Source organism: Globicephala melas, chromosome 7, assembly GCF_963455315.2.
Source record: "Globicephala melas chromosome 7, mGloMel1.2, whole genome shotgun sequence".
NCBI classification, from domain to species: Eukaryota; Metazoa; Chordata; class Mammalia; order Artiodactyla; family Delphinidae; genus Globicephala; species Globicephala melas.
Genome location: NC_083320.1, coordinates 58,569,609 through 58,713,787, shown reverse-complemented (window position 1 = coordinate 58,713,787; position 144,179 = coordinate 58,569,609). Strand labels below are relative to the sequence as shown.

Sequence of the window (144,179 nt, the reverse complement as noted above, 5' to 3'; positions counted from 1 at the left end):
CTTTAAGGTGTTTTCCAGTTCTAAAATATTATAATTCTAACAGAAAATAGTATAATTGGGACATCAAAGAGCCATTTGTTTTATCATTTAGAGGAAAGCCAGTTTTCAGCCTCTCACTTATTAAGTGTTTACACAGCCCCTTGCCGCCCTCTGGGCTGGGCGTCAGGGGCACAGAATGAGTACATTGCAGTCCTTGTCCTCAAGGAGCACACAGGCTGGGGGTACAGAGGGGAGACAGGTGTGTAAACAGATCATTAACATGCAATGGCACAAGGGACCTGGCAGAGGAGCAGACAAGGAACAGACGGGAGGAAGTGACTAACTCACCCTGGGAGATGCCCAACAGAGGAGGCGCTGTTCACGATGAGCCTGGAAAGGTGAGTTCAATAGATCATCTGTGCAGAAGGCCAAGTTAGAGGGAAGAAAATCTGGGCAGAGGAGAAATCATGTGCCAAAGGAGCCCAGGATGTTCCAAGAAAGGAAGTCTGGTAAGAATGGGAGAGGCATGGGGACTTTCTCCTGTTGACAGGAAGAACCACTGAAGGGCTTCACATAGGAGTGAGGCAGGCTCAGACCTGCCTTACTGCAAGCTTCCTGGTACTGGTGTGGAGGGTGGACCAAGGGAGAAGGGCCTGACGGCGGGGACACTGAGCCTTTGGGAAGCTCCTACATTAAGAGTTGAATGAGCTGGTGAGGGTCTGGGTTAAGGCAGGGGCAAGGGAGAGAGAAGACAGGTGCTGCTGAAGGAAAAGAAGTTTTTCCCAGGGCCCATGAACTGAATTACATTTATCATGTTGAGGAGGAAAAACTTTTCTTATACCCTCTTAGGTTCAGTACCTAGGGGCCTGTGAATTAAACTAACACAAAACAGATTAACAGGAGAAAAAGCACAGAACTTTTGTTAATATTGAAACGCATAGGAGTTCACAGAAAAGAAGTGAAACTCAAAAAGCAATCAGACTCAGAGGTGTATATACCATTTTAACAAAGCAAAGAGGGTTTGGGCTTCAAGGGAGGATAAATCATGGAAAAGTGACTAGGAAATATATAGGGGAACCAGTGGAAGATAAGTTATCTTAGTAAGTTTTATGTCTGCAAGTTTATCTGGCTATCGACTCCCCATCTTGGTCTTCCCCTCCTGGTGGTGGGGGCAGGTTAGGGTTCTTAAAGGAAAATTTATGCCCTCCTGTTAGGCAGATAAAAGAAGGGTAGGGGGCTTCCCTGGTGGCGCAGTGGTTGAGAGTCCGCCTGCCGATGCAGGGGACACGGGTTCGTGCCCCGGTCCGGGAATATCCCACATGCCGCGGAGCGGCTGCGCCCGTGAGCCATGGCTGCTGAGCCTGCACGTCCAGAGCCTGTGCCCCGCAACGGGAGAGGCCACAGCAGTGAGAGGCCCGCGTACCGCAAAAAAAAAAAAAAAAAAAAAGAAGGGTAGGAACTCTTCCTGCATCTGTTGATTCTCAATTGCCTTCAGCTCAAGAGGATCCTTATGGCAAATTGGCATATTTCAGGGTGGCGTATTCTGAGGCTCTACGTGAGTGGTTTTGAATTTAACTTCACTGAGCCTCACTTCCCTCACCTCCCAAATGAAGATAAAACTTTGCAGATTTACAGTTCAAATAAAATGACACAATCCATTTAAACCACTCAAGACAATAGTAAGTTTCAGCAAATATAAGTCAACATCTTCTTAATTATCATGGACTACGGTCCAGTCCTCCCTGAGGAAGCAGGGCCGAAAGGAGCTGGCCAGTCCACTCGATCTTGGCATGAGGTCAGTGCAGACTAGGGAGGTTCCCTCAGTGGGCGAGGGAACCCAGAGTGACCAGGAGTCAAAGAGCCAGAAAACCAGGGAATAAGTATCCTTTGGGTGTCAAGGGTCAAGGCTAGAAAAGCCAAATTCTGTCATTAAGGTTAAGGGACTAGCATGGAGGCCAAAGCAGGAAACAAAGGCAAGAAGGTCAGGAAGATGCAGGGACTGAGTAAGAAGCCTAGCGCAAGGCTTGGGGAGAGGAAAGAAGGTTCAGAACAATTGTCTCGTGGACAGGGCTGAAGAGCCCAGGGTGTGGATGGCCCCGAGGAGTCAACTCGGTGTAAAAGACAGGATGGACTGGAGCAGACACCATTGACCATCACCCACTAGTGACCTTGAGGACACCTCCCAACAAAAGACCCGAGAACCTTGTAGAGAAACTCTTCAGGGAACTCCCTGGTGGTCCAGTGGTTAGGACTCCGTGCTTTCACTGCCGAGGGCGCCGTGAAGTGCGGCCAAAAATGATTATAAAAGAAAAAAAAAAAAGAATCTTTCCAGTTTCAAGGTAACAGTGGCAACATTCAGTCCCTGTCATTGTTCTTCCCCTCCAAGACTGAAGACACGCGGGAAGAGATCATTGCACAAAATAAGAACTTTTATCTGACTCGCCAAACCTTGTTCTAAACGTTTTCCTGTATTAATCCTTTCATCCCCGCAACCCCATGAAGTAGACAACATTCTCATCCCCATTTTACAGATGAGTCAGGTGAGGCTTAGAGATAGTGAGTAACCTGGGTGAGGTCATCCAGCCGATAAGATCCCTGCTGCCTGACGCCAGAGACCCCCAACCACTCGGCTCTACTGCCTCGTGCTGGGGCGAGACCATGGAGGGGCGTGAGGCAGGAGATGAAATCTCAGCCTGGACGACTGATGCCTCTTCCTGAAACAGAAGGCAAAGCGGGGAAGGTCAAATAATTTGGAGTTTCCGGGAGAGGAAGGAAGTTGAGGTTGTTGAGACTTGATAGCTTATATTTTCACTGAAAAGCCAAGCTTGGTCTGTGTGAAAGAGTTGGCAGGGTGATGGTGGGGAAACATGAGGCTTAGGATTTCCTGGAAGGGGCCCAGGACCCTGAAATACAGGGAGAGGGCTAGCGACGGGCACTGCCCTAAGCAAGACCGGGCTTTCCTGGACCAGGTGCTGCTTCTAAAGTCAGGAAGCCCCGGGGGGGCCTTTAACAAGACCCAGCCCCGGAGCGCTGGCCTTTTTAAATGCTGATTTGGGGAGTGCAGTACAGACAATACACGTGGGGGCCCCTCTAACGTGTGCCCGTGGAGAAAGGGACTAGAACCTGGCTGTTTCTGACGCAGCCCCAATTCAGCAGCAGCACAGGGAATTCGTTGCAGACTCTGGCCCGCAGTCACATTTACTGAAACAGAATCTGCATTTTAACAAGTTGCCCAGGTGATTCGTGTGTGCATTCGAGGGTGAGAAACACTGCTCTAGAAGGCAAAATGCCCAACTCCAAAGCGGCTGTTCAAGCCTCAAAGTCACTGGGGGTTGAGAGTCTGATTACCATATTTCTCATCAAGATGAAAACCTCTGGAGAATCAGCAGTGCTCGAGCCTGTCCCAATGATGCTAGAAAAAGTCTCGATTTCAACGTTCAGATGAAAGATGACATGGGATGACTCCGTATGTTCTCTGCAAGGAGAAGGAAGCTGGTCTGAATGTGTGGCCTCAGGCAGGAGAGCATTTCTGTCTCGTATCCGGTGGCCTTGGGCAGTGTTCCCAGCACCATCCAGTCCTAACTGAGCACCTACTAAGTGCCAGGCACTCTCCTAGCAGCTGGGGAAACCACAGCGAACAAATCAGGCAAAAATCCCTGCCTCCAAGAAGCTTACATTCTCCCGGGGAAAGAAAATAAATAAGTAAAAATACCTAGTTTGCTAGATAGTGTCAGTACGATGGAGGAATGTAAAGCGGGAAGGAGTGCAGACAACATCAGTGGTCTTTGCAGTTTTAGATAGTGGAGACCAGGTAGGCCTCCCTGAGAAGGTGACATTAAGTCAAGGCCCAGAGGAGATGAGGGAGCAAGCTTGACAGTGGTCTGGGGAAACAGCATTGCGGACAGAATCAACAGTCAATGCAAGGGCCCTGGGGCAGGAGTATGGCTCGCTTGCTTAAGGAACAAGGAGACTGGTATGGCTGGAGAGGATGAATAAGAGGAGTAGGAGGGGCTCCCCTGGTGGCACAGTGGTTGAGGGTCCGCCTGCCGATGCAGGGGACACGGGTTCGTGCCCCGGTCTGGGAGGATCCCACGTGCCGCGGAGCGGCTGGGCCCGTGAGCCATGGCCGCTGAGCCTGCGTGTCCGGAGCCTGTGCTCCGCAACAGGAGAGGCCACAACAATGAGAGGCCTGTGTACCGCAAAAAAAAGAGGAGCAGGAGGGTTGGTCAGAGAGTCAGCACAGGGCCAGATCCTGTTAGGCCCTGTAGAGTGCAGCTGGAATTTTCACTTTTACCAGGAGTGAGATGGCAGGCAAAAAGGGTCTTGAGCAGAGGTGTGATGTAGGCTGACCTGGGTTGTAACAGGATCACTGTGTCAAGGATAAGCAGAAGCAGGGGAAAGAGTTGCGAGGCTCCTGAAAGTGGCCAGCCAAGACGTGCTAGGGACTTGGAGCTGGGTGGTAGCGGTGGCAGTGGTGAGAAGAGGCTGGATTCTAGATATGGAGCGAAGGTAGAGCCAAGAGGATTTCCTGGCTGGTTTAATGTGGGACGACTCCAGAACTCTTGGCCTGCGTAACTGGAAGATGAAGTTGCCGTAATCTGAAATGGGGAAGACTGCAGGCAGAGCAAGCCAAACAAAAGAATGTGGAGCCACAGAGCCTGGTGCGAGCGCTCGAGGAGAAACACGTCATGTTTTCATTTCATATGTCTGGGAGCAAGTGGTTTGTCGTTTTTGTTGGAAAATTAGTTAGGTGTGTCCCGCTCCCCCACCTAAAAGGATAAACTAAACTATGGGATTACCAAGTCCTCGCAAATGTCAACAGTTGGCAGGCACCAAATGCATCCGAGCTCGTACATCACCCTGAGCACAAACAGTGAAGGTCCAGCTCATTGCGATGGAAATGGAGGGCCGGATGGGACCGGGAAATCAGGTTCGCGCCAGAACTCGCACTGCCTGGGACCGCCCTGGCCCCATCCTCGTTCTCTCAGAACGAACCTGTAGTGAAAGCCACTTGGTGCTTGGCTTCTTCAGGCACAGATGAGAAGAGCCTTCCTCTGCCTACAGGGCCACCAGTGAGGCCAGGAGAAGACCTGTCCAGGGCACAACGTGGCCAGGCTTGACAGCAGCTGGAGACCTCTTTTTTCCCCCCGGCTTTACTGAGATATAATTGACGTGTCACGTTGTGTAAGTTTAAGGTGTACATTGTGATGATTTGATACACGTATATATTGTGAAATTATTGTCATAATAAGGATAATTAACACATCCTTCGCCTCGCATAATTACCATTTTGTTGCTGTTGCTATGGAGAGAACCTTAAACCTCTACTCTCACAGCAACTTTCAAGTATACAGTACCGTACTGTTAACTAGAGTCACAGGCTGTGCGTTAGATCCCAGAACTTATTCATCTTATGACTGAAAGTTTGTACCTTTTGACCAACATCTCCCCATTTCCCCCCCCCCTCAGCCCCTGGAAGCCCCCATTTTACTCTCTGCTTCTATGCGTTTGCTGTTTTTAGATTCTACGTATAAGTGCAGTCATATGGTATTTGTCTTTTTCTGTCTGACTTATTTCACTTAGCATAGGCTAAGTGAGGCTCCTGAAAGGGACCCTCAAGGTCCATCCATGTTGTTTCAAATGGCAGGATTTCCTTCTTTTCTTTGGCCGAGTAGTGTCCCACGGTGTATATACACACCACATTTGGTCATCCATTCACCTGTCACGGAAACTTAGGTTGTCTCCATGTCTCGGCTATTGTAAAAAATACTGCAATGAACACGGAAGTGCAGATATCTCTTCAAAATAGTGATTTCATCTCCTTCGGATATATACCCAGAAGTGAAATTGCTGGATCATGGGGTAGTTCTATTTTTAATTTTTTGAGGAACCTCCATATTGGCTGCACCAATTTACATTCCCACCAGCAGTGTACGAGGGTTCCCTTTTCTCCATATCCTTGCCAATATTTGTTATTTGTAGACTTTTTGATGATGGCCATTCTGACAGCTCTGAGATGATCTCTTACTGTGTTTTTGATTTGCATTTCCCTGATGAGTACTGATATTGAGCACATTTTCATGTACTTGTTAGTCATTTGGGAAAATGTCTATTCAAGTCCTCTGCCCATGGAATTGTTTGGAGTTTTTGCTATTGAGTTGTGTGAGTTTCTTATAGATTTTGGATATTGACCCATTTTCAGACATATGGTTTACAAACATTTTCTCCCATTCCATAGGTTGCCTTTTCATCTTTTTGATTGTTTCTTTCACTGTGGAGAAGCCTTTTAGTTTGATGTAGTCCCATTTGTTGATTTTTGCTTTTGTTGCTTATGTTTTTGCTGTCATATCCAAAAAGTCATTGCCAAGATTGATGTCAAGGAGCTTCTCCCCTATGTTTTCCTTTAGGAGTTTTACAGTTTTCGTTCTTACACTTAAGTCGTTAATCCATTTCGAGTTAACTTCTGTGAGTGGTGTAATTTGGGGTCCAGTTTCATTCTTTTGCACGTGACTATCCAGTTTTCCCAACACCATTAGGAAAATGGAAGAGACTATCCCTTTGCTGTTGAGTATTCTCGGCAGTTGGGGACCTCCTGATGGAACCTTTATGAAAATCAACAAGGAACATGCCAAGGTCACCTGACATATGTTGTCCTTTTAAAAAACTCACTGAATTTGTACACAGCCCTATGAAGAACATTTGGCTTATATTGTGCAGTTTCAGCACTAGAAGCCTTAAAAATCATCAATTTGATGATTTTACAGATGATGAAAAAGAGTATATAGGTTAGCGAGAGTTACACAGCTAGTCAGGGGCAGAGTTGAAACAGAGATCCCACCATCCTGACACCCCCGGGGCCATGAGTGTGCTTGGGGAAGCCAAGAGATGGCAATGCCCACCAGTTCTTGTAGAGAGAAAACTTTGAACCTGTGTCTTATGTATACAGTTGAAATTATATTCGACCAGGATTTGTAAAGCCCTCCCTGGAAGCATCCTAAATTCCCAATTATCATTTTGACCTGTGAGACTTCAGGGTAGCATCTGCCTCCACACTGCTACATCTAATGTGGCCACATTTCACAGCACCACCCCCTGTTGTGTTGCTCTGACACTGCGGGTTTTGTCAGTGCCATGATGTGAGAAGGGTCGAGAACTTTTCCTTTTTATATATATTTTTTATCTTTTGATAATTTTAAAATATATCACTGTTGGTGGAATCTACCTTCCAGGTCATCAACCCCTTGACAATCATATTTCTTAAGAAGCTTGGCTGAGTACTTCCCTGGTGGCACAGTGGTTAAGAATCCGCCTGCCAATGCAGGGGACACGGGTTCGAGCCCTGGTCCGGGAAGATCCCACGTGCCGCGGAGCAACGAAGCCCGTGTGCCACAACTACTGAGGCTGCGCTCTAGAGCCCATGAGCCACAACTGCTGAAGCCCGCGCGCCTAGAGCTTATGCTCCGCAACAAGGGAAGCCATCGCAATGAGAAGCCTGCACACCGCAACGAAGAGTAGCCCCTGCTCACCACAACTAGAGAAAGCCCGCGCACAGCAACGAAGACCCAACACGGCCAAAAAAAAAAAAAAAAAGCTCGGCTGAGAGTCATCTTAGACCAGCCTTTCCAAGGGCAACGGAAAGATGCTCAGCGTGGCCCACGATGGGAGGAAGGAGGCTGGACCTCTCAGGCTTCAGCCACAGTGACAGGAACCCGTCAGGAACACTCAGCCTCCATAAGGAAGGCGGCACCTGGACCTCCTTTAGACTGTGATCGATTTCCTTGTGATATATGTTCTGAAGCTCTGAAATGCTTGCATTGTTTCTCGAAGTCTTTCTTCATTCTAAGTCCATTTTTTAAAGTCTTCTAGATCCCATTTTTTTTAAGTCTTAGGAATAAGGTGTGTGTAAGGCTGGCATAAAGAATCTGTTCAATAAAATGAATAGTTTTTGACGTGTGTGAACGGGAAAGGAGGTATTTTTTGGATTTCTCCTAAGGGCTTGATGCTAACACTAAGTAGAGTCTGATTTTAACTCTTAAAGATTCAGTTCTCCCTCAGTTCATAAGCAAACACCTGTATTTCTCTCTCCTCTACCAAGGAAGGAATCAGCTGCTTTCCACTGGGAGCAAGAAGCGGAAATCTGAAACGCAGTCCCGAGGTCACAGGGATGATCTCACACATCTTATCATCCATTCCAACGCAGGAAATTCCTGGGTACATGCTTCCAGCTAAAGCCCTTCTGTGCTCCACTTCTGAGTTGCCAGGGTTTCCTTGCCTGCCGGTTTCAGCCTGCTCCCTCCTGTTATTTTTAGATTTGGTTTTACTCCTTATAAAGGGCCAGGGGTGGAGATGGGGAGGACATTTTTCCTTTTTCATTGGAAGTAGATGACAAAAGACAAGTCACTCATGGGGATAACAGGAGTCGCACTGTCTCTGTCCATTCCCTCCACCAGCTGCCACTGAGCAGAAAAGCAGCCACGCTAATCCAGTCTCCTCTGACTTTTCTAGAAGATACGCATTACCTAAGCGGGTGCCTACTGAGATTCCATCGGAAAACGGCATATGGTGTTCCCTTTCCATTCCTGCTCGCAGAATGATTGCATCTTAGAGCTGGTAGGGAGCGTCTGTGATTGTCTTCACGTTACCAGGGAGGAGCCCGGGGCAAAGGGAGGCCAAGGGAGGTGACCGAGAAGGTCTAACCGCTTGAGGTCTCTCCAGTTCCACCTTGCAAACACTGAGCCTGTCTGCTGAATCCACGTTTCTCCGCTATCAAAATAAAGCAAGAGCTCCTTCCAGGGAGGAACCCCTGCCTTGTATTTTCTGTTGCTCAGGCCTCAGGAACTAGCCCAGGCAGGTAACGGTTCAGGGCGAAGCACTCGGCCTTCGCTCATTCTCCCACGCACACTTCTTGTTGTTTACCTCCTTTCCAATGACTTTTTTCTGTCTCTCAACCAAATGTAGCCTTGCGCATACTCTGTAAGCCTAGATATTTGTTTGCTTCCCTGTTTCTTGACTCAAAGATAGTTTAATTCCAGATTTTCTTACAAGACTTCATTTAGACTCAAAGTCCCATTATTAAAGGTGGTTACAGTTGAGATGTCCCAATATTGGATGTAATAATTCAAAAGTCCTAGTCTGTGTGCTCAAGTAAGTCACGCGGAACAAGCACAGTACTTGTGGTCATAGCATGGAATGCAGTTTGCTACTGTCAGACTCTTGCCTTCCTTCCTTGTTGCCCCAAACGTAAGAAGAAGGCCATGGGGCGGGTGTGACCAGATGACATCACTTACAGGTTATCCGCGGGATTGAGCGAGGGAAGGCCTGGTGAGGACAACCTCCGTTTCCTGTCCTACAGCTGATGGAAAAGGCATACGTTCTGGAATCTCGGTGCTGCACACCAGGAAAATTAGGACACTCGACTGCAAAAGACAGAAACCCTAACTAGCTTGAGCGAAAGCGCAAACTTATTGGAAGGCTCACATCCCCATCTGGGGTCTGGGAAGGGCAGGGAGGCCACTGGACGTCAGAGGGGGCGGGGCCCAGGGCCTCACAGCCCCCATGTGCTCTCTTTCTCTCCCTCTCTCTCTGAGTCAGCATTATTTCTCCCGGGAGGGCTTTGTCCATGGAGTGCAACCACGACCTCTTCCTCATTCCCAGTTTAAGCACTGGGGAGAGGTTAGCTCCCTCTCCCCAGTTCCAGCTGCAAAACCCCCAGGGAATGATTCAGTTGGTCTGCCGAGGGTCAGGGCCCTCCCCCCGACACCTGGGTACTGCGGGTCTTTCTCAGATGAGGAGAAATCATAGCCGGCCCCGCAGCCTTGATTCACTTCCACCGCCACATGTGGCGATGGGCAAATTCCTTAGCTTCCCTGAGCCTTGCTTTCTTCACTGTAAAATGAAAAATTAGGGTTTTTTGCGGGGGGGGGGGCAAAGATAATCGCTTCTTCAAAGAGCTGTTGATCATTTTACATAGACAACCAATGTCAGTGGCTGGTGCAGAGACTGGTGTATATGAAGCATCAATAAATATTCATTTTCTTTCAAGATGAGTCTTAAAGTCAAGGAAGAAGTCAGTGCATTAAAATGGAGAGGAGAGGGCTTCCCTGGTGGCGCAGTGGTTGAGAGTCCGCCTGCCAATGCAGGGGACACGGGTTCGTGCCCCGGTCCGGGAAGATCCCACATGCCGCGGAGCGGCGGCTGGGCCCGTGAGCCATGGCCGCTGAGCCTGCGCGTCCGGAGCCTGTGCTCCGCAACGGGAGAGGCCGCAGCAGTGAGAGGCCCGCGTACCGCAAAAAAAAAAAAAAAATGGAGAGGAGAATTATTTGGAGCACAGGGAACCAAATGGGAAATGCTATACAATTCAGAGTACGAGGCACTATAGGCGTTGTTAAAAGGAGGGTAATTGAGTCTTAAACCATTCCTACCCTTAAATCACACACAAGATCTGTATTCTAGAAAAAGGGGGGCCAGCATTAGCTATCGGGAACCTGGAATGTCAAGGATATCAATCAATCTGTGGTTTGTGAGACATTCTCTGCTACCCAGGGGGAGATTATTTCAGTCAAGTAACATTTTAGGGCCAACATAAAAAGAATTGTGAAAGGTTCGGATTTTGATGAACTCCAAGGAGTGGAAGCTGCCTTCGCTCGCATTCCCTTTATAACTTTTTGGAGTCAGGCCAATGAATGGACCCAGCTGTGCAGTAGGATAATTTGAATTTACTACTAGTTCTACAAAAATATACCCTGTGTTGTCTTCCCTCATACACTTCATCCTTAAGTTTTATGAGAGGAAAAATAGACTTCATATTAAACATTTCTTAGGTATGATTGCTACACCGGTGCACCAATGGAGCACTGAAATCAATAGAGGGTAAAATTTCCAGTTTTCCCAAAGCTTAGAGAGTTTAGTGCACCTAAGATTTGGTGGTTTATGCATTTGAATCAATTTAAATCACACCAACGTCTGCTCTTGATAAAATACTATGAAATTTAACATCTTCCTGGTGGCACAAGATCAAACTCTATCCCCTCTCCCTACTCTTCATCCCTTTCTTCCATAGTCTCCATGTCATCTGCTCTGCCAGTTTGTAAATGACCATGACGTCTGACAACTCACTAGAAGTCACCCACCCAAGGACACACTTGTGGTGTGTGGCGTCCTGCACAGTTCAATCTCCACACCTGTCAGGTTCATCCCACCCCCTTGAGCTTTAACTCAGCCCAGAGCCTGGCCCTAAGACCCAGCCCCTCAATGAAAGCATCCTTTACTGTCCCAGCACAAGGCACATTCTCCTCCAAGCTCTTACGTAACAGCATCAGTACTTTGATCTTAATCAAAGGCTGCCTGGTATTGCAATTTCATGTTTACGTGCCTGTGTCTGGGACCTTGCTGTGTACTTGTTCCCTGGTACCCAGCACAATGCCGATACACGGTCGAGGCTCCATAAATACGTGCATGCGTGAATGAGTGAGTGAATGGGACGCTTTTCTACACAGCTTGGCATTTAAGTCTTCGGGAATTGAGGTCTATGTCATATTTAGGTCTAAAGACAGCAGATTTTGGCTCAACCCTGTCAATTTCTCTTATAACAAATTGTCTCATGGATCTGGAGAAGCTAAGATCAGCATATGGAGATAGAATGAAACAGGGGGCTGTGAAGGATGAGCTGTGGGCAGGCACAGGTGTGGGGATGGTGACACAGGATGGGGCAAACATCTCAAATCCTTGTCCAAGAACCACATGACCTGCATGCTGCCCCTGGTCAATCACTAAAAAGCAAGTTCTGTGATCTAGGGCAAGTCACTGAATCTTCCTGAGCCCAAGAAAATTCATAGACATCTACCAATGTGTATATAAATTCCTCCTCTTCGTTGGCAGAACAAATTCCAGCATCCATTTGAAAATCTAAGTCCTGGACCCACTGTCAACCTGGCAGGAGACTTGCTACCCCAGGAGAAAATCACATGCAGACCTGAGGGCTGCTGGGATCATCATGACAATGTGAGCAGGCCATCAAGATCACTGGCAGGTGACCCTCATCTTTAAGGACCATCTATCCCCTCTCCCTTGACACACTGGACACCTGAGCAACCCCCTACACCAGAAACCAGACTGGCTGGAAGAGGAGGAAGGGGGAGGAACTCCCAGCGTTTGAGCATTTACCAGTAAGACCCTGAATTAACTGTTCTAAAGCAGAAAATAGAGATATCAGTCTTCAGTTTTCAATCAAAAATTTTCCCCCATCCCCTAAATCATCTGTGAGATGGGGTTCAAAAATAAGTTGAGGTAAGTTACATTCTATACAGAAAAGCCCTACAATGCTGACCAATGTTCCACAGTAGACCCGCTCGCTGCTTTAGCCGAGTCATTCTCTACCATCCATTAGGAGATCCAGTACTAATGCCCGAGGCTGAGTTTGGGATGACAAGAGGGGGAAGTCCTAAAACACTTTTAGCGTTTTTTTTATAAATATATTTATTTCAACATTTTTTAAAAAAATTGTCAGCAAAACCACCAGCAACTCCAAAACTCCAAACTCAGATATTTATTTTTCTAACATAGGCTTGTGGGTCTCCTTCTGCACTTCATGTTGCTTTAAGGCTGCGTTTCCAAACCTCCCCGAAGATAAGAGCCATTAGATGCCTATTAACAAAGCTAAGCCCAAACCCCTCCCTGGACAGTCAGGTACAGCAAGTTGCGCAGGACCCAAGATCCTTTGTTCCTTAACAGGTGCCCAGGAAAGGAGGGGAAACACTGCTTTAAGGCAGTGGTTCTCAAAGTGTGGTCACTGGACCAGCAGCACCAGTGTCACTTTGGAACTTGTTACAAGTGCAAATTCTCCTCCACCCCCAACACACACACATCTATTGAGTCAGAAGGTCTGGGCGTAGGGCCCAGTGATCTGGATTTTACCAAGCTCCCCAGATGATTCTGATGGGGGAAGGGGGAGGGGGAGGGGAGGGGAGGGGAGGAAGAAGAGGAGGGGAAGGGGAGGAAGAAGAGGTGGGGGAGGGGAGGAAGAGGGCGGCAGGAGGAAGAGAACTAATGCTCTTGAGAGATTCCCATGTGCCAAGCTCCAGGCCCCAGTCATTTTCTTATCTCCCTTTTGTAGAGGGCGATGGGAAGCCAGGGCAGGGTACGAACTTGCCCCCGGTCACACCTGTGAGTAGCAGAAGCTCTCACCAGTCAAGATGCGAAGGCTGCTGAGTGATCAAGGATGCCAAGGGACAGAAAAGAGACTCGGAGAGGGCAGACGGAGGATGCTTGGGGCTCACTGGGGCCAGATCTGTGACACAGTGACACTTTACAAATTAACCTTACCAGCCGGTCTAGTCTAGGCATGACATTCTGGATCGTGGCGGAGCGAAGGGAGGCTTCCCGTGGGGTCCAGAGCAGCTGGGGTGAGGGAGAGGGCTTGGCACAGGGGCTTGTGGCAGGGGCATCTACCAATGGGCACAGATAGATCTCCACATTCAAGCAGCCTATACACACACGAGTGTGTGCCAGCAGAAGGTGATTCCCGGTTTAACCCGGTGCGGACACAGGGCATAAGGTTTTTTGTGGTTTAGGAGATTTAACTTTTTCAAAAGCCCTTTGGCATCCTCCTTAACCCATCTGTAATGAGGTCCCAGATGTCTCAATTGGGCCTCGAGCACAAGCACATCCAACTGCATCCAAGAGAACACGGCTCCCCTCCCCCCACCGTAAGGCCGTCCTGGGGGCTCTGATTGGAACCTGAGGTGAACAGTCATTGCACGTGAAGAACTAGTAGGGAGAGTGGTAGGGAGAGGCGGGGAGAGATTCATGAAACATTACCCAGAGTTATCTCAACTTTCACATTTGAGCTCGGAAAACACACCCAAAACATAACAAATAGGAGGAGCTCGTTGCTTCAATGTTGCAAGTTTCCAGTCTGCTAGGCACGGGCATCACAGTTTTGTCATCTTCAGAGGAAATGTCATCCAGCTGGGAGGGAGGGTGAGTGGGAGGAGGGAGGGGCGAGGCCCACAGGAAGGTCAGAGGATTATGACAGAGCTGGGAGTCTCGGGAGATTTCAGTGAAAACAAATCACAAGTTTGCCACTTCAGAGATGTTAACCAAATTATGGCACAGAAATTCCTCAAGAAAAATGTGGACTGAAATGTATTGTTTCTGCAATGCTCTGGCAATCGTTTTGCACAGATTTAAGAAAATCAGAGCATATGGGCTTCCCTGGTGGCGCAGTGGTTGAGAGTCCGCCTGCCGATGCAGGGGACACAGGTTCGTGCCCCGGTCCGGGAGGATCCCACATGCCGAGGAGCGGCTGGGTCCGTGAGCCATGGCCGCTGAGGCTGAGCGTCCGGAGCCTGTGATCCACAAGGGGAGAGGCCACAACAGTGAGAGGCCCGCGTACCGCAAAAAATAAATAAATAAATAAATAAAAGAACAGTAGCAAACAGCACGTGTGGAAAGTTTACCTCGTGCAAGCACGTCCTGACTATGTTCTAGATGCTGGCTCGAGTAACCAACGTGGCAACCTGTCCCCAATTACAAGGGAGGAACAAGGGAGGCCACACGAGTGGCACAAGGAAGAGCCAAGGGGTGACCTCAGGCAGCCTGATTCCAGAGCCCATCATTTCTTTATAGTTATGTGCTCTTTGCTTATGCTATAAATCAGTGACGTTTCCTAAGCAGCCCTAAGCACTGTCCTAAGCAGTTTACAGGTATTAATTCATTTAATTCTCATTGTTATGAGATACTATTCACACACTTTTCTCTTCTTTCATTCTTTCTTTTTTTTTTTTTTGACAAATGAGAAACTGAGGCACAGAAAAGAGATGTAAATTTTCCCAGGTTTCATAGTACGCAGTGGAGCCAGGGTTCAGAATTAGGTAGCCTGATTCTGGGCCTCATGTTCCTCACCAGCCAGTAACTGCCTAAGAAACACACACATCAGTATTGAGGAAAAGCTTTCAGTGAAAGCGTGAAAGCAGGAAAAAATTCTGCTGCCTGAAATCTAATCATGGTCATGGATGGGGAAAACCTCCACCTGACTGCCCGCATTAAGGCCGAGGGAATCATGGGAGCAGGTGATGAGCTCACCCCTTGGTGTTGCTGCCGTGCGAGCCTGGGTCCCAGTTTAACATGCATAGCTTAGCCTGGGTACCACCCTCTCGGCACAGGTGGGATGGGTCTCCACCCAGGTCAGGGCATCCCTGAACTCCGTTGTTTTTCTCATAAATTTGGTCCCTCTCTTTAGTTTCCCAAGCATGTGAATCTGCCCCAACTAGCACGTTGAGTAACCAACACTCCAGCCGTGTCAGGGAACCTAAGCTCAGACGCCTGCTCCAACCTGCTCCAACCCAAACCCGTGGGAGGAAGTGACGTTTATGGAAAGGTATACTTACTCTAGGTCCCAGCCTTGCATTTAGATGCACCAGCAGAAAGTTGAATCCCTGCACTATGTCACCCTCGTCCCTCATAGAGTGTCTTTCCTAGAGCTGCATTTGGATATTTTGCTGTCAACATTTACCAAAAGTCCTTTGTGAAGCGGTCAAATGAAACGCTTTACGGCATCTGCCGTGGGAAAGTTTTTGAGGATATTGTCCACTGTGTCACCCAGGCCCCAAAGGAAAAGCCCAAATAAAAAACTTCCTTTTTTTTTTAAGCTGAGAAAAGCTTTACTTATCTTGAGAAAATAATATGTTTTGTCATTTCTGAGCATGAAAATTATGTCCTAACTGTCCATCACTCTTTCTGTCTCTCTCATTTTTTTAAACTTCTAGGAAGCTCAGAATCAAACTTGAAGCTGTGGGCCTTTATAGCCTATACCAGGGGCCCCAGAACCTTTTTTTTTTAAATCTCACCATCTCCATAAGGGAAAAAATTAAAGATAAATCCCTATTAGGTATAGGGATTCATCTTTAAATAAAAGATAATATAGGGCTTCCCTGGTGGCGCAGTGGTTGAGAGTCCGCCTGCCGATGCAGGGGACACGGGTTCGTGCCCCGGTCTGGGAAGATCCCACATGCCACAGAGCGGCTGGGCCCGTGAGCCATGGCTGCTGAGCCTGCGCGTCCGGAGCCTGTGCTCCGCAACGGGAGAGGCCACAACAGAGAGAGGCCCGCGTACCGCAAAAAAAAAAAAAAAAAAAAAAAAAAAAGATAATATAAATCATAATATACACAGAGCTTGAAGTTCATTGTTAATGAATGGGGATATAAATGCATATTTCAAAGGGTCTTCTAATAATTTCAAAATTATTTTAGCCTCTTCTTTCAGCCCCAACTAGATTATATTTACTTTTAATTTTATTTATTTATTTATTTATGGCTGTGTTGGGTCTTTGTTTCTGTGCGAGGGCTTTCTCTAGTTGTGGTGAGCGGGGGCCACTCTTCATTGCAGTGCGCGGGCCTCTCACTATCGCGGCCTCTCTTGTTGTGGAGCACAGGCTCCAGACACGCAGGCTCAGTAATTGTGGCTCACGGGCCCAGCCGCTCTGTGGCATGTGGGATCTTCCCAGACCAGGGCTCGAACCTGTGTCCCCTACATTGGCAGGCAGATTCTCAACCACTGCGCCACCAGGGAAGCCCTATAATTACTTTTAATGAGTCTAACAAAGAGCTTGCTCAGGCAACACCAGTACCTTCTTTGCTTGAAGATAATACCAGTATGAAGCAAAACCGGCAGTTTCTTTGCAGAAGTATTTTTAAGCTACTATCCTCCTTTTATGAGGATATACTTAAACATGGGCAATACAAACTAGAAATCCACTTAACTGGACGCACGTGTGCTGCAAGATGCCCCAGCCTGCACAAGGAGGCTCTGGGGTTCTCTGGTTGTAGGGCGTCTGCCCAGGGTTCCTCAAACGCCTTCCAGAAGTGTCAGGGGCCAGCTGAGGGAAGCACATGACAAACACATGTTAGATGGCACTAAATCTTAACACCTGTCATTCTAGATGAAAAATGTCTCTCAACATTCTAATGTATTTTCTTCCCATACCACAAATGTTCTCATATACGTACACCTCTCTGGAACCTACCCGTACCTCTGTCCGTTTTTATCTTTTCCTGGTCCTGACTCCCTACTTATGCTTTTCCTCGCCCTCACTCTATTCTTATTTACATTACCCATTATTTTGGCCTGTGTTCTCATTAAATCCTCTATGGAATGAGAGTGTGTGTACATTCCTACATGTTGTGAACAGAACAGATACGAGAAAGTGAATGAAAACACTTTTCCTCAAAGTCCTTATTGTTATTTTAGCTGATCATATATCTGAGAATCTGTAAGTTTGGGGTTATTCCATACACCTATGTCTCCGAACATTTCAAGGCCATGTTCAAAGGAATAAATGTGAGCTGGCATTGATTATCAGCAGAAAAGCAAATATTTCGGCTTTAACGAGATGTTAAGTATCTACCTAATCAGGATTAGGTTTGATTAGGAAACCCTAAGAAAACAGTGAGAACCCCTGAGAAAACAGTGACTTTAACCCACTAGGTTTTAGCCTTTCATGTAAAAGAAGTTCAGAGAAGGTTTCTCTAGGGTTAGTCTGGCAGCTCCATGAAATTATCTGGGATGCAGCCACCTTCAGTCACTCCCAGGATGTGGTCTTCATCCCTGTGCTCTAAGACGGCAGCTGGGGCTCCAGCCACCTCGTCCGCTTTCCAGGCTAACAGCAAGAGGAAGAGGGGAAGGGCGTGTGTCCCTAAGGACACACCACAGGGGGCTCCACACCACTTCCCTCATATCTTCCCAGCCAGGACACAGTGATACGGCAGGTGGGCGGGAAACGGAGGCACTAAAATCAGGGAGAATGGATACTGGGAGAACAGCAAGCAGTCTTGGCCACAAGTGCTTTAAAATTTGAGATTTTCATTAGCCAAGTACAGGATCCAATACTAGAATTGCATTCAACAGAATTCTAATTCTAGGCCATCAACTTATAACTGATTCCAACCTTTTCTTTTTTTTTTTTCTATTCGAAGAACTATTATCCATTGCTACCCAAGGGTATTTAAAACAAGAATCATCCCAGGAATACATTGTACATTGTAGAAGCCCTGAAACATGTCTCTGTGAATGCACAACTAATACAGACATATTGAAAGACAAACGTTTTCTGCCTAATAGAAACCACAGTAAGTATCTTCCTAAGACATTGTTTTGCAACAGGTTTTGCAAACCTGATCCTCCTTCAAATGCATTAGGAAAGTCAGCTACTTCATGGAACCCGCAGTGAATGTGAGGCAGGGATTTGGGGGTGGGGGAGACTCCCATCTTATAATGTGAATAATCACGCTCTAAAACATCTGTATCAGAATCTGAAATGTTCACTTATCAGATTTTCCTAAATTAATACAATCTCACAGATGATTTTAGCAAACTAAAAGAAAGCCTCTGAAATAAACCCCAAATGTGAATCTCATCATGGGTCATCATTTCCCTTTTTAAGTCTCATCTCAGCCGTTGCCGTGTGTTCTCCAGTAAAGGCCCCACTGGGAAGACAGTCAGCGGATGTTGCTACCTTCCCATCGACCTGACTTCCACAGTGGGAGATGCAGGCAGACGCCGAGTGGCGGTCTTGCTGAGAGGATTCATTGTGCGACCATGCGCACCTCTCATCTTTCAGATGCCAAATGTTCCAAGTAGAAAAATACCTCAACTGGTCACTGAGTGGAATAAGACAGGCGGTGTTGCATTCATGAGCTCACACCTCATGGGCAACATCACACTCTAACCAGGAGGGCCTGTGCAGTTTATAACTAATCAACCCTCAAGCCTAAAATAGACAAAAGTTCTCCTTTGCTGGGCCTCATGCCCCCTCACCAAAGCTGGAGTGCTTGCTCGCTCGAGTTTACAGGAGAAGTCCAGGAATCTGGAGAGCTCCACTAAGCTGGAGAGTAAAACACGCTGGGAGACAGGGGTTGAATTTAACTGTGTCCCTTACCAGTAATGAAACGGCTATCTCAAGAGGTGTGGTTTCCAGAAAGCGGCCACCATGTGAGCGCATTCACCAACCCATCGACATTACTTCCAACCCACAGGAGGGGAGGAAATCTCTTCCTCCGTTTTGTATTTTTCCTCCTCTGAATTTTAAGGGAAAGAGGAAAATTATAAAATCAGGAGACTGCCTATCCCCTGAGACATTTAAATTTAAGCTGGAGCAAGCACTACCCCTGTAACACAGGCAACAATTTCACCCTGGCAGGGAAGTGGACTAAGTGACTTAATGGGTATTTTCCATCTCTAATTTCCATGATTAAAAGAAAGAGGTTGAGAGGGGTACATGTGGAGCCTATTGTGAGTTTGCCAATGAATCCTAATTTAGATCAAAGAGAGCCTATGTGACACTGAACCATAAACACCCTAGTGTGCGTTACTTCAAGGAAGTTGTTAGTGTGTCCCCGATGGCTATTATGGGATATAGTTGCGCTCTATAGGCTTCACCCTTCAATTACTAATATAGAAGAAAATCCCATATAAGAGGGAGGAATGTAAATGAGACCTCTGCTCTTTTGAACATTTTATGCACTTGCCAAATTAAAATTTGCTGTGGACTTTGGTTTTCCCTGAACGCTGTTGGTAGTGATCATTTGGCTCGTGGGATTAAATCTGACTTTCCAAAAACTATTTCCGATCAGCGGGCAGATTTCCAATCTCTGTGCACGCTTTGCTCAAGACATGGATCATCAGAACCAGACTGGGAACAATTTTTTTGAAGTTTTCAAAGGTAAGGAAGAAATCCTCTTTCATCCTCATCTTTCTTTGTGCCAGGCACTGTTCAGTGCAGGTTGAGAGGGCTGCCACTGAGAGAGGAGCCCAGGGGTCCAGAGGCACAATGTCACACCACACTCGTGCACTGCCCCCAACACGTGCATGTGCTCCTGCGCTTTAGGGACGTGGGTCTGGCTCAGTAAGCACGACCATGCTCAAAGATGTGGGGCTTGTTCACGCTGAGTTTTAATGCACAATTTCAGGATGAGGACAACCACAAAGGTCAACTTGAACAGCATGATTTTTATGCTACTTCCTTCCCTAGGATTCTCCTGTCCTCAGCCTTTTGTAGGGGAAAAGGATTGAGAAGAACTTTGCATTTAAATGAGGAGCTGAGTGTAGGTTCACATGGATGAATGGCCCCAGGGTGAGGGACAGCAGCCCCGCCTCTCCAGGGGACTCTTCAAGACCAGCAGCCCTGTGGCTGACAGGGTCTTGGTGCTCTGGCCTGGTGTCAGGCCTGAGCCTCTGAGGTAGGAGAGCCGAGTTCAGGACATTGGACCACCAGAGACCTCCCAGCCCCACGTAATATCAATCGACAAGAGCTCTCCCAGAGATCTCCATCTCAACGCTAAGACCCAGCTCCACCCAACGGCCAGCAAGCTCCAGTGCTGGACGCCCCACGCCAAACAACTAGCAAGACAGGAACACAACCCCACCCATTAGTAGAGAGGCTGCCTAAAATCAGACTAAGTTCACAGACACGCCAAAACACACCACAGGACATGGTCCTGCCCACCAGCAAGACAAGATCCAGCCTCATCCACCAGAACACAGGCACCAGTCCCCTCCACTATGAAGCCTACACAACCCACTGAACCAACCTTACCCACTGGGATCAGACACCAAAAACAACGGGAACTATGAACCTGCAGCCTGCGAAAAGGAGACCCCAAACACAGTAAGCTAAGCTAAGCAAAATGAGAAGACAGAAAAACACAGAGCAGATGAAGGAGCAAGGTAAAAACCCACCAGACCAAACAAATGAAGAGGAAAAAGGAAGTCTACCTGAAAAAGAATTCAGAGTAATGATAGTAAAGATGATCCAAAATCGTGGAAATAGAATGGAGAAAATACAAGAAATGTTTAACAAGGACCTAGAAGAACTAAAGAGTAAACAAACAATGATGAACAACACAATAAATGAAATTAAAAATTCTCTAGAAGGAATCAATAGCAGAATAACTGAGGCAGAAGAACGGATAAGTGACCTGGAAGATAAAATAGTGGAAATAACTACCACAGAGCAGAATAAAGAAAAAAGAATGAAAAGAATTAAGGACAGTCTAAGAGACCTCTGGACAACATTAAACACACCAACATTTGAATTATCAGGGTCCCAGAAGAAGAAGAGAAAAAGAAGGGTTCTGAGAAAATATTTGAAGAGATTATAGTTGAAAACTTCCCTAACATGGGAAAGGAAATAGTCAAGTCCAGGAAGTACAGAGAGTCCCATACAGGATAAATCCAAGGAGAATCGTGCCAAGACACATATTAATCAAACTATCAAAAATCAAATACAAAGAAAAAATATTAAAAGCAGCAAGGGAAAAGCAACAAATAACACACAAGGGAATCCCCATAAGGTTAACAGCTGATCTTTCAGCAGAAACTCTGCAAGCCAGAAGGGAGTGGCCGGACATATTTAAAGTGATGAAAGGGAAAAACCTACAACCAAGATTACTCTACCCAGCAAGGATCTCGTTCAGATTCGACGGAGAAATTAAAACGTTTACAGACAAGCAAAAGTTAACAGAATTCAGCACCACCAAACCAGCTTTACAACAAATGCTAAAGGAACTTCTCTAGGCAGGAAACATAAGAGAAGGAAAAGACCTACAAAAACAAACCCAAAACAATTAAGAAAATGGTAATAGGGACATACATATCAATAATTACCTTAAACGTAAATGAATTAAATGCTCCAACCAAAAGACATAGACTGGCTGAATGGATACAAAAACAAGACCTGTATATATGCTGTCTATAAGAGACCCACTTCAGAGCTAGGGACACATACAGACTGAAAGTGAAGGGACGGAAAAAGATATTCCATGCAAATGGAAAGCAAAGGAAAGCTGGAGTAGCAATTTTCATATCAGACAAAATAGATTTTAAAATAAAGACTATTACAAGAGACAAAGAAGAACAGCCTCTTCAATAAGTGGTGCTGGGAAAACTGGACAGCCACATGTAAAAGAATGAAATTAGAACACTCCCTAACACCATACACACAAATAAACTCAAAATGGATTAGAGACCTAAATGTAAGGCCAGACACTATAAAACTCTTAGAGGAAAACATAGGCAGAACACTCTATGACATAAATCACAGCAAGATCCTTTTTGACCCACCTCCCAGAGAAATGGAAATAAAAACAAAAATAAACAAATGGGACCTAATGAAACTTAAAAGCTTTTGCACAGCAAAGGACACCATAAACAAGATGAAAACACAACCCTCAGAATGGGGAAAATATTTGCAAATGAAGCAACTGACAAAGGATTAATCTCCAAAATATGCAAGCAGCTCATGCAGCTCAAGGTCAAAAAAAACAAACAACCCAATCCAAAAATGGGCAGAAAACCTAAATAGACATTTCTCCAAAGACGATATACAGACTGCCAACAAACACCTGAAAGGATGCTGAACATCACTAATTATTAGAGAAATGCAGGTCAAAGCTGCAGCGAGGTATCACCTCACACCAGTCAGAATGGCCATCATCAAAAAATCTACAAACAATAAATGCTGGAGAGGGTGTGGAGAAAAGGCAACCCTCCTGCACTGTTGGTAGGAATGTGGATTAATACAGCCACTATGGAGAACAGTATGGAGGTTCCTTAAAAAGCTAAAAATAGAACTACCAAATGACCCAGAAATCCCACTACTGGGCATATACCCTGAGAAAACCATAATCCAAAAAGAGTCATGTACCACAATGTTCATTGCAGCTCTATTTACAATAGCCAGGACATGGAAGCAACCTAAGTGTCCATCGACAGATGAATGGATATAGAAGATGTGGCACATATATACAATGGAATATTACTCAGCCATAAAGAGAAACGAAATTGAGTTATTTGTCGTGAGGTGGATGGACCTAGAGTCTGTCATACAGAGTGAAGTAAGCCAGAAAGAAGAAAACAAATACTGTATGCTAACATATATATGGAACCTAAAAAAAAAAAAAAAAGGTTTTGGAGAACCTAGGGGCAGGACAGGAATAAAGACGCAGATGTAGAGAATGGACTTGAGGACACGGGGAGGGGGAAGGGGAAGCTGGGACAAAGTGAGAGAGTAGCATATATGTATATATACACTACCAAACGTGAAATAGATAGTTATTGGGAAGCAGCTACATAGCACAGGGAGATCAGCTCGGTGCTTTGTGACCGCCTAGAGGGGTGGTATAGAGAGGGTGGGAGGGAGACACAAGAGGGAGGGGATATGGGGATATATGTATACATATAGCTGATTCACTTTGCTATACAGCAGAAACTAACACACCATTGTAAAGCAATTATACTACAATAAAAATGTTTTTAAAAAGAGACACTTAAACTATAATTTTAAAGAAAACTTAAATAAAAAAAAAAGATGAGTGTAGAACCAGGCCCTGTGCAAAAGCCAAGATGCTTATTAGAAAGAATGAATACTGCAGATATTAACCATTCAGGGAGATCTGCCATGTCCAACAATGCATCTTGTGCAGTAAAGCAAACTCCTTCTTTGCCATCTGTCTCATACTACAAAGGGATAATAATACTAAAATCATTGCTTAATGAGTAAACTAAGTAGAGGATAATTCCCCGGTAGATCATACTGGTGTTCTTCTCCAAAGGATGCCATATTCTCAATGAGGCAGAGAACACAGGGGAGAGTGTGTGCTCGTGCACAAACGAGGATGCCTAAAATCAAAAACCAGTGCAGCATATGTCAGTATTTAAAGCCCCATCAAAGAAACATCCAACTTTTCAGCTGTAACCCAAATATAAATTTTCCTTACCCCATCAATTAGCAGATTACAAAACTTCTGTAGCAGGAAGGCCATTCTGCCAACAAAGCCGTAGCATTTGGAATGGGTCCAGGTCTGACAGATGGTGTGGAAAAGAGGTGCAATGAGACGTTCCCTATCAGCAGAGGCAACTGTTCTTCCGTGCAGCAAACGTACCCTTCGAAGGGAGGAGCCCCAAGTTGAAGTGCATCTCCACACAGCTGGAGAAGCCTACACACATCCAGAATCACCATAGTAGTCAGTGACAAGCACGACAATGGGCTTGCTTAAGGGGAAGCATTTACAGAAGGAAAATATGCAAAATATTAAATCACCGGAAACCTTGGTTTGGGGCACCTAAAATGTGCGCCCCCAACCCTAAGCCGATGGGCATAAAAAAGCAGAATCACATCTTCTCCAGGTAAGACATGATTGCTAAGTTAGGAGAATAGTTCTTGCTCTCTTTGGAATACTGACTATACTATAAACACTTGAATGATGTAACCACAAGGGGAAGACAAAGAACATGTGTTATACTATTATTAAATGCCGCCTGTACATGTCACAGTCTGTTTGCAAAACTGGCTCACTTAGAAACAGCACCTACCCAGCTGCACAGAAAAGCTTGATTCAGGGTTGGTGATCAGTGAAGTTATTATGAATAGTAATAACAGTAATAGCTCATTGGATTTTAAAAGTGAGTTAAAAAATGTAAACACTAATTGACGACTTTTAAATTTCTTTTTAAGAATTTAAATTCGCTTTCATTAAAATCAAAGAAGCAAACCTACTTCATTAACTGAAATATTTTTAGGTCAGTAAAAGTGACTTCGTCGCTATTTCTTTAAATTAATAGTGACCAAGCCACTAGTAAGCACCAACAGTACACAACCTTTGACGCTTTACACATGTCAACCTACTTAACCCTCTAAACAGCCCTACAAAATGGAAAAATTCTCACCATTTTAGAGGTAATAAATTAAAGATCCTAGAAAGGAGCCTGGCCACAGCAGCAATAACTCAAAACACTGATATTCCAAACCCCGGGGTCTAGCTGGAAGGCTGTTTTCTCTCCATGCCACTGCAACGCCCTCAAGGAGGGAGTGGCTGCTTCCTGCAAGTTCTAAGTCAGACTTTTGCCTTCAGATGAAGAAGTGCTACCTGTTGATGTGCAGATGAATTGACCCAATGCAAAACAACCAGTTTCTTTATGTCCTAATTCCTATTTTAGCCAGCTCCAGGTCTTGGCTAGTAGAACATGATTTTGCACCATGAAGTTATTTGCACCCAAACACAGGCTGGAGTCTTACGTTGAAGCAGCTCTTCCTGAAGGTGTTCCTGCAGGACCAGGAACCTGGTTCCACCTGGATGACTGCCTTCTGCCAAGTGAGAGATATACACAACACATAAGGAGGGCCTGGCACTTTAGATCTTCTTGGTGCCCTTCCTCCTTCTACTGGTGCCCACTCACTCACAGAGGCTGTGGTGGCCAGGTGCTCTTGTTGACACGGCATAGAGAGGAAGACACCAGGGTCATCATCCTGACCACACTGGCTCAATTCTTTCCAGCTGCTTTAGCAAAAGTGGACTCTGCCTTCACACAGAGGATGCGTTTTCTTTGCCATCCTCTTGATCGAACAAAATAGCACATGTCATGCTCTGTCTGCAATAGCTCCCGATGAAAGAGACTATAGACCTGGCAAAGCATTTGATGCTGTAGAGATTTCAGAACCAAAGCAAGGTTCACCCACCAAAGCTGGAGTGAAATTTTATGACTAGCACCACTGTTTTCACTTTACAACGACCTATAAGAAAGGTCGTGATTAAAACACAGTGATTAGGACTTCCCAGGTGGTGCAGTGGTTAAGAATCCTCTTGCCAATGCAGGGGACACGGGTCCGAGCCCTGGTCCAGGAAGATCCCACATGCCGCGGAGCAACTAAGCCCATGCGCCAGAACTACTGAGCCTGCGCTCTAGAGCCCGCGAGCCACAACCACTGAGCCGCGTGCCACAATTACTGAAACCTGCTTGCCTAGAGCCCGTGCTCCGCAACAAAAGAAGCCACCACAATGAGAAGCCTGCGCACCGCAGCCAAGAGTAGCCCCCGCTCGCTGCAACTGGAGAAAGCCCGCGCGCAGCAACAAAGACCCAAGGCAGCCAAAAGTAAATAAATAAAATTAATTAATTAATTTAAAAAACACACACAGTGATTAAAACAACAATTAACTTGGTCATCAGTTTAAACTTTTCAACCCAGGCCCCTGCCCTATATCCACACCCTGAGAAGAGAAGAAAAAGAAAGCACAAAAGCCTCACAGAAGTAACAATTGCCTACTTTAATGCTGGCAACGTATAAGTGACAATTATGTTGTTAATTGATAGTTATTTCAGCGAGTTGTCATCCATGTAGATTGTGCAGATTAGCCATGTTGCTTTTGCATTGTGATTAAAACACCGAGTAGCTGCACAAAAACTGTTGTATTCTATGGTAGATACACTCTAACAACTCAGAAGAGAAAAGGGGCCAAGCTTTGTTTGTTTGTTTTTGCATTTTTATTGGAGTGTGGTTGATTTGCAGTGTTGTGTTGGTTTTGGGTGTGCAGCAGAGCGGATCAGTTATACATATACATTGGTCCACTCTTTTTTGGGTTCTTTTCCCACATGTGTCATTACAGAGTATTGAGTAGAGTTCCCTGTGCTAGGCAGTAGGTCTTATTAATCTGTTTTGTGTATGGTAGTGTGTATGTGTCAATCCCAATCTCCCAATTTATCCCTCCCCCCCTTTTGTGCCTTGGTTGGAGTCCTGGTTTTCAAACTCTCTTCTCAGTGTGTGCACAATAAATTTTTACTAATTACAAAAAAAAAAAAAAGATACAGATGACTTTTAAAAGAGTCTAGGAAATACAAAGTTTTGCTAAAATGTGATTTTTAGCAGAAGGCTGGATTAGTGAAATGCAATGTCTAATTAAAGAAGTTTTTTCCTGTGTAAATGAAGTATCAATTAGACAGAAGGCAGTGAAAGAGGGAGTGATAGCAGCATGGTTACCGAACAGGCCGAGGAAAATATTACTCCTGCCTGCATGAGGCTAACGGAGCCTGTCCCTGCAACTCTCTCTCAAGCTCATGACAGGGGCTGGTTTCTTTTTAGGGCTGAAGACCAGAGCAAGAAAAACCCCAAAGAAGTCTGGCCTGAAGGAAAGATTTAGAATAAATTCACAGCCCAAGACTAAATAGCAATGGATAATTCTACGTCTTTTAAAAGAAACTCCCAAAACTCTACATCTTACTTAAGTTTTCTGTGGCTTTCCAATCTTACAAAAACAGACTGAATCTCAAAGTTTTCCTACTGTGTAGAAGCTTAAAGCTATAGCCATTTGATTAGTAACATAAAACAGTGATCTTGAAATCTGAGGGCAGCAACTCCAGAAGGCCTACTGGTCCCTCCAATCTCATGGGGGCAGTCCTGGCCACAAGGTGGCAGCTGCCCAAATCTTGGGTAAGTGACCTTTTGGAAGTAAACAGAGTCTAGAAGCCATTTCATATAGTTTCTCCTTTTGGGTTGAGGTCTGGCAGGTCTCTACTAAAATGCAAATGCTGTGGCCCAATCTATAAATATTCATCCAAGTTTGTATCTGGAAGAGTAATATATTATTAACCATTAGCAACTTCGCATCGATTTATTAACCAGATTAGAAGTCTAAGAGGAGAGACCTGGATTGTGTGCTGACTTTGGGGGGCCAGGTAGCAGGACCCAGGTGGAGAGAAGAGAGAGATGCAGAGAGAAGAGGAATAGAGAAAGAAGAGTGGCACAGTGCCAAGAACAATCCGCCTAAGTTTCCTGTCTGCAGCTGCCGTTTGCAGGAATCATATCAGCCTTGGTTAAGGGGCGTATTGGATCAGAGCCACCACGCGCCGTTATGCAGGACAGAACCTGGACAAGAGTGCAAGTAGGGACTGAAATCTAGCCAAGTCCCCTTGCCAAGCCCTGAGTCCGAGAGGGGCTGCATCTGCCCCGAGTGCTTTCTCTGGTTGGTGCAAATACTTGGCAGTGGGAGTCCTGCATCAAAATCATTTTCAAGCCTTTTTTCACCCATGGAGGGACAAGAGCATGTTGACACTTCCTGGTGGCACAATCTTCTCCCACTTTGGGGAAAGTGACGAGGGACCTCATCGCCTTCCACGTCAATGGTACACCCAGGGCAATGTCCCCCAGTCACTCTCCTGACATTCAGGCTTGTCTGGGAGGTGACAGAAGGCAGAGGACTGTAGCCCAGGAAAGAATATCGTGGCAGTTATCAAATTACTTTCAATGACAGAGCTACTGGAGCCAAGTCTGTACTGGAAACATTGTGGGCACTGATCTATCATCAGGGTGGTCAGAGAAGGACAGCGGAGGAAGCTTCCATTTTATAAGAATCCTATTCAATGGAAATCAAAAATGAAACATTTTTATCTTCTCTCATTTCTGCTACGTTATTTACTGGAAAAAACAACAACAACTGGAATCAACGTTAGGGAGATCCCTGTGCCCTGTAAGTTATCTCTCCCGACACTTTCAGGACGTTAGTTTGCAGGGTTGCTTCTATCATATTTTGACAAGGAAGAAGTGGCCAATTAGCTCATTATTTCTTTTGAGCAGCGCCAAGAGGCTCAGAGAAAATCTTGTCTGGCCTTAGAGTATCTTACCTGATGAAGATAAACAGCAAATGTTCATTCTAGTTTTGCCCAAACTTTTTTCTACAGCTTTTTCTTTGGCCAATAGCAGAAGCTGAGGCTCACTTCGCACCTGTGGTCATCTGGGGTCCCCAGCCCTTTTTTACTCTTTCTCCTCTTTGCATTTTTCTTTTTAATCCATAATAATCTTGGCCTATGTTCTTAGGTTTCTCAGACCCACTAGCCATTCTGTATTACCATGGTGTTTATCATCATCTTGAGCTCTTGACAAAAGCAGAGGCAATTCTCCGTCATGGTGAAACATTTGCTAAGTACTGACAAATACTATTTAAACATCTCCAAGAGGAGTTACTTTTGATGTGATAAAATAAAAGATTACAGAGTAATCTTTAGTCATAATAATCTTATTATTCGTGATGACCCATTTGATTTCACAAAAATAATTCAAAGGGAGGAAGGGAAATGCACCAGTTACTGTCAAAATATATTAAGAGGTATCATGGCAAGAGTAAAGTTATTAGGTTAATCTACAGAAACTTTGATTTCTCTGGAGTCTCCCTGCCCACAATCTTCTGTTCAATATTTACTCTGTTGACAATACCTCTTAATGCCTAAGAACTGCTTTAAGATTTTTGAAACAGGAAAAAAGTCATTAACATATATTTGTTCCAAAGGTGTACAGACACTGATGCTGTAATTATATATCATAATAAAGGATATATATAATTCAATGTCCTAAAAGCCAGCTTGCCTGAAAACATGTAGGAGATGATTTGGGCATGTGTTCAGGGACGGAGCAATTTGGTAGTTAGAAAATAATTTAGGCAGCAAGCAATGTGGTCTGCTTTCCCAAACCACAGAGCAAATGTAATTAAAAGGGGGAATGGAAAATATTGTGGGTTTGACTTAAAAAAAACTGGATAGGGACTTTTCCTGACTAAAATTGTCTCTTGTTACAAATGTCAGCATAAGGAAGTATGGATGCAAAGAACATGAAACGATGGTAGATCTGTCCAGGCTCTTCCTCTTAACCACCTGGTATGCAGACAAATAGTGAGAAAGACAGAGATAACTCTAAATGGTAAAGCTGGTAAATTCAGATACTTCATCCCCTCCGATAAAAGCCCTGTACCAGCCCCCTTTCAGTCTTTTGCTGAACTAACATGTAAGGAAAAGAAGTCCAGAGAAGGAAAACAAAGAACCTGGAGGTTAACATAAAAAGAGAAAGACGTATTTCGACAAAACATGGCTATCCCTGCCCACCCCCTTCTGCTGCCCTCAGATTGCTGCAAAAATGCCAGAGGAGATATATGATATAATGCTAGGGAAATCACCACACTCTCTGTTATACATTATTCTTTTGATACTTGGAATTTCTTTCTTCATAAAGTTCCAATTTTACCTGAGACTTTCCAAAAAGCACAAGGTCTTGAAAAAAATATTTAGGGCAGCATCACATGGTTATATGTTACTATCTAACACCATCAGTGCCATCCTCAGGACTAGAGAGATTGGTCATTTTTTCTTTTGTTAAGGTCAGGTTCCCCAAGGGGAAGTAGTGAAATAGGGTGAAAGCATGAGAACCAAGAGGACCCTGGTGCCAGGAGCTGGGGACCTGGATAGGCTCCAGCTGAGGGAGCCAGAAAGTGAGCTGATGCTACAGATATGCAGAGCAGTTCTCTGCTTTGAGCTCAGACTGACCATTGCCATCAATTCACATTTCTCACTGGAATGGAAGCTGAAAATAAATCCACTCTCTACCCTACTCAGTGAGCCCCATCTGCTCTACAAGGCAGGAGGTCTTCCCAGTGGACATTTCACAAACTGGAGCTGCCCCTCTCCTGGTGCAGCAAAGATGCAATAGAAGCATCTCAGACAGAAGGAAAAGAATTCAGGGTGCAATTAATGTCAGGCACGGTAGGCACAGTAGTGCCTAGGCTCACAATATGTTTAGGGGTCCACGAAAATGTTTTCAATTTCTTTTAAAATCAGGAGAATAATGAACCCAGCAATTATGCTCCTAGGTATATACCACCCCCCAAAAGTTGAAACAGGCATTCAAATAAATACTTGCACACAAATGTTCACAGCAGCACTATTCACAATAGCAAAAAGGTTAACAACCCAAACGCCCATCAGTGGATGAAAGGATAAACAGAATGTGGTAAATCCATACAATGGAATATTATTCAGCTGTGAAAAAGAATCAAGTACTGATACATGCTACAACACAGATGAACCTCCAAGACATTATGCCAAGTGAAAGAAGCCAGATACAAGTGGCCGTGTATTGTATGATTCCACTTATATGAAATATCCAAGATAAGTAAATCCATGGAGACAGAAAGCAGAATAGTGGTTCTCAGAGACTGGGAGGAGAGTAACTGCTTAATGGGTACAGAGTTTCTCTTTGCAGTAATGTTTTGGAACTAGGCAGAGGGGGTGGTTGCACAACATTGTGACTATATTAAATGCCACTGAATTGGACATTTTTAAATGGTTATGTGATTTTAATCTCGATAGAAAAAAGAAAAAGAAAAAAAATCCAACCTGGATTATATTCATCTTGGTACCAATGTAGTCATAAAATATATGGTTTTTTATTATTACTTATGAAGGAGCCCTTAAAGGCAAGAGTGCCTAGAGCCCACAGAAGTCATAATGCATCCCTGACAGAATACACGATCCCAGAGGCAAGCCGGAAGGAACATGAGGAAGTGAGAGATGGATTGTGGCCGGAGCACAGCAAGTGAGGTACAGACTCATCTGAGGAGGACCAACCAGGCCACGGCAAAGACTCAGGATGCTATTTGAAGTGCCAATCAAGAGTTTTAATGAGACTGATATATTTTTTAAAAAAATCATTCTGGGCTGCTACTTGGAGAGTAGATTAGTAGGGGTTCAAGAAGAGTGGTTATGGGGAGCCCAAATTAGGGGACATTGTCATAATCCAGGCAAAAATGATGGCTGTTGGCCAGGATACTGGCGAAGGAGATGTAGAGCGATCCATGCCTTTCAGACACCTGGAATATCAACGGGACCCATATGGGGGATGAGAAGGGGGCTGTCCAGGTTAACTTTCACTTTTCTGGCATGAGCATCTAGATGCATATGATGATGCTAGTCATTCAGATAAATCCTGAAAGTCCAAGTTTAGGGGAAGACACGCAGAAACTGAGTTTTGAATACATAAAGTTTGAGGTACCTTCAAAACTGCCAACAGAGGAGCCTAAACAGATAGTTCAATATCTTAGCTGCAACTCAAGTGAGGAGTAGAGACAGAACTCTGGGAGTTGCCCATGTCTGAAGTAAAAGGAAATCCCCAGAATGAATGAGGTCATCCAGTAAGAGTGTAATGTGAGAAGAGAAATCAGCTCAGGAGCAAGCCTGGAGAACACCTACCATTTAAGTGTCAGGTAGAAAAAGAAGAAAAGCTAGCAAACAAGAGGAGACGTGGAAAGAAGCAGAAGGAAACCCAGGAGGACCGTGGATGTCAAGGAAAGCGACTGTATCAAGAAGGGGAGAATAGCCAACTGACCCGAACACTCTTGTCAAGCAGGATGTGAATGTTTGTGTCACAGGATTTAGTGACATGGAGGTCATTCAAGACTTGTCAAGAGCGTTGTCAGTGGAGTGATGGGGCAGAAGAAACTGAGAGGAAACTGAAAAGAGTGAAAGGAAGGTAGGTAGATAGTGTGGACCACTCTTTCAAGAAGCTGACTTCACTCACCTTCGCTGCCTGTCCATCTGGCAAGAGAGAAATGAAGGCAGAAGAAACTTGGCCAGAAATAAAGGAGCTAGCAACCTGGCGCTGCTGATTCTTAGAGATCCGTGATAAGCACGAACAAGGCCCTTCTGCAGCCGGAGGCCTGTCTGGCAACTTGATAGTAGCCACCCTGGGATCCTGCTAGTTTTATGTCTGTTTGGAAAGGGACAGTCTTCTCTGCCCTTGCAAAGCAAAGCCAGAGGAATAAAAGTTTGCAGCTTGCCCCCCAGCAGCTTTCAAGTTGAGAGGGGAGCCTCAGGAACAAAGACTCTGGGGCAGAATCCCAAGAGCCATCTTCAAATAATGTTAAAACTCTGTACCAGCGGCAAGAAGTTGGCTCCTGTGAATAAATTCAGACGTTCTTTCCGTATAGATGGTTAAGAGCATGCCCAGCACCAGGGCTGAAGGCTGAGCCCTGCCCCATGATTCTCCTGCACATTCCTCCACATCAGCGGCTCTTAGCTGCTCACTTCCTTTCTCCAAGCCTCTCCTCCCTGTGTCCCAATCTTAAATTTTGGGACACAAAAAATATCTCAAAAGCTGTCCCTTTAATCTTTTTACCAGTTGAAGAAGGAAGCAGGCCAGCAGAGAGGAGCCAGATACAAGCCCCTGGGCTTTCTGGGTGGTGTTTACACCTACTGCCCCTTCCACCTTGTCATCAGAGCAATGATTTTACAGGGCGGGATTATTATTTTTTTCCTTCTTCATCCACTGTGATGAGAAAGTTGGTTGTGCGCATATGTTGCTGCCTTGCAGTCTCCAGTTTCCACTTCAGGGCTGACTGTCTCCAGTAGTAGAATAGATTTTGAAAAGACTTTGGCCAGAAAGACAGACCCCATTAGCAACTTTTCTTACTTTGTTTTTTTCCTACCCTGAAACTCGGCCTATCAAGTAAGCCTTGAGCTCAACAGTAGAGCCTGAGCAAGTCAGCCGCTATGTTCTTTCTTTGAATGTCACAGAAGCTTTATTAGGCACCCTCATGTATATAACCCCGTGCCAAGCAGACACAGGGCCCACATCAGGCTCTTGCATGCTTGGTGTATGATGTTCCAGATGTCACAGCTGTGGACAGTTAGCAGGTTTATGCTGTAGCTCTTAGAGGATCATGTGTATTAAAAAAAAAGTTAATCTTCCCCTAACTTTGAAATAGAAGGAATATGTTGCTATAATGGAAAGAGTACATGAAACTAGAGAAACCAGGTAGAATTTTTTAATTTAAGTCAGAAAGGTAATTATAGTCAGAATGTCATCAGCCTCTCTAACTATATCCTTCAGGACAGGAACTATGGATTGATAATTCTTTTATCCCAAGTGCCGAGTATGTATCAGAAGACTCAAACAGGGTTACGTGTGGGAAAGAAAGGTAAATGGTAGTCAGAAACAGGACAGAGATGTCTGTTACCACCACTTCTAGTTAATATTAAGCTGCCAATGCAGTAAGATACTTTTTGTTTAAATAAAGGTATCAGAATTGGAAATGGAGACAAACCTTTTCTTATTTGAGGCCCATTTGACTGTCTACATAGAAAATCTTATAGAATCTATAGGCAAAATATTAGAACTAGCAAAAGATATAGAATAGACAAAATCGATTTATAAAAATCAATAGCATTTATAAAGACCAACACTGATCAATTTACAAATTAACTTAAAAAAAGCCTATTCCCCAGAAAAAAAAATTACATAGGAATAAATGTAAAAATAAGATGTGTTAAGACCTTTCAAAGAGAAAACAATAAAGGACATTAAAGTGGACTTGAATAAGTGGAGATAAAGAAGGTCCGTGGGTAGGAACAGTCAGAACTATTTTGAAGGACAGGTAAGGGGTGGGCAGAGGAGACCTGCCCTACCAGACATCAAGATGTGAAAGCCATGCTGTGGACACAGGGGGAAGGGGAGGGTGGGACGAGTTGAGAGTAGTGCTGACATATATACACTACTATGTGTAAAATAGATAGCTAGTGGGAAGCTGCTGTATAGCACAGGGAGCTCAGCTCTCTGCTCTGTGATGACCTAGAGGGCTGGCATTGGGTGGGGTGTGGGGTGGGAGGGAAGCTCAAGGTGGGGGGATATATGTATACGTATAGCTGATTCACTTTGTTCTACAGCAGAAACACAACATTGTAAAGCGATTATACTCCAACTGAAAAAAAAAAGTGAAACCCATGGTATTGATTGTATGGTCTCAGCACAGGAAAGGCAGAAAGAAATCAAGGAATAGACCCACACGCAAATGGAAACTTGATAAATGAGAGGTAGCATTACAATGAGTGGGGAAAAGTTGGGCCATTCAATAAGCTGTGCTGAGACAACTGGTAATCCACATGAAAAGTGTTAGGAACTTCACACCATGAACAAAAATCATTTCAAAGTGGATTAATAAGCCAAACTGAAAGACAAAATAAGAAAATTTTTAGAGAAAAATACTTTTATGACACCAGAGAATTTAAGACAGAAAAGCTACAAGACATAGATTCAATAAAACTTTTGTAGAACACTACCACACATACAAAACACCATAAACAAAGTTAAAAGATAAGCCAGACTGGGAAAAGATATTATCTGCCCATATATATCTAAAATAATATGTATCTGGAATATTATTATTAAGAATGCTTAAAAATCAATGTAAAATAAAAATAACCATAAAAGCAAATGGGCAAAGAATTCAAATAGATAATTCCTTTCAGAGGAAACATGGGTTATAAACATAACAAAAATATGCTCGACCTCACCAGAATACAGAGAAATCAGAATCAAAATCATGAATTATTTCATATCATTCATGTAGGAATGGAGATATATATATAAAAATATTTTAGATATATATATAAATATATATTTAAGTGGCAACACTGGGGTCTCTGCAAGAAAGGATTTCCCCAGTTTGAAGTGGGTTTCTGCAGCTGATGGGCTGATCTATGACTACTTGAGCTGGAATATGGATGGAGATGGAGGGGGAAGAATTGGGAGAAAACAGGGCAAGAGGCCACAGCACAGACTATACTCCCAGCCCCTGGGAAAAGTGAACATCATGGAAAACAGCTAGCTAGGCCTGAGCCTTCTTTCCAATATTCAATCCAAGAGGGCTGTATACTGTGTGAAGAAACCCCTACCGTGAGAGGCTGTGGGGAGTACCACACCAAGGCATGAGTTGAATGAGAGTTAAATGGTAGAACCAGTAAGAAAAACATGCATTGTTTCTGCTATAGTTAACATTGTTTGGTTATGCCTACTGGTATCAATATCTTTATATATACATGGCTTTGTTTTTCTGATTCCTTTTTAACTTTTTACACCTGCTTGTCTTTCTCCCAGATGGATTTTAAAGCACTTTGTCAGACTCCAAAATAAAATTGCATTGGTTTTTTTCACTGGAAAGAAATACCTGCCAAGTCCAAGGATTTGGGGAGAGTGTGGGAAAATGTGAACTCCTATGTACTGTCACTAGCAGTGGAATTTGGCACATACACCGTGGAGATCAATTTGGCAATATCTGGTAAATCTGAAGATAAGAGTATCTTATTGACCAGTGACTGAAGTTCTGGATACATACCTCAGAGAAACACTCACACACATGCACAAGGAAACATGTCAAGTATTTCATTGCAGCATTGTTTATAATAGACAAAGATTGGAAATAACTGAAATGTGCATCAACAAGAAAATGGATAAACTGTGATATACTCAACGAACTACAGCATTTAAAATGAATAGTTTAGAGGAACATGTGTTAACATGGATACATCTCAAAAACATGAGTGCAAAAACAAGTGCCCAAAGATTATGTACAGTATGATACCATTTATATAAAGTTTCAAAAACATGAAAACAACCCTATATATGCACACATATAGTAAGCATTTAAAACCATTCATGGTATCATTCTGATAAACATCAAATTCAGACCAGCAGTTACCCCTGCGTGTGAAAGGAAAGAAATGCAATGAGACAGGACTATGTAGATTTCAACTATAGCTATAATCGTCTCTCTTTAAAAGAAACAAGCAAATATGTGTAAAATGATTAAGACTGTAAAAGCTGGATGGTGGATACACAGGGATTTGTTATATTGTTTTCTATATTTTTTCTATATATTTGAAATGCTTCATCAAAAAGGCACAATACGAATACTAGCAATTTTGTTAATGTCTGCTGACAGAAAACCAGGGGGATCTAAGTGAATGAACACATTAATACAAGATGGGGATAATTATTTCCAAGTGTAGGAAGATTATTGATTTCTCTAAGGCTAACATTTACTAATACTTAACTATGTGCCAGGCACTGTGGGAAGTGGTTTACATGCACTAACCTATTTAATCTCCTCCATCACCCTTATGAAGATGATGCTACTATTACCCCCATTTTACATTTTTAAAAACTGAGGCCCAGGGTGGAAAGGTAGAGTCCATGGTCACACAGCTAGTAAGCAGCAGAGCCAGGACATAAACCCACGTGTGCCCAAGTCCAAAATCTATGCACTATGTTACACTGTGAAAAGTTTTCACCTTTACTAAATGATTCAAGATGAAAAAGCCACGCAAATTTACCAACAGTAAAAATGGGAAAGATGCAATTAACTAAGAATTCTTAAAGGATCTGGATGAGAGGAAGCTAAGTAATTGGGTACACACAATTAAAAGTGAACCAAACTGCACCTGAGTCAGAAGACATCATGAAAATATAAGACCATGTGGTGGAAGATACTAACCATAAAGCTAATGCTGGCAAAAAGTCAGTGCTCCGTTAAGACCAAACACAGACACAAACATAGACACAGCCCTCTGATAAGTATCCTCAGACTGTAGATGGACCTCTAGGGCTTTTAATCAGTTCTCCTGGGCACACCTTATTGGCCCTCCAAAGCTCACCCTTTCTGACTCATTCAGGCTCTATGCTGAGTTTTCCCTCACCTAAACCTAACTGATCTGGCACTAACCATGACTTTTCATTGGTATTTTCTACAGCACCAAGTCATCAACCATTTGAACCAGTGTATTTTATTCAAGAAGGAATTGTATCTCAAAGATGTTTTAGTTGGCACTATTTGGTAGCAAGTAACAGCCTCTCAAACTTAAGAAAAACCTGAAGATAGAAGTGGGGGAGTCTCTGGAAGGTTTTGAGGGTATCTCATGGAACCCAGGAACAGGAAATGCACAGGCACAAAACATTGGAACAAAACCCAAAGTTATCAGGAATCAAGGCAGCCATTCTCTCTTCATCTTTTTCTTCTGGGATTGTATGGTCTCTCATCTTTGATTTATTCTGCTTCACACGCAGGTTCCAAATGCAACTTCCCAAGACATCAGTTTTCCGACTCCTGGGAGAAATCATCTAATTGGCTCAAATTTGACCAGATGTCCACTCCTTGTCCAATCATCTAAACAGCTCGCCCCTGAAGGTGGCAGGAAGTAATATTCAGAAAATGGGACATAAGTTGGGCAGATATCCTAAAAAGTATCTACCCTAACACTTCCTGTTATTTCACTGTTGCCTATTAATCGGAGGCTTAGACATATTTTGGAGAAATAAGCTGCATTTCTTTGATGACCTCTTCCAATTTTAAGGTTGGGACCACTAAATTATAAATGTTACCTTTCAATCAAAATGAACCTCAAGATTCTTTGGCTGGTTCCTAGAAATGTTAAACTAGAATTCTCTATCAGGGTGTAATTTCTGTTTCCTTCTTTTCTTCTTATTCCATCCTTTCTGATGAGGCAGTCACTTCAGACACATTGTCCACTATCAATTTAGATTCTATAGCTCTCTTTTCAGATTTCTGCTTTGAAAACTCCCCCTCATTCTGAAGGTGAAAATCAATGCATGAACCATATTTAAACAATGGACGCCCCAAAACACTGGTCCCTTCGCTACGGAAAAGTGAAATCTCCAGTTAGTAAACGAGTAGGGGACAGGGGAAGATATCATTTATTGAGTCCCTACTGTAAGCCAGGAACTATACTAAATGCTTACATTTTAATCCTCGCAACAGTCCTATGAGGGATACTATTGTTAGTTATCCCCTTTTTATGGATGATGAAAATGAGGTTTCAAGAAGATAAGAAACCTACCCAATATCACACCATATAGTATGTAGCTTAATATGGATTTAGGAGAGAAGCAAGGCTGTTAAAAAGCTGGGGGGTGCGGAGAGGAAGGCTAAAGGCAATAGACTCCTTTCTCAGCACATCATATATCTTAAAATATGTAATTTAAAAAACCGATATAAATCATGTTACATGACAGCAAATCATGCAGCTTTTTCTAAATTTCAACTCCAACTTCGATATGCATTTTCAAAGGAAATAATAGTTATCTCTGAGTAGCTCAGAGGTTATTTAAATTCCTTCATACTCTTATTTTCTTAATATTTATCAATGTAAGTATCACTTATATAATCAGAAATTTTTCCAACAATTTTCTTAATCCTGACTGAGCCACACATCTGCCCATCTTTCTTCTCTTCACCACTTAATTTAGAATATCCTATGCTTCCTGTCTCCATAGCCTCTTTTCCTGTGTCCTCAGTTTCTGACCCATCGACTGCTAACAAAGATCAGTTGGCAACTCCTTATTGCCAAAATCTTTTCTGTTTTCATCTAACTTGACCTCTCTACTGCATTTGATGTTCATCACCATCTTGACACTCAGTTTCTATGTCAGTCTCCTTGAGGACTCCTCTTTCTCCACCAGTTCCTTTAACGTGGCTATTTTCCAAGGTTCAGGCCTTTGCTCAAATGAATCCCCATGTAGTGTTTGAACAGTTTTAACATTACACTACAATGAAGACCTATGATCCCAAAAAGATTAGGAACCACTGGTAAAGATTAAAATCTGATCCCCTTCTCAATTTGACAGCCCCTCCTCCAAAACGTCCCCACTCCATCTCTCACAATTTCCCCTATCATCCATAGCAAAATTGCACTGTTCCTTTGCTAGAGCCATCTCCTCTGCCTGAATTTCCCAACTTCTCCATGCAGAATTCTCCCTCTTTTAAGTTTCTAGAGCGCTTTTTATCTGCCACTAGCATGTATTTACCACAATATATTTGATTATACACAAATCTGCCTGAACAAGACAAGGGGCCAAGTCAGTATTATCTTTGTGTCTCCAACACTAAATAAAAAACATGATTTCACTAAAGTATCAAATCTTGTTCCCAAGATATTGACCAATTTTGTTCTGTGCTGATTATCAGACTACAAAAGACTTACTGCTCACTCATGGCAAAAAGTTTTAAAAATACTGTTTAGTAAAACAAATTGTTCTCTTACACTGAAAACAATTCTTTTCTACTTAACATAATTAAAACTGAAAACCAAATCGTCTACTAGGGGAGCATGACCAACAATATTTTAAAACCAAATGTTATTATTAATAACCCCACATTTCAAACAATATTGAATACAATAAAAATTTTAATAGAAAAACTCTGGAATCATGAGTAAGTCAGTAATAGGATCCTTACTACAATTAAGACACTAAAGGGATGCTTGCTCTATTTAGAGTGATTCTAACCCAGGAGTGTTTATCAGAGCCACTTGAGGAGCTGTTAAAAATACATACAGTTGACCCCTGAAAAACAAGGGGGTTAATCCACATATAACTTATGGCCCTCACTATGCCTGATTCATCCACATCTGTTAACTCAACCAACCAGACTGTACAGCACTGCAGTATTTACTCCTGAAAAACAGCCGCGTTTAAGCAGACACCCCACAGTTCAAACCCACCGGCACTCACGGGTCACGTGTGTATATTCTCCATCTCCAGAAATGTAGATTTAGGTCAAGAACGAAGCTAGGCCTGTGGACATTTTTAAATGGTCCCAGCGTTTTCTGATGAACAATACTGGCTAAGAACTATTTTCTATGAAATATGTTTGACATGCTTTCAAATTACATGTACATGTATTTTTACTATTTAAGCATTTTCACTATTCGGAAATAACTTAAGCATCTTCGTTATTTTGCCCAAAGTTACTTACAGGGCACCCGGCCTTTTGCAATAGGTGTATGTCTTTAAAACTTTATTAAAGTAATTTAATAATTACTTTTAATTTAATAAAGTAATTGAATTACTTTTCAAAGGCATTAAGTCTCAACAGAAAATAAAATTTTCTTAAGTGTTTATTTTCTTTAAATTGAGGTATAGAGTATAGACACCTAGTCCACTAGATGAGTATGTTCTGATAAACAGAAATTATTTGTATGTAAATATACTGAATATGCACTAACTCTAGCCTTTACAAAAATAAAGCAATTGCCAAAAACACCTTATTGAAGAATATACTTACACTAAGAAATATTATACCCATACACAATACTAATAGATTTTATAACTAGAAAAAAATTACTTCAGGGTAATTCTTCAAATATTAAGTTTCCAGAGTATATTCAACATTTTTTCAATAAAAATCAAGAAGTATTTAAAATCACCTTGGTTGAGGGTGAACAATAACTTTCATTTCTTTGTTAGGTAAAGATCCAAAATTCACAGGTATATTCCAGGTGGGCACTCAAAAAAATCTAAAAACTTATTTAAATAATATTTAAGACTACTTACTATCTTCATTGCATTCATGTTCTAAGAACTGATAAAATTTGCTTGGAAACTCATGGATCAAAAACTCTCTATAAGCTTACTATAAATTTTCAATGTTAAAAACAGCTCTACTATCGCACTCTAAAAGTTTTTTAATTTCCTGACTTAATAGGTGTTTTTGCTCAAGTGAGCAACCTCCTCACATAATCCTCTTCACACAACCTAATTTTTTAAATTCTAGAAATTATTTACAGGAGTTTGAAGACTCAAATTCTAACCATGTAACTTCAAAATAAATGTACATTCATTAATTTCTATGATTCCAAGTAATACTTCCTATTTCACGTCACAAGCTTAAGTCTCACATGAGAAAAAACTTTGTGTTTTTATGTGTATCTAGCATTGTCCTATGCGTTCAAAGATATTACTGACAGTATCAGATTGGGCCTGGAAAACAGGCAATGGAAATCTTTAACCCCACTGTATACACGTAGAAAGTAATTGGATTTTTTATTTTAAAATATCTAAAATAGTCGTATTAATATCCTGTTAATTTTTCCTTCCCTCTTACCCTGCCTTTATGATTAGACATATATAAATTCAAAAACATAACCCTTTCAAATAACTCTTGCCATGGTTACCAAAGCTTGTCTTATGCTATCATTTTCAAGAATCTTCATGTAAACTCAAGTTTTTGATAAATCAATATCCTGCATTGCTTTAACAGGGGAAACAAACAAAGGAAAAATAAGGTTTGCAAAATGGATTGATAAAATTCTAATGAATCAATGTGGGCTAAAAGATTTTTTTCAAAAGTTCTATTTAATAAGTTCATTTTTAGGCAAAAAAAATAGTAATCTGCTAGAGCCTCTACTCTTCCCTTTTTAATATACCTGTTTACAATAATCTCAGCATCTGAAATCAAGAATCTGCAAATAAAATGCTAAGAAAAATAAATCACACTGATTTTCTTATCCCATACCACTGCAATTATTTTAAATGCATAGGAATACAACAAACTCAAAAGAAAAAAAAAATAGTGTTTTATTAACTACCACACTGTTATAATACACTTTAAACGTACAATAAGGTAGCCTTTAAATTTGAGGTGGTCTTAAGAATAACAAATGAACAGAATCCCAAATTTTTGAAATAAGTGAACTGCTGCAGTTATAGGTATACATTTTGGAAAATTGTATAGCTCTTACAAGACCAGCAATGAAACTTTATTTTGTACATTTTTTAATAATTGAAAATATAAACAATAATTAAAAAATAAAAAGAAAATACAGCATAATAAAAAACATACATTTCTCAATTAAATGTACTGGATACATATAAATTTTAAGGGAAAAAGCAAAAAAGGAAAATGGTTGATATTTAAGTGCAGACTGACTACCTAGACCAAAAACAAAACAAACAAAAAAAAAAAGACTTAAAAAAATATCATAAAACCTCTAGTTCTCTATGACTAATATCCATATGGTTGGAGTATCGTCACTATGGAAGTGATTTTGTTATGTTTGCATATGTTATACTTTACTGGTAATTTACATGATGGCTTTTAAGGCCCTGGCAGACATGTGGTTTTTGGAAACAAGATTGGATTCAAAAAAAAAAAAAAAAATCACTGCTAAGACGCAATAACACCTTATTTTTTTGGTCCTCCAATACTCAAGAAAAGGGATAATTCACTATAACATTTTCTTACCACCCAAATGCCTCAACCTATACATTTTAAACTTTTTTAAACATTGGTTATATTGCCCAACTTCGTTATTGAAAGAATATTAACAAGACATTATTTTGGCAAATTAAATCTTAAACATGGCTTTTCAACAGGATTTAAAAGGTGACTATCCCTAGAGTTCCATGTTAAAATGTAGTTTTCAAAATCTTACAAGAGTAATGCTTAAAATATTGTACATAGTTAACCTAATTAAAATAATTAGCTTCAAAATGACAAATTGATAAGCTAAGTAAAGCCTACACTATGTAACATTTGCTTGGAAACTTGATTTGTCAGTTATGCATAATAAAAATTCCAGTCATCAAGAAAATTACAAAAAATTTTTTTTATCATAACATGATTTCTTTCACCCACCAACTTTTTTTTTTATCTTACAATAGATAAATACCAACATGTTCTCATTTTTACACTAAACCACACAGGATTGATGCATTTGGTTAGACTACCATTCGCATTGTTAAATTCAATTTTCTCTTTATATAACTTGGTAAAATTTCATTTCTTCTAGATTCCAAAAGTACCTACAAAACCCATGCAATTTTACCATTTTTAATATACTATGGAATATCATACAAAGTAAGGCATTTCAGTGTCATGTATAACCAAGTTACTGTCAATCCAAAAATTTTTGCACATCAATAAAAAGATATCTAAGAACTTAGGAACAATGTTCTTCTCACTACTGTATAAAAATAACCACGATGAATAAGTATTTGTGTAATATTTACTCCATTGTCTCATTTCCAGAAACTGTGACAAGCTGTAAAGGTATTTCAGTGTTGGTAAGGATATCTTGATTGCTGGTGGTGGAAGTATTAACAGTTCCTATCCCTGAAACAGAACCTTGTTGAATATTTGCAAGGATAAGTGTTGTTCCTCCTGCAGTAATCAAAGTATCATCTCGTGCAGCTTCCACAGATGCCAGCACTGTACTGCTAGAGTGAATACCTTTTTTATTCTGATGTGTTTTAATATGTTTGGCAAGGTGATCACTTCTCATAAAGCGTTTTGAACATTCTGGACAAACAAATTTCTTCTCACCTGTTGAAGAAATTACGTTACTTAGTCTTTTAAATTTAACATTAATAGACTCATCATTCCCTGAGAAAGAAAATAAGCCAACACTGACAGACAGGGACAGGGAGCAGAGTTCAATTAGAACTATATTAGCTTCATGAGCTGTCCCTGCAAGATTTCTCTCATAGAATACTTTTCCCCTAAATAAACATGTCACCTTTATTTCTGGATGAAAAGCAATCTTCAAACTTATTATACACTGATATTCAGGTAAGAATTTAATACCTCAACTATGCTAATAGTTTTGAAACATCTGTTACAAAATACCAGCTTAAAAACGACTATCTGTAGCATACTTCTCTAAAGAAAAATACACTGTTTTAAGCTATATTTAAGGTATTATTAACATGTCAGATCCCTGATACTCAACCTTCAACTCTTAAATGTGAATTTAAGTAACTACAGAGTACTTCTAGATTAAAGCCAAGACACAAGCTTGAAGTCTAATAAAGACTGAGTAGTCCCAAGAATAATGGAGATGGCCAGATGACCTGATTTCAGCTGGAATAATCAAGAGCAAGCCTAATAAATCATGATGTTAAAAGTTAATAAGACTCTATGATGCCTAAATTTGTTTCCCAGCTTAAATACTTATTTTAAATACAAAAGACAGACAGAACTTCTATTATGTTGAAGACCTACTATGTAAGACAATTAGTAGAAGATAAGGCAAAAGGCCAACCTACAAGGAATCTAAGGAGAACTCAACCAATAAACAAATCCAGTATTTTCTTAATTTATTTTCTTCAAAATGTCTTTCTTACGTATCTCTTGTTCCAGCACCTCTCCTCTCAGCAGGTCCTCATCAGACCTCATGCCTGAACTATATTACAATGGCACACTAGTCTCTCCCTTTCCAATCCAACAAATCAATGCCAGACAAATCTTCCTTAAATACCAAATTTTATTACAGTACAAAACTTCACCACTGTACTAAGTGGTATGGGAATGCAAGAGTAACCTGCAGATAACTAAACAGTTCAGACTCTCCATTACCTAACTTCCAATGACTTCTATAACGTGGTTCAATCCTACGTAACAGAAATGTGTTAAATAAAATCTCATCTTCACTCGTGACAAATGATCTCACCTCTTCTATTCATATACTATTCTATTCTTCTGGGAAGGTATTTCCCAAAGCTTCTCTTGGAACATTAGTCCTGAGACATACTCCATGGCAAAATAGCAAAATGGCACAATGAGAGGTTGCCACTACCTCCCGCGACTTGGGAGATGTACAGTGCTCATTAACATTCTATTAAAGGTCCTAAGAGGCATTCCTTGAAGGTACTTGTATAGTAACCCTCTTTAACACAGTGTTTCCTACACTTATTTGATCATAGACCTTTTTTCCCTTTTACATTATTTCTTTTTATATCCTGCTGATCAAATTCCACTGAGGAAAATTCTACTATAGGGCCATGCTCAAAAATGCCTTACTATCCCAACAATAATGATCTCTGCCTCCAAGCACACTTTATCTACTTTCTTATATTGTCCGTTGCAGTTTCAAACAGGTTAAGCTCATCTGTCTACCTACCTGATGAGACAGAAATTAAAACGAGGAGAGCATGTAACATAATACTACATACTTCATGGGTTATTTTATATATTTAGATCTAAGAGACTTCAAAATCCATATCGTCCACCGTTTCACCATAGTTCTTTCTTCTAAGCTCTCTAAACTTTGTAAATGCATTATATATTTTTCAATTCTTCAGTATTGAGCATAGACTGATGAACAACTTGATCATTAATGGCAGTAGAAGAAAAATATCTGTATATGTTATATTAAGTTAGAATTCAATTTGGGTCATTCCTAGGTCCATTTCATGTAACAACCACACAACACTATGTGTTAAAACAACTAAATGAAAGAGTCTTCACATCAACAATGCCTTGGTTATTCCTCAGTGAAATATCTTTTGCTTACCTCACACACATTAAAACAAGAAAGGGTGAAATGCCTGAATTTATCAGAGGAAAAGGAATTATTATTTATTACAGTGTTAAGGAGGAAGAAGAAGATAATGATCAAGAGTAAAAACACACAACTAATTTAAAACATTAACATAATTAACAATGATGAGATAAATGTGGCTTAAGACACTGAATAATATGAAAACAAAAGCTAACCAAAGTCTGCATAAAATGAAACATTATTTTATAAAATAAGCCATACTGACTTGTTTGGAATTAGTGTTTTTAAATTGGTGTTACTGAAGATAGAAATATGATGTAATTGGTCATATTTTTAAAGATTCAGTTCAGTAAGGTATGCTTAAAAAAAATTTCAAGGTAGTATGTAGCCTTACAGTTAATTTTTATCTGTTAAAAGTAAATATTAGTAACCTGTATGTGTTCTTCTGTGCCTCTGTAATTCATCACTTCGAGTAAATCTTTTACCACAGAACATCCAGTTACAAATAAAAGGGCGCTCCCCAGAATGCCAACGCAGATGAGCTCTCAGATGTGAGGTCTTCCCATAGACTTTACCACATCCTGGTATATGACAAATGTGTTGCTTCTTTTTCCCAAGATTGGTACCTCTAAAAAACACACACAGAATAATATATACTTATATGAAAATATTCAAATGGACATTATCACTCATATCATACTCCCCATGTTGAATTTCAAATAGAAGACATTATCACTGTGAGGTCAATCAGAAACCAAGACCATTTAAAATCAATTTAAAGAAAAATTAATAAGTTTTACATATTCATTTTACTCCACAACTAATGTGAGTGTTGTCCAAATGTAAATATGCTCAAGAAATATATAATTTAAAAGAACACTTCATACATAAAGAGTATAGTAAAGTTATTTATTATTCGGTCAGAACCATTCCCAAATTCTATGCATAGGCCCAATCCGATTAAATTAGTTGTACCAGAAACTAAATGGCCTATTCAAAGTCATGATGTCAGCTAATTTAAAAAGTAAATAAACCAACAATAAATGCATAACTAATCATAGGTACAATTAAGGTACCTTAAGAAGACTTTAAATTAAGATGATATAAGCATTATTTATTCACATATTTGTATGGCCACACCCTGAATATACACTGACTTGGAGAAAATCAGAGAAAAAAATCTAGACAAAGCTATTGTCTTAGATCCCTAGAACTACATGAAATAAATTAAAATTATCTTTACAGTTAAAATTCCCTATTAACCATGCAAAGATACCCAAAATTATAAATCAGAGAAATAATAAAATGCAGTTTCTCCACATTGCAAAATTTGACATCTGTTACATTTCAGTATTTGATACCAAGAACAGGGTTTAGAAGATATGTGCTTATTAGATGGGTGAACACAGGTATCTTAGCCTAAGCGAGAAGAAAACGATTTTGATTCCAGAACTGATATTCAAATCATATTAAACACTATAGAAAATGTTATTACTCAACCTCAAAAAAAAAAGGCTAGTTACTGAATAAAAAAAAGAGTTTATAAAAAAATGACATTTTAGACTCATCAACTGTCAAAATCATATTATATAAACTTTGCAGTTTCTCTGAGATTACAAAAAGGTACATTTAAGACCCCCCCCAACTTCCCCTCCTCCCACAATCTCACAGTCTAGGTATAGCCTGTAAACCTTCCATAAGCCTGCAAATCCTCCTGTATATAATATACCTATCGTTTTTCAAATTTTACTGGAAAAATGCATATTTCCCCACATTTATATTTTAATGTACTCACACTCAGTAGCATGTGAAATTGCCATAGGACAAACAGTGCTAAACGGTGCAGTGCTGGCTGTTAGATGCCATAGGTGTTCTGAACAGGGAGACATCAATGTGGGCTCCAGTAGTTAGAGAAGGCTTCGTGGAGGAGGTGGGTAGGATTTAGATAGAAAGGAGGGAAGGCATTCCAGGCAGAGGAATAGCATAAGTAAAGACAAGGAGGAGTCATGCTGTTGTCTCAAGGGCAAGGATGTCATAATCTAACACAATTCTAGTTTCTGCTCCAGTCCACCCCCAATTTCTACTCTCTTCAAAGAGCTGAGTTGAGTGAAACAGGTTTTGCTGGCTCACCTGCAATGCCAAAGTCTTAACCAAAGCCAATAATATTTCCATTTAATTTAGCTTTTTAAATTTGTTTTATTCTTAAATGGCCCTAAGAAAAAGAGCAATGTCTGTGGCTATTGGTGTACAAACCGATTTTACATATTGTGTTCACCATAGCAATTTCACAGAGAACCCAATTCAGTTCACTCTACACTCTTATCTTCTTGCCTCTCTTCTAATCCTACCACTCAGGTGAATCAATGTGCTTTTATAAATTCAAAAGTGCTATTTTACTAACTTAGCAAAATTTAGCTTTGAGAGCACGAACAAAGCACAAGACTATAACAAATTACAGCAACAAATATGAGTTCCCAAAGAACCAAAAATCCAGGGAAAGATGTTTTCATCAACTGAATTATAAGGTAACAAGACATACTCGTTGTCTGAAAATGGGACAGGCAACTAAGAAAAAAAAATGGAGACGGGGCACACAAAAATATACAATATAAGGGAAAAAGTCCAATACCGAGGTCCAAGTTTTTATTTTAAAAAAATTTTTTTACTCAAGATAAGATCTAGATATGCCAGATATGGATTTATGGCATGTGATGTGAAGGAAGAGAACTGAAGTGAATTTATCAACAAACTTCAAGTAGTAAAAGATTACCGTAAGTTTTCCTCTTGATTTATATAGTTACACCACTAATACCTATTACATGATCTTACAAAACTAACAATTTTAAGTTCATTTTCTTGACTGCTTAAACTTGCTCCCAAAATTTTAATAATGCAAAGACAGAGTGACACAATAAATAAAGCTAAATTCTGAGTAGAGGGATTAAGAAAAGTTAAGTAAATTGAGTCTTTTGCTTGGGACAGGAGAAACGGAACACAAACTGAAAGGCTAACAGGGAAGAAAACAGATTTTACAAATTAACTTAAATTTTTTAAAACTGGATTGAGGTTGTCTAAACCACACAAAACCTATATAACAATAACGCCTTTAGAATTTATTTTACTTTATAAAATTGTCTCTTCCACTAGAGTATAAAGTTTCTGAAGTCTGGTTCTGCTTAATAAATATTGGCTAAATGCCCAAATGAATACAGTTTTTAAATATTTAATTATATTTTACACCTTGCTCAAAAAGGTAAAAAAATAAAATTTAGTTCTCTAAAGATGCCACTTTATACGTACTATTATTTTTTTAAAAGAATACTGTTGCGGAAAGGCTAATATTCTAAAATGTATAAAGTGCCACCTACCTCACCTTTGCAGAACAGGATTTACTATATGTTGTGCTTCTATTAATTAGATGCAGCAACTGTCAATGATACAATTGTGCCTATCATGAGTATATTAGTTGAATTTTGTTCAAATGAGCTCTAAGAAACAACAGTTGTTTTTCTTAAGAACTTCAATTTTAATTGTTAGAATAAGTTATTAAAAAGTGAACTCACAAAAGTTCTGGAAAAATATGAGTATTTTTATAATCCTCAGTTTAAGGAAGACTTTTAATAGCATGATAATAATGCATCTCAACTAAAAATTTTGTGCTTAAAAAAAGGTTTGCAAGCTTTAAGTGAGAACTTTCTTTACTTGTGTAAATAAATGCATTTTGCAAACCACTGACAAAGTTGAAAGACAATGTAAAACTGGAAAAAAATATGTGCACATATGACAGACAAATTAACAGATTCACAAAAGACAAAGAAATAATTCACAAAAGAAATTTTGAAATGGTAAAATAACACAACAAAAAATGTTCAAATAAAGTAACAAAAATATACTGAATAAAACAATAGTGAGGAATTACTTCTCATCTCTCAGACTTTAAAAGGTTTTTAAAAATTATAAAATCCATTGTTGGCAAGGGTGTGGGAAAACATACTCTCATACACCACTGATGGGAGTATAAATTGATACAACCTTTCTAGCAGACAATTCCCTTTGATAAAACAATTCCACCACTGCCAACTTATAATGATGAAATAATCAGATGTGCAAAGATATATGTGTAAGAATTAGAATTTCAACAATAAACTCCCAAAAGTTGTTAAATTCTTACACATCCATACCATAGAATACCATACAGTCATAAAAAACGGATACAAACTCTATGTACACTTGGAAATATGATCACAAAAATTTTCAAAAGAAAAACAGACACATAAAACAGTGAGAGTAAAGTCTGGAAGGATATATACAAAAATGTTACAATAGTCATCTTGAAGTAGGGTGGAAGTTTGGTATTCTTTTAAAACTTCTCTATATTTCTGAATTTTTATGAACATGTATTAATTTAATAAAAATAATTTTAAAAGATTTTCAATTTAAAGAAAAGAATAAGCAAAATACAGGCAAGGCCTTGACCCTCAGTTACATTTGACTTTCATGAAAATTTATCTTGAAAGTTCCCGTAAAAATGAGAGTAAATTTCAGAAAAGTTGTCTAACCAGAATTCCACACTAACTTATTTAAATTGACCAAAACATTTCAAAGAATAAGTAAAACTTCAAACAAGTGAATAATTACCAGTAGGAAATACAAATGCCTAAGGATCAGATGGAGAAGAAGCAAATTCACCTGGGAGGCAGTACAGTGCAGTGGTTAAGGCCTTGATAAGAAACTGGGTCCAAATCCCAGCTGTGTATGCTGTAAAGAATCATTCAACTTCTCCATGCCTCACTTATAAGACCATCTAGAACACAGTAAGCTCTCAGTATTAACAGTTACTAGTCATTACTATCATTGTGAATGGGGTGGCCAATGTACAAAACAACTCAAAAGGCAGAGAGGCTCTACTAGGTCAAGTTCATTAACAGGGGTTTTTTTTTTTTTTTTTTCTGGTCTATTTAAATAGTTCATTTCTGAGAGAGTTATATTAAGGTCTTTCACTATGACTAGAGGACATGGTTATAATGTCTTTAGAGTTCTATCAGTTTTTGCTCTATGTATTTCAAAGTTGTGGGGAAAAGGTACCATGGCTATTAAATCTTCTTGGTGAAAACTTCATATTATTAAGAAATATATCACTGGGCTTCCCTGGTGGCGCAGTGGTTGAGAGTCCACCTGCCGATGCAGGGGACACGGGTTCATGCCCCAGTCCGGGAAGATCCCACATGCCGTGGAGCGGCTGGGCACGTGAGCCATGGCTGCTGAGCCTACGCGTCCGGAGCCTGTGCTCCGCAACGGGAGAGGCCACAACAGTGAGAGGCCTGCATAATGCAAAAAAAAAAAAAAGAAATATATCCCTATCTATCCATTTGATATTTTCACCTTAATCTTACCATGTCCAAGATTCCTTTTTGTTAACGTTTGCCTAATAAGTCTTTTCCATTCCTTTACTTTCAACATTCCTGCACCAATTTGAGATGTTCCTTATAATCAATATAAGGCTGGGCTTTATGTCTTTTAAATATGATCTGAGAGTCAATCTCTCAATTATTAAGCTTAATCCATCCACATTTAATGTAATTACTGATCTGTTTTGAGTTTACTCCTGTCATGTTATTATTTCTTAATATTTCTGAAAACACTGAATGGAGATATTACAGTTCCACTTTTTAAAAAATTCCATCATTAAGGCTTATTATTCATTTCTATTGAAAATGGAAAATACTTATGCTTTATTAACAATTTCTGAACTTATATTATATAACTGCTATTCTCAAGCTAAGAATCAACTTTTTATAAAAATTTATTTTTATTGGAGTATAGTTGCTTTACAATGTTGTGTTAGTTTCTACTGTAGAGAAGAATCAGCTTTTTAATCAGTATTTAGGCAAATCCATTGCTGGTTTGCAAACAGACTAATATCCAATATGGGCCTGTTAAATGGCATCTTACTATACTTTTTTTTTTTAAGTAAACTAAGTAATTTTAGTTTTTTTAAAACAGGCATTTAGAACTGAAAATTTGATTTCATATATTTTGTTCTCTAACTTTTTCTGCCACACTCATACAGACAAACACACAAGATGATCATGTAATGAATAATTTCCCTTAGTTAAGTGACATGGCATGCAGCATTTCAAAAATTAGGGTGATGATATTAACAGTCTAAAAAGAAAAGTATGTTTCGTGTGTGCATACCTCCCACCACCTTCTTTACAGTTGGGACAGGTGCAAGCTACCCTTCGAAGTCTTTTTCCTTCTTGATGTTGTTGGTCCCCTTCTTCATCTACCACCTGTACTCTTAAATGTGTTAGATCATTGGTATTCAATGTAGAATCACCACTGAGCTGCCACTCTTCAGGATCAGGTTCTTCTTCCTTGATCCTAATATCTAAAGAAGAAAACAAATACAGATGAGAAGCAGCCCACTGGCCCAAAAAGATAGCATGAGATCTGAGCCTCTCTAAGGTAAAATGAATAAATACTATGTAAAAGTAAAAAATCATCTGTTTGTGGAGCATAATCATTGCTCCTTGTTGTGGATTATTCTTTTAAAACAATCTATTTTATTCTAAATATCAGAGATTAAGCCAAAAAGAGAATAAAGCCACCATGAGAGCTTGCTTTTAAAAATTCATTAAGAAAGCCAATTTCTTTTGAGCAAGCTGAGTCATAAAACAATCTGAAACTTCAGTTGTAATTGTTCAAATAGTCAATATATCAATGGTCAACTCAGAATAGAACAAATTCTAATGCCTGTTAAACCTCTTTTTTACAGCGTGTATCAATTACGCATATTTGTAGATACTATGGGAATGCAAAATGTAGGTCCTATGGGAATGAAATTATGCCTATCAGTAGGTACAATGAAATTATTACTCATAAACTTAAGTTTTAAAGTCAATCCTTACTAAAAATCTATAATGGCCACAACCACAATATCATTGTGGAAGGAGGTGCATAAGTATGAGAGAGTTTCTATTTTCAATGAGTTTTATTATAAAGCAGACTGGGAAACAAAATGAGCATGCAATGGTGAGGAAGAGTGGATATGGCAGGAAGTTACATTGTTCTGTCAGCATAGCCAAACATCTTTCTTTGTATCGATAATGATATAACATCATTTCCTTATGTGAAACTAAGAGGTTTTTTCAACTCAGAAAACTAATTAAAAGAAAAAAAAAGAAAACAATACATGAGTGCTAGCTTTGGCAGCACATATACTAAAATTGGAAGGATAGAGAAAAAATTAGCATGGCCCCTGTGCAAGGATGACACACAAATTCATGAAGCATTCCATACTTTTACAATTTGTATGGCAACACAAAAGACCCCGAGGAGCCAAAACAATCTTGAGAAAGAAAAACGGAGCTGGAGGAATCAGGCTCCCTGACTTCAGACTATACTACAAAGGTACAGTAATCAAGACAGTATGGTACTGGCACAAAAACAGAAATATAGATCAACGGAACAAGATAGAAAGCCCAGAGATAAACCCACACACCTATGGTCAACTCATCTATGACAAAGAAGGCAAGAATATACAATGGAGAAAAGACAGTCTCTTCAATAAGTGGCACTGGGAAAACTGGACAGCTACTTGTAAAAGAATGAAATTAGAACACTCCCTAACACCATACACAAAAATAAACTCAAAATGGATTAAAGACCTAAATATAAGACCAGACACTATAAAACTCTTAGAGGAAAAGCAATCTTTAACATAAATCACAGCAAGATCTTCTTTGGCTCACCTCCTAGAGTACTGAAAATAAAAACAGAAATAAACAAATGGGACCTAATGAAACTTAAAAGCTTTTGCACAGCAAAGAAAACCATAAACGAGATGAAAAGACACCCCTCAGAATGGGAGAAAATGTTTTGCAAATGAAGCAACCGACAAGGGATTAGTCTCCATAATATACAAACAGCTCATGCACTCAGCATCAAAAAAACAAACAACTCAATCAAAAAATGGGCAGAGGGCTTCCCTGGTGGCGCAGTGGTTAAGAGTCTGCCTGCCGATGCAGGGGACGCGGCTTCGTGCCCCGGTCTGGGGGGATCCCGCATGCCGCGGGGCGGCTGGGCCCGTGAGCCATGGCCGCTGGGCCTGCGCGTCCGGAGCCTGCGCTCCGCAGCAGGAGAGGCCACAGCAGTGAGAGGCCCGCGTAACGCAAAAAAAAAAAGGGCAGAAAACCTAAATAGACATTTCTCCAAAGAAGACATACAGGTGGCCAAGAGGCACAAGAAAAGATGCTCAACATTACTAATTATTAGAGAAATGCAGATCAAAACTGGTCAGAATGGCCATCATCAAAAACTCTACAAACAATAAATACTGGACAGGGTGTGGAGAAAAGGGAACTCTCTTGCACTGTTTGGTGGGAATGTAAACTGATACAGCACTATGGAGAACAGTATGGAGGTTTCTTAAAAAACTAAAAATAGAACTACCATATGACCTAGCAATCCCACTACTGGGCATATACCCAGAGAAAACCATAATTCAAAAAGACACATGCACCCCAATGTTCACTGCAGCACTATTTACAATAGTCAGGACATGGAAGCAACCTAAATGCCCATCGACAGACAAATGGATAAAGAAGATGCAGCACATATATACAATGGAATATTACTCAGCCATAAAAAGGAACAAAATTGGATCATTTGTAGAGGTGTGGATGGACCTAAAGTCTGTCATACAGAATGAAGTAAGTCAGAAAAACAAATACTGTATATTAACACATATATGTGGAATCTAGAAAAATGGTACAGATGAACCTATTTGCAGGTCAGGAATAGAGATGCAGACATAGAGAACAAACGTGTGGACATGGTGGGTGAGTGGTAAGGGAGGGTGGGATGAACTGGGAGATCGGGACTGACATATACATACACATTATCATGTGTAAAACAGACAGCTAATGGGAACCGCTGTATAGCGCAGGGAGCTCAGCTCGGTGCTCTGTGGTGACCTAGATGGGCGTGATTGGGGGCGGGGGAGGGAGGTCCAAGAGGGAGGGGATATATATATACATATAGCTGATTCACTTCATTGTACAGCAGAAACTAACACAACATTGTAAAGCAACTATTCCCCAATAAAAAAAAATTAAAATGAAAACAAAAACCCCCACAATACATGATTTAGAACAAACACTGAATATAATCATCTTTGATAAAACATAAATTCCTACAAATTTTAATTTTGATTTATGTAAACTAAAAATCTTAATGGACATTTATTTTAGATTTACACCAGTCACTAATAATTGGAGCCAAAAATAGCCTAAAGAAATCAAATGTGCCCTAATAGCTCCTGAATTTATACTAATGAAAACTAGAATGTGCAACCAAGAAAAATGCCTCTAACAGTTTAAAATTAATTTATTTTATCAGAAAAACTACAACTAAGAATCAAGGGGGGAAATGGGAAGAGAGGGCACTCTGGCCTGGGCAACAGGGTAGATGGTGGTGCCATTCACTGCAATAGGAAACACTGGAGAAGGTTCAGGTGGAGGTAAAGAAGGACAGTTAATTCAAGGTTGCTGGTCAGAGTCTGAACAGCTTGTGAGACAAAACAGTAAAAAAGCTGGATCTACACAGATGGAGTGCATCCAAAGTAGTAGGTTAGATCATTCAAGGACTATAAGTAGAATGAGAAGAGAAAGCAGCCTATGAGGAATGCAGACATTTAAGGAACAGGCAGAAGAGGATGAACCTGTGCAGGAAAGGCGTACCCAGAAAAATGTGCTACATTAAAGAAAGGAAAAGTGGTCAACATCAAATACTGCAGAAAATTCAAGAAGGAAACTAAGAAAATGGGCAAGAAGTGAAAAAGTGTTTAATAACAAGTACAGATATGTCTGGCTTGAGAGGGAGACAGAAACATGACACTACAGGCTAAAGGGGACCAAAAAAGAGAGTCTGGGGGAAGAAGTGTTTTGTTCTATGTTTGAAGACAGGGAAGACTTGAACATGTGTAAATGTTCATGAGAAAGATCCACTATAGAGGGAGAGACTGAAAACACAAGAATAAAGTCCCTAAGAAGTCAGGAGGAGATGATGAGCCATAGCACTTACAGGCTTAACTGCTGGAGCACAGCCACCTCCTCTATTACATGAGGGAAGAAAAGATATAGGCACATTCATTCAATAAGTGATTAGCTACTATGTGCCATGAACTGTGCTAGACCCCAGAGGCAGAGAGAATTTGATGCCTAGAAATTAAGGGGAAATGGTTTCTATTTCCTCAGTGAAAGCATGAAGAATTAGATATGTATAAAATTCATCCAAACACACAACATAAATGAGTACTGACCTCTGTTCCTTTATAATCAGGTGTCCACCTGCATCATTATGACAAGACATTTAAATATATGCACAAATACCGCATAGTATTAGCTTTTTTACAAGTTAAATAAAAGACAGCATATGGATAGCACATATCCAGAGTTGGATAAATTTTAAGTCCATAAAACGAGGAATTTTGTCAGATGTTTTTAAAGCTACTCATCTTACATTATTTGTGACAAGACAACAAGGAAAAAGGACGACAGAATAATATTAAGAGCAGATAAAGGAGTCTAGAGAGAGAGAAGATTTAAAGAAATCGTAGAGAACAAATAAAGCAACTGATGAGAGAGGGCAAGAATGAAATACAACCTGACTGAGGGGATAACGATATTACAGGTCATTCCTACTCCTATTGTTAATTCTCTTAACTGGAACCTACAAAATATCTTTAAAGAGTGTGTCATGGCCATGGATACTTATAACTTAGTTCTCTTTCCTATTGAATTCCAATAAAACAAAGGCACATAGAACATAACATGTCCAAACTGAACACATCTTGTCCACTCACCAAACCTTCTCCTGCTTCCCCCTTTATTGATAATTGCAAGCCACCTAATGGCTCAAACCATCAATTTCAGGTGAGTCCTGTCAGTCCATTCCCAGCCTCTCATGTCTCGCTTCTGCCAATCCAACTTCTACAGAGCTTCCAGAATCTTCTTCCTAAATACAAAATCTAATGGCATCACTTTCCTGATTCATTACCTGCACTAATTCTCTATTTTCTACAGTATTAAGTACTAACTTGTTAATTTGGTACTCAAGAACCTTCTCAATCTGGCCGCAACTGCTCTTCCAACTTCAGTATTAAAATACTGAAATTCTCATCACTGTCAGAACCCATGTCCTTTCTCAATGTCACACCCATAAGTATATGCCTCTCTTGCCTGGACTGTTTTCTAGCTCTTTTCCTTTTTCATGTAACCAACATCTACTTATCCTTCAATATTAGTTCAAATGTCATCTCCCTTATACATGCTTATGGTAGAATTAGTTCTACTTACTGGCTCATACATCCCTTTAGATAATAAATGCTTCACTCAAAAGTGCTCAGAAAATACAATCTGACTAAATGAACAAACCCTTCCTTAAGGAGGAACTTCCAGTCTAGGTAATAATCTACCTGGAAAACTCTGCCCTCTACTTCTCTATGCTCCTTCTATCTGCAAATAATACATAGAGAGAAGATTTAAAAATTTAATTTTAACTCAAATGGATACTTAATTTTCTAGCATTACTTACTGAAAACAAAAAAGAGTCAGTTCATATGGACAGGACCACAAAGTGCTCATTAAAGACAATAAATTATTTGCCCAAGAAGTGTTATACCCAATTTTTAATCATTTTTCTTGCTCATACACATCTGGGGTATTTTAGAATCTTAATCATAAATTTCACCCATCTAGTAAATCTTAAATAATTCCTCTTTGCCAACCTGCATTATCAACTTAATACAGACACCTTTAAAAACAAGTCTTCAGGGCTTCCCTGGTGGCGCAGTAGTTGAGAGTCCGCTGCCGATGCAGGGGACACAGGTTCGTGCCCATTCCGGGAAGATCCCACATGCCGCGGAGCGGCTGGGCCCGTGAGCCATGGCCGCTGAGCCTGCGCGTCCGGAGCCTGTGCTCCGCAACGGGAGAGGCCACAGCAGGGAGAGGCCCGCGTACCGCAAAAAACCCCAAAAAAACAAAAAAATAGGTCTTCAGTACTAGGCAGTCAAGTTTGTATCTTCCTCTATATCTTAGTGTAGATAATAGCAAAATATTTTTTACCATGCTGCATTAGGGTCCTGCATGGTACCTAGTTATCCTCAGAAATCTACTGTTTATAAAGCTCAGGAGAAGGGGAAGTGATACCCATCAAAATGGCCCACAAAAGTATGAAAAGGTACTCAATATTATTAGATATCAGGAAAATTAAAATTAAAATCATAGTGAAATATCCTACACATCCACCAAGATGGCTAAAACTTTTTAACAGGTCACCTGTTAGCAAAGTAATAGAGCAACTGAAACTCTCCCACACTGCTGGTGGGTGTGTAAATCAGTACAACAACTTTGGAAATCTTTTGACCGTATATTTTAAAGATGAACCTATGTATACCCTATAACGGAAGCAATTTCACTCCAACGGAAAGGCATATACACATGACACCAAAAGTACAGAAATTCATCCTAAACTGGAAGTAACTCATATATCCACTAGTGTTGGAATAGAAAAATCATAATATATTCATTCATACAGTGTAATATGTTAAAACAATGAAAATTAACAACTTACATGCAACAGGAACACCACAGACATAATTTTAAACAAAAGAAGGCACATACACACTCTCTCTTACATATAATACCTCTATCTATAGAGAGACAGATATACCATTTAAATAAAGCTCAAAGCAACAGGAAACACTACTATACAGTGACTGCCTACCTTTACGAGGCGTAATGACTAGGTACAGGGAGATTGAGGAACTGCTGGCAATATCTTATTTCTTGATCCAGGTGGTAATTTTTCCTATGTGTTTGTTTTATAAAAAATCATCGTTACACACCTATGATTTGTACATTTTTCTGAGTGTATACTATACTTTGAAAGATCATTCTAAATAAAAAAATTTAAAGTAATCTATAGGAGATGACTTAGGGAATTTGTTAAAGACAGTCAATCAATGTTTGTTGTGGTTTCATCTCTAGTTCCTGTATAACCAACTAGCCCCTTCTCCCACCACTGGAATTAAAAACAAAAACATAAATAAACAAACAAAACCTTAAGATGACTGGGCTCCCAGCAAAGTATTGCACTGGATCTGAACCCAGGCATTTGAATTTCGGAGCCTGCACTATTAAGCACTAGTCCATATGAAATTAATAAACCCCTCGTTAAGATAACGCAGTAGCAAGACCAAGAAATTAATCACATTTTATTTCTCATTTGAATTTCCAGTGTCTTAAACGCATGATAATACACTTCCATATTCAGTAAGTAATTATTAAGAATCTACTGGATATCAGACACTGTGCTATGGGACAAAGAATTAAAGGGAAAAAAGAGAAAAAGAAAAAAAATGTCTAAGGGATTTTATTGTAAAAGAATAAAGTCATAATCAAAAGAAAAAAAAAGAAGACTGTGCTCCAAAAATTAAGTCAATTTGAAGATTAGGACATAATGTTATTCTCTACAAATATGTGAGTGATTACAATATGCCAGTCACTGTTCTAGGTTCTAAGGATAAAAGTGAACAACAGTTAAGCTCATGTCTTTATCAAGTTTCCTTTTTAGTGGGAAAAGACAGAACAAATAATCGAGTAAATATGGCTGACCCTTGAACAATGCAGAGTTAGGAGTGCCATTGTGTAACTTATAGTTCTCCTTCCGTATACATCTGCCTATTCAACCAACTGCAGATCGTGTAATACTGTTGTATTTTCTATTGAAAAAACTCTGCGTGTAAATGGATTTGAGCAGTTCAAACCCATGTTCAAGGGTCAACTGTACACAGCATTTTGTGTGGTGGTGAACTGTTATGGGAATAAAGTGAGGTAAGGATAGACAGAAAGTGAAAGGAGAGAAGTACTTGCTGTTTTAAATAAGTGGCCAGAAAAGGTTTTGCTAATACGGTGACATTTGACCCTGAAGGAGGCAAAGGAGCAAGAAGGTGGGGGAAAGTATTCCAGGTAGAAGGAAGAGCAAGGTGGATGTATGCTTGGTGTGTTCAGAGAAATGCAAGGAGGCCTGTGTGGCTAGAAAGAAATGAATGTGAAAGAAGAGTAGTAAGTAACAAGATAGCAGAGATAAAAATGTAAAGGTGGGATAAGATTATATATGATGTTATACGTTGTGTACTACCTTGTAGGCCACTAAAAGTTTCCATTTTAGGGCTTCCCTGGTGGCGCAGTGGTTGAGAGTCCACCTGCCGATGCAGGGGACGTGGGTTTGTGCCCCAGTCTGGGAGGATCCCACATGCTGCGGAGCAGCTGGGCCCGTGAGCCATGGCCACTGGGCCTGCGCGTCCGGAGCCTGTGCTCTGCAGCGGGAGAGGCCACAGCAGTGAGAGGCCCGCGTACCGCAAAAAAAAAATAGAAGTTTACATTTTATTCAGTGAGTGAAGCCACTGAGAGTAGAGGGGTGATACAGTGGCGTAAAACTAGTTGTTAATGAGTAAGTGGTAAGGAATGGTCAGAATCAGGAAATACTTTGTAGGTAGAGTCAAAGACATTTGCTAACAGGGTTTTATGTGAGGTGTGAGAACAAGGAGTTAAATATAACTCCAAGGTTTTAGTCCTGAGCAACTAAAAAGATGGAGTTGCCATTAACTGAAACAGAGTAGAGTGGGGGTAGAAAAAATTACGGGAGAGGGGTGCCGTTCAGGGGTCCATTTTTGGATATGAAAGTTTTGAAGTACCTATGAAATACCCAAATGATCATGTTGATTAGGCGGCTGACGGATCTGGAGTTCAAACAGAAGTATGGCCCACAGATATAAATTTGGGCATCATCAACATTTACAGTTGGTTACTGAGAGTCACCTGGAATGTAGTATATATATATATTTATAGGAAGAAACCCTAGGCACTTCAAAGCTGACAAGCAGTGATTAAAAAAGAAAGAAAGAAAGAAAGAAAAAAAGCCAGTGAGACAGGAGGAAGCTGGTATCCAAAAGCCAAGTGAAGAAATCATTTCAAGAAGAAAATAATCAGGGGCTTCCCTGGTAGCGCAGTGGTGGAGAGTCCGCCTGCCGATGCAGGGGACACAGGTTCGTGCCCCGGTCCAGGAGGATCCCACATGCCGCGGAGCGGCTAGGCCCGTGAGCCATGGCCGCTGAGCCTGCGCGTCCGGAGCCTGTGCTCCGCAACGGGAGAGGCCACAACAGTGAGAGGCCCAGGTACCACAAAAAAAAAAAGAAAAGAAGAAAATAATCAAAGATGTCAAATGCTTGTCAGTCAAGTAAAATGAGGATTGAGAAATGACTTTTGGATGTAACAATGTGGTAATATCTTGACAAGAGCTGTTCCAATAGAGAAGTGGGAATACAACCCTGCCCAGAGTACATTCAAGAAAATGGAAGGAAATGAACTAGAAACAAGTATATACAAGTCTTTCCAAGAGTTCTGCAGGGAAAGTAAGCATTATAAAAAGGGCACTGAAGGTCCTAAACTAGCCCACAAGGGTAGATTTAACACATAACACTACCTGAAATAGTGTAAACTCATCTTTATTTTCAGTAGCACTACCTATATAATATACACTAGTAATATAAAAATGAACATGCTTATTTAAACTTGATTTTTGGTACTTAAGGAATAACAAGTTTTAAACGCAAGAAAAAAATGTAAGCAATGGAAACAAATTCTCAAGGACATTTGAGTATACATTTAAGAACTTTATAAACTAACAGCACTGGTTTTTGATTATATCTATTCTCTACCTCAAAATGCTTAAATGTCCACTTCACCTGGCCTGGTATATGACTGACAGTATCTTTGTGCCATAGTTATAGTTGTTTTCAAGGCCTACCCCAATAAAACAAGTTTGTGAAAGGGATATATAAATGAAAAAAAATTTTTTTCCAATTTCCTGCACACCTCGGTAAGAGCTAAAGGAAAAGAGAGAGAAACAGAGACTTTAAATGATGAAAAAATACACACACACACACAACACAGTATGGTTACAAAGATAAGACTAATTTTCTTGTATAGCCAATGGACAAACACAAAATAACAGAAAGGTATTATTTTAACATGTCATTAATACACTTTAAGTAGAGGAATACCAAAAAAGTAGAGACTGGCGTACGGAAGTGTGGTGGTGAGGGTGTAGATGGATCCAACTTCCCACAGACACCACTATATAGCACTGATGACTTCAAAGAGTTTGGCTGTTTTTGTGGATTAGGAAGAGGATGAAGCCAGTGGTCTCCAAATCTTCTTGATTGTTCGACACTATTAGTAAAGTTGTGAACATGCACCCCGTAAATGTGTTTATTAAGTATATACAAGTAATACTATTCTAACTGATTATTAAACAGTATAAAACACAAATAGTTATATAAGATAAACAAATGTATTGTTAACTGCGATAGCTCAATATTAGATAATGTCACAACAATATTTAGGTAAGATTCAGTGTTATCAATAGCAGATGGAAACTCTACCATTTTCAATGATACTTGCATTTCTTTTCTATTTAATCCATGGTTTCTTTACATGAATATTAAAGCCACTTGTCCACTCTGAAGGACATTCAGTTAAAACCAAAAAATACAATTCCATTTAATCCAAGCATATCCAAGTACATATAAACAGCAATATGCAGCAGCATGCTAAAAGCAACAAAAAGTGGGTAAGTGAGCAGGCTTATCATATGTAACACAAACACAAATGACATGGAATTAGTGAAGGCACCAATGGCAATCTGTATAATCAATATTAGTTAAGCATTAATAACAAGAGTATGTTTAGATTTCTATTAAAAATATTACAAGAAAATGTTAAATGCCTCCTCCTGAGACTATTTGCTACTTATTTGTCAATAGAGCTAATTGAATATTTAAGATAAATTATTTACTGGTTTATCAAGTCTGAAACATGCATATTTAAATAATACCAGATAAATATGAATTACAGTACTATTGATAAAATGAGACATTCTCCTTTATCAATAGCGTATCATTAGGATTTTGTTGTTCTTATCAAAGGCTTTCATGTTCTCTGCCTTCAATTTTTAAAGTACTGATGAAATTACTTCATTTGATTCTGAAAGTTTATTTTCCTTACATTTTTCTTTAGTCAGTTTCACCTGCTATAAAAATCACCTAAAGAGAATTACAGGATAATCCTACAAGATCTCGTATATTGTTTAATTACATTTTCACGTTCATAACTATTTAGATTCCTATGGACATTTCAGAGCTACCAAGTCTTTTTTTCTAGTTTTTCTTTCAATGGGATAGTTCTAAACTATAGACATGGATTCCTAAAAATATAAGTTCACTAATCTGATCAAAAGAGGTTAACACTTTAGGGGAAGGTTTTAAAACCAAATTTTCTTTAACAAATATAAACTTTATATATATAAAATCTCTGCTTTAACATGAAGCAATCTCTTTCCCATAAACCCTATCTCCTTAGATTTGGATCATTACTCTTCTATGACTGCTCCCTTCCCCCTCCCCCACTTAAATTTAATCTTTTATTTCATCTCTACTAATCTTTTTCAAATCCAACCCCCTTCTATTTTTTTTTTACAGCAGTTTCCCAAATTATTTTCAAACCTTTTCTACCCAACTGGAGATTATACATTAATAGGAGTATTCTTCCTAGTAAATCTAAACAATACAAGCTTTTGTAAGATACACACACATAGATATAAACATAACTGGAAATGACTGATTTTCTAATATGCCTTACAGAAGACCTCATTTTACAGACATACCACAAATATATGAGAGCGACTATGACCTGCAATTAATACACTGTGAACAGTGAAATACTAACTTCACTTTAATCTGAAGTACTAAATAAGTTACTGTTAAAGGAAGTGTTCAATACCATATGCTAACGCATATATATGGACTTTTTAAAAGCTGTACTCGTGAACCTAGTGGCAAGGCAGGAATAAAGACGTAGAGGTAGAGAACGGACTTGAGGGCACGGTGGCGGGGGGAGGAAGCTGGGATGAAGTGAGAGAGTAGCACTGACATATATACACTACCAAATGTAAAATGGATGGCTAGTGGGAAGATGCTTCACAGCACAAGGAGATCAACTTGATGCTTTGTGACAACCTAGAGGGATGGGATAGGGAGGCTTAAGAGGGAGGGGATATGGGGATATATGTATACATATAGCTGATTCACTTTGTTGTACAGCAGCAACTAACACAGCATTGTAAAGCATTTATACTCCAATAAAGGTGTGGAAAAAAAAAAAGGAACAGTGTTCTACTCTATGATGACGATAACATATAAGATTTACTACTTGTTGGACACTATTACAAGCACTTAACATACACTGACTTACTTCGTACTCCCAACTACCCTAAGGTTTTAGTCATACTTTTCTCCCAACTTTCTAGATGAGAAAACAAAGAGGTTAAGTTATTTGCCTGAAGTCACACAGCTAAAAAGTGGTGGAGCCAGGACATAAGACAAAGAATTATGCAAAACCGTATTATAAACATTGCTAAAAATCAGTTCCCGCGCTTTTAAAAATGTCCGTACCTAGCACCGCCCCTACATCCAAATACTGGCAACCCTACGGTGGTCACTATAATAATTTGGGGAAAACTGGGATGGGAAACATTACCTGTGTGTAACTTTGCAAAGTCTGAGACCTCTGAGGTAGAGCACAATGGAGGGCAGATGTCAAGGGCCCGACAACATCTTATTCAAAGAATCCATGTCCTTAGACAACAGATTTGTGATTGCCGAGAGGGAGGGGGTACGGGGGAGGGATGGATTGGGAGTCTGGGGTTAGCAGATGCATTATATACAGAATGGATAAACAACAAGGTCCTACTGTATAGCACAGAAATGGTATTCAATATCCTGTAATACACCATAATGGAAAATAATTTTTAAAAGAATGTGTATATATATATATAACTGAATCACTTTGCTGTACAGCAGAAATTAACACAACACTGTGAATCAACTATACTTCAATAAAAAAACCAGGGGGCTTCCCTGGTGGCGCAGTGGTTGAGAGTCCACCTGCCGATGCAGGAGACACGGGTTTGTGCCCCTGTCCGGGAAGATCCCACGTGCCGCGGAGCGGCTGGGCCCGTGAGCCATGGCCACTGGGCCTGCACGTCCAGAGCCTGTGCTCCGCGGTGGGAGAGGCCGCAGCAGTAAGAGGCCTGCGTACCGCCAAAAAAATAAAAATCAGTTCCCTCCCAGGGCTAGTTCCCAGGAATAGCAGTCTAGCCTCCTTACATATGAATATGTAGTTTTAATTGTAGTTTGTTCAAACCAGTGCGACTTAAAAAATCTGGGGACGATAAAGAAAATGTATAGACATACAATGAAATATTGTGCAGCCTTAAAAAGGAAATCTTGTCATGTGCTACAACATGGATGAACCTTGAGAACATTACACTAAGTGAAATAAGCCAATCACAAAAGGACAAATGCTCTATGAGTCTACTAATATGAAGTATCAAAAGTAGACAAAATCATAGAAACAGAATGTAGAATGGTGGTTGCCAAGGGCTAGGAAGAGGAAAGAAGGGGAATGGATACAGATTTTCAGTTTTTCATTATGTAAAGTTCTACAGCCTGTTGCACAGCAGTGTGAATATATTTAACACTACCGAACTATACACTTAAAATGGTAAATTTAATGTTATGTGTTTTTTACTATAATTTTTAAAAATCTGGGAAAATCTCCCGTTACTTCCCACTCTCAGAGATGACTTATGTTAGGAATCTTACAGATGAAATCTTCAGTGTCACAGATAAGAAGTTCAAATTAACTATGAAGGATACACATCAATATAAGATATTACTGCAAACGGTACTCTTTGCTAAGATTCATCCCTTCCTCCATTAGCTGCAGAGACTAGTTTTCCTCTCTAATTTCAGATTTATAAAGACTACTTTAAAACTATTCCGAAGTTTTTTAAAAAGTAAAAGCTGTTTTCCTCCAACACTCCCCCAGGTTAAAATAATACCAAAAAGATAGTTCTCAAAAAGTCCTGATTGCCCTCTAAGAAACAATAAGAAAGTGATTTGTTACCAGCAGCTCTCACAACTCTCACTATTCAAATCCTAACAGTACCAAACATTCATACTAAGAGTAGATTCAATTTTTAGAGACAAGATGATAACCAGAAGTCACATGTTATGAATACTAGTATTTAAACTGGAAGATATAATTTTGCTCTTCATTCAAAACAAACCGTGACCACAATATAAATTGGATCTCTACAGTAGTTTACCTCCCTAGCACCTAATCATCATTGGAATAAGCAGAACACCTCCTCAGCCTAAGCAATTCAGGACCAATTTTTTTTTTTAAGTCTTCTTAGGAAGGCCAAAAGGGGAAATATACAAAAACGTAGTAAGTTATACATGATTTTGTTTTTTAACCTCACCTCTCACAATCCTATTCTCAGTTTTTATATCATCCATCTGGTAGATAAACATATCTTCTCCCATGTTCACAAAGCTATGTTTATGTTACTCACCAAGGGTGCAAAATATAGCTCTACATTAATTCTACTACTAATCCATTCTAATTTCATGTTGCAAGAAAATTCTCTTCCAAACTGGTTTGCAGTCAGGAATTCCCTGGAGGGTCAGTAGTTAGGACTCGGCGCTTTCACTGTCAGGGGCCCAAGTTCAATCCCTGGTTGGGGAACTAAGATCCTGCAAGCCTCGCAGCACAGTCAAAAAAAAAATTGGTTTGCAGTCATCTGTTAAAACACTATTTTAAAAAATAGCTATGGAAGAACAGATAGTTGTTTGAATACTATGTATTATCATAATTGGTTGAAATACAATGGCAATAGCATATAGTATACTATATGCTCATCTCAAATTTATATAACCTGGGTTTCTTTTGTAAGTTTTAATTATTAAAAACTCTTTAAAAGGACTTTCCTGGTGGCACAGTGGTTGAGAATCAACCTGCTAATGCAGGGACACGGGTTCGAGCCCTGGTCCGGGAAGATCCCACATGCCCCGGAGCAACTAAGCCCGTGCGCCACAACTACTGAGCCTGCGCTCTAGAGCCTGCGAGCCACAACTACTGAAGCCCGTGTGCCTAGAGCCCGTGCTCCACAACAAGAGAAGACCCCACTCACCGCAACTAGAGAAAGCCCATGCACAGCAAGGAAGACCCAACGCAGCCAAAAACAAACAAACAAAACTCTTTAAAAAATTAAACGTTGGAAAAGAGTATGGAGAACTGCGTCTTGTCTCTCAACTCAGGCGCCAGTTGCTGAAGGGGACCGGGCGAGCAGTGCTGCCGCCACCGCTTCCTGATGGGCTGCGGGTGGCTCCCTCTTCGTTCTGATTGGCAGCTGGTGAGCTGGATGATGCTGAACAAGGGCCTGAAGCAAAAGCGAGAGGAGGAGGAGGAGGGGAAAGAAGCCCTGGCAGTCGACACCTGGTGGCTGGATCCTGGCCACCCAGCAGTGGCACACGCACCCCCAGCCGTGGCCTCGCACCCCCAGCCGTGGCCTCCCGTTCCCTCTTTGACCTTTCGGTGCTCAAGCTCCACCACAGCCTGAGGCAGAGTGAACCGGACCTGCAGCACCTGGTGCTGGTAGTGAACACACTGCAGCGAATTCAGGCGTGCATGGCACCCACAGCTGCCCTGCCACCTATGCCCAGCCTGCCTACAGCCCCAGGCATAGCTGACAACCTGCTGGCCAGCTCTGATGCCTCCCTCTCAGCCTCCATGGCCAGCCTTCTGGAGGACCTCAGCCATATTGAGGGCCTGAGCCAGGCTCCCCAGCCCCTGGTAGATGAGGGGCCACCAGGCCACCCCACTGGGGGAGCCGCACCCAGCTTGGGTGCCTTGGACCTGCTCGGCCCAGCCACTGGATGTCTGCTGGTCGATGGGCTTGAGGGCCTGTTTGAGGACACTGACACAATGTATGACAGTGAACTTTGGGCACCAGCCTCTGAGGGCCACAAATCCAGCCCTGAGGATGGGCCAGGCAAGGAAGAAGCTCCAGAGCTGGATGAGGCCGAACTGGACTACCTCATGGACGTGCTGGTGGGCACACAGGCACTGGAGCGGCCACCAGGGCCAGGGTGCTGACTCCCCCAGAGCTGGGATGTTGATCTGGTGTCCAAACTGAGCCTGGTGGCTGGACCAACTCTCCTTTGAAAGACACAGCTGGCTTCCCTAGAGAGGGGCTTTGGAGAGAAAGAATCCAGTCCTGGGCAACTTCACCTCCGTCCTCTGGTCTCTGGCTGATGGGGGTAGACTGGAATTGGCCCGTGTGATGAAATGACAGGGCCTGGTGGCTGGAATGTGACTGGACCAGGCCCAGTGCTGAATCCCTGGAGGCACAGCTTGGTATACTCTTTCCCTGATGTGGGAAAAGACCCCAACCAGTTTTTTTGAAATTAAAGCCAGTCGTGGGAAGTCTCAAAAAAAAAAAAAGAAAAGAAAAGAGTATGATCTACTACTTCAATGTTTAATTATTTGTATATCACTTTAAAAATACATAGAAAACGTCTAAAATTTTAAACCTTCAGGGCATGAGTTGTTTAGGATGGTAGTTTACCAGATAACTACAGGTTACCATATTTTGAATGGACATCTCTCCAGAATTCATTATATATTTACCTACCTTCTTTAGTGGGAAGCTCAGTCTAATGACTCAAATTCATTAGTAAAAATAATTTATGGTAGTAAACAAGCCCTAGAACATTGTACTAAAAACATATACAGAATTCTGGCTTTTTATTTCTTGTATCTACTTGTGGGTTTTTTGGGGTTTTTTTTTTTGCCTTCTTCCCAACTCTTCCATCCTCCATCTCTCAGGCTACACATCCATTGTCCATTCTAATGTTTATCCTCCAAGCCAGTTTTAAACTTGGAAATCAGCCAGGATTGTTAAAACTGTGTATAAATATTGGATAAATTAGGTCTACAGAAAGAACCTAAAGCTTTTCCTAAGAAACCCAAACTGAAAACAATGAAGATGGGGACTTACCTGGTGGCACAGTGGTTAAGAATCTGCCTGCCAATGCAGGGGACATGGGTTTGACCCCTGGTCCGGAAAGATCCCACATGCCACAGAGCAACTAAGCCTGTGCGCCATAACTACTGAGCCGGCGCTCTAGAGCCCGCGAGCCACAACTACTGAAGCCCATGCACCTAGAGCCTGTGCTCTGCAACAAGAGAAGCCACCACAATGAGAAACCCGCACACCGCAATGAAGAGTAGCCCCCACTCACTGCAACTAGAGAAAGCCCGTGCAGCAACAAAGACCCAACGCAACCCAAACAAACAATATATATTTTTTAATGTTAAAAAAAAAAAATGAAGATGGCCACAGTGGCTATACCTGCTCCAGCAAAGGGATTTTCAAACTATAGTTTCTTAAAAGACACTACAGGTGTCAGCAGAAAAGATGACTATGTATAAAGTCTCAGATCCTCATATAAATCAGAGCAACCCCATAAGATCAGTGTTATACACTGGAGTTCTACCTAAGGCTTCATTTGAGGTTAGGTTCTGCTCTAGCACTGAACTAAAACTGATGTTGCTGCCACTGACACTAGGGTTAAAAAAAGATAATGGTTTAGGGTTTTTCCCCTACTCACCTCATTTAAAAAAATATTCCCTTTAAACAAAACAGTCCCTTGATTTCCTCAATCCTGTGTTTAAAATGCATATTACTTTTTCTAAGGATTATTCACTACACTTTCTATAGATTCAACAATCTTAATTTGAGCTTTTACCACCAGAAAGAGGAAACAATGCTTTAAATCATCCAGTAAACCATAATGATGCTACGTATAGCTTTGAACAATTATTTCTAGTTAAAATGTTACAGGTTTCATTGTTCTCTAATTTTTCCTGTGTCTTCTACAATCTCTCTGCCATATTACCTCTACATAAAAGAGAGCACTTAGTCCATGTGTGGGCTTGGCTATTATAAGGAATATAAGCCAAAAAGCTGTATTTTGGCAGTTTCAGAATTTGTACATTTTCTTCTGCCCTCAAATTTCAATGTATTCAATTCAAACATTTATTGAGCACCTACTGTGACTAAAATTATAACCTAACACATCAATCGGAACTAGTGAGGTGGTGGTACAGTAACAAACAATCCCCAAATCTCAGTGGCTTGACATAACAAAAGTTTATTTCTCATTAATTTTACATGTCCAACTCTGGTTGGCAGGAGAGATCTGCTTATCACAGTCCCTCCACTTGACACATGCTTCCAAGATTGTCTTGCCAAGGAAGGTAAAAGGTAATGTGGTAAATCACATCCTGCTCTTAAACTTTCATTCACATTTTATTGGCCACAGTAAGTCAGAGAGCCATGCCTGATTTCAATAATGGCATGAAAGGGCAATCCTATCATGTGCTTAGAAGAGAAGTGGTCTATTTATGAAGAAGCATGATTCCCAAGTCCCTGTGCTGATCAAATATTCAATTTACTTTTCCTCCCACATTTGGATACACCTGTCCCCTTTCATGCAGAAGATAACCCAAAAATCCCACCTAGTTATAGCACCAAGCTCAAAGCTCTCAGGTCCAGACGTGGCCCTTGTTCACAAAGACCTGTTTACTAAATCAAGTTACCTACCTCCCTTCACAGACACAATATACAATGATAGAAAAAGCTAAGTATAACCATAAAAAACACTCCTGTTCAAAAGAGGAGGAACAGGAGATAAAATAGTCAATAGTTCATAGCAATTCACATACCCCGCTGAACAGATAGTGTAAGTGCTCTCAGTTCTGGGGGAGAGAATTCTCTGACTGATCACTGGGAGGAATTTCTCAGTCTAGTATTCTCTGAGCCTTTTGGCTCTACCTTCCAGGAGATTTTTTTTCTTGCCTGCTATCCTCCTCCACCACAAGTGAAGTGAACACAGGGAGTGTACATCCTTAGCTAAGAGGAATTTTCAGCCTGCTGGTAGAAGGTTAGGGGGTGGTGACCAACTCATGCAATCACACTTTCTTCACACTTTCCATGCTGGTTTCTTGGGCTGTACAACTCCCTGAAAAACTTAGACACTTCTTATCTGTTCTAGCCATTGCCAAGTGCCAATGTCTAGAACCATAGCTTTTTTTCTAGATATGTCTTTTAGACTTTCTACATTTCTTTGCTTTCTTGCCCCAAGAGACTGTGTGCTATCTATTTCTCTCTATTTAATTGTGGGTGCCCTGGAACTACCTGGCTTTAGTAGGGAATCCATACCTTTAAAAAAAAGTCTCTTTTCCCTAACCCAACAGAAAGGCACCACCCCCTTAAGTAGACCTTTACTCTGAATCACCTTAATCCATTCAGACTTTTTAACAATGAGTGATGGTCATAACGCTGATTGCCAGAAAAGTTTTAATTATCTGCTCAAAAGGCTTCTTAGTTTCATCTCTTACTGACTGACAGTGAGAAACAATTGCTTCTTCCAATCCTACAATTCCCCAAATTTCTGGCCTCTCTTTATTGCTCTTCATTCCCACTTGCAAACTAGCCAATCATGTTCTAGCTCATTCTTTTTTCTTCCATCTTGTCAAATGGAGCCAACAACAGCTAAAATACAATTTGTTTTCCAGCCTCGTCCCTAAAGCTATAAATGCATTAGGTACATTACTGGCCTTCCAAGTTATTGCAGGCAAGTTTTACCAAATGCTTCTCTGCATCGCATCTTCCCAGCCTCTAATATCAGTTTCCTTGCTACCTGACCCCTGACCAATGCAACATTTGAGGGGTTCTGTTAGAGTACCCTACTGCTTGTACCAACTTTGATTTTAGTCAGGATAGGTTACATAAATGCTGCCCAATAGAAATATAATTCAAGTCACATATGCAATTGTAAAGTTTCTAGTAGCCACATTTAAAGGGTAAAAAGAAACAGTGAAATTAATATATTTCATTTAACCCAATATACCCAAAATAATTATATTTCAACCTGCAAGCAATGTAGAAATTATTGAGTTATTTTACATTTTGTTCATACCAAATCTTTAAAATCCAGTTTATATTTTTATACTTAATCACATCTCAATTCAGTCTAGCCACATTTCAAGTGCTTATTAACAGCATCATGGAGCGAGTGGCCACCATATTAGACCATGCAGGGCAAAATAAAATTGCAGTAGCTAACAGCCCCTGAAATCTCAGTGGCTTAAAACGAAGGCTTATTTTTTATTCATGTCCACCGTAGCCAAGAATGTTCTGTATGCTTTCCTCACTTACAGATCCAGCCTGGTAGAACAGTCAGTAGAGCATACATAGTTCACTGGCCAAAGCAAGCTACACAGCTGCATCCAACTTGGTTGTGCCCGGAAAGAAATCCGGAAATACAGGTAGATAGCTCTAATGATCATCACACCCAATTTTTAAACTGCAATTAAAAACTTCCAAATTATGTCTTCAAAGAACTATATCTTTTAAATTTTCCTTTTTTCCCAATAGACACCTACTTCAAAAAGCAAATAAGGCAATGACGTAGTAAGCTACTACTAGATAGTTAGAACTCTAGGACAAATGCATTTTCTTTGCTATGAAACGTAACTTTTTCAATAAAGTTTCTGAAGAGTCAGTAAAAGCAATTGAAAAAGTGTGACTAGATCTCAAATACTATTCCTTTTACTTCATTTTGGCAAACAAGTACTTCAAATCCTCTTTAACTTTTCTTATCAAGCCTTTCCAAGGGACTACTGCCACTGAAACAAGGCTGAAGAAAAATTAAATGGCAGAGGAAAAGCCACATTTATTCCTCAAAAGTGGACAAAAGAGAGGAAAATAACATTAATCAAAACTAAAGATACTTCTACTACTTTTTTCTAAAAGATTTCCTTATCTCCTTTAGAAGTTAACATTCCGCCATTTAACACTGTAACATAAAAACCAATTGCCTGGGCTTCGCTGGTGGCGCAGTGGTTGAGAGTCCACCTGCCGATGCAGGGGGACACGGGTTCATGCCCCGGTCCGGGAAGATCCCACATGCTGCGGAGCGGCTGGGCCCGTGAGCCACGGCCGCTGAGCCTGCGCGTACAGAGCATGTGCTCCGCAACGGGAGAGGCCACAACAGTGAGAGGCCCGCGTACCGCCAAAAAAAAAAAAAAAAACCAATTGCCTATTTAGTCATCCCAAATAAAGGTATTACTTCAAAGCCTAAAGTTCTACTTTCACAGGTCTAAGGCTGAAACCCCTTTCTTCTAAAAAATAAACTCTTACACTCTATTCCACCTTCACTTAAGCATCCAAAGAAAGAATTTTACCCTATTAGAGGACCCAAGATACTGGCTGGATTACATGAAGTTTTAGGTATTAAACGGTATCTCAGTGAGGTATAAGTGGTAGGCAATAAAAGAGCATCATGACTTTCCTGACGGCACAGTGGTTAAGAATCCACCTGCCAATGCAGTGGACACGGGTTCGAGCCCTGGGCCGGGAAGATCCCACATGCCATGGAGCAACTAAGCCCATGTGCCACAACTACTGAGCCTGCACTCTAGAGCCCACGGGCCACAACTACTGAAGCCCATGCCTAGAGCCCATGCTCCGCAACAAGAGTAGCCCCTGCTCGCCACAACCAGAGAAAGCCTGCTCACAGCAAGGAAGACCCAACGCAGCCAAAATTAATTAAAAAAAAGCATCACAAGGAGGGACTAATGTAAATAAAACAGCAAATTTTGCTTAGGGAATACATGTGTGCTGGTATATATGGGGATTGGTTTCATATAACCATTAATACTGCCCTATAAAATCCTTGTTTTGAAGCCGGGTATTCTACCTTAATTATGAATCAGGGTAAAATAAACTCTTAAATAAAGAATAAGTGATAATATCTCGAACTAATAAGCAATCAATGTAGACGACTTTCTGAGAGAAAATAATAAGACAAAGCCAAACCCCAAACAAACAAACAAAACCAAAACTATACTGAATCCAAACTAAACTTTCTGATGCCAGACATCGAAGAGAAATACCTGTTTTTCTGCTACCCAAAGAAATCTACTACCCACTAAAACTTTATAATCCTAAAAGAATATCTTAGAAATGGTACCAAATATACACATTTTCATGCATTTTTATTAATGCTAACAGAGTACCTAATTAATTTATAGTTCCCATCCCCAAAAATCTCCCCCATATCTTTTTTATAACTTTCTCATTCAGTTTACCTACTTATAACTTTCTCATTCAGTTTACCTACTTATGACTTCATGTTATCACCTCTCTTCTACAGAATTCCAGTCCTCTGTCTTGAGCTCAGTCCTCTATCTCTATCACCAATAGTCACTGCAACCTAGCACCACAAATTCAATCCATTAAAACTGGTATCCCTTTACTTCCCCCAGATCAGTTTCCCTTCCGAACTCTGCCCATGGTATGATCTTTTTAAAATAATGGACTCATCTTTTTTGTTTGTTTGTGGTATGCGGGCCTCTCACTGTTGTGGCCTCTCCCGTTGCGGAGCACAGGCTCCGGACGCGCAGGCTCAGTGGCCATGGCTCACGGGCCCAGCCGCTCCGCGGCATGTGGGATCCTCCCGGACCGGGGCACGAACCCGTGTCCCCTGCATCAGCAGGCGGACTCTCAACCACTGCGCCACCAGGGAAGCCCTAAAGGACTCATGTTTTATTCCAGATAGCTTATCACTAAATCCTGTAGATTTATCTTTTGAAATGTCGAGCATTTTTACTTCCTTACTTTATCCCTGTATAATTGAAATAGCCTCCTATCATCTACAGTGCCAGTTTCTTCCCATTCCAATATATTCTTAAAGTACAAAGAGTTGACTTATTCATGTTATTCATTTGTTCAAAAACCTTCAAGGACCTACGTTAAAAATATTAAAATCCTCACCAATAGTACTTAGCGCTGTCTACTCTTACCCAAACATGTCCTAACAGTCTCTGGTCCCCAGACAACATCAAAGCCTTCTATTTATGCTGTTACTGCATTTCCCAAAGCGTTTCTCACAATTAACCCAATGAAATACTTATCTCCAGAGATGTATAGTCTAAAAAAGAAAAAGGATGCTACTTCCTTTCCTTAAACAGTCAGTTTTATTTTCCACAGGATTTCTCAGACTTTAATAAGCTAATGAGAATTTTTCATAACCTATTTAATAATACCCATTAATATCTTACAAGCCATTTTTTGGGAAATGCTGGGCTATTAAACTGTCTTCTGGATAGACTGTCTCTATTCTCACTTATACGGCTTTTTGCCTTGTTAGAACATACCTTCCCCTCATCTTTCTACCTATACAAATCTATATTCCTCTACTGAAGTTCTCTCTTTTCCATAAAATCTTCCCTGACAGCTGGAACCCTCTTTGATCTAAGACTTCTCTGAACTTTAATTCTTCTAAATTTCCTCATATGCAGACAAGACTAAATCTAAATTCCTTTTGCTTCTCTTGTTTTTTTCCCCCCACAGATTTATAGATTGCTTTCTGAAACATAATTCTCAATGCCAAGAGTCTTTAAAAAGCTACACATTTAACACAATTACACAACTGGAAGCAGTATAAAATAAACAAGTACCAGGAATCTCACACAACTGAACCAAGTTAATCATTTCAGAAGCAAGCAGGTAAAATTTACATTATATGTTACCACACAAACCTATGTTTATCCTGTACCTATTACTGACATTTCATTCATTCACTCTCAAAAAATGCAGAGATCAAAAGATGAATGAGAAATAATGGCTGATTTCCAAAAGAAGACAAACATGTTAACTGTAATACAGAAACATGCTATTAAAAATAAAGGAGGCAGGAGTCAGGAAAGGCTATGGGATGAGGTAGTATCTGAGCTAAGCCTTGGAAGATGTCCACTCAAAGGTTACTCCTCTACTCCTCCCTGTTCCCAACTGTGGTTCAATGTTAGTGTACCATTTACCACATTACATCAGAATCTTCTACCTGACTGCCTAACCCAATGGTTCTCAAAGAAAAGGGGGGAAATTTGGCCCTCCAGTGGACATTTGGCAATGTCTAAAGCCCTTTTTTTATTGTCATGAATGAAGGATTAAGGGGTGCGACTGGCATCTAGTGAGGGATGCTGCTAAACATCCTACAATGGAAAGGACAGTCCCCATAACAAAGAATTATCAGGTCGAAAATATCAGTCACGTGGAGACTGAGAATACCCAGTCTAATCTTTAGATTATCAACAATTCTGGTGCAAGAAGTATCTTATTCACCTTTGTATGCCCAGCACTGGACACAGCAGGAACTCTATACACAGTGGTAAGTAAACCTCAATTTAAAGGCAATGGAATACAATTTTACATGTCAATTATACCTCAATACAAATGAAATAAAAAATAAAGCAATGGAAGAGCCAGTGAAGATTTTAAAGAAGGCAACAACATGACCTGTGTTCACTGATGTAAAGGATATACTGGAACAACTTCCAGTATCTTCCAAAATTAAAGATGTATATAATCTCTAGATATATATCTATTCTTCAGATACACATATTTTCCATAAGTGAAAAAAAATATGTGTATAAGGATATTCACTGCAGTATAATTTGAAGATAGAAAATAAATACCCACCAATAAGGATCTTACTAAATGACAAGATACTTGTTCAATAGAACACTGTTACTGTCACTGCTAAGAATGAGATAGCTCTCTACTTGTAATATTAAGAGATCCAACATAAAAATTTTTTATGCAGAAGAATGGTACAATTTCAGGGAATGGTAGAGAATACATAGGTATGGTAGTGTTTGTAAATGTATCCTTCCACCAGAGATATTCCATACAGTTAAAAAAAAAAACCAAAAAACTGGTAACAATGGCTATCTCTAGGGAGAGAAACTGGGGGGTTAAGATAAGGAGGGAAAGAGACTAACTCTTTAATGATTACCCTTTAATATATTTTCTGAATGCATGCCTTGTGCAGGTATTACTTATTATTCAAGAAAAAATTTTTCGAAAAAGAATTTTAAATGCACTATAAAGAGGAAAGATTAGAGGCATGGAAAACAAATTATTGTAACAACAGCCTAGGAGAACAGTAAAAGCCAGACTAATAAAATGAGAATGGAAAGGAAGAACAGATCACAAAAACATGGCAGAGATAAAACCAAAAGGACTTGGAACTTTCTACCAGGAAACAGAAAAGAGTTAACCCTGCACCTGCATGCAAGCAACTAAAGGTAACTGGAGAAAAAACACAATTGTACTAATTATTCAACTGAGCACCCAGTAACACCTGCAACTGTCTCACCAATAATTTCACTTTGCAATTGTCTCAGATGACCATTTCATGCCTTTTTCCTTCTTAAATTTCGAAAACCTGTCCTCCTCACCCATCTCAGCTTCTTATAACAAAAGGAAATCAGAAGCAACCTGACAAGAATGACCTTATCTTCCTACCAACACATCTGTACCCGCAAAGCCCTATCCCATGCCCTTCCCATTAAAACATGATTATTCCCACTCTTCTCTGTGGCCAACCTCTATACCTGTGTCCTGTATTTCATCTTGCTTGCCTTCGTAATAACTTTCCTCCATTATACCTTCTTCTTGCATCATCAATTTCTTCCTTTTTTTTGAGACGTTCCCAGGAAAGCCCACCCTGACCTCAAGCTTACCTCCAACTACCATGTCTTATTTCAACATTCTTCTTCTTAACAGAAAAAAACCCTTAAATTATTTGTCTGTAATTACTGTTGCTACTCCCTCTTCCCTTCATCTCCTTTTAAATCACTCTATTCAGACTTTTCTCCCCAACACTCCACTGAAACCACAACAACTGGATTCCCATTCTTTACCATCTTATGTACCCTCCACAATATCTGAAAAGTTGAGAACTCTTCCTTTAAGTGGTTCATTCACTTGGCTTCCAGGATATTCCTCTCTGCTGGAAGCGCCTTCCATTTCCTTTACTGGTTGCTCCTCTACTTCTTGCCCTCTAAATGTTGAAAATGTCCTCAGATTCAGCCAAGGATTTCCCTCAATTTTGGTCATTTTAAGTTTCAGTTCCTGAATTTGTATTTGGTCCTTTTACAATCTGCCATGTCATTTTCATAACAATCCCCAACTCTCTGTTAAAAATTTTCAACCTTGGCTTTTTCCTTCCAGACCATAGTAAAACAATTGTTTAAATCCATATGTGGTATATAAAGTCCCAGTAAGTCTTACTTCTATTGTCTGATGTTTCTGCTGGTTCTCACTCATGGCATGTCATCTCCTCATACGCCCAACTACCTCTGATTCTGTGCTAGACACTGCATTTGAAAAATCAAGGAAAATAATCTGAGGCTCAAGATACTATTTTCCAATCTTTTCTTTATCTATATTCTTTCTGTATTAAGCTACTAATTTTCAAACCAGTTGTACTTCAATATCTCTTGGGGGCTTTTAAAATACATCTTTCCTAGGCCTAATGCAGCAATTAAATTAGAATTGGGAGGATGCTCAACACAAATTGTTGGCATTTTTAAAAAGTTCCCTGTGAGAGAGAGCAGACAGCAGAAGCAAGAACTACAATTCTGCAGCCTGTGGAAGGAAAACCACATTCACAGAAACACAGACAAAATGAAAAGCCAGAGGACTATGTACCAGATGAAGGAACAACACATAAAACCCCAGAAAAGCTAAATGGAGATAAGCAACCTTCCAGAAAAAGAATTTAGAATGATAGTGAAGATGATCCAGGACCTCAGAAAAAGAATGGAGGCAAAGACTAAGAAGACATAAGAAATGTTTAACAAAGACCTAGAAGAATTAAAGAAAAAACACCTAGAAGAATTAAAGAACAAACAAACAGCAATGAACAATACGACAACTGAAATGAAAAATACACTAGAAGGAATCAATAGCAGAATAACTGAGGCAGAAGACCAGATAAGTGACCTGGAAGACAGAATGGTGGAATTCACTGCTGCAGAACAGAATAAAGGAAAAAGGATGAAAAGAAATAAAGACAGCATAAGAGACCTCTGGGACAACATTAAATCCAACAACATTTGCATTACAGGGGTCCCAGAAGGAGAAGAGAGAGATAAAGGACCAGAGAAAATATATGAAGAGATTATAGTCGAAAACTTCCCTAACATGGGAAAGGAAAAACCCACCCAAGTCCAGGAAGCACAGAGAGTCCCATGCAGGATAAACCCAAGAAGAAACAAGCCAAGACACATAGTAATCAAATCAATAAAAATTAAAGACAAAGAATAACATCGAAAGCAGCAAGGGAAAAATGACAAATAACATACAAGGGAACTCCCATAAGGTTAACAGCTGATTTCTCAACAAAAACTCTACAAGCCAGAAGGGAATGGCATGACATATTTGAAGTGATGAAAGGGAAGAACCTACAACCAAAATTACTCTACCCAGCAAGAATCTCATTCAGATTCAATGGAGAAATCAAAACTTTTACAGATAAGCAAAAGCTAAGAGAATTCAGCACCACCAAACCAGCTCTACAACAAATGCTAAAGGAACTTCTCTAAGTGGGAAACACAAGAGAAGAAAAGGACCTACAAAAACAAACCCAAAACAATTAAGAAAATGATCACAGGAACATACATATCGATAATTACCTTAAACGTGAATGGATTAAATGCTCCAACCAAAAGACACAGGCTCACTGAATGAATACAAAAACAAGACCCATATATATGCTGTCTACAAGACACCCACTTCAGACCTAGGGACACATACAGACTGAAAGTGAGGGGATGGAAAAAGATATTCCATGCAAATGGAAATCAAAAGAAAGCTGGAGTAGCAATACTCATATATTAGATAAAACAGACTTTAAAATAAAGAATGTTACACGAGACAAGGATGGACACTACATAATGATCAAGGGATCAATCCAAGAAAAAGATATAACAATTATATATGCACCCAACATAGGAGCACCTCAATACATAAGGCAACTGCTAACAGCTATAAAAGAGGAAATCGACAGTAACACAATAATAGTGGGGGACTTTAACACCTCACTTACACCAATAGACAGATCATCCAAAATGAAAATAAATAAGGAAACACAAGCTTTAAATGACACAATAGACCAGATAGATCTAATTGATATTTATAGGACATTCCATCCAAAAACAGCAGATTACACTTCTCAAGTGCGCACAGAACGTTCTCCAGGATAGATCACATCTTGGGTCACAAATCAAGCCTCAGTAAATTTAAGAAAACTGAAGTCATATCAAGCACCTTTTCTGACCACAACTCTGTGAGATTAGAAATGAATTACAGGGGGAAAAAAAAAACGTAAAAACCACAAACACATGGAGGCTAAACAATATGTTACTAAATAACCAAGAGATCAGTGAAGAAATCAAAGAGGAGATCAAAAAATACCCAGAGACAAATGACAATGAAAACACGACCATCCAAAACCTATAGGATGCAGCAAAAGCAGTTCTAAGAGGGAAGTTTATAGCTATACAAGCCTACCTCAAGAACAAGAAAAATCTCAAATATACAATCTAACCTTACACCTAAAGGAACTAGAGAAAGAAGAACAAAAAAACGCCAAAGTTAGCAAAAGGAAAGAAATCATAAAGATCAGAGCACAAATAAATGAATTCGAAACAAAGAAAATAACAAAGATCACTAAAACTAAAATCTGGTTCTTTGAGAAGGTAAACAAAATTGATAAACCATTAGCCAGATTCATCAAGAAAATGAGGGAGAGGACTCAAATCAATAAAATTAGAAGTGAAAAAGGAGGAGTTACAACAGACACAGCAGAAAGACAAAGCATCCTAAGAGACTACTACAAGCAACTCTATGCCAATAAAATGGACAACCTGGCAGAAATGGGCAGATTTGTAGAAAGGTATAACTTTCCAACAATGAACCAGGAAGAAACAGAAAATATAAACAGACCAATCACAAGTAATGAAATTGAAACAGTGATTAAAAATCTTCCAACAAACAAAAGTCCAGGCAGGACCAGATGGCTTCACAGGTGAATTCTATCAAACATTTAGAGAAGAGCTAACACCCATCCTTCTCAAACTCTTCCAAAAAATTGCAGAGGAAGGAACACTCCCAAACTCATTCTATGAGGCCACCATCAAATCACCCTGATACCAAAACCAGAGGAAGATACTACAAAGAAAGAAAATTTACAGACCAATATCACCGATGAATATAGATGCAAAAATCCTCAACAAAATACTAGCAAACAGAATCCAACAACACAGTAAAAGGATCATACACCATGATCAAGTGGGATTTATCTCAGGGATGCAAGGATTCTTCAATATACGCAAATCAATGTGATACACCATATTAACAAATTGAAGAATAAAAACCATATGATCATCTCAATAGATGCAGAAAAAGCTTTTGACAAAATTCAACACCCATTTATGATAAAAACTCTACAGAAAGTGGGCACAGAGGGAACCTACCTCGGGCTTGCCTGGTGGCGCAGTAGTTGAGAGTCCGCCTGCCGATGCAGGGGACAGGGGTTTGTGCCCCGGTCCGGGAAGATCCCACATGCCGCGGAGTGGCTGGGCCCGTGAGCCATGGCCGCTGAGCCTGCACGTCCGGAGCCTGTGCTCCGCAACGGGAGAGGCCACAACAGTGAGAGGCCCACATACCGCAAAAAAAAAAAAAAAAAAAAAGAAAAAGAAAGAGGGAACCTACCTCAACATAATAAAGGCCATATATGACAAACCCACAGCAAACATCATTCTCAATGGTGAAAAACTGAAAGCATTTCCTCTAAGATCAGGAACAAGACAAGGATGTCCACTCTCACCACTATTATTCAACACAGTTTTGGAAGTCCTAGCCACGGCAATCGAAGAAGAAAAAGAAAAGGAATACAAATTGGAAAAGAAGAAGGAAAACTGTCACCGTTTGCAGACGACATGATACCATACATAGAGAATCCTAAAGATACCACCAGAAAACTACTACAGCTAGTCAATGAATTTGGTAAAGTTGCAGGATACAAAATTAATTCACAGAAATCTCTTGCATTTATACACGAATGATGAAAAATCTGAAAGAGAAATTAAGGAAACACTCCCATCTACCATTGCAACAAAAAGAATAAAATACCTAGGAATAAACCTACCTAGGGAGACAAAAGACCTGTATGCAGAAAACTATAAGACACTGATGAAAGAAATTAAAGATTATACCAACAGAAGGAGAGATATACCATGTTCTTGGATTGGAAGAATCAATATTGTGAAAATGACTATACTACCCAAAGCAATCTACAGATTCAATGCAATCCCTATCAAATTACCAATGGCATTTTTTACGGAACTAGAACAGAAAATCTTAAAATCTGTATGGAGACACAAAAGACCCCGAACAGCCAAAGCAGTCCTGAGGGAAAAAAACGGAGCTGGAGGAATCAGACTCCCTGACTTCAGACTGTACTACAAAGCTATAGTAATCAAGACAATACGGTACTTGCACAAAAACAGAAACACAGATCAATGGAACAAGATAGAAAGCCCAGAGATAAACCCACGCACCTATGGTCAACTCATCTATGACAAAGGAGGCAAGGATATACAATGGAGAAAAGACAATCTCTTCAATAAGCGGTGCTGGGAAAACTGGACAGCTACATGTAAAAGAATGAAATTAGAACACTCCCTAACACCATACACAAAAATAAACTCAAAATGGATTCGAGACCTAAATGTAAGACTGGACACTATAAAACTCTTAGAGGAAAACATAGGAAGAACACTCTTTGACATAAATCACAGCAAGATCTTTTTTGATCCACCTCCTAGAGTAATGGAAATAAAAACAAAAATAAACAACGGGGACCTAATGAAACTTCAAAGCCTTTGCACAGCAAAGGAAACCATAAACAAGACGAAAAGACAGCCCTCAAAATGGGAGAAAATACGCATCAATGGACAAAGGATTAATCTCCAAAATATATAAACAGCTCATGCAGCTCAATATTAAAAAAAAAACAACCCAATCCAAAAATGGGCAGAACACCTAAATAGACATTTCTCCAAAGAAGACATACGGATAGCCAAGAAGCACATGAAAAGCTACTCAACATCACTAATTATTAGAGAAATGCAAATCAAAACTACAATGAGGTATCACCTCACACCAGTTAGAATGGGCATCATCAGAAAATCTACAAACAACAAATGCTGGAGACAGTGTGGAGAAAAGGGAACCCTCTTGCACTGTTGGTGGGAATGTAAATTGATACAGCCACTATGGAGAACAGTACGGAGGTTCCTTAAAAAATTAAAAATAGAATTACCATATGATCCAGCAATCCCACTACTGGGCATATACCCAGAGAAAACCGTAATTCAAAAAGAGACATGCACCCCCAATGTTCATTGCAGCACTATTTACAACAGCCAGGTCATGGAAGCAACCTAAATGCCCATCGACAGACGAATGGATAAAGAAGATGTGGGGGCTTCCCTGGTGGCACAGTGGTTGAGAGTCCACCTGCCGATGCAGGGGACACGGGTTCGTGCCCTGGTCCGGGAAGATCCCACATGCCGCAGAGCGGCTGGGCCCGTGAGCCATGGCCGCTGAGCCTGTGCGTCTGGAGCCTGTGCTCCGCAACGGGAGAGGCCACAACAGTGAGAGGCCCGCGTACCGCAGAAAAAGAAAAGAAAAAAAAAAAGAAGATCTGTACATATATACAATGGAATATTACTCAGCCATAAAAAGGAACGTTATTGGGTCATTTGTAGAGACGTGGATGGATCTAAAGACTGTCATACAGAGTGAAATAAATCAGAAAAACGAATATCATATTAATACATATATGTGGAACCTAGAAAAATGGTACAGATGAACCGGTTTGCAAGGCAAAATAGAGATACTGATGTAGAGAACAAACGTATGGACACCAAGGGGGGAAAGTGGCGGGGGGTGGTTGTGGTGGTATGAATTGGGAGACTGGGATTGACATATATATACTAGTATGTATAAAACAGATAACTAATAAGAACCTGCTATATAAAAAAATGAATAAAATTCAAAAATTAAATTGAAACAAACAAACAAACAAGTTCCCTGTGAGATTCTACTATACAGCCAAAAAAGCTATGACCCCAATTTTTTCATCTGGTCACTTCTATCTACATTAAAGCCTCCCAAAATTTTATCTCTTGCTCGACCTGAGCTCCAGATTCTGATATACAACTCTTTACTTGAACCATCCACTTGGCTATCTAATAGACATTTCAAATTTAACAAAGCCACAAGTCTTACTTCTCCCTTTACCCCTCCCTTCTCCAGGCTTTCCTTACTACTAGGCTTAGCCAGACTCACTATCTCCTTTTGCCTGTATTACTGCACTAGCCTTATCCTTACTCTTGTTATTAGAACCCCCAACCCCCATCACCACCTGCCACAGGGATCTGCCAGACTGATCTTCTTAAAACATAAAAACCTCCAATGTTTTCATATTAAAAAAAAAAAAAAACCCAAGTTCCTTATCATGGCTTTTATTATCCCTGCCTACTTCCAATCTCATATTCTGACTCCACACATTCACTAAATCCCAGCCACCTTTGCTCATTACTTTTCCTCCAGATGTCAATAAGACAGGCTCCTCAATGTTCAGATCTGAAATTCTTTTTCACCTCGTTATAAGGTTATTTCCTAACCACCCTACCTAAAATAACAACCAAGCTCCTTGGTTTTCCCCATTCCCTACTATTCCATAACCCTAACTTTATTTTCTTCAAACACTAGTCATGTAAAATTACCGTGTTTGCTTATTTGTCTTCATCCACTAAAACACAAAATTTATGAGAGTGGGGACTTTTTCTCTTTTACTGTTGCAAAGAACCTAAAAAACATTACCTGGAGAACTGTAGTATAGACTCAAATATTTGTGGACTGAATGAATGATGACTGACTTCCCTAATCTTAGTTGCCAGTAAGATGGTACCGTTCATCAGAGAATTTACGAGATTTATGAAGTGTCACATGTCAAGTACCCTCACATAAAATAAAGCTGGATACAAAATCTGTCCCCAAGAACCACTAAAATGGACAAAGTAGTTTAAAGACTAGCTTTAATAAAGTTATTCTCCTAATTAAAAATAATATGGAACTACAGAACAATGTATCGAAGAAGGCATATAATGAAAACCACACATTAATTATGTGCTTTCCATTCTGTTGTGTCCATCAAGAATTCTAATCTGCATTATTACTATTACATTATGAGGTAAATTCGTTTAATCATAAATTATACTATTTCAGAAAACAAAGAGAAATGTATTTAAAAACAGACACCAAGCAGCCATTTGTTGAAGATGCATCTGATGAGTTAAACTAGTTGACCTCTCTAAGATTCCATGGTTTAAATAACAGAGATACATAATACTGTTAATATATATTCCAATGTTACTATATATACCATATAATAATACTACTATTCAATATTATACCTAAGATATTTGAGACCTCTAGAAGTATCATTGTCAATGGATTACTCATGGATCTGTGAACACTAATTTTCCACAGGATACTAAGAAAATAACAAGTGTGACCAAAAACATACATTAAAATGATTTATTTTAAAAGACAGTGTACTCTAGATATTTTTCTAGGCATAGGTATTATAATTTGAAATTCCCAACTTCTTGCACAAATTCTTGAATTGCATCAGATGACTTGTAAATCAATACAAACTGAGTTCAAAAACTATGGTTCAAAGTTTCTAAATTATTTTACTCAAAAAAAAAAAGTCTAGGGCTTCCCTGGTGGTGCAGTGGTTGAGAGTCCGCCTGCCGATGCAGGGGACACGGGTTCGTGCCCCGGTCCAAGAAGATCCCACGTGCCGCGGAGTGGCTGGGCCCGTGAGCCATGGCCGCTGAGCCTGCGCGTCCGGAGCCTGTGCTCCGCAACGGGAGAGGCCACGACAGTGAGAGGCCCGCGTACCGCAAAAAAAAAAAAAAAAAAAAAAAGTCTAGTAAGAACTTACATGTACTAAAACTCACCACTGAACAAACTTAATGGCAAACAAATGGAGAAAATATCTGTGGTGTGTGACAAAAGACTGATGTCCTTAACATAAAGATGTCTTTTAAAAATGTCTTACAAATCAGTAGTGAGGGAAAAACAAGCAAAAAACATGAAAGGATAATGACCAAACACAAATAGACAATAAACATGCAAAAATGTTCAAGTTCCCCAATAATAAATGAATGTATTAGAGTCTATTTTTACCACCCCAAAACTGCCATTTGATAAAATGACATCCCAGTACAAAAAACCCCATCCTCGCAAACAATGGGGGTGAAAGAGCGTTTCTGCAGTATATATAAAAGCCTTAAATTCTTCTGCATAAGGAAATGATCAGAAGTGTGAGCAAAGATTTCTATGTAACGGGAAAAAAATGAAAAATAACCTAAACACCTAACAAGAGAGGATTAGTTAAATCATGAAATATCATCACCAAAATACTTAGTAATGAAACTAAATAATCATGTTGTGGAAAACTAATGATCTGGGAAATGCACACAATATATTATTTGGAAAAAAAAGATAAAGTTGTGTATATGACCTCAATTTTAAAGTGACCCCAAAGTGTAAAGACACAGTATGCAATATGCACCAAAAAAAGACCAGAGGATTATACAGGCAATTTACCAACTTTATTGGTTGTAGGATTACTAATTTTTTTCCTTCTCAGGACTGTCCTGAATTTCTACATCTGATATTAGTCTTTTTCTTTGCTATACTTCTTCTCCTTTCCTATTTTCTGTTGGATTGATAATTTTCTACCTCCTGCCCCAGTTTAGAAGTTAAAAATTGCACTTTTGCAATAGACAGAACACAGAGGGTCTCCAGGGTAATAAAAATACTCTTACTATACCATAATGATGGATATGTTATTATACACTTGTCCAAACTCAAATAATGTACAACACCAAGAGTGAACCATTATGTAAACTATGGACTTTGTGTAATTATGATGTATTAACGTAGGTTCATCAGTTTTAACAAATGTATCACTATGGTGAGAGACGTCATGATGGGGGATGCTATGCATGTGTAGGGGCAGAAGGTAGATGGAAAATCTCTGTACCTCCTCTTCAATGTTGCTGTGAACCTAAAACTGCTCTAAAAAAACAGTCTTAATTTAAAAATATATATATATATAAAATCACACTTTTGTTCTCTTAATTACTTACATCCAAATTATAAATTGATGTAAAATGGCTAAAACTATTTTCTATAAAGCTGATCCTCCTAAAAATGACAAGAACCTCTACCCAGGAACCAATCCCCACAAGTCCCACACCGCTATTTCTTTTTTAGGCTTAGTATTCCATTTCTTAACAATATAAATATTAATCTCCAAGAATAATGAATACCATGTATTAAAATACAACTGATAAAAAATGAGTTCACCATGATACACCAAAGGAAAAAAAAAAGAGAGAGAGAGAACCTCTGATGGCAGCTAAGACACCAACTCATTCTGAAAACAGATAAATAAAAGGAATGGATTTAATAGCTTATCCTGCCTTTCTTGTACAAACTGTGCTTCGGGGGTAACCAAATAGCTAACAAGGGAAGGATCTTTTCAGAAAAAAATCACAGCTTAACACAAAAGGACTGAGAAAATTAGAAAAATCACCATTTTGCAAATCTTAATGAAATAATGAATCCAAGTTACAACAATGAAAAGCTGCTAAAACTATTATTTGAAAAGCTGAGACTTGGAGGCACATGAACCAATAAAAGACACAGTGCTTGTTTGAATCCTAACTTGATCAATTCTAAAAAGGTATTTTTAATCATTTGGGGAAAACTAAACATTACAAGGCTATTAAATAATACTAAAGGATAACTATAAATTTAGGGTATTGTAAATAATGGTACTTTGGTTATGTTTCTTAAAATCCTTAACATTAGCGCAGCAGTTTTCAAACTTCTCGATATCAGAATCACTTTAAGTTTTAAAAATTACTGAGGACTTCAAAGAGTTTTTGTTTATGTGAGTAACACCTATTTGCCAGAGAACAAGGGTAAAGGAGAATGGCTGACTATGAAGTTGCATATGGGAATGGAGAGAGGTGGTAAAATGATACTATATCTTAATTATGGTGGTGATTATACAACTGTGTTCAGTTACTGAAAGTGCAGAATGGTGCACTAAAATTTTAGAAGGAATTTTACTGTATGTAAATTATGTTGTTAAAAAAAATAGAAAAAAACCCATTTTTAAAAAATTTGAATGAAGATTTCAGTTGTCCTCTGCTTATATATCAATATTTTCCATATTAAGAATCAAAACTGGGAACATTTTAAAGGTTGATTTATTAATTTCAAAGTAACAAACTCATAAATGTTAACATAAGTAACATCCTCTTATGAAAAATATATATTTTTAAAAATTAGAATAGTTTGACATTTTTGCAAATATCTTTAATATCTGGCTTCTTAGAAAATAGCTAGATCATACTAAGTTAAATAAGTCAGACACAGACAAATATATGCTATCACTGATACAAATTAACATTTACAAAACAGAAATGTAATCACAGACATAGAAAACAAACTTATGGTTACAAAATAGGAAAGGAGAGGGAAGGAATAAATTAGGAGTTTGGAATTAACAGATACACACTACTCTATATAAAACAGATAACAAGGACCTACTGTATAGCACAGGGAACTATATTCAATATCTTATAATAACCTATAATGGAAAAAATCTGCAAAAGAATAGATATATACATATATATAACTTTACTGCTTTGCTGTACACCTGAAACTAACACAACACTGTAAATCAACAATACTTCAATTTAAAAAAAAAAAACAAAAAACAGCTAGATCTTTATATCTGCTTCTGTGTTCAATCTGCTGTGTTATCATATATCATATAGCCTCTGAAAAACTCCACTGTACACCACTTGTGAGGCAAAAATGAAATAAGCAAATAGCATCTTGGTATTATTATGAAAATAACTTGGACCTCACGGACACCTACGAAAAGGGTCTGGGACTCCTAGACCACACCGTGCAAATCACTCCATTAGTATTACTGGGTAAAGTTATACACTCTCTGGAATTTACTTTAAAATACTCCAGCAAGAGTAAAATTTCAAACAGTGGGAAAAGAAGAAAGGCAGAATGTTGATAACTGTTGAAGCTGCGAGGTGGTTACCTTAAGGTTCATCATACATTTATCTGCTTTGGTGTATCTCTGAAATTTTCTGTAACTTAAAGTTACTAGTGTTTTACGGTCAGTTAAATTATTAATTTTTTACCCACTGTAATCACTACTATGTCCTCATTTCCTCTGGATCCATTTTTCTACTTAACACTTCAGTAGTTACTTTCATAAGGGTCTTTGAATAATAAACTTTCAGTCCTTGATTATTTTAAGTATCTTCATTATATTCTAACTCTTAAGTAGGATTTTTAATTGCATACAGAATTCTTGCCTGCTGGTTACTTTCTCTCAGTGCTATAAAGATACTACTACATGATCTTCTGGTATGTGTGTGGCTGATGAGAAGTTTGTAGGTCTGTAATTTGTTAGCAATATGACTTTTCTGTTAAAATTTAAGATTATCTTTCTCCAAAATTTTAGTTTAAGACAGGGGTGGACTTATTTTTGTTTATCTTTCTTAATACTTGAAGCAAAATTTTCATCTGTAAACTATGTATCTCCAACACCAGAAAATTCTCAGCCATTATCTCATCCAACACTGCTTCTCTTGCCATTCACTCTATTCTCTTTTTCTGAAAATCTTATGTTGGTGACTCTCAATCTTTCAAGTCTCTACCTGTTCATTATCTCTAAACTATATTCTGGGTAAATTTCTAAGTATATTACTATTCACTCATTTTTTTCTATGTCCAGCCTAAAGATTCTCCTGTTTGTCCCGCCAAATTTTTCTATTTCATCTAAACAATGCTATCAAGACATACCACTACTAGTAAAAAAGAAAAAGCACTGTAAATTAAACACTGACATGCCATGGTCGGTAAGATATACTCATATCTCAGAAGAAATGTTAAAACGTTAAACAATTCGTGTCTTTGAATCAATGAAATATGCTTCTCCTTTCTAGGATTTCTGGTTGTTTCTTTTACACATCTACCTTTTTTGTTTCACAACTTCTTTTCTAAAGATGCTACAGCTTCCTTTATCTCATTGACAGGTATAAACATACTGATTTTAAAGTCTTTCACAGATTTTTAAATTATCTTTCTTTAATTGGACATGAATTCATCTCTTCATTGTTGATTTTACTGGCTATCTTTCATAGATTTTCCCTTCATCATGTATTTTGCAATTTTGGTTTTCAGGCTTATACTGAGTATAATTTTTCTCTCTGCATTATACCTCCATGCCTGGCATTTTTCCAAGTGTTTCCACCAAGTCTGTCTGGCCCTAATGTAGACCTAGGTCTTTTATTGGCTTCAGAGCTAATACTGGAGATGTCATAAATCTAGACACCAAGTTAATCGCTCAATGGTTCAGACTGGTTCAGAATCTGATCACAAGATTGTTGATGTCCTCCTATTTCCCCATGTCCTCTTCTCATTTCTGTAAGTGTACAGCCTCATTTAAGCTGTACCTTAGAGTAACAGACAGCAACAAACTTTTTTTTTTTTTTTTAAGCTCACCTCTACAAAAAGGAATCCTACGCCAGGCCCTGGTTTTAGGCAGTGAATTTGACTCTTAGCTCTTTCTCATGTGGGGTCTTTTTAACTATATTAATAGATAATTAAATAGAATATAATTCCTGACCTAAATACTTAACAGGTATGGTCACCCTACCAAAAAAAGTAACTAAAAATTAAGCAGGATAAAAAAAAACTGTACAAGCAGTATAGTTATGACAATATTTTAAAATGTGCATGACACCAAGCTTTACATATACCCAATCTTAGAGGATAAGCCAAAATCGGGTAGAGAACTAAAATTTGAGAAACTGGCTAAGTCTTGGCTTGAATTTGGGAGAAATTTTCTCACTCGAAAAGATGTCAGAAAGATCGCCTAGCTTCAAATACACAGCAAATGGTAGAGTAAAAATTAAATTTCAAAAACAGCACGCATTTCTCAGTGGGCAAGGAAAAGAAATAAAGGGAGTGAGTGGGGTTGCAGCTTGGGGCCCAATGAGCTCTATGTTCCAAGGAAGATGGGGGTTTGGTTTCTAAGGGATAAGAGGCACTAAACATACCCCTCATGAGGAGAGACCCTGAATCAGATTCACTTCTTAAAACAGGTTGGAATAGAGGTCATTTTTGTGAAAGAGGAGCTTAGAAAAAAGGTCAAAGAAATTGCAGAGTCCTAGTAAAAAAAACGGTGTGGTCTCATTTATTTGGGAAATGTGTTACATTGTTTCCATACTCACCAAAATGCAAACCAATGGTGTCAAAATTTTAAGCAGTTCATCTGTGCATACTATGCTCTAACACCGATAAAGGTTTTTTTTACTGATTTTTCATGTAAGAAAACACATCCTAAAATAATTTCTTCCTTCTTGCCAATTAAAAAGACAGTACACCAAGGGGTAGTTTTCCTATTACCAAATTATCCCCAAATTACAACTTCCTGGTTTTTATTTCTAAATATGCTGTTATGTACTATGCAGCATTTTTATTCTGATTCTCTTTAACTTTTATTTTCTCAAGTTCTTTCCCCATTCCTTTAAAATTTGGGAAAAAATTCAAATTTAATGGCCTTCTGGAGTGCTTATTTTACCCTCCCTTGCCAACATACAATAAACTAAATTATCATCCTAAAAATTCGATTTTGTATTTAATTCAAACACTGTTGCTATTTTGATAGTATTTTGGAAATAAATTATTGTACTGAGCACTTAGTGCTTTATATCAATCTAATTTCATGACCAACATAAATCCACAAAATTACAAATAAATTCTCTAGAGGTGTTTTTCTAACATGTATAGATCTCCATAACTTTAACTTTGTGGAAGCTTTAAAAACTGGTTTCTAAAAACTATCTCCTATGTCCTCAGAAGTCTGTCATCTACCAGTATTCTCAAACTTTTTGGTCTCAGGACTCCTTCTAAACTCTTAAATATTACTGAGGTCCCCAAAAAGCTTTTGTTAATGTAGGGTATTTATTTTGATATTTACTGTATTAGGAATTAGAAGAGAAATTTTTAATGTTTTGATTCATTTGAAAACAATAAATCCATTAAATGTTAACACAAATTAAGATTTTATGAAAAACAACTATTTTCCAAAAACATACATAAAAGTTTAATGAGGAGAGAGGTCATGTTTCACATTTTTGCAAATCTCTTTAATATCTAGGTTAAAAGAAGACAACTGGAGTTTCATATTTGCTTTTGCAGTGTGTTGCAATACGTGGTTTGGGTTGAAGCATATGAAGAATATCTAGTTTCACAAAGATATGTGGCTGGAAAAAGAAGTAATCTGATAGTCTTTCAGCCAATTGTGGTTATTCTTCTTGGATACTATACCAAATCTGACAAGTGCTAAATTTCTTAAAGGTCAGTTGTAATGTAGAATCTGAAACTATATTGGTAAACTTTCCACATGCTTGTTGTTGGCCTATCTTGAACTCTGAACAGATGGATCTTTTACCCATGCAGGATTTTGTAACATGAGCTGATCATCTGAAAACTACTGGTTCACTCAGTTGTCATAAAGATCTTCCAAATGATGGCATATTTCATTATAATACAGTATCCCCCAAAATGCTATTTATTAATATTAATATCACTGTCCATTTCATCATAAAAGTATGTAATTATTAACAAGTTACCAAGTTCATAGTAGTAGATTCAAGTTTTCCAAAATTCTAATTTTCACTGGAAAGCCCAAATTTTATCATTGGTAGCAAACAGTCAAGTTTTTTTCCTTTTAAGGACAGGCTCATTTAATTCATTATACTTTTTAGAAAATATCTGTCACTTAAGTACATGAGTCTCTCAATAACCATAGTTTGTCAGTCTTTCAAGTAAAATGTGTTTCCAAAAAATAGCACCTAGTTCAGCTTGCAACTCATACAATTGTTCAATTGAAAACAATATATATATTTTCAAAGATAATCATCTTATTTTGGTATGCAGAAGTGCTTTATTAAAGTATACTTCCCATTTTGTCATAAAGAATATTACAAAGACATGCAGCAGGAACTACAAATCAGAAACACAATGAGATACCACTTCACACCCATTCTTAGTATATCTAAAATCAAAAAGGAGGACAATGATAAATGTTGGTGGGGATATAGAAAAACCGGAACCCTTTTGCTGGTGAGAATGTAAAATGGTACAGTCACTTTGGAAAAACAGTTTGGCAGTTCCTCAAAATGTTAAACATACAACCCAGCAATTCCACTGCTAAGTATATACCCAAAAGAAACAAAAACATGTCCACACCAAAAAACTGTACACGAACGTTCACAGCAGCATTATTCTTAATAGCTAAAAAATGGAAATGTTGTTCATCAATGGATAAAGGAATAAAATGTGGTATATCCATACAATGGAATATTATTCAACCACAAAAAAGAACAAAGTACGTTTAAAGGCTACAAGACAGATGAACCCTAAAAATATTATGGTAAATTAAAAGTCAGACACAGTGAGCCACATACTGTATGATTCCACTGATAAGATATAATAGGCAAATCTAAAGAGACAGAAAGTAGATTAGTGGTTGCTGGGGGGCTCAGGGGACGGGGCAGGGAATGTGGAGTGACTGCTAATGGGTACGGGGTTTGGGGGAGGTGCTGAAAATGTTCTAAAAATAGAGAGTGGTGATGGGTGCATCAGTCTGTGCCTATATTAAAAACCACTAAACTATATACTTTAAAGGGCGAGTTTTATAGTATGTGAATTATATTTCAATAAAGCTACTATTTTAAAAAGGACATGCAGCATTCAAGGGTCAAGGTTTAGTAAAAATAACTCTTTTGACTTGTTCATCAAGGTCATTGCTCAGTGAAGCTAGCTAGCATTTTTCTTTAACTGCAAGTGGATGGTCATAAAGAATACAACTACTAGTACAGTTTAGCATCACAGCTTTGATTTGCGCTAAAACACAGCAGTTTTAGCCACCATCAGTGAAAATGTCTATACAAGAAAAAAGGCAAATAAACTGTACTATTTTTATGAAAAGTAGTTTGATATCAAGGACCTCTGACAGGGTCTCAGGGATCCTCAGAGATCCACAGACCACACTTTGAGAATGCTGCTCTAAACCATAGCTTCAGAAGGCTCAAATGCAATTAAAGGCTTTCTAAGCACAGACAATTCCTATTTTCTAAGTATATATCACAAATTCCTCAAAAGAAAAAATACTATTACTTCAAAAAATTAAATCCAAGTGTCCCAATTTAAGAGTTTAGAATCACTGACTCAGTGGAAGGTTATAACAGCACAATCTCCACAAAAACCCAAATAATGACGTAAAAGAGTAAAAGTAAGAATTTAGTGTACAACAAAGGATTCAATAAAACACTATCTAAATAAATAACAGCACTAAGGTAATGAGGATACTATCTTTTAAAAGAGATTTATATTTTTATTATTGAATAATTATGTACTACTTAATTCTTAACACAACAAAGAGTAGACTTCCAAAATTTCTACCCATGCTACCAATAATAACATATCTAACACAGCTAGGTTTAAGTACTTCACACTTGTAAGAATAAACTATCACAGAACTGAAGAATTTTAGGTCTAGAAGGTACCCTAGATATAGTTACCTAGGCCAACAGCTGCATTTTACATGCTGAGAAAACTGAGTTTGCAAGAGAAAAAGTAACTTAGCCAAAACCACACAGGCTAGCTAATGGGTGAGACAGCATAAACAGTACCTACTCCCAGTACCATGTTTTCACTATACCAACCTGACTGCCCAACCAAATAAAATGCATAGAACATTTAATTTACATCACACCAAGAACAGCCAAGACACCTTACATGCCAAATAAAAATTCTGTGATGCTTGAGAGTACCAATCAGATGTGAAAAAATGTACAAAACTAAGTGACGAAAAACAAATGTAATTGGCATAACAGAGAAATGAATCTTTGACTTCAAAAACTACAATCTTTCAATGAAGAACAATCTGAAACACGTTTTGGTGTTGACTTTTCACAAAGACACAGGGAAATGTATCATCACCTTTAAAGACAGCCAGATACTGATGAACACCTCACTGAACTTATCTATAGCATGACATGAGTTGGAAAACTCACCTGCAGGACTGTCAGCATTCTCTCCGGGGTGTAGTTGTATACCAGTAGAATCTATAGAGTTTACTGTAACTGTCTGTAGATTTGGCAACTGACCAGTGCTTAGACTAACTGGAGTTGAAGTCAAGGCTCCACCTGCTGCAACTTGACCAAGCGTGAGTGTCTGAACAGGCGTCAAAGTTATTTGTTGGGCAGCAGTATTCTGTATTTGCAAATTCTGCAAGTTCTGAACCCCTTGTACTTGAAATGTTTGCCAAGTTATCTGTCCAGAAGGGGTCACTGTCTGTGCCTGAATTAAAAAGGTTCCAGGATTCAGCTGCAACTGAAGATTTTGCAAAGCCTGTTGTGATATATTCTGACCACTGGCTTGCACACCATGGATTGTCTGTGGTGTAATACCTTGCACAATTTGGGCTTGACTGGTTGGCTGCTGAGACTCTTGAAGTTGCAGATGTTGTACAACAGGCTGTGCTGTAGAAACCTGAATATTCTGAGCCTGTGTCTCTTCAGAAACAGGCGACTGGATATAATTTCCCTGAAGATCTGAAGAATGGACTTGCCCACTAGTAGTAGTCAAGCTATTTGTATTTTGTTGTAATATACCTGTACTATCTATAGTAACAGGCAACTGTGATGAAGAGGATGTTGGCACAAATAAATCTGTCTCAGTATTAGTTTCATTAATATCAGGAGAAACCCGCTCACCAGTCCTTTCTGAATTGTCTGAACTATCCATAGCTTGTCCTGTGTTTATCAAATGTCCATCAGCATTAATGCCTGCGGTCATTGTCTGAGAACTGCCCGAGAGTCCCAAAGAATCTAGATCGACACTATTGATTGGTACAAAGGTAATATTTCCTGGAAGACCAAGAGGCACATTAGCAACTACTTGGGTTTGGCCAGGAAAGGATGAACCACCAATTGCAACTCCCTGAACCTGGACTTGACCAGTCTGTGGTATGAGATTCTGGATATTAGCAGGAGGTGTTCCAGAGGCAAGCAAGGTTTGATTAGAGCCAGGAATGATCTGAATTTGACCACTTTCTTGATTTATACCCCCATTATCTGAAGAGCCTGTGAAACCAATCTGAACCTGCTGACCATCTGATGACTGAATCTGTGGTATTACTTGATACTGAACATTGGACACTGTACCATTTGATGAATCTGATCCTGGTGCAACTGAAAATATTTGCTGATTCTGCAAATTCTGAAGGGGAAGGACATACTGCCCACTGGAAGTAGCAGCACTTGGAATCTGTACTAGATTACCAGCTTCATCTTTTATAGTTGTAGGTGTGGCTGACAAAACCTCCCATCGGTTTGGTGCTCCTCCTAACTGTGCAGAAGCCAAATCACCTGTCTGGATAAAGAAAACAAAAAATGTTATGTGATATGTATTTGTGGTACATTTAATCCAATCCTCAAAAAACTGATATAAATCCTACCACCTGAAAATAAAAGTTCTCTTAGTAACACAACACAGCTCAAATACAGAAGTACTATATAAACTACAATAATCATCATTTCCAATTTTGTTAGTTATTGCAAAGATAAGCCATGCTATCTGAGCAGGAAAAAAGTTCAATTAGAATATTATTTGTTTTATGACTACCAACTGATTTTCTAATCCCTCACCTATGATCTACAGTTAAAAATAAATAAGTAAAAGTAGAAGTAGCTAGAGAAAAGATTACGGACAGCTCAAACCAAACATACCTCACTGAAAAGAGTTCAAAATGTATAAAACTCACTAAAAACATACCACTAAATCAGGTACATTACATACGCATACGAAAAAGAAATATCAGAGCAGTGTCATCAGTTCCCTGAGTTAGAAAAAGTTAAGATTTGTATATTACTGCTATCAATGTAATTGATAGCAACCTTAAATCAAACAATTAAAGCTACTCTTTCATGGCATGTATTAAGGTACTCCAGAGTAAACTCAGGGTGAGGGCGATTCCTTTAGTGAGCCATCAAATTCTTTTTCCCATGAACTACTAAAAAAATATGAGACCTTAAAAAATTTTAATGAGGAAAGGTTATTGCCCTGTGACCACCACTGCAAAGTCAGCCCATCTGAAAGGTTTTTCTAGAATCTAAAAGCTGGAGGATATAGACTTGCTTTACCTACTATTTCTACCTAAGTCTGCAGAAGAATGCTAGACATATACATTTTGTATTCTGTGACCTGCTAGAATCTCAGATATCATCTCCATATTTTATGGATTAGACAAGACTAGAAAAATACCAATGGAGGAAAGTAGAAAGCAATAAAACCCAACAAATCAATGTCAAATTTTTTTTTGACATTGACATTCAAAGGGTAAATTTTTTAAGGAATAATAACAGTAACATCTAACATTTGAACCGTTCTTTTATATGCCAAAAACCACTTTTATATGCCAAGAACCATGATAGGGATTTATAAGATTATATCACCTGTTGCTTACAACTATCCTATGAGGTATTATGACTATCCCCATATCACAGATGACAAAATTGACAGACAAAATCACACAGCTATCAAATGGCCAAAACAGGATTTAAAACTAAGCCAGTCTAACTCCAGAAGCCAGGCTCTTAAATACTATACCATACTTGTCTCCCACTAAGACCAGGGGTAAAGATGTGGGGAATGAGACCCTATATGAATTAATCACCATCAAAATAATGCCATCCCTAACCCATTTCCTTCTAGATCTGTATATGACTTCCCATAACTCCACACACCACTAGACAATGAGAACATGAGCATATCTAGCCCAGAATTCTCAACCTAGGATCCATGCCTGGGATTCAAGGGATCTTTAAATCCTCTAAAATAGCATACCAACTTTTTGATAGAGGGCCTGGGGTGGGGGTGGGGGCAATGGTATCTAGAGTTTCTTCATATTCTCACAGGGGGGTCTTGTGACCATAAAAAAAAAAAAGGTTAAGACAAATACTGTTCTCTCAACATAAACCATTCCACAAAATTTAATACAAATATTGTACAACCAGATGAACCTAAAAATTTAAGAAGACTCACTACCTAATTTTCATGTACACACACAGTTGAAGAGTATATATTTCAATAGATGAACCACAGTGTAATGACTCCATTCAAGACATTTGAGCCTATCTGCCAAGATGAAATAAGGATGAGTAAGCCCATGAGATATATAAGGTCATCTTCAAGTGGTTCACAATCTATCCAAGCAGACATACACATACAAGCTACTACTATGTGAATAGTGGTGTACACTAGGCATATAATCAGAACACTTTGGGGGAACACAGAAAAATGAAAAAAAAAAGATTTCACATAAGAGATTTTTAAGTAATTGTGGATAAAATTTAAGATTTCACTGTGTGTGGTTAGGAAGCAGAAATACAGGCATTAACAAGGTATAGAAATAAAGTCACAGACTTTTAAGAGACTCTAAAAAAATAATGTATAGTTTGGAGTTCGAGAGGATCCAGAAAACATTCATATTCATAGAAAAGAGTAACGGGGAACAGGACTAGACATTTTTATCAGGGCCTGTAGTAAATGGTTTCACAGGTCCTACTAACAAGTTTGGACTTTATCCTACAGATAGTGAATGAAAGCTATAAAAGGTTTTGAGGCAAGTGAGTGGCGCAATCAGATCTGTGCTTTATAAAGATAAACTAAGACCTAGTGAAGGAGACTGAAAGGCTGAAGACAATAAAGGCAGAGAAACCGTAGGACCCAGTACAAATGTCCAGGCCTGAACTAAAATAGTGATCTATCTTTTAAACACAAACATTTAAACTTATCAAACTTAAATTGTTAAAATGAAGCACCAGACTTTAAAAGTAGCCTACATTCTTCAAATTCTACCTGGTATAAAAATTACAAGCTTAAGTAATCTTTCCCTATATTAGAGTAACAATTCATGTTTCACTTCAGTCTCTTGGCTTTTTTTTTTTTTTTTGCGGTATGTGGGCCTCTCACTGTTGTGGCCTCTCCTGTTGCAGAGCACAGGCTCCAGATGCGCAGGCCCAGCGGCCATGGCTCACGGGCCCAGCCGCTCCACAGCATGTGGGATCTTCCCGGACCAGGGCACGAACCTGTGTCCCCTGCATCGGCAGGCGGACTCTTAACCACTGCGCCACCAGGGAAGCCCAGTCGCTTGGCATTTTAAATAAACTAAAGATATTTAAATCTATCCTTTATACTGAAATCTACACTAAAGTATAGTACTTCAAATCCAATTCTTATCTTCTTAAGGTTATTGTTCACCTATGGAGAACCAACCTTGAATTTTTTCTGACCGGCATTAAATATACAATTTTTCAACTTATACCAAATATAGTATCTTACATACAAATTAATTTTACAATGCAGTCATTCATAGGTATCCCCAGGATATTGGTTCCAGGACCCTGCAGATACCAAAATCCCCCATGCTCAATTCCCTTACATAAAATGTATACTACAGGCAGACCTCCAAGGATGCAGAACCCACAGATATAGATAGAGAGACAACCGTACTGGCATTTTGTCTCTTTTTCATCCTTAAAATAAAAAGTCAAATTTATGGCATCTGAGTATTTTTTTTAACAAAATCTTAATAAGAGCAGATTCAACCATAAGTGAACAGCTTTCTAGTTCAAGAAATTCCTTGAAAATACTTACAACTACTCAAATGACAAGTCTGAATAAATACTAGAACCCCCTTCTCCAGAAGCTAAATAAAAATAAACTACAGTACCACTTTTCCCAACAATGCAGGCCATTAATTGAAGGGAAATCTCCAAACCTAGGACAAAATGATATACTTGAACTTTTTTGAGTAAACCTAAGGTTAAGAGCATATATAAAAACTATTTATGAACACTGAAACAAGAATACTAGACTTTCATAATATAAGCTAAGACTATAAATGCTTAGAAGAAGGGAGTACATTGCACTAGAAAGGAAAAAATTCATAACTGGGTTCTAGCCTAGCTAGAACTGTGGAATCATGTGTGATTTAGAGCAGGACCTTATGGGAAAAATATTACCTTGCAGGGTCATAAGATCCTAAAGAAAGTGTTAAGCGTCATAAACTGTAAAGCACTATATAATCGTATATCATCCTTATGATAACTAAGATTATGAAGACAGATTTGAAAAACATCCAATTGCGCTTAGCATAATGAGCAATAAATACTTACTGAATGAATAAAAGTATTTTAAAATTATTGCAAAGGAAATGATAGGAAAAATGAATAAAACCGACCTTGAGATATTACAGTCTTCAATGAAAAACTCTACACCAATTTTAAACCAATTCCACAATAACCCCCCAATATTTCAAAACTACAAAGCCTACTAAAACCATTCATTTGTAAGAGAAATTTCGTCAGCAGCATACCAAAAAAATAGGTAAATTAGAATCTGAGACCAAAAAACAGTTGTAAGAACGTGTGATGGGGCTTCCCCGGTGGCACAATGGTTAAGAATCTGCCTGCCAATGCAGGAGACACAGGTTCAAGCCCTGGTCCAGGAAGATCCCACATGACATGGAGCAACTAAGCTCGTGCGCCACAACTACTGAGCCTGTGCTCTAGAGCCCATGAGCCACAGCTACTGAAGCCCGCGTGCCTAGAGCCCTTGCTCCAAAACAAGAGAAGCCACCGCAATGAGAAGCCCATGCACCACAACGAACAGTAGCCCCTGCTCACCGCAACTGGAGAAAACCCACACACAGCAACGAACACCCAACACAGCCATAAATTAATTAATTATTTTTAAATGTGTGATGTTAGGCTACTGGAAACACTACAAAGGGAGGGAGACATAAAAATACATATCCCAAGCAAGAATTAGTATTTGGTTTGGATTCAAGATAACCCTCTTCATTAAGCCTAGACATTAAAAGAAAAATCCACCAGTGTTTCTCTCAGTAATTCTAATATTCTTATTGACAAACAAAACACCTATTAACATGGACACTGGCATTACTGTAAAAGGTTGTAACTGAAGGTAATCCGAGTTTCCCTCTGTATACAAACACATAATCACATGGTAAATAAGACCACATCCAAGAGTAGCCCTGGGACACTGCTATAGCAAATTCATTACAAGGGCATTCTCCACTACAACCAGGCATAAAATGGACGGACGGACGGACGGACGGACACACACACACACACACACACACACACACAAGGATATCTTCTCCATAACAGCTGTGTAACGGAAAAAAATAAACTTCATACCAAATTGTTACATCACATTTAGAAAGGATTATTAACCTCTCAGTTAATGGCTTTATGAAAGCCAGAAATGGGCAAGGAAAGAATATAACTGGAAACAAGTGTGAAGCTAAGGTGAAAACAAACTTAAGAACCACTCTTAGGCAAGTACTAAAGTTTCTTAAAATCTTCAAAGGAACGGTAAAGAACACAGACTGCAGATACAAAAACAATTACCTAATGAATTCCTTACAATGACAGTGTAAGTCTTATTTGAAATAACAGCCAAAATAACCTTTTTTTGAAATAAGCTATTATTCACTTTGTAGTTCACCAACATTTACGTAGTAAATGAACACTAAATTTACAAGTTAAACTGAAATTCAGGCAATGCCTTTCATAATATTTACTTGTTCAATTTATTACACTGAATTACAAACAAAACAAACAAATTAGTAATTCACAGGTTCACACAAATGTAGATTGGACAAGTTAATATCTCATAAAGGTCTACTTTTTCTTTTCTTTTTTCTATAAATTTATTTATTTTATTTTTGGCTGCGTTGGGTCTTCGTTGCTGCGCGCAGGCTTTCTCTAGTTGCGGCGAGCAGGGGCCACTCTTTGTTGCGGTGCGCAGGCCTCTCATCGCAGTGGCCTCTCTGGTTGTGGCTCACGGGCTCTAGGCATGCGGGCTTCAGTAGTTGTGGCACGCGGGCTCAGCAGCTGTGGCTTGCGGGCTCCAGAGCGCAGGCTCAGTACTTGTGGCTCACGGGTTTAGTTGCTCCGCAGCATGTGGGATCTTCCCGGACCAGGGCTCGAACCCGTGTCCCCTGCATTGGCAGGTGGATTCTTAACCACTGCGCCACCAGGGAGGCCCAAGGTCTACTTTTTCTATACCTTGATCTATTACTAAAACTACACAACTCTTAATAATAAGTATAAAAGCCTTGCCATCAAACCAATTTTGAGAGTCCACACTGTGGGACATTACAGGTGAGACTGCTTTGTGATTAGACCTATTCAGCTCTGTACTGAGGGTAACCAAACACTCTTGGCCAGGATCCAGGATGAACACATAACATACTCTAACAAATTCTAAATTGAAAATATGTAAAGCAAATCTGCAGTACAGCTATTGGCTTTTCAATGCCCTTTTAATCTTAAAATACCAAACTAGGGCTTCCCTGGTGGTGCAGTGGTTGGGAATCCGCCTGCCAATGCAGGGAACACAGGTTCGAGCCCTGGTCTGGGAAGATCCCACATACCGCGGAGCTCCTAAGCCTGTGCGCCACAACTACTGAGCCTGCACTCTGGAGCCCGCGAGCCACAACTACTGAGCCCACGCGCCACAACTACTGAAGCCCACGCGCCTAGAGCCCATGCTCCACAACAAGAGAAGCCACCGCAATGAGAAGGCCTCGTACCACAACGAAGAGTGGCCCCTGCTCGCCGCAACTAGAGAAAGGCTGCGCGCAGCAACAAAGACCCAACGCAGCCAAAAATAATAAATAAATAAAAAATTTTTTAAAATGCTAAACTAAACTACTATAAAGTTGCATTTTATGTGTATATTTCCCCTTGGTTTTAAACACAACAATACTATATGCAATGTAGTATCCTGAACTGGATTCTGAAACAGAAAATGGGCATTAGTGAAAAAATGGTGATATCAGAACAAAATCTATACTTTAGCTAATAACACTGTATCATTGTTAATCTCCTAGTTTTGACAAATGTACCATGGTTATATTAACATTAGAGGAAGCTGGGTGAAAGGTAAAAGGTACCTCTCAGTTCTATCTTTGAAACTTTTGTGTAAATATGAAATAAACCCAAAATAAAATTTTTAAAAAGCACAGCTCCAAAAAATCTCTCCCTAAACCTCTCATAATTCCCAGCAATTTGAATAAAGTAACATTATCCAAGCACATTTTTAAGTGGGGAAAACTACTATGAAATCACTTAAATTCTTTCATTTTCTGAGATGTCCATGTCTAAAATTCATCTTTGAACTGGAAAAATAATTTTCCCATTCGCCAAGGCAAACATACTCAAGCAGTCTTACTAATTTTTACTCAGTGAAAAATGTTATGCACAGGTACCAAACATACAAAGAAAAAATGCTCAGACTGATTCTGGTTCATGTTCATCTGGCGGGAAATGTGATGTCAGTAGAGATTTGGCAGTTCAGAGGAGCTGAAGAGGCATGGAAACAACTTCCCTACAAATATATGGCCACAGCAGGGTAAGGTTGGAGACAGTATTCTATTCCTTGGGTGAGACTCATGTACATACACATATTTTTTACCTGTAACTTCCTCCTTCACTTCTCTCCTTCCCCAATCACTGAACTGATATCTAAAAACTTGGTAAGTTGCAGTTACAAAAAGTTTTTTGTTCTATTTGAAAGATTAAAAAAGATAAGTAGAAGCAATCTGCTTTGCAATTTTACTCATGCAATGGTTTTTAAGATAAACTTTTTGTGTGTGTGTGTGGCATTGTGGGCCTAACGGGATATAGTTCATAAAAGAGGTTTACCAGTCCATAAATTTGTTTAAAAAGTAACAATGCCTCTCACATACATGATTTTAAGCCTTTACATTTTAATCTGCTTACAAGAGGACAAAACCTAAAGTCATTAAATCTACTCACATCCCTCTACAGTATAATTTCAAACACTAAAATTAAAAATACAATATTTAATATAGCTTAACATTAGCTTCACTTTTAATGCCTTGGAATACTAAGAATTTCCTGCAGACTATACCAAATATCAAACTTTTTTGTCCACAGTGACAATTCAAAATATCACAAACAAACCGATTCCCATAATCCACATTAAAAAAAAAAAAACACGCAAAAATGATGGGAGAAGTTCCAATTATTTTAATAAGTGAACACATCTACATGTTAAACTAACGCAACAACAAAGATACAAACGAATATAAAATTCACAAAAATCTTAGAAACAGTTTATAGCTAATTGATATGAAGCCCTCCTGTAACACTGGCCAGCTCCTCCCCCTGCCCCTGACAAACTAAAAATCCTATAAAGAGAATCCCACCACATCTTATCAGACTGGCAATCACAATAAAATGAAAATATAGCTTTGCCAACCAAATTCAACTAAGTATGGTATGCATTAGCATTAATGTAAATATTGATATAATTCCATACACGTACTTTTGTTTCTAACACTGGTATACCTATTCAATTTCAAGAGCCAAAGTACTACGTAACTTCGCCGATTTCAACGGTCACTTAAACTCCATTTATGAAAAATTACTGTAAATTTAAGTAGTCTGCAAAAACTAAAATTCGACAATTTAGAATGGCCATCAAAAAAGCACTCAAAAAGTATTCAAGTGTTCATTCTTGTATACAAGAGTAATTCAAAGAGTAAACCTTTGTTCCTCTTTGTAAAAAAACGATTTAACACTTAAATCGGTAAGATCTAGTAACTTCCAGCAGGAAAAGCCCCGAGTTCAAAAAATACTAGAAACTGAAGACACTGCCTCCGTAGCTGATACTATCTATGGCCGATAGGCTGTGCCTGAAATTTCCGTAGCGCTCGGCGAAGGAGTTTTCAGCACTGATACGAATTGCTCTAACATCCATTTTGGAGTCCTCTACCCCCACCCTCTCAGACTTCATTTTGTAGTGAATTTGGATGGAGGTGCCGCAGTGACAATGTAGAGAAAGCCTGGTCTGGCTTCTAATCCGAACAAGCATGCGAAAGAGCAGGAAAGGGCGCCCCGGCCGCGCGACCGTCCCTCTCCGGGAAGGCGCGGGCGCCGGGGAGGCCTTTCGGGCGGGATGGCGGGCGCGCCGCGGGCCCGGGATGGCGGGCGCAGGGCCTCGGCGGGGGCGGGCCGCGCGCGAGACTTACCGCTCCGGCGGCGGCGGGGGCCCCGGCTGCGGCGGCCGCCTCCTCCTCGTCGTCGCCCGGCGATGGTGGCCCTATCTTGCTGCAGGTAGCGGCCAGCAGAGCGAGCGGTGACGGCTGAGTGTCCTACCCCCGATGGGCGGGTTCAGAGAGGGAGACAGGGGGAGGGGGTGGCGGTTAGGGCCGGGCCGCGCTCGCACAGGAAGTGCGACTCGGGCCTCGCAGGCTGCACCCGGGCGAGCGCCAGCCCGCGCTCTCCTCCTCCTCCTCCTCGCCTCCGGCTCGCACGCACACGGGCTCCACCGTCCGCGGGAAGGCGGGCGGCGGGCCGCGCGCCGGGCCTCCACCTTCCGCCCGGAACCCAGCCCCGGGAGGGCGCAAGCTCACACACACTCACACTCTCTCTCTCTCACACACACGCACGCGCGCGCGCACACACACACACACACACTCACACACACTCACACACACACAAAAAGACGGCGGGCGGGGGAGCGCGGGCGGGGTCGGAGCGTTGGCGCCTCGGGCGGGCAGCTCCCGGGGCGGGGGGAGGGGAGGAGAGAAGCGCGGAGGGAGGGGAGAGGCGAGGGGAGGAGAAAGCGGCGCGAGGGGGGAGCCGGGCCGGGGCTAAGCCGCTCCTCACCTGGGCCGCCGCCGCCGCCACCGCGCCGTTTCCGTGCTGCTGCTGCTGCAGATACTCGCCGTGGCCGCCGCCGCCGCTGTCCACGTCCAAGGCAGCCATTTCCTCTTGTTTCACGGGCTTTTCGGGAGCTGCAGGCACAGCGCGGGGGGGGTGGGGGTGGGGAGGAAGGCGGGTGGAGGAGAGGGAGGGGGCCCGCGGGCCGAGGCGAAATTACTCCGAAAGCCCGGACCGAGTCCCCTTCCCCTCCCCCACCCGCCCCCCGGCGGCGGCGGCGGCTGCTCCCTCCTCCCCTCCTGCTGCTGCCCCCGCCCGCCGCTGCCTGTAACCCTCCTCCTCCTCTTTCCCTCCTCCTCCTCCTCCCCGCGCTGCCCCTGCCCCCTCTCCTCTCCTCCCCTTTCCCTTCGCGCCGCTCGCTCTCACTCGCGCTCGCTCCTCTCGCACCGTCAGTCACTCACACGCTCGCCCGCCGCCCGCGCCCGCACACGGGGGGATACGCTCCCGGCGGCCCGGGCCGCCAGCCCCGGGCCCGGCGGGGACACTGCGTTGCTGGGGCTTGAGGGGTGGACGGTAGCTGGCGGGGAGGGGAGGGAGGCGGAGGGGATTGCGGCTTTCTGCCTCTCACAGACACTCGGTCGCACACAGGGGGCCGGGAGCCGGCGGCGGTGGCCCCCGGCTGGCTGTGGTCGGCGGTAGCGGCGGCGGCGGCGGCAGCAAGGGTTGCTCTCTCTCGGCTTTACGTACCGGTCATAGTGTGTTTAGGGCACCTCAGGCGGGGCTCCCCGCCGCCTTACACATGGTGAGGAGCGAAGGCGGCGGCGGCGGGAGAGGATGCGGGAAGCGGCGGCGGACACGGCCGGAGCGGTCCGGGGATTTTTTTTTCCTATTTTGATTGACTGTGCGGGAAACACAAAAGGTGGAGCCTCCAGCCCAAAAGGGGGGAAGAGGGTGACAGCCCGCCCGGAAGTTCCGCCCCTCTTCTCCGCGCTCATTCGCCACCACGCTCTTCGTAGGCAGTGCTCATTGGCCCGGATGCCCGTCCGTCACTCGGCCAGGCGGCGCGCTTCCTGTTTGCCCCCCGGGTGGAAGGGGAGAGACAATGAGCGGTCGTGGCGGCGAAGGTTCCCGAGAGCGGCCACGGCTCGCCTGTTACCCCGCTGTGGCCGCCTAGTTCGCCGGCTGCCGCTGCCAGGCCGAGGCGAAGGCCTCTTCCACCTTGCAGGCGCTCGGAGCAGGCCCCAGCAAGCTGTAGGGGGGCTGAGCTGGGGAGGAAATTCGTCCCCGGAGGATCCGGCTCCACTCGACGCTTCCTCCATCCCGGCGGCAGCCGGATCTCCCCAGGGCGCTCTCGGAGCCTCTGCTTCCCTGCGCTGCCAGGAGGCCGCCGCCGCTCAGCCCCGGGGCTGCTGCTGCGACCGCTGCTGCTACTGAGCAAACCGGGCCCGCCCCGCGAGCCCGGGAGGAGGGAGCTGGTATTGGGGGAGACACCCCCTCCGAGGCTGGAGGAGGATTTTCTCTCGTACACGTTCAGCTCTTAGATTCAGTCTGAGCCATCTCGTTCCCATCCCCCTTAGCCCTTGGTTTCCCAACCAGTCTCCCACTTTTACGTACCCTGGAAGCAGGCATTTTAAGCAGAAAAGAAATCTCAATTCACCTCACAGATAGGAGAGCTTTCATTCTGGCCAGTGGCACCAAAGCAGACAAATATATTTCATTTAATACGTAGTGCGTATATTCAAAGGGACACAATCCTTTAAAAAAAATGTTTTTTTCGGCCACATAATCATTTTGTTGCACAAACATAAATTATTCCCTGCTTCTTAATCGTCTTGGTAACGAGTGAAATATCTGAAAAAGCCCATCAATAATTGCCAGCATTTTTAAAATAGTGAATCTCAGCGAAGTTTTTTTTCTTGGAACATTTTAGTTACACTTTAATTAAAAATCCCGTTTCGCTTACTGGATTAGGTTAACACTCCTTTGCTCTTTGGCATGCTTGACATCTTGATGTCATCCTGGGTGGGAGAAATACTCAAGTTGTGTGTGTGTGTCTGTATGTTGCCAACTAAGAGACATCTCTGCCTATTACCTTTAGATCTAATTGCCAAGAGAGAGGTTAAGCTCAAGAGGTAGAAATGCTGTCCACCATACGCTTTTTGTTAGAAATCTGACTCCAAGAATTAGTGTTCCAACTGTGATTATTATATTTGTTTCGTAAATAAAGTTGTGCTGGGGGCTGGAGTTGTAAAGCCCAAGCACTTGAACTAGATTTTGTGTGCGCTAACTGAAAAGAATTTAAGAATTCTTTTATGAGAGACAGAGCTTGCATCTCAGTTTTTATATTTTCATCTTCTCATAGGATCAGAAACATTGCATGGTTAATGGGCACTTAATTGTACAAAAGACGGAATTTCCAGGGAAATGACCTAAAAACCACAAACATGCAAAAACAAGACTTGAAATTCTACATCTAAGAATGAAGTTGATGTCTTCTAACAGTGAGAACTTTTGTCTCATAAGTAGAAGAATCACTTTTTAAAGTAAATTGTATAAACTCTCCCTGTACCATTTTACACTTAAATTCTAAAGGAAAATTAAAGTGTTATAGAATAAGCTGATTTTTGAAGAAGAAAAAGAGGGATGGGAGGCTTCAGGGGAGGACAAGTGAAAACAAGTGGAGTGGGAGAGAGGGAGGGAAGTCACAGTATTGTCACTCTTTCTACTGACATGGATGTAGTGGATAGAGAATAGCTCTTTCCCTAGAAGAGATACTTCAGACATTTGCAGGTGTTTTTCTAGGAGTGGGGATGTGTTTTATGAGTCTAAGCATACTACCTCCATGCCCCTTTCACAAAGTCTTAGTCTAGCCACCCATAGAAAGCAAAGTACTTGGCCACAGAAATTCAGTTCATTTCCTCACTGATACCAATTGACAAATGGAAATAAAAAATCATTTTCAAACATTTTTGGTCCATATACCATTCTGACAAGATGGAAAAACAGTTCATCTAATCTAACTGGAGAAATAATAACCTACCAGAGCTAACTATTCTGCTTTTAATGAAATGCTTTTAAGAGACACATATACCAAAAGTATCACTACTACATAATCAGATTCAGAGGACCTGCTCAGACCACACTGAAAAGAGTTATTGTCATGGAATATCTTAAGAAGACTGGAAATGAAGGTAGTCTCTGGAAAGAACATCTTTTCTTAGCTATTCCAGTACTGTAGTCAAATCTTGAAATACAATTTGTGTTAATTAAAAGATATTTGTTTTTCGGTAGAAGACGGCCTCTCAATGGCACTTACTGCTACATTACATAGGAACTCAGAAATTGCAGTTGCTTATCAAGAAGGGAAGCGCTGTGCTGGGTATCATTTATACTTTCTCCTTTCCAAAGATGATTTGAGGAAGCTCTATGCTGGTCACTGTTTACATCACAGCAGGAGATCTGAATGTCACTTTATTTTCCCTTTTTCTCAATTTCCTCACTTACTTTTTTAAATCTTATTTGTGTTTTTGTAAGTTAAATCCTTTGGAAACCGTGATGAATGTCAAAGGGCCTCAAAGACCTACAGACCCACTGGCATGACATCTTCATGCATCTTCAATCCCCTTTTTCTCTACAAAGAGAAGAGGGCACTAAATAATACTTGGTTCACATCTGCAGGAGCCTAGCCATTCTGTATTAAAAACAGCGACAGCCCTGGTTAACTGCACCACAGCTAAAGGGCTCTGCCCTTTCCTTCACAGCCCCTACTGCCTTTCTTCCCTTCTGAACATCTATTAAGTGAACAGTATTAAATTGCCAATATTCACCCATTTTTTGTCTAAAAAGGTGGCAATTTTGTATAGTTCCACCTAAGTCAATGTCTATTTAACATAAAATTTGTTGAATTTGTTGCTATGATTGTGACCCTCCTTTTACCCACCTCTGAATCTCTTCAGCTTGTGTACACTGGATTTCAAGAATCTTCAAGTTTGTTCTACTTAATCACTATCATATTTCAGAAGTATTCTAGTTGACATTGACTAGGTGTACTTAACCTCCTTCATATTTCATATCTTCCCTACTTTCTCAAAAATATACCTCAAAAGGGCTTCCCTGGTGGCGCAGTGGTTGAGAGTCCGCCTGCCGATGCAGGGGACACGGGTTCGTGCCCCGGACCGGGAAGATCCCACATGCCGCGGAGCGGCTGGGCCCGTGAGCCATGGCCGCTGAGCCTGCGCGTCCGGAGCCTGTGCTCCGCAACGGGAGAGGCCGCAACAGTGAGAGGCCCGCGTACCGCAAAAAAAAAAAAAAAAAAAAAAAAATATATATATATATATATACCTCAAAAGCCGTGTCTCCTGTCTTATTTTTACTTAGTCTACCAAAAAGAGAGCTTTTTGAGGTTTTGCTATGTGCCAACTCCTTTGCATCTTTAATCCTCACAGCCCTAATAGGTAAGTATCATAGGTTCATCATTGTATAGATAAGGAAACTGAGGCTAGCAAGGTTTTCAGACTTGCTCAGTGTCATTTTCAAATAAATGGCAGAGTCAGGCTTCAAACCCACGCGTCAGTCTCACCAATCAACATATCAAGTCTTCTTAAATGATCAACTGAAAAGACTCACCTACCCGTTATGTAAAAAATAAAGAAAAGAGAAAAGATAAACACAATAAAGTAGATCAAACATACGTATTTATAAGGAAGATCTTTTTTTTTTTTTTTCAGTACTAGGGCCTCTCACTGCCGCGGCCTTCTCCCGTTGCGGAGCACAGGCTCTGGACGCGCAGGCCCAGCCGCTCCGCGGCACGCGGGATCCTCCCGGACCGGGGCACGAACCCACGCCTCCTGCATCGGCAGGCGGACCCCCAACCACTGCGCCACCAGGGAAGCCCAGGAAGATCATTTTTAAAGCAAGTCTTCTTAGAATGTGAACTCCTTGTGTTAGGGGTCATATATTTTGAATGCTCTAACCAATACTGAACACGTTGTGGATGTTTAATTAATACTAAGCAGAAAGACTGTCAAGACAATTATCTTGTGGGAAAATGAATGATGAATTAAAAAATTACAATGAAGCAATACATACTGTATGATAAAATTTCTTTGACCTTATAATAGTTCACCTCTTTCAAGATCAACTTTCCCAAGTGAGTTAGACCCTTATTTTCATTCAAGTTCCACACCAATGATATCACCATGGTACAAAAGGACTGATATTTTTACAATTCAAGAAATCCCATTCTTTTCATTCAGGCTATTGATGTCCCTGGGTATTTTAAATTTTCTAAGTATCCGTAACACTTCTGAAGTCATCTTCATGTCAGTCCAGGAAGCTTAGTCTACTGCCATATTTCTGAGTTGTTGCAATTTTCTAAGAAAAGGTGGATTATGCATTTCTACCTTGTTAATAATCTGTCTTAGAAGAATATACAGTGCTAGAAAGTATCTTGTGAATTATCTTTCTTTGAATAATATAAAAATGCTAGAAATTCTCTTGGTTATAAGTTAGCAAACTTATGAGGTAGCTTTACTTAAAAATATTAACACTTAAAAATATACTTAAGGGACTTCTCTGGTGGTGCAGTGGTTAAGAATCCGCCTGCCAATGCAAGAGACACGGGTTCGATCCCTGGTCTGGGAAGATTCCACATGCCGCGGAGCAACTAAGCCCGTGCGCCACAACTACTGAGCCTGTGCTCTAGAACCCGCGAATCACAACTACTGAGCCCACGTGCGGCAACTACTGAAGCCCACGTGCCTAAGAGCCCGTGCTCTACAAGAGAAGCCACCGCAATGAGAAGCCCGCGCACCGCAACGAAGAGTAGCCCCTGCTCGCCGCAACTAGAGAAGGCCCGTGCACAGCAATGAAGACCCAATGCAGCCAAAAATAAATAAATTTATTTTTTAAAAAAAGATTATTATAAAAAAGTATATATATATACTTTAATAATACTTAAAAATAAATAAACCTGATGCCATTAAGTTGTGGTGTCTTTCAATGATGAACAATAACCTTCAACGTGAAGTGTATTCAAATTTATTTCATGATTAAATCTCTATCTTATAATGGAATTTTTTGTTTTTGTTTGTTTGTTTTTGGCCACACGGTGTGGCTTGTGGGATCTTAGTTCCCTGACCAGGGATCAAACCCCGGGCCACGGCCGAGGTGCCGAGTCCTAACCACTGGACTGCCAGGGAATTCCATTTTTCTATCCTTTAATTCTATAAGCCAGACAGATCTACCAACTATTCTCAAAAAGAGCCAACAATGCCCAAGGCCTAGTTAGATGAGGTAAGAGAAAGAGGAAAAAATAAAGAATGAGGTGGCAGAGAGCAAGCTGGATAGAACTGTAGAAAATATTGAAAAGAGTTTTTACCTGCCTTGAGGAATAGAATTTTTCCAATTACCCCAAAAATGGCTGAAATGCTGCACCATGTCATCACTCCATTTCAACTCTAGAGTCGAGTAAAAAAATAAAAGCAATTATACACACACATATATTTATTATATATAGAAATATGGGTGTACATATATATATATACACATTATATACAGTAAAATGCACAATGGTTAATAAATTATGGTATATTCATTAAATAACATTTAAAATAAATGAAAGATGATTCATCATGGATAAATCTCAAAAACAATAGTGAGTGAAAAAAAGTTATAGTAGAATAAACAATATACCACCATTTATATAAAGTTTAAAAACATACCGACTTATATTCTATACTATATATGGATACATGTGGAGTAAAACTATAAATCTTGAATGGGAATGATAAATACTAAATTTTAAATGTTGATTACCCTTGGTATGGAGAGAAGGATGGGATCTGAACGGATTTCATATTTCAAGTTTTTCTTAAGCTAGGCTGAGTATACTATCCTTATGATATTTTTCTCTATTACTGCCCTGTTTGCCTGAAATATTTCATAATCATTATTTTAAACAAACAAACAAAAAGTATAAATTAATACATGAGTCTATGGCAGAGGTATTAAAAATAAGCATGCCCAGGCAGCTGACTGACTGAAGGAGTGGAGGGGAGGGAGAGAATGATTCACATATGACTAAGTTTTCCAGCTTTAGGAACTGGAAAGATGAGCTGGGAATAAAGAATATAAAAAATGGAATGGGTATGGGACAGACAATCATGAGTTTGATTTTAGATGTGTTGAGTTGGAGGTGCTAGCAGGATATTCATGAGCTATCCAAGTTTACAGACTATTGTAAACTTGAACTCATAGCTAAAAAGAGAAGCAAATGCAGGGCAGGGATTTGGGTGCCTGTGAAATAACAGAAAATACATGTATTGCTCTCTGCCCCTCCCCACACCCCCAGCCCTGTTCCTGGCACACAGCTCCTGTCACTCTTGTGATTTCCTAAGTGATAGTAGCACTAGGAGGATCTTTTGTTCAAATATTTGGCTTTGACCCTGGATCTTGACACAGAGCTCCTAAATCCCTTGGAATTTCCTGGATGATAGGAGTATCTTTTGTTCTAATGAGCTGACTTCAAGTGGGCTCCTGGATGGGGGCCAATTACTATAAAGACCAAGCCACGATTAGAAACTTGGAACTTTCAGCCCCACCCCCTATCCTCTGGAGAGGGGTTGGAAAATGAGTCAATAATCGGTCATGCCTATGTGATGACGCCTCCATAAAAATCCCTGAAGTATGGAGTTCAGAGAGCTTCCAGATTGCTAGATGCTAGGAAGGTGGCATGCCAGGAAAGGGCATGGAAGCTCCTAACCCCTTCCCCAAACCTCACCATACGTATTTTTCATGTCTGCTCATCTATATCCCTTACGGTAAATGTGTCTTCCTGAGTTCTGTGGGACATTCAAGCAAATCATCAAACCCAAATATGATGTTGTAGGGACCCCAACTTATCGCTGGTCAGTCAGAAGTACTGGAAACAATCTAAGACTTGCAACTGGTGTCTGAAGTGGGGACAGGCTTGTGGGGCTGAGCCTTTAACATGTGAGATCTGACCCTAATTCCAGACAGTGTCAGAACTGAATTGTAGGACATCAGCTGATGTTGGAGAACTGGTTAGTGCGGGATTAAAAACACACATCTGGGGACTTCCCTGGTAGTCCAGTGGTAAAGAATCCGCCTTCCAATGCAGGGGATGCAGGTTCGATCCCTGGTCAGGGAATCAAGATCCCACATGCCAAGAGGCAACTAAGCCGGTGCACCACAACTACTGAGCTCGCGCACCTCAGCTAGAGAGGCTGTGTGCCGCAAACTACAGAGCCCACGTGCTCTGGAACCCACGCACCACAACTACAGAGCCCACGCACCCTGGAGCCCGTGCACCACAACTAGAGAAGAGAAAAACCCAAAGGCCACAACTAGAGAGAAGCCCAAGTGCTGCAACAAGGAGCCCACACACTGCGACGAAAGATCCCACATGCCTCAACGAAGATCCTGCGTGCTGCAACTAAGACCCGACACAGCCAATAAATAAATAAATATATAAGTTTTTTTAAGAAAACACACATTTGGTGACTAGAAGTGAAGCGTTCTGAGGATTATGACTGTGACAGTAAAAAGAGAAACCAGGAGTTTTCCCCAGACAAAGCCCTTAACATCTTCATACGCCTCTGTCCATTCTCCAAACATGAACAAGTCCCCCATCTTTAAAACCCCTCCATGTGACTCTGCAGTTTTCTTTAATTTTTGTCTTCTTTCTTTCCTTTGCTTGCCCAAGGTCTCAATAACTTGCTCTCTACCTACTGCCTTACTAATGCAATGCTACATCAGTTTCTGTCCCTACCATGCTACCTGAAATTGCTCTTAAAGGTCTCCAATGACTTCCTTATTGCCAAATCCATGGATTGTCCCTACGCAGATTTTCATTCTTTTTCGGCATTTGACACTGTAAACATTTCGTCCTTAAACTTTCTCCTCCCTTGAAAGGTCATCGGCTTTCTGGTTTTCTCTCAAATGAGTATTTCTCTATATCTTTGCAATGCTGTCCAATAAAACTATGATGAGGGGAACATTTTGTTTGCACTGTCCATTACAGTAGCCACTAATCACACGTGGCTAGTGAGCATTTGAAATGTGGCTATTGTGACCCAGGAACTGAGTTTTTAATTGTATTTAATTTTAATTAATTTAAATTTAGATGGCCACATGTGGCTAGTGACCACCATACTGGACAGTGCAGGTTTAGTGTTTCTTTCCCTCCTTCCAGCTCCTAAATGATGAACATTACTCCAGACTCAGGTTTTGATGCCCTGAGCTTTTCTTTACAAGCTCATCCCCTGGAAGCTCGACCATTCCTGCAACTTTAGCCATCTCTAAATTCAATCCCAAATCTCTGTAATTGTCTCCTGTCACCTGAGTTCCAGTTCCATAACCTCAAGCACTGTAAATTCCTCTGGAATGTCTCACTTTCACCTCAAACTCAGAATGTTCAAAGCTAAACTGATAACTTTCTACAGAACCAGCTCCCCTCTCCCTTGTGACTTTCCTATCTCTGACAGCAAGGTTCTCGTTTTCTCAGATGCCCATACATGAAATTGCCTTTGACACATTTCTCTCTTTCTTCTCTCACTGGCAGCCAGTTACGAGGTGCTAACAAGTTTTCCTGCAGAATCTCTCTCAGCTACCCTCTGAAACCACAAAATTTATTGAACCCTATTCCATAAGATACTGCTTGGTCTCTACTGCCAAGAAGCAGATAATCCATTTAAGAGACAAAAGATAAAAAAAAAAAAAAAGATAAAAAAAAAGATAAAAAAAAAAAAGAGACAAAAGATAAACATACACAAATCCAGATAAAACAGAAGAGAAATAACAAAGTCTAAAGTCCACTACATACATTGCTAAAGGAGTATCTTCCAAATTCAGAAATCACTGAGGGTTAGACAGCTCCTTCTGAAAGAGATCAAAGGGTGCTTTGCCCTGTCTGGAATTCTGTAGCTCTAGATGGTACTCCAGACTTTCCTGCGCCCTTCTTTTCTGCATCTGCCACCAAATTAACCTTCCATTGCCTCAAAAATGTTAGTGAGGGCTTCCCTGGTGGCGCAGTGGTTGAGAGTCCGCCTGCCAATGCAGGGGACACGGGTTCGTGCCCCGGTCCGGGAAGATACCACATGCCGCGGAGCGGCTGGGCCCGTGAGCCGTGGCCACTGAGCCTTCGCGTCCGGAGCCTGTGCTCCTCAACGGGAGAGGCCGCAACAGTGAGAAGCCCACGTACCGCAAAAAAACAAAAAAATGTTAGTGATTCTCATGATCTAATGCATACAAACCCCTCACTGCCCTATGTGTGTAATCACTCCTACCCCTGAACCTTTACTCACTCTACCACCAGGTTTGTCCTGCCCTCTCCCCTGTGCTCTTGCAAATTCAAACAAGCTTTTAAGCCTCAGTTCAAGTCTTAACCTCTTCCATAAAGCCATTACTTCCAGCAATTAGTAATTCCCTTGCTTTTAATTTTCCAAGACACAAAGAGTATGTACCCTTAATATTACGCTTAATTCATGACCACGTTGTCACCACTGTTTCAATCCTACATGTTTTGTGCCCCAGCATGATGTCTCACCCTTTTTCTGTGACTTGTAAGTGGTGATTCTCAAAGAAGGAGAGGAGTATGATTTGAAAAGAAAACAACTCTTCATTTGTCCCACTGGGACTTTTTTTTTAAAGCTATGACATTAACTTATTTGAATTTCAAATATTAAAAGAAAATGTTAGATTTTTATGCTTTATCAAAAGAGACATGTTTGATATAAGTTCAGGAAACAATTCTATTTGTTGAGCAAAGAGAAAATAATGAACAAACATCTATTAAATGGTTCATTGATTTCAATACACCACGAATTTGTATTCTGTGAAGATGAAAGTCTCAGACATCTTATTTCACGGAGAAACTGCTAGTGATATGACCTGCTGATTGTAAAGGGGCCACAAAACTAGCATTCACCAGCTGAACAAATCATCACAAACTTGTAAGGAAATCTTTAAATGTCTTTATTATATACCGTTTGATAGATATAAAATATGTGCAATATATATGTAAATTATAAAGCATAATAAATAATAAATTAGGTGACTCTACCACCTAATAAGATATTTCTGGTATTGATAGACTACCCAGAATACAAGTGTTCTCTCATCCCTGACAGCAAATGTCACTATTTTCTTTTTTTGGGCCGCACCACGTGTCCTGTGGGATCTTAGTTCCCTGACCAGGGATTGAACCTGGGTCCTTGGCAGTGAAAGCTCGGAGTCCTAACCACTGGACCGCCAGGGAATTCCCAAAGCATAATTATTTGCTCTAATTATATATATTCCAGTGAGTTATTATTTTAGTCTACTACATTAAAAATACACAATGTTTTTACTTAGAATATTAATATTTAAACTCTATAGTTAATATTCCTTTCTTACTCATAGCATTTGAATTATTTTATTTCTAGCATGCTTATTTACTCACCTAATGAGTTTTCATTCTTTTACTCTATTTTGAACATTGTGATTTCGTATTACTATGAGATGATCTTTCTTCTTCATATTTCCTCCACCTTGAATTGAGTAAGCCACTTATCTGCTTCTGTTCCTAGTCTACTCAAGTCTTTTCATTCCTTCTTTGTATTGACTGTCCCTCCCTCTCATTTTGTATAACATACAAAACTGCATGTTCCTTCTTCTAAGTCATTGACATATAAAATGAGTAAAATTGGTCCTAATATTGATCCCTAGAGCTTTGTAATCCATCCATTCCAAACTATTCCACACTTTGATATCAAAGTCAATGTTTAATCTACTTAAGTAGTTCATCCTCACACCTTACTTCTCTAACTTCCAGATTAGTTGTTTGTATAGTATTCTTTTCATGGTGCTTTATCCCAAGTAATTGGTTCATGGCTTCCCTCAGCTGATATTTGTTGTTAGACCCAGAGGTTACTTCACATAACTGAGGCAGATAAGATGTGAATTCATGCTGACTTTTTAAATTAAATCATAACTTTCTGATACTTTCAATCATTGATTTCCTGCAGAATTTACCAATGTCTTGTCCTCCATGAAATTTAAACTTAATAATTCTGAATCTTCAGGAGAAAAGGAATATTTAGGGAATGAACAATAATTTAATGAAGTTTGTATTTATTATAACTGGTATAGACATAGTCCATAAGTATTTCAAGTCATCTTTATCTTGATTGATGAATTCAAACATCTATTAAGAATCAAGAAGAGAATATTTGAATTACAATTGTAAAAAATCTAGTATAGTCCAAAATCCATAGAATTGTGCCTGAAAAGGATGTCTTATTGTATGTAAATTTTACCTTGATTTTTTTAAATGGGAAGAAAAAAAGTAACTAGAATCTTCACTTTTAAAAATCTAGTAGAATACTGGAGTGAAAGACTCTATAAGAACAGTATAGGGACCTGTGCATAAAGGGGTTCAACCAATCATGGAAACTTTTTTGAGAGGAGATGAAAGCATATGAACAAAGGCTTAGAAATGAATATTTCAAAAGTAAGTAAAATCCATGGATAAAGCAATGGAATGAAAGAAGTAAAAACTTTTAAAAGTCTATTTAATGTATACTAAAAGTGAATACATTTAAAAGGCCACCTGCAAACAAGTATCTCTGAAAACACAAACGGCAAGATAATAAAAAGATGAGTAGTGTATATTTCATATGTAGAAAGTCCCTCTCCCAGGCAAACCAGGATGGTTAGTCACCGTACAATGTTAACATTTTATATTACCCTGGTACATTCGTCAAAACTAAGAAACCAGCATTGGTGAGTTACTACCAACTAAACTCCAGACTTTATTTGGATTTCACCTGTTTTTCCACTAATGTTCTTCTGTTCCTGGATCTAACTCAGGATACCACGTTGTGTTTAGTTGTCCTGTCTTCGTGTCCTCTGACCTGTGACAGTTTCTCAGTCTTTCCTTGCTTCTCACAACCTGGACTCTTTTGAGGAGCAATTGTATTTTGTAGAATGCCACTCTCAATTTGGGTTTGTCTGATGTTTTTCTCATGTTTAGACTGGTGTAATGGGCTTTGGGGCCCTAATTTATTTTTAAACTCTGCAAATGTCAGTGCTTATTTTCATGGTTACGTTAGTCCTTGTGGACTTTAATTTCCTCAGAACATCATTTTAATTTTAAAAGGGGATTAAATCACTTGTCTAAGAGTCAGAGTGAATTTTTAATTCTAGAGAGAGTCCTCACATTACTATTCCACAAAAAGCAAAATCAAATTGCTTCAAATTCAAAAAATTCTTATTTAAAATTTGAAAATGATAGAGCTCATTGCCCAAGTTACCTTTGAAGCCATAAGTCTTCTTCCACTGGCACCATCCTCAGGGGATAAAAATATACCACCATTTGGCTAAATATATAATGCTATGAAGGTTTATTTTTCTATTTATGAAAAGAAAATATATTCTCTGTAGAAAATTTATAAAACAGAGATGATGAAAATGAAGAAAAATTAAATGCAATTCCACTACCCTAGAAAAACCACTGGTTTTAACTGTTAACTTTCTTTTCCATCCTTTTAGTCTTTTTCTCTATCCATCAGATTTTCTTTTGTAAAAATTGGATTATACTGTTATATGCTAATTTTTTAAATTATTTATTTATTTATTTTTCGCTGTGTTGGGTCTTCGTTGCTTCGTGCGGGCTCTCTGTAGTTGCAGTGAGCGGGGGCTACTCTTCATTGCGGTGCATGGACTTGTCATTGCAGTGACTTCTCTTGTTGTGTAGCACAGGCTCTAGGTGCGTGTGCTTCAGTAGTTGTGGCATGTGGGCTCAGTAGTTGTGGCCCACAGACTCTAGAGTGCAGGCTCAGTAGTTGTGGCGCACGGGCTTAGTTGCTCTGCGGCATGTAGATCTTCCCGGACCGGGGCTCGAACCCGTGTCCCCTGCATTGGCAGGCGGATTCTTAACAACTGCACCATCAGGGAAGTCCCGTTATATGCTAATTTTAATTAACTTTTAAAATTTGACATATTATGAATATCCTTTTATATAATTAAATACCTATGACATCATTTTAATACCTGCGTATTTCATAGTATAGGTATATTATTTAACATCCTTGTAGCTAAATAGTTACACAGATCCATGATAATTCCTTAAAGTTAAATTCCTTTTCTTTTTTGGCTGCGCCATGCAGCTTGTGGGATCTTAGTTCCCTGACCAGGGATCTAACTCGTGGAAGCACAGAATCCTAATCACTGGACTGACAGGGAGTTCCCTAAAGTTAAATTCCTTTAATTGGATTTGCTGTATCAAAGGGTACACACAATTTTAAGGTTTCTGATATGCACTGCCAAATTGCCCTCCAATTTATACACTCACTAGCTACTTATAAAAGTAAGTACCCATTTCTCACATACTCACCACCTCAGTTTCTATTTTTATTTTTAATCTTTGCCAATTTGATAATCAAAAACATGGCTTTTTGTTTAAGTTGAAATTCTTTGATTACTAGCGAGGGTGAGCATTTTTATATAGTTAGTACCATTTGTATTTCTTATACTGTGCATTATTATATTATTATACCCTTTGTTGAGGTATTCGCCATTTTCTTCTTGATTTGAAAGTGCACTTTTTGGGTGGTGGGGGCCACACCACGCAGCATGCAGGATCTTAGCTCCCCGACCAGGGATCGAACCCATGCCCCCTTCAGTGGAAGCGCAGAGTCCTAACCACTGGACCATCAGGGAAGTCCTGAAGGTGCACTTTCAAATGACATTAAACTTCTCTTATATATGTTTCAAACACACTTTTCCCAGTCTTTAACTTGTCTTTTAATTTTGAAATTCAGAGGTGTGAAATGTTCTCATTTGTTTTCTGCCTTTGATAGCTGTTTTTGGGTTTGGGTTTGGTTTTGTTTTGGTTTTAATATTGAGCTCAGTCCTGAATCCTGCCTGTCCCTATTCAGGGCACATCATGCGAGTCTAAGGCATCCTGTAGCACAGCAGTTTCAGCAAAGGTTGACATGTTCCCTTTCCTAATGAAGCAATGCCCTGAGTCCTCACAACCCCAAGCTTTAGGAGAGGAAAAAAAGAAACAAAAAAGAAATGAAAGCAAATTCAAAAGCACACTACCCTGAACACTGCCAAATTCAGGCTGCCACCAACCTCCAAGGAAATAAATTCCAAAGATAGTAGTAACTCTCAGTTAAAATAAAATTTTAAAAAAAAAGCCCACCTCTTAAGACAAATCAGCTCCCAAACCTCAAAATCATCTGTTTTAGCAGCTTTAGTGTTGTGCAGAGTAAGGCTTCCCAGCCCACTGTTTGTGAGCACCCCCGCCTTCAAGTCCTTCCTGGGGGCTCCTGGCTCCTTCTGCACAGGGAGGAGAGCCTGGGCTTCGAAGCCAGGCTCAGGGAGGCCAGGAGTTCTCTTCCTGCTTCCCCTTCCTCTTGCCTAAAGTCATGGCAATTTCAAGACAAATGTCAGAACTGAAAGTTATTAGAAAGAACCGGAAAGATTTAAAAGCCTTCTTCTCCCCCTCCCTTTTTTTTTTTCAATGAAAACATTTAAGACAGCAAAAGTTTTACATTAAATTTCAGCCAAGAAAAAACAAATAGAAAAGAAAAACATAAGGCAAGAAGACCTGGTTCACAGGACAGTAGACATAGTCGCTTTTGTGTTGTGAATCAACGGGTCTCAGGAAGGCCTCCTCCTCACACATTCCCCAGAATATCTCCCTACCACAAACTCACCATAAATGGTTCCTTTCTTTCTTTTTTTTTTTTTTTTGGTGGTACGCGGGCCTCTCACTGTTGTGGCCTCTCCCGTTGCGGAGCACAGGCTCCAGACATGCAGGCTCAGCGACCATGGCTCACGGGCCCAGCCGCTCCATGGCATGTGGGATCTTCCCGGACCGGGGCACGAACCCGTGTCCCCTGCATCGGCAGGCGGACTCTCAACCACTGTGCCACCAGGGAAGCCAATGGTTCCTTTCTGAAGTGCCTGACCCAATACCCAGATAGAGTGGGTGTTTGTGAGTAACTGTTAGAAACGTAGAAATTCCTGGGAAGTACTGGAGTATATGAACTAGGTGTTTATCCTCAAGTCTTCAGAGATACAGATTGCTCTCCAGAATAAAGAGGTACCATTATACCCCCAGAGTAAAATTCTGCTTGATTTGCCCTTTCCAGTTGAGAAGGGGATCCTGATGGGGACAACAGCCCATGTAGCTTTGAATAAAGTGGGAGTAGGAACTGGGACAGGGCACTGCTGGTGCCTGACGCACATGCTTACTCTGCCCATCAGGTAATCCAGCCTTGGTCCTGAGGGAGATACCACACTGATGTTCAGTGGTATTAAAAATAGGAAAGGGGATGTGGTTTTCACCCCAACCTACTCACTACTCCCAGAAGCCAGTCTAATTCTGAAGCTGCAGATCAGAACAGCTCAACATTCAGCCAACAACCCCAGGTCACATCCCTGATTCTAAAAGGTTCCAGCCCAGCTCCTGTTCAAGGAAGTTGTGATAAATATTTTAACACTTGTAAACTGCCTGCTTTCTAGAGTTTCCTTGTTGATGACCTTATTTTGCCATCCAGCTGCAATATTAATTCAGCATGGAAGGGGAGTGGAGGGATGTCCCAGCTTGAGCCTAAGCTGGGCTCAGAGCCAGGATTCAGATCTGTCTAGGCATGTCTGGTGCACTTGCCAGGCAGGAGTTTCTCAGCACAAGGGATGCAGGAGGCTCACAGATAATAGCATCCTAAGGCAGTGAGCGTGGAGGGACACATCACAGGTATCAGAATCACCAGGGAAACTTTTAAAAATGTGTACACCCTGCACAAATGCATTCCCCATTCTGATAGTGTGTATGTGAGCGTGTGCGTGTGTACACATGGGTGCACACTAGCAAGGAGCACTGCTTTGGAACCAAAATTGGCCCTCGGAGTTACACAGGTCAGCCTGCACCAGGAGCACTGAGGACCCCAGAGAATACAGCGTGGCTTCCGTATGTGACAGCTCCCAATGCATTGACAGCAGGACCCGGCTGCGTAGCTCTGAACACTGATGGCTTCCACACTTAAGGGACTGTCTGCATCAGGAATTCTTTTTTTTTTTTTGCGGTACACGGGCCTCTCACTGTTGTGGCCTCTCCCGTTGCGGAGCACAGGCTCCAGACGCACAGGCTCAGCGGCCATGGCTCATGGGCCCAGCCGCTCCGCGGCATGTGGGATCCTCCCGGACCGGGGCATGAACCCGTGTCCCCTGCATCGGCAGGCGGACTCTCAACCACTGCGCCACCAGGGAAGCCCTGCATCAGGAATTCTTAAACTGGAGACCATGGACTCCTGGGAGTCCAAGAATAGGCTGCAAGTGTCCATGAACTCTTGAAAACTGCATGCAACTAACTGGGTATGTATGTTTATTTCTCTGGAAATAGGTTCTATAAGTTGCACAGATGCTGAAAAGAGGATATGATTCTCAAATGGTTAAGAACTGGCAAGTGCCAAAGAATACTGGGGCAGGCAGACTGGGTAAGGTTTAGAACACCACTATAGTAGATTTGGACCAAAGCCAGAAAAATACTGTTTTTTTCAGTTACCGTGACTTATTTTTACCTTGAGGCATCAGTGACCTGGTGAAACATTGAAAATATGAAATCCCACCTATGCTTCAAGCCCACCTCAAATACCCGCACCTCCTCCCCAGCCAAAAAGTGTTGCTCCCTTGCCTGAGCCTTGTTGGTGTACCTCTCGAAACACTGAACACGTTCCCCCTTGTATTTCAGATAGGCACGTGCACACGTCATGTCTCTTCTACAAACTATAACCTTTGAGAGTAGGCGTCATGTCTTATCCATCTTCTTTCTGTTACCGTGTCCAACACAGTATATTTACTTAGTTATTGCTGGATGAGGGAGTGAACAGATCACAAATCCATCCTATCTGCCAGACTTTTTTACTCTCTCTACTAAAAGCAAATAACCTATTTTCTTGTAAATTATGCATCTTGAACGTATTTCTTGTAATTTATATTGTCGTAGTTAATTGATTTACTTCTTTACACCTTATCCAATATTTACCTGCTTTATCTGTTTACTTGGTTGCAAATTGCTTAGAGGGCAAGGATCATGTATAACTCAAACTAGGTAAACCCACATGCCTCTTGGGAGGAACACACGGGGCTAACCAATGAGTTCAGTGCTTTGGCCAACACACCCAAGAGGAAATCTTTCATAAGAAGACACAGACTCAGATGGAACAGAGGTTGGTAAAAAAGAAAAAAGCAACTCTTAACAGGAACTAAGCAGAAGAGCAAACTCATCAGGTTGTGGAACTGAATTATAAAGAGGAGATAAACCAAAGAGAACAGCCTGAACCTGCCTGAGGAAGAAGAGTGTGAACCAGAAACAGCCCTGCCTCAGAGGAGGTGTGGCTGGACAGCAGTTCAGAGCTTTGGCCCTGGCTCCATGCAGGTTTTGCAAGAGCTGCCAGGTTTTTCCTAGCCCTGTTACCCTATTTGGATTGTTCCCTATTTGTGTCGGGCTTTTCTTGTGTTCAAAAAACCCTGACTGCCATTATTATATGTGCAATGATGTTAATGAAATTGTTTTACGAAGTTAAATCTGTTTTCAGAGTGGAACACAAGCCAAGCGGAGAATTTTTCAACTGCTCTGAGCACATCCCTGAGTATCAGAGAGAGGCACGCGCAAAGACAGGGCAGCTCTCTCCTCTTTTTCTCCTCTTGGTCTCAGTTTAATATTTACTTACTTACATATCCACCCACACGTTACCATACCCTTAGTTCTCCACAATCAAAGTCTGGAGCATTGTGTGATCTTGCTAACCATTTCAGCTTAATGACTGAATTGATACAGTATGATTATTCTGGGGAAGTTTATTAACTGATGATGGGCAGAGCCATAAATGTCAGACCAACCATTCCACAGGCAAGGGTCACACCAGAGAAAGTGCAAGTAGAAGGAGGAAAGGCCAAGCCAATTAGTGGCTACATGAATAGTAGCTTAGCTAGTGATTCAGAATTATCCAGAGATCGGCCCTAGGGCACAGGGGGTATTTTGGGGTGAATGCATTTCGATAAATTAGATACTCTCACATTGCTTATTTAGCTTATCACAAGTTTAAAGTATTCATTTGTCATTCAATAGCATATATTGAGTGCCTAGGTATGAGATCCATCATTAAACAGAACGAAAATCCCTGCCCTTGTGAAGTTTATATCCCAGCAGCAAAGAGTCCTATCTGGGCATCATCTGTCAATCCTTGCAGTAGTTTTGCATCTTCTCTAGGTCTAGGGGTCATTATCTTGCTTGTCTCTGTCATTTGCATCTCTGGACCCCAAATGAGTTTGTATTCAGCTCCCTAAGTCTTTAGAGAAGCAGGGTCTCTACATTTCTGGGTCCCAGGTGCAACTTGACCCTCTCCCATATGCACATTTAAACATGCCGTTTTCCTCACCACCTCAGGCTGACCAGTGGAAATCTGTGATGACTGAGAGAGACTTCCAGGACAAAGGTTGGGGAAAATACGACAGATATCCAGTCTAACCCACATACTTCTCAGATGTGGAAACTGAGACCCAGAAAGGCAAAGTGACTTGCCAGTGTCACACACGGGGACCTGGTCTTATCCCTTGGCCCCTTCCTCCCAGTCTAGTGCTTTTCTATCATATGATAAATAACATAATTCTTGGGATCAAACAGGCCAAAAGAGCCAAAAGTGACTATAGAACAGAGGTGGAGCAGAACAGACTCAGAGACAGCTCACACTTGAAGAATAATACTAGGGAGGACTGACTATTTTGTTAGACCTGAAATCCACCCTAGCTTATGTGTTTGAGTACCTTGGCATCACATCCTCTCCAGCACCCCAGACAGGACGAAAGCAAGGCCCAGGACCTGGAGTTGGGGGTCTGTCCTGAAAGCTAATGCAGCTATTGGCCAGACTGTAGGTAAGTTAGAATTTAAAAACCTGTGTTCCATAAACTAATCCATGTATGTGTTTTTACAATTGTTTTCTCAGTTTACTAGGGTGAGCCAAGTTTGAAAGGGTCCAATGTTGTCACAGCTGGGCTGGACTCCGCTAAGAGGAAAGAGAATATTTCTAGATCTCATTCAATATTGGGATGAGGAAAAACAGTTGCTTGAGCCAACAAACCTGACCATGGGACAGAGGGAGCTGAAGCCATAGGAAGCTTGGGCTTGCCCACCCGCTGAGATTTTCTTTTAAAGAACCCTCACAAAATTTAAAACTTTAATAAGAAACCATATGATTCAAGGCACATATACATAATTCATTAGTTTTTAACAGTCCTTACCAGACTAATCAGTTAGCAGTTAAAGAAGAGCATGGGGTTGGGATCAGAAGACTTACATTCCTCATGTGCCAGTTTTATGACTTGGGACAAGATCCTTAACTTTCCTGAGACTTGACCTCTCCAGCCATAAAGTAGAGAGAGTAAAACCTGCCTCATCTTACTCTCTATGTTGCAAAAATTAAATGAGCAAGCATATGAATGCTTTTTATAAACTGTAAAGAACTATAAGATTTTAATTATCATTGTCAATTAACGTTCAACTTGAAAATTTTCCTAATTAAACTCAACCTTAAATTTAGCAACAATATGAACTTGACACTCTGTTTGGGGGTGGGGGCAGGGGCGATGGTTGCATGTTACCAACATCAAAATTTTTTTTTTTTTTGTGGTACGCGGGCCTCTCACTGTTGTGGCCTCTCCCGTTGCGGAGCACAGGCTCCGGACGCGCAGGCTCAGCGGCCATGGCTCACGGGCCCAGCCGCTCCGCGGCATGTGGGATCTTCCCAGACCGGGGCACGAACCCTTGTCCCCTGCATTGGCAGGCGGACTCTCAACCACTGCGCCACCAGGGAAGCCCAACATCAAAATTTTAAAATTCAAAGAAACAAAACAAATTCCTACAGGTATAATCATACGAATAAAAATTACTTTTCTTTCTCTTTTAAATGAAAAATACAATTTCTTTCCCTTGTCAGGAAAAGTTTTTTAAAAAAAGAGCCACTGGGGTGAATTTTCTAATATACACTTCAGGGAGCAGATAAGATATTATTTACTCAATTGCTGAGTGCTGGAGCAGAGTAAGAATCAGTATTAGCTGCCCATCCTTCAAAAGGGCTCACACGGGACTTCCCTGGTGGCGCAGCGGATAAGACTCTGCGTTCCCAACACAGGGGGCCCAGGTTCGATCCCTGGTCGGGGAACTAGATCCCACATGCATGCCGCAACTAAGAGTTTGCATCCCGCAACTAAGGAGCCCGCCTGCCACAACTAAGGGGCCCATGTGCTTGCAACTAAGGAGCCAGCGAGCCACAACTAAGGAGCCCTGGAGCTGCAACTAAGTAGCCCGCCTGCCGCAACTAAGGAGCCCACATGCCGCAACTAAGGAGTCAGCAAGGCGCAACTAAGGAGCCCGCCTGCTGCAACTAACACCCCATGCAACCAAATAAATAAATATTTTTAAAAACAAAAACAGAAGGGCTCACACTTTTGACTGCAGGAAAATCTTGTCTCATCAGATCCTCTACTTTCATTTTACACCATAGAAACGTTTGTTACTTGCTCCCAAATTGCATGAAGACCTTCTTTGCTGAGATAAACAAAGCTTTGCCAATTTTAGTACTTTTGATCGCAAACTGATTCTACAGATCTGGCTGCCCAGACAAGCCGACTGATGGGCAGATATTTATGAGCCTGCACATAACTGAGGGATGCCCTTACAATGCAATAATTCTTAAGCCCAAATCTGCCAACCTCCAGTGCATAATTATTTTATTTTTAAAATTGCACCCTGTGCAACACAGCCCTTGGGTACTTGTAGAGAAAATGAGCACATTATAAGAAATAAAATACTACAGAACAACTAATAGCTTAAACCCATTAAAAATAAGAACCCACAAAATAGCCTTACTGCTGCGCCACTGGGAAGGAACAAAATCCTTTAACCACTAACACCGGGATGCACTGGAAAGAAGTGACTTTGCTTAGGCAATGCAGGAGAAGCAGGAGTAGGTAGAGGGAAGAGGGCTGGGGAGGAAAACATCAAGCTTTATTTGGAGCACATTACTTCCCAGCAGGCCCACCAAAGGTCCCCACATATGGCCCAGGCAGCACTGGCCCACATCTGCCCTGAGGACCATAGGTAGGTAGGTCATATTTGGTTTCTTGAGATGTGTAGTCCAACTTTACATCACTAACTGAAGCCTTCCCTATTTCATTTTCCTGCCAGACTTAGAACTTGATGTCACCTCCCTCACTTTTCCAAATAGGAAAAGTTATTTTATATGTTATTTTAAAACTTAAATAGAACTTATCTATTTCATATACACAAATCATAACAGTAAAAATGTATAAATAAGTGTACACAGGCATATGGCATACACACGTTTACACACACACTCCCACATGTGTATCTGTGAACTTGCCCTTCCCCAGATGACAACATAGGATAACATAATTAATCTACTAGCCAAAATACAAAGCCAGTAGGCATTCTTGAAATGAGTGTACTCTAACTTTTCTTTAAGCCTCCACAAAGTTTTGCATTGCTATCAAAATATTTTTGGAAATTCTGTAATGTTTCTCCTTTTCCCTTGGCTTCTTATTTCTGGCAAGGACTAAACCCCAAAATATCTTTCCTCTGGGACACTGAAATAACTGTCCCAAGGCAGCTGCCAGAGCTAAAGCTATTCAGAATTTTAGGACAGATTTCAAGGAAGGCCATTTGCAATTTTAATTATTAGAGTCAAAAGCCCCACCTTCTCAGATTCTCTAAGAACAGGTATGGGGGCGGGTGAGGGGTAGGGGTGGTAATCTTCCTGGATTCTCTCATTTTCGTTCATGACTCTATCTTCTGTTTCACTTCTGCTTCTTCCCTCCTTCTGTCTTTGCCCACCCCTCCTCTGGGTTTTATTTTAGATGTAAAGAAAAAATCAGCAAACCACCCCCTCTCCCCTCAGTGCTCTGAAGTTGTATTCCTCCTCTGCTAACTTTCCGAAAGCTCCCTTACTATAATGGTGCCACAGAACTGGGTTCTTTTTACCCAGGACCACCTCCCTCAAGCTTAGAACAAGCTAGAGGAGGTATCTGGTAGATAAAGAGAGAAAGAAAGAGGTCTTCACCAGCAAGTACAGCTGCCTGACTGGCCCAGACTGAGGGACTTCCTGCAGACAAATAAGGTTTGTACCCATTATGTAGCACACAGGAACCTTGACTGTGTTCATGCCCAGGCTATTCACCTTTACATCAGTGGTTCTCAACCCTGGTTGCATCTCAGAATCACCTGGGAATGGTTACAAAAAGTACCTTTGTCAAACAAAAAACAAAACAGAAAACAGACAAACAAAAACTTTGTGCAAGTCTGATGCACTGAATCTGGGCCTGGGCCTGAGAGTCTCAATTTTTTAACAGCTCCCAGATGATTCCATTGTGCAGCAGCGTTAAGATTTAGCTCGTGGAAGCTATCCAACCCTGAGCTTACTCCCTTCCTTCCAAATACACCCCAGGAGATTCCTCTGCCTGTTCTCACACCAAAGATTTCTGGGAGCCAGGAAATAGAGTACCACAGCCTAGGGAATGCAGTTTAGTTTTCAAAGAGAAAGGGGTTGAAAAGAGAGGAGGTGCCAGGGCAGGGGGGGAGGCTGGCCTTGGTGGTCCTCCAGGCCCCCCTGGATGTGACGGCACACAGCTGGTGTACGTGAGGTCACCTCCTCTCCCCAGGGTCTGATTCTCTTAGGACTTGGAGGATGAGATACTTTAGGAGTCATAATTCTCAGTTTCTTTCTTGCCTGGGTAGGAGAGGGGGAAAACTAAGTTATGGAGGACGCTGGAGACGCAGGAACTGTGATGCAGAGACTTGGGAAGAGAATACAATCCCCAGCCAGCAAAAGGGCAATTTAAAAATTAAGTCACATCTATGCTGAAAAGGTTAGGATACAAAAACGAGTATGATTTTACATGCAGATCGTAGCTGGAGAGACACACAGCTGCTGCCGTGACTCAGCCACTCCTGGTCACAGGACTCAGCTGGCCTGGGGAAAGTGGCTCCGGAAGCCCCCAAACACGACGGCCACTTCAGACCCTCCAGCTGCTCACCACACAGTTTGGAAAGAATAAGGAGGCCCCTCCTTGGAGCCCAGAGTTCTAACAAACCCCCGGGGCTTCCAACCACCCCCCCCGGTTGCTGAGGCAACTGGTGGGCACCGTCTGATTCTCCTGGTCGGAACGGTGCTGGGAGAGGGGCCTGCCCTGATGCTCAGCTCTCGCTCAGAGATTCTTGGCTCTCTGCCAGCCTCCCTCTGGCACGTTGACGGCTGCTGTTGTGCTCTTGGCTTCTTCTATACAGACAAGGTCTCCCTGCCTCTCCCTGTCTTTCTTCCAATCTCTCTCTCCCCAGCTGTCTCAGGGTTTATGTGGGAAAGCATGAGCTTACCCGCTATGAAAGAGACTTTCAAAGCCATGCCTTCCCCTGCAGCCTCTGGAGTCAACCGTGTCCAGGCTGTGTGAAGGGGACTGAACCGGAGCGGGTGACTATTTGCATTCTCTGGGTAGAGTTGCTAAATGTTTCTGGGTTTCCCCTGGCACGGTTCTGATTAGTGAGCGTCCAAAACTCAGGTCCTTGCCCTCAGAAACAATCGTGAAAAGCACGGGCAGCAGGACTAATGCAGATGTGCAACACGGATGGGTTCCAGCTAGGAAGGAGCAGGGGTTTACATTTTCTTGTTCAATTAAAACCCTCCCCATTTACACGACCTTGGTGCTTCCAACTTAATGAAGTTCCATTACTTCAAATTCTGGGTGTGTTTCTTTTTTTTTTTCCTCCAAAGAAGTTCAAGCAATGACCAAATGAGAGTGAATGATCTCTCTTTCAGATAATGAACCTCCAGAGGCCAGGCTGAGCTGTGCCTCACCAAACCAGCATGTGTCAGCCTGTGCTGGTCACCACCACTCCTTCCAGACTCAAGCTGTCCAGCTGACTCCTCTGGGGCTGGGGGATGGTCCCTTCTTAGAGCTTCAGCATAATATTAGTAAACATGTGTACCTCCCAACTTCAAGAATAGTGTTTTTTTAATGAAATGAAACCATGTAACCTACTGTATTTGCATTCTAATCTAACAGTCAGACCTGGACACTGAATGTGATGTATCTTTAAAACTTATCAGAGTGATCACATACCAAGGAAAGGGAATAGGAATGCCCAAAGGCAGGTCCTCCTACAGGAGGAGACTGGCAGGAACACCCTGCCTGGAACAAGCACTCCTGCTAGAGGGGTTTCTTACCCTGTTTTGTTTTTAGAAACCAGAAAAACATGAAATGTAAAAAGGGCTCCAGTTCTAACCATCCCACTCAGACCTGGCCCCAGGCAAAATGAGAAACCCAGCCAGCCGGGCCAGGCCAGGCTTCCAGCCCCATCTGCCCCTGTAAAAGCCAAGAACCCAGTCAGGGACACCCTACTCCCCAGCCCAGAGGAGACAGAGCAGCTCAGGGGCACGTGCATTCCAGAAATCTCTGTGTATAGGAAAGAGAGCAGAAAAGACAGAGAAGTATATCAGGGAGTCAATATAATAATCAGCATGATAATAATAACAAAAATAATAATGGCCATGAGGAGTCTTATCCTAGTTCTGCTACTTAGAGGCTTTGTAACCTTGGACAATCATTTAATCTCTCTCTTTCTTCACCTGTAAAATGGTTATAGTTATCTGTGCTGCCCTTGTCCCAAAGGTGTCATAAGAACCAGTTGAGATCATACGAAAGTTATTTTGAAAACTGCAAAGTTGATTTGTAACCGTTTAGAATATTTATTCTTTTTAAGACTACTTATACCTACTGGATAGTATCTTAGTTATCAGTTGATGGCTAAATATGCAGAATTTGGTGGGCACACCTGCTATACTGTATTTTTCTTATACTAGTCCAAACTCTTACTGAGAATATATGTAAATAGCCTCATTGCGTAAAACCAGTTATCACGGCATTTGCTAAAGTGGGCTTCTACCAGTGATGTGGTCTGGTTTCAAGGGTCCTTGAGGGGTGCTCTGCACAGCTCTGAATGGGTGGTGCACATCTTTAACTAGACCACATAAAAATTCTCTCTATTCTTGTTGAGCGCAGCTATCTCTATGATTTGTGAGTAGGCTGCTCGATGAGTTCAAAAAAACATTTCCCTCTAGCTCCAGCTGGCAAGATGTCAAGATTGAAAAACACATTTCCTGGTTCTCTTTCTTGCCCCAGTTGGGATGAATGACCCTAATTCTCACCACCCCATTTCCTTAAGGCATTAGCAGTGACTGAATCTCTGCCCATCCCAATGAGCCTCACACAGACAATTTTAATGCACAGCGGCACCCATAATAGAGAGAACTATGTTGTGAAACTTCAAATTTACCTTTAATTCCATCTTTGACAGAGCAAATTGCAGCCATGGGTTATACTTTGCTATGGTCACTTAACACTAGTTGGAAATTCAGGCACCCTTCAGTTTGTAAAAGTTTCCGTCTCCCATTAGCCCCAGATCAAATAGAGGCATCTCCATTTCTATCTTGATGGCTTTCAGTCCACGGAAAGGGTTCATCTTGACAAGGAGGTGGTATAGGAAGGACAGCCAGAAGCCAGTGTCCCTGAGGAACTGGGGACGTAATAGGAGAGAGGCAATGAGACAGCCAAGTGTCCTCTTACTGTACATACATTCACTGTGCACTTGTTAAGTGCTGCTGAATGAGGAAGGAGTTTCATGAAACACAAAAACACTACAAGTAATATTCACTCATTCTTAAGTGACCAAGCATAATTCATCTGCTATAAAGTTTCAGAGAAGAGAAAGATAACAGCAACATCACCATTGACTACTATCTCTCTTTACTCTCACAACAAACCCATGAGGGACTATGATTCCCATTTTATAGATGAGGTAATAGGAGGCTTAGAAAGGTTGAGTAACTTGCCTAATAGTCAATAGATATTGGGTGGTAGACAAAAATTTCCACTCCAGATTTATCTGATTCCCAAGCCCTTTCTCTTTACCATTATACTCAGCTGCCTACCATTGTCCGGAGGGGTGAATCAGGAAACCTTTAGGAAGGTGAAGCTTGAATTGGCGCTTGAGGGCAGTGTATGGTTTGGATTGCCTTGGATTAAGGAAGAAGGGAAGACAGCATAATCCAAATCGCTGAGTTTGTATCCCCAGAACACAAAATACTGCTTCATATATGGTATATGCTCAATATCTATTTAAAGAATGAATGAATGAGAAACAGTACAAATAAAGACAAAGAGACGGGTCCAAGTATGGGGAGCAAGGGCTGGGAAAGGGAAACTGAGAAAGTGGAAGGGGAAAGAAGAACAAAGAGACCAGACTGGAGCACAGTATTCACTGTGGCAGGGAGCTGAGGTCATCTAAGCCAGGTGGAACTATCTGATGGGAGAAAACTGTAGTGTGAGCAGTTTGGATTTAGTCCTATGCATGTTGTAAAATTAATTCCTAAAGGGGGACCCGATAAGGTGAAAGCCATGATTTAGAAGGATTCATCTGGCTCTAGTGAGCAGGAGGGACTGGAGGTGGAGGGACCAGAGACAGTGAGACCAGCAGACGATGAACACTGGGGGACTCACTCAGGAGGACCTGGGGGCTCTGATTGGTGAGCTAGGGTAAGAGGCAAGCACAAACTTGTGTCTTAGTTAGACAAGAGACGGAGGTGTTTACAGCAAGCAGAGGACTGCAGGGAAACATACAATCTCTCTTCATCTCCAGGGCACTCTGATATGGAGATACTTTGAAAATATTCAGCTAAGCCTCACTGTACAAACAATTACCTTTAAAAATCTTTGGATACCAGGTCAAAGGAATTGGCTACTGGTCTAAGCAAATGGTTACATGTACTTTTTTTTTTTTTTTTCGGTACGCGGGCCTCTCACTGTTGTGGCCTCTCCCGTTGCGGAGCACAGGCTCCAGACGCGCAGGCTCAGCGGCCATGGCTCACGGGCCCAGCCGCTCCGCGGCATGTGGGATCTTCCCGGACTGGGGCACGAACCGGCGTCCCCTGCATCGGCAGGTGGACTCTCAATCACTGCGCCACCAGGGAAGCCCTACATGTACTTTTAATGATCTTCATTGACTTGAGTTTTTAAGTCCTCAAATTCAAGCAGTTCTTTGGTTTAAATTAGGTGGATCCTCTTGCTAATAAGAGTTAGGAACCATAGGTGGCCATTTGTACAGAAAATTCCCCAGCCAGATGGCCAGCTTGTTGAGAACAAGGATGGGGCCTTCTCCTTTCAGGAGAACCTCACAGTGGATTCAGCACTGGCTACATAGAAATGAACACTTCACAAATAAATACTGTCTTGACTTTCTAGTCACTGAGAGAGATTTGTCCTTATGGCCTATGCAGACTTGGCACTCAGCTGCTTCTGGTAAATGCTCAAAGAGCAACTGGAACATCAAACACTTGTGTCCAACATCAGTTCTCTGACTATACATCAGTTCTCTGACTATACATCAGTTCTCTGACTACACTTTGATCACATGCACCCACAGGGGCTGTGCCTTTAAGAAATGCACCTTAGGGTTCTTAGATATTAGTAGTATTCTCTGAACAGAAGACGTTTTGAAAGTACAGATATATAGATGTCCATCAATCATTCAACAAACATTTGCTGTGTGCCTGCTATATATTTATATATATATATATATGCACACACACACATACACACACACACACACACACACACACACATATGCCAGGCACTGTTTATGGCGCTAAAAATATATCAGTAAACAACATGGGTAATCCTGCCTTCATGAAGGTTACCTTCTAGTAGAAGGAGAAAAATGATAAGCAATAAATATAATAAAAAAGTAAATTAGTAGATTGGAAAGTGATAAGTACCATGGAGAAAAGAAAGAGTATGATGGTTGCGGGTGGTATCACAATTTTAAATAAGGTGGTCAAAGTTGGCTTCATTGAGAAGGTGATATTGATAAGCGACCTGAAAGTGATAACTGTCCGTGTTGTCCATTAGTTATAATACTTAAATTTAAAGTCTTTCTTCAAACTTAAGGTAAAAATAAAACATTAGCTTATATCTGGTATAAGGAGAATTGGGGACTGGCCTTCTTATTATGAAACTAATCTGACACATATTTTATACACTTGCATTTTAACAACAAAAGCAATTAGAAAACTTAATCTTCCAAGGGAAACTGTGTTAAAATACCATCTCCAAAATCTTTCTGTGTAACACAACTCCCCTCGTTAAAACACTGGCCCCGGGCTTCCCTGGTGGCGCAGGGGTTGGGAGTCCGCCTGACGATGCAGGGGACACGAGTGCGTAGTCCTGGTCTGGGAAGATCCCACATGCCGCCGCGGAGCGGCTGGGCCCGTGAGCCACGGCCGATGAGTCTGCGCGTCCGGAGCCTGTTGCTCCGCAACAGGAGAGGCCGCGATAGTGAGAGGCCCGCACACCGCGATGAAGAGTGGCCCCCGCTTGCCGCAACTAGAGAAAGCCCTTGCACAGAAACGAAGACCCAACACAGCCCAAAATAAATAAATAAAAAATAAAAATAAAGGAATTCCCTTAAAAAAAAAAAAAAAAACACTGGCCCCACCTGTCAGTGGGGCTCTCTCTCAGGTACCAGTCTTCCTCTGAAGACTACAATAACAACTGCTCTCTTACCAAGATTAAAAACAGAAACCAAATTTTTGTAGGGAATAATTAGTAGCCGACAGCAAGTTTTAGCATTAATGCAGCAGCATATGAACAAATTACAAAAATTTCCTTTGCTAGAGAAACAGCAATCAGCTGTCTTACCGATCACCCAGCAGCCTTTATTTCCCACTTGGTACTATATTTATGGCTTTTATGGGGAAAAAAAGAGGTTGAGAATTATGGGTTGAATAAATTTGATATCTGTCTAACCAATGATAACAATTCACATTTAAGTGCATATTATTAAATTTGTAATCTCTCTTCCAGATTCTAATCTATTGTAATATGCTTCTTTTCAAGACTTTCATATTTCAAATGGCTCCCAAATCTAGAAAATTATCTTACTGGTCAGCTAGCCAAGGCGTTGACCTTGAATGAAACCAGTTTAGAGAGAGCTCCCCTGGGGTACTTTCAAGAATTCTGAAACATAATGTGTCTGAGAAATTAGCAAATTCACAACATGTGTTTCTGTTACATGATTATAACTGGGTTTGTGAGTGGTGTTCACGGCTACTAAGTGGTCTGCTCAAAGATTCACCCCCAATACCTCCACATGCCTGCCTCCTGCCCGCATTCCTCTGCTGGTGTATAAATCTTCACTCTGACCTTGCTCAACACAGCTCAGGTCTTCCCCGATTCTGGGCTGCCAAGACCAGAGTACGTGGCTGAAACATTTTTGAATGCTCATGTGAAAGGAACTCAACTTCTGCTTTTGGGTCATTTAGTAACAGTTGCTCTATTTCCTTTTCTTCTGTTAAGCAATTCTATTTGCACAGGAAAATATAACCAACAAGTGACTTTTCTTTTTACCAAGTAATAAAAACAATGATAATAAACTAAACTATGCCAGACATTTACATAACCTACTCCATGCTCACTGGTGACATCTGGCAATGTGTTGTGAGCCCTTTCAGAGGAGAAATAACAACGAACTTAAAAGAACTTTACAGAGAAAAGAAAGCATGGTTTAATTGTGATTTGACCTGATGAGAAACACTTCCTGCTTCAAGCAAAAAAACTTCAGACTATTAGGCACATTATCAGACTGATGTTTGAATACCCCTGTTTATTTTCTCCATCTTTTGCCAGATGTTCAATTCCAAGACTTGGTCTAGAACCAATAAATGCTTCCTGTTAAAGCACAGGCAGGAAATAGATTCTTCCACAGGAAGGCTCAACAGGAAAGGTCAAGCACTATCCCCTTGACCCCTTGATCCATTCTTGAGGCTCCATTCATGACTTTCTACACGCATCGAGCAACACTGTATCTCACTATAACCTCAACCATCCCCCTATCGTGTAGATGAATTGACTGTGACAAGGTCAAGTGATCTGCCCAAGATCCAAGCACAGGTGTCAGCACCAGAACTCAGGTCTCCAGACTGCAGAGGTGCTCTATTGCCCAAGGTTACACAAGTAATTAACGAAAAGTACAATTATTCCCTGCTTGCCAGCTTCTAGCAACACCCAACTCCCCTACCCTCTAGTGCCTCCCTCAACACACCTAGCCTGTGCCTCACACACAATGGGAATGTCTTACTGCTATAACATGCACTTGAATACACTCTTCTATGTCATTTGGTTGAGTGTTGCCTGTCTTAGACGCAGCGGTGATATTCAAAATATTTTACAACTGGTATGGCCTAGGCACTGACCAGTCAGAAGGGATGCTGGCTTACTGCTGGAGGACTGGAGGCTACCCTCCCCTTGCAATAGGCCCCTGTAGCTGCAGGTGTGGGGGGAGATGAGAGGAGACTCCAGGAGAGCCCTGCTTAGGGCCAGCTTCTGAAGGGAAACTTGTAAAGGATCCCGTCTTCTGTAATTTGTGTACCATGTGCACAATGCTTCCGATTTATTATTCATTCAACAAATATTAAGTAACTACAATGTGAGGAACCTTATGAGAAAAGCAAAGGCAGTCACACATGCCCCCATGTCCTACCTTATTCCCTGGTAGAATAGATAAGAAATGTATCTCAGTAGCTACAATACAAACCAGAACTTTGTCTATGTTTTAGGATAGGTCCAGGAAAATGGGTATGGCTGTTGACAAAAATGAAGAGATCCTTTCTGGTTGTAGATCATAGAAGGCCTTCTAGAGGGCTCATTACAGCTGTGGCTTTTAAAGGGTGGGGAGGAGTGATGATCATTTTCGTAATATATAGAAATATTAAATCACTATGTTGTGCACCAGGTACTAACACTGTAGGTCAATATACTTCAAAAACAAACAAACAAACTCATAGAAAAAGAGATCAGATCTGTGGTTACCAGAGGCAGGGGGTAGAGTGAGGGAGAACTGGATGAAGGTGGTCAAAAGGTACAAACTTCCAGTTATAAGTAGTAGGGATACAACGTACAACATGATAAATATAATTAACATATATGAAAGCTGGCAAGAGAGTAAATCCTGAGTTCTCATCACAAGGAAAAACATTTTTGCTTTATTTTGTATCTATATGACATGATGGATGTTCACTAAACTTATTGTGGCGATCATTTCATGATGTATATAAGTCAAATCATTATGCTGTACACCTTAACCTTACACTGTATGGCAAGTACATCTCAATAAAACTGGAAGGGAAAAGAAATGAATGAATGAATGAATGAATGAATGGTGCGGAGGATTTAGCGAGGAGGAGCTAAAAGGGATGAACATTCCAGACTGCGGGAAGAAGATGAACGGCACACATTCCTGAGAAATGGTAGGGTAGAGAAAGTCAGCAGTGGCTGGACTGAAAGGCGCTGGAGGGCACTGGTGGTGCCTGCGTAGGCATCTGCTCCGAGTGGTGTGGCAGACCAGGTAAGGGGGCTCAGCAAGGACCACATGCTCGGATCAAGGCTCCCTGGGGTTCAGCGCGTGCTCCCTAAGGGCCCTCTCATTTCCAAACTGGCCAGGTGCTCCCTCCACACCCCCTCCCCGTTCTGACAATACTAGAGAACAAATAGGCATTTGCCAAGTGGCCTAAGGGATTACATGCCCTTGCCTGGCTCCGAGGATTCAATGTTGCCCCTGGAATCGCTGCCCAGGAACAGGATGCATTCTCTCAGCCTGCTTGGAGGCAGCCCAGCGCTGAACCTGGCTCCAGTCCAGTCCAGTGTGGGAGCCAGGAGAGAGTACGTGGCAATGGGCGGTGGGTGCTCCCTACTTCCTAGCACTGACTCAGCTGAGGCTGGAGGTGGGAAAGGGGAGGGTTGGTCAAAGGCAGATTTAAAATAGGAGTAGGCAGACAACACGGGGAGAAGTCATTTGAGAAGAATGATGGATTTCTCAGAGTCTGCTGTAGACAAAATTGGAAGAGAGTTAAAAGTTGTTTTTACCGTCTCCTATAGAATATAAGCGACCCTCATAATTTTAGTTGAATGACAAAAACTAGCTACGTGCTAATTGGAAAGAGTGTGGTCTCTGGAGTTTCCTAATCTGGTCCAAGTCCCTTCCTTGTCAGGAGAAGAGCACAATTCCTATTTACCTAGAAATGATGCATTGGCAGGGAGGGTTCGTGGATTCATGATGAAGTCTAGGAAAAGGAAAGTTAGTGAACAATAATTTGTTCTTGCCTTCTCTATCATAAGGCAAGAAAGATGGAGCTCTGTTCTCCATGACTGGTAGAGTCTTAAACAAAAATATTTGTAGAGCAAATGCAGGTTAGGATAACCAGCTACCCTTGTCTGAGGACTGTGTTCCCTGAGAACAGCCAACTCCCTCTGTTCTTATTCTACACCCACCAATCTGCCTTCTGATCTGCAATCTGGTTTCCTGAGTGGACTTGCTTTAGAGCATCCTGTATACATAACTAACTCCCGTTTTCAAACAAAGCCTTTCTTCTATTGCATTATTTTTCACATTGGAGTCTTCAATCATATTCTTAGAGGTCCAGGAATTCTTTAGAATAATTTTTAAATTTTGTGTTTTCATTTTAAAGATAATATAAAAATTTTAACACAAGCATCACCTGGATTGCCACCTTTTCGTAGAATAATGCCAATGTTCAGGCTAGATTTGCATTTCTGACTGTTTTGATCAAGTGATCACATAAAGTCTCATGATGTAAGTACGAATACAATGTTTCTCAAAGTGGGATATATTTAAGAGTCTACAAGTTCTCAAGTTTGAGAAATATTTCCTATTTTAAATAATCTGACAAGCTGGTCTACACGTCTGTTTCTTATAAGTTGGGCTATATGAATTCATCCTTTCCAGCCTAATCACCCTGAGGGAAGGGGCCCGGTAGTTATTTGATGTGTAAGGCTGAGGATCACATCTGTGGTATCTGCACCAGTATACTGCCAGTCAGTGAAGCAACCAGCCAGATGATCTCCTCCTGAAAAGCTCTACTCTCTTCTATGTGATAGATGGATTGTAATTGGTTAATCAGACAAACCCATCTTAGATTTGAAATAGAAGACTTTCTGATCCACGGTAAATCCCTTAATCTCTGCTCTCAATTTTGTAAAATACAGGTGATACTAGCACTACCACTACTACCAACAACAGGGATCTTGTGCTAATAATTTCACACTTTCTGCCGTGCCGGGTCTGTCTGGCCCTGCTCCTGACACAGTACACTAAGGGGCTTACAATTTGCCAAGAGACCAATGAGATAGGGAGGCATGAGAAGGAATATTTTGGGAGTCATCCCTGAGGTCTGAAGACTAGCTCTGGTGGAACTGTGATAAGTGTCTTTAGGTAAATAGCACATCTCAGAGACACCTTAGAGTCTGGGTGGGAGTAGCAATAAGCCTATTTCGGAGGCAAGTAACAAAGGACTCATTGGCTCTTGTAACTGGAAGTGCAGAGATGGACCAGGCCTCAGGACCATTTCTTTCTGCCGCTCTGCCCTGCCACCCACAGTTTGACTCTCCTCATGGGCATAGGATGCCTGCCATGTGCTTCCTCATTTGGACATGCTTCTGTTCAGCATTCCAAGCAAGAATTGTAAGGTTCACCCTGATTAGAGTCCTCCTTGACATCTGTCTTCTCCAACGTTCACATCCAATCTGTCAGAAAATGGTTCTACCTTCAAATTTTATCCAACATCTAACACCTCTCACCATCTCTGCTGCTACTACCCTATTGCCAATCATCAACATTTCATCTGCATTACTGGAGTCATCTCCTAACTGGTCCTCCCTGCTTCTGCTCCTGTCCCTCCTACCGCAGCCTGAACGATACTTTAAAAATATAAGTCAGATCCTGTCACTGCTCAGAATCTTCCAATTGATTCCCGTCTCACTGGAGTAAAAGCCGATGGCCTTGCAATGCCCTGTAAGGACATGATCTGACTCCCCTGTAACCTCTGACCTCAGCCTCTGCCACCTCCCTCCCTTTCGTACTCCACTCCAGGCACAATGGCCTCCTGTTTCTGTTAACAGGCCAGGTGTGCTCAGCTTCTGACCAGGGACTTGGTACTGGCTGTCCCCTCTGCTTGGGACAGTCTTCTTCTGGAGAACCACATGGCCCACCTAAGTCATGTTGTCAGTGAGGCCTACCCAGGACACGCCTTTGAAAACTGTAATGCCCGCAGACCCTCTGCATTCACAGTCCTTCTACACTGCTTGTATTTGTCTATAGCACTGCTCACCTAGTGTATTTATTGATTTGTTGACTGTTGACTCCCAGCTAGAATGTAAGGGATTTGTATCTATTTGTATTATTGATGTATCTCCAGACCCTAGAACAGTATTTAGTTCATAGCAGATGCTCAAAAATTTGTTGAATGAATGAATGAACAAATTGGACTGGCTTGGATACCCACTCTTCTTCTGAACTCTTAGCTGGGGAATGCCTAAGTCCTTAAAGCTAAGAGTACAACCTACCAAGGTTGGACCAAGCTGGGTGTCTCCAGAACCTGGAATTTAGATTATGCTCTAAGAAAGAATCTAGCACAAATCAACAGATAGTCAGTGAGGTTAACAGCACCTATGATGCTTATTTAACATGATTATCCTTGGGTCCCACCATAAACTTACAAATCAAAATTTTGAGAGGCAGGGGTCACAAATCTGCTTTTTTTTTTGGTGTGTTCATTTGTCTCTTTTAATCAGCAGTCTGCAGCTGATTCTTTCATTAACTAAAACAGAATAGTCTGGGTAGTACGTGTAAATGCTTGGCAGGAGCAACCCAGGTGTACTGTAAGACGTATCTGGAGTATGGCAAAGAAAACTGAGATATAATACATGGCATTGACCTATCAGAAAAAAGAACGTATAAACAGAAGAAGGAAGATGTAATATCATGTCATCTGCAAATAGTGACATTTTTATTTCTTCCTTTCCAATTTGGGTTTTGTTTTGTTTTGTTTGCCTAATTGCTCTGGCTAGGACTTCCAGTACTATGTTGACTAAAAAGTGGCAAGAGTGGACACACTTGTCTTGTTCCTGATCTTAGAGGAGAAGCTTTCAGCTTTTCACCATGAAGTATGATGTTAGCTGTGGGCCTGTCATATATGGCCTTTACTATGTTGAGGTACATTCCCTCTATACCCACTATGTTGCGAGTTTTTATCATAAACGGATGTTGAAATTTGTCAAATGCTTTCCTTCAGCGGGATGATCATATGGTTTCTATCCTTCATTGTGTTAATGTGGTGTATCACATTGACTGATTTGTGGATCCCTGGAATAAATCCCCCTTTATCATAGCGTATGATCTTTTTAATGTATTATTGAATTCAGTTTGCTAATATTTTGTTGAGGATTTTTGCATCTATGTTCATCAAGTATATTGGCCGGTAATTTTCCTTTCTTGTGGCATCCTTAACACTGGTTTTGGTATCAGGGTAATGCTGGCCTTGGAAGATGAGCTTGGAAGAGTTCCTCCTCTTCTATTTTTGAAAGAATTTGAGAAGGATTGGTATTAATTCTTTGAATGCTTGGTAGAATTCACCAATGAAGCTGTCCAGTCTTGGACTTTTGTTGGTTGGGATAATTCTGATTACTCCTTACCAGTAATTGGTCTGTTCAGACTTTTTATTTCATCAAGGTTCAGTCTTAGAAGGTTGTATGTTTCTGGGAATTTACCCATTTCTTCTAGGCTGTCCAATTTGTTAGTGTATAATTGTTCATAGTAGTCTCTTATGATCCTTTGCATTTCTGTGGCACCAGTTTAACATCTCCTCTTTCATTTATGATTTTATTTATTTGAGTCCTCTCTCTTTTTTTCTTGGTGAGTCTAGCTAAAGGTTTGGCAACATTGTTTATCTTTTCAAAGAACCAGGTCTTAGTTTCATTGATCTTTTCTACTTTATTTTTTCCTTTTCTTTTTAGTCTCTTATTTATTTTCACTCTAATCTTACTTTCTTCCTACTACTAGCTTTGGGCTTCATTTGTTCTTCTTATTCTATTTCCTTGAGGTGTAAAATTAGGTTGTTTATTTGAGACTTTTATTGTTTCTTGAGGTAGGTATTTATTGCTATGAACTTCCCTCTTAGAACTATTTTTGCTGCATCCTATAAATTTTGATATGTTACATTCCTAATTTTCATCTGTCTCAGGGATTCTAAAATTATTCTTTAGATTTCTTCTTTGATCCATTTGTTGTTCAGTAGCATGTTGCTTAATCTCCACATATTTGTGAATTATCCAGTTTTCTTCATAAAATCAATTTCTAGTTTTATACCATTTTGGTCAGAAAAGATGCTTGATATGATTTCAATCCTCTTAAATTTATTGACTTATTCTGTGACCTAACATATTTTCTATCTTGAAAAATAGATAGAGAAGAATGTATATGCACATGAGAAGAATATATTCTGTTGCTTTTGGATGGAATGTTCTGTAAATATCTGTTAAGTCCATTTGGTCTAACATGTCATTTAAGACCAATGTTGCCTTATTGATTTTTTGTCTGGATGATCTATCCATTGATTTAAGTGGGTTATTAAAGTCCCCTACTATTATTGTATTGCTATCTATTTCTCCTTTTAGATTTGTTAATATTTGCTATATATATTTAGGTTCTCCTATGCTGGTGCATAAATATTTACAAGTGTTATAAATTCTTGTTGGATTTACTCTTTTATCATTAGGTAATGCCCTTCTTTTTCTTTTAGTCTTTGTTTTAAAGTCTATTTTGTCTGATATAAGTATAGCGACTCCAGCTTTCTTTTGGTTTCCATTTGCACAGACTATTCCATCCCTTCACTTTCAGTCTGTGTGTCCTTACATCTAAAGTGAGTCTTTTGTAGACAGCATATAGGTCAGTATTTTTTTTTTTTTTTTTTTTTGCGGTACGCGGGCCTCTCACTGTTGTGGCCTCTCCTGTTGCGGAGCACAGGCTCCGGAAGCGCAGGCTCAGCAGCCATGGCTCACAGGCCCAGCCACTCCGCGGCACGTGGGATCCTTCCGGACCGGGGCACAAACCCGTGTTCCCTGCATCGGCAGGCAGACTCTCAACCACTGCGCCACCAGGGAAGCCCTCAGTCTTTTTTTTTTTAATCCATTCAGCCACTCTATGTCTTTTGATTGGAGAATATAGTCCAGTTATATAGATATTTAAAGTAATTACTGATAGGTATGTGCTTATTGCCATTTTGTTAATTGTTTTCTGGCTGTTTTTGTAGTCCCTATCTGTTCCCCTCTTCTCTTGCTCTCTTCCTTTGTCGTTTGATGACTTGCTTTAGAGGTATGCCTATATTCCGTTCTCTTTCTCTTTTGCGTATTTACTATAGGTTTTTGCTTTGTGGTTACCATGTGGCTTACATATAACAACTTACATCTATAACAGTATATTTTACGTTGATAACAACTTAAGTTTTCTGCCATTCCCATTTATAAGAATGCCAGTTATAGTGGATTATGGGCCACCCTACCCTTAATCAATTACATCTGCAATGAATGACTCCATTTCCAAATAAGATCACATTCCAAGGTACAAGGAGCTAGAACTTCAACATATGGATTTGGAGGGGACACAATTCAACCCATAAAACCATCCACTTCTCTCATGTGATTCTGAGATCACCAAACAACTTTCTGGTTCCCCAGGTACACAGGATTTAGCAGTGAGGGTCCTGGAGAACAAACAGGAGTCTCCTG

The 144,179-nt window shown here is 40.6% G+C and overlaps 1 protein-coding gene, 1 non-coding gene and 1 pseudogene across 3 annotated transcripts; 2 read left to right on the top strand and 1 right to left on the bottom strand.

Annotated features, from left to right (window-relative positions):
* Window positions 1-41,750: 41,750 nt before the first annotated feature.
* SP3 (Sp3 transcription factor) lies at window positions 41,751-106,996 on the bottom strand. 2 transcript variants are annotated; one of them, XM_030851751.3, is made up of 7 exons: window positions 106,158-106,987; window positions 105,417-105,544; window positions 104,777-104,899; window positions 94,698-96,057; window positions 51,670-51,862; window positions 45,903-46,099; window positions 41,751-43,514 (listed from the first exon to the last, which is right to left on the bottom strand). In XM_030851751.3, exons 1-7 carry the CDS (start codon window positions 106,162-106,164, stop codon window positions 43,198-43,200), a joined length of 2,325 nt encoding a protein of 774 aa, XP_030707611.1. In that variant the 5' UTR covers window positions 106,165-106,987; the 3' UTR covers window positions 41,751-43,197. The 2 variants fall into 2 exon arrangements, 1 of the variants encoding a protein (XP_030707611.1); XR_009564602.2 differs by lacking the exon at window positions 41,751-43,514 and adding an exon at window positions 47,267-47,388 and having other exon boundaries at window positions 45,960-46,099; window positions 106,158-106,996.
* On the top strand, window positions 52,671-52,777 carry LOC115851116 (U6 spliceosomal RNA). Its single transcript, XR_004038618.1, has one exon. It is a non-coding gene; the product is annotated as a U6 spliceosomal RNA (small nuclear RNA).
* On the top strand, window positions 66,865-67,886 carry LOC115850045 (SERTA domain-containing protein 1-like; annotated as a pseudogene).
* Window positions 106,997-144,179: the final 37,183 nt, after the last annotated feature.

What these genes read in the sequence shown, in the direction of transcription:
- SP3 (XM_030851751.3), bottom strand. An exon ending in TGTAAAGAAGGTGGTGGGAG is followed by an intron (nt 46,100 to 51,669) that starts GTATGCACACAC and finishes TGTGTTTTTTAG; the next exon opens with AGGTACCAATCTTGGGAAAA. An exon ending in GCACAGAAGAACACATACAG is followed by an intron (nt 43,515 to 45,902) that starts GTTACTAATATT and finishes TTTCTTCAACAG; the next exon opens with GTGAGAAGAAATTTGTTTGT.